Source organism: Sturnus vulgaris, chromosome 3 (assembly GCF_052056855.1).
Source record: "Sturnus vulgaris isolate bStuVul1 chromosome 3, bStuVul1.hap1, whole genome shotgun sequence".
In the NCBI taxonomy this organism is placed as follows: Eukaryota; Metazoa; Chordata; class Aves; order Passeriformes; family Sturnidae; genus Sturnus; species Sturnus vulgaris.
The window spans coordinates 15,893,343-16,008,161 of NC_142245.1; the positions used below are offsets into that span (position 1 = coordinate 15,893,343).

The 114,819-nt window shown below is 40.9% G+C and overlaps 4 protein-coding genes across 8 annotated transcripts; 1 reads left to right on the top strand and 3 right to left on the bottom strand.

Moving 5' to 3' along the window:
• Positions 1–3,023: 3,023 nt before the first annotated feature.
• On the top strand, positions 3,024–21,980 carry LOC106853889 (lutropin-choriogonadotropic hormone receptor). Its single transcript, XM_088162824.1, has 10 exons — positions 3,024–3,308; positions 5,802–5,876; positions 8,180–8,254; positions 8,789–8,863; positions 8,956–9,033; positions 11,600–11,668; positions 12,310–12,384; positions 13,551–13,736; positions 16,162–16,242; positions 18,421–21,980. The coding sequence occupies exons 1-10, from the start codon at positions 3,193–3,195 to the stop codon at positions 19,661–19,663; spliced, it is 2,073 nt and encodes a 690-aa protein (XP_088018950.1). The 5' UTR covers positions 3,024–3,192; the 3' UTR covers positions 19,664–21,980.
• A 1,140-nt stretch (positions 21,981–23,120) lies between these two features.
• GTF2A1L (general transcription factor IIA subunit 1 like) lies at positions 23,121–46,281 on the bottom strand. Of its 2 annotated transcripts, none has more exons than XM_088161038.1 (9): positions 46,179–46,281; positions 33,332–33,433; positions 32,910–33,033; positions 31,499–31,554; positions 30,404–30,497; positions 28,653–29,245; positions 26,869–27,141; positions 25,955–26,044; positions 23,121–24,100 (listed from the first exon to the last, which is right to left on the bottom strand). In XM_088161038.1, exons 1-9 carry the CDS (start codon positions 46,212–46,214, stop codon positions 23,993–23,995), a joined length of 1,476 nt encoding a protein of 491 aa, XP_088017164.1. In that variant the 5' UTR covers positions 46,215–46,281; the 3' UTR covers positions 23,121–23,992. The 2 variants fall into 2 exon arrangements, with proteins under 2 accessions (XP_088017164.1, XP_088017163.1); XM_088161037.1 differs by having other exon boundaries at positions 26,869–27,144.
• STON1 (stonin 1) lies at positions 42,046–66,260 on the bottom strand. Of its 3 annotated transcripts, XM_088161035.1 has the most exons (5): positions 66,072–66,254; positions 53,555–55,513; positions 46,662–46,864; positions 46,179–46,285; positions 42,046–44,048 (listed from the first exon to the last, which is right to left on the bottom strand). In XM_088161035.1, exons 2-4 carry the CDS (start codon positions 55,497–55,499, stop codon positions 46,211–46,213), a joined length of 2,223 nt encoding a protein of 740 aa, XP_088017161.1. In that variant the 5' UTR covers positions 55,500–55,513; positions 66,072–66,254; the 3' UTR covers positions 42,046–44,048; positions 46,179–46,210. The 3 variants fall into 3 exon arrangements, with proteins under 3 accessions (XP_088017161.1, XP_088017160.1, XP_088017162.1); XM_088161034.1 differs by having other exon boundaries at positions 42,046–46,285; positions 66,223–66,260; XM_088161036.1 differs by having other exon boundaries at positions 42,046–46,285; positions 66,072–66,212.
• Positions 66,261–72,252: 5,992 nt separating this feature from the next.
• On the bottom strand, positions 72,253–106,903 carry PPP1R21 (protein phosphatase 1 regulatory subunit 21). Of its 2 annotated transcripts, XM_014877443.2 has the most exons (22): positions 106,695–106,903; positions 103,899–103,967; positions 103,359–103,505; positions 101,444–101,545; positions 100,604–100,768; positions 100,445–100,503; positions 97,994–98,088; positions 95,694–95,746; positions 93,550–93,699; positions 88,465–88,566; positions 88,301–88,389; positions 87,297–87,433; positions 86,521–86,613; positions 85,552–85,679; positions 85,031–85,183; positions 83,343–83,435; positions 81,973–82,206; positions 80,510–80,545; positions 79,216–79,332; positions 77,490–77,588; positions 75,346–75,474; positions 72,253–73,530 (listed from the first exon to the last, which is right to left on the bottom strand). In XM_014877443.2, exons 1-22 carry the CDS (start codon positions 106,749–106,751, stop codon positions 73,501–73,503), a joined length of 2,337 nt encoding a protein of 778 aa, XP_014732929.1. In that variant the 5' UTR covers positions 106,752–106,903; the 3' UTR covers positions 72,253–73,500. The 2 variants fall into 2 exon arrangements, with proteins under 2 accessions (XP_014732929.1, XP_088017165.1); XM_088161039.1 differs by lacking the exons at positions 72,253–73,530; positions 75,346–75,474 and adding an exon at positions 97,318–97,389 and having other exon boundaries at positions 77,306–77,588.
• Positions 106,904–114,819: the final 7,916 nt, after the last annotated feature.

The following is a 114,819-nucleotide window of genomic DNA, read 5'->3' on the forward strand; positions in this document are numbered from 1 at the left end:
TTTGATGATAACTTCTGTCTCCAAGTGACAGAGGACCCAAGGAGGAGAGGTGCAGTGTGGGCTTCGTTCTCACCAGCAAGGAGGGACAGGTGGGGAATGTGAAGCCCAAGGGCAGCCTTGGCTGCCGGGACCATAAATGATGGAGTTTGAGGACCTCAGGACAGCCAGGACCAGCAAGCTCACTACCTCTGACTCAGCAGCCTTTGGCCTTTCCAGGCATCTGCTTGGCAGAGTCCCGCGGAATAAAGCCCTGGAGGGAAGAGGGGCCCAAGAAAGCTGGCTGATATTCAAAGATCAGCTCCAAGCTCAGGAGTGGTACATCCCAACAGAGAGGAAGTCAGGAAAATCACCAGGAAGCCTGCATGAATGATCAAGGAACTCCTAGACAAACTCAAACACCAAAAGAAGGACTAGCAGGTGGAAGCATGTACAGGTAGCCTGGGAGGAGCACAGAAAAATTAAGCAGACTGGATCAGGTTAGGAAAGCTAACACCCTGAAGGAATTAAGAAAAGGGGAAACATAACCTCCATTTTTACAGAGAGAAATAAGGAATACCCAAAGAAATGCATGCCACTCAGTCTCACCTTCATGCCTGGCAAGATCCTGGAGCAGATCCTCCTGGAAACCATGCAAAGGCATATGGAGACTAAGGAGGTGATTGGTAACAGCCAATGTGGCTTCATTAAGGGCAAATCCTATGCCTGACAAATTGGGTGGCCTTCTAGGACAGGGTTACAGCAGTGGTGGATGATAAAAAGCCACTGACATCATCTACTTGGACTTGTGCAAAGCATTTGACACTGGCCTACATGACATCCTTGTGTTAAAATTGGAGAGAGATGGGTTTGATGGGTGGGGCCCTTGGTGGATAAGGAGTTGTCTGGGTGGCTGCACCCAGAGTGAGTCAATGGCTCAATGTCTGAGTGGAGAGCAGTGACAAGTGACATTCCTCAGGGGTCACACTGGGACCCGCTCCCATTTACATCTTTGTCAGCAGCGTGGTCGGTGGGATGGAGCTCATTCTCAGTTTGGGGATGGCACTGAGCTGAGTGCTGGGATCAGCATGCTGGAGGGCAGGGACCTTGAGAGGTGGGAGAGACTCGAGGCCTTGAGACCGTGCAAACCTCGTGGAGTTCAGCCAGACCAAGTGCAAGGTCCTGCATGTGGGCCAGGGCAATGCCAAGCACAAACACAGGCTGGGCAGAGAATGGATTGAGAACAGCCCTGAGAGGACTTGGGGGTGCTGGTGGATGAGAGGTTGGACATGAGCCATCAGTGTGTGCTGGCAGCCCAGAAAGTCAGTGGTATTCTGGGCTGCATCCAAAGCAGCATGGGCAGCAGGGCAAGGGAGGGAATTCTCCCCTTCTACTCCATTCTTGTGAGAACCCACCTGGAGAGCTGCATCCAGCTTGAGGGCTTCCAGCATCAGAGGAATGTGGACCCACTGGAGCGAGGCCAGAGGAAGCCACAAAAATGCTCAGTGGGCTGGAGCACCTCTCCTAAAGAGACAGCCTGAGAGAGCTGGGGTTGTTCAGTAAATATTCATAGAATTATAGAATGGTTTGGGTTGAAAAGGACCGTGAGGATCATCACCTGTCACTCCAAGCCATCTCCATTACAACCAGCAGGCTGCTCACCCACTAGCATGTCACAGGGAGGTAGTAGGCTCATGGCCTGATGTAATTGAAAGCCAAGATTTAGTTTTATTTTTTGCACCTTCAGTCACATTTCCATTTCCTTTGGTTTTGCAAGCATTTTCACAAAAGGTATGCTTTGCTTTCCAAGCAGCCTGAGCTGATAGTTCAGTTATAGGGTTATAGAGCAGGAATTTCTCAGCTTCTATGTTTTGCTTCTTCCTGAAGTTCTTTTTCTTTTGTCTCAGAGTGTTAAACAGCAGCTTACTTCTACCAGTCTCTACCCTTCAAGCTGCATTACTTAGTTTCATTTCTGATTTAACCAAACCTAACACACAGCAAAACATGCCAGCATCAATCTAGAGACAGGTATGACCCAATCATAATGGCATGACAAACACGTATATCCTTACATCACCCTTGTTAGGTAGGGAAGCATTGTTATTCCCAGTTTACTGACAGGGAGACAAGGGAACTAAATGGTTTGCCCCATATCATACAGACCTTTTGCACATAGCTAGGAAGTGATTTCCAGGCTCCTTTGTATATACAGATTTGTAACCCCTAGACACAGTATGCATGACAGCCTGCCTTTATAATGTGTAGGTATTACATATTTTTAAATATATAAAAATATATACATATATATTAAAAACTTGATGAACATTTAACATAAATATTGACAACAATAAACATATATCTGCATATAAAGGATTATGATAGCAATGAAAAAAAGCAGGTTATGTGAATAGCACAGAAACATTTCAGTCAAAAATCCTTGAGGGGGTGAGTTTAAGGATGGGAAACAAATGTCTGACTAGATATTTGTCATTCTAAAGCAAAATGGAGCAATTATCTGTGTTCACAAAGATAACATTTTGAAATATGTTAAATATTTTCCTATGGCTGCTATCGGGGAGAGTGTGGTCATGGATAGACAAATTGGCTGGTAAAAGTACTGTGGTTCAGATGTGGAGAATGGTAAAACGTGGCTCTGTCTCCTACATCACTTTAATTTATCAATCAGAGAAACTAAAAAATAAAAAATTCCACACTTGCTTTGAATCAACTAACCACACTGATGCAATTTATTTAAAAAAATAATTCCCTTATACCTGCCTGATTTTAAATTCTTCTACACTTTGTGCACAGCCACATTCATGATGCCACACTGCAACATTACAGGGATGTTGCTGGGAAGAGAACAGGGTGCAGTAAACATTTTTAATAGAGAAAGTTTTCTATGAAAGCCACTTCATCTGAGGATCTAGCTTTAAATAGCCCGTAGCTTCCTTTAACTGTGAATGTAGCAGCCCACTTTCATCAGGCTATAAATTTACTTAATAGGTTATGATTATTATTGATTTGATGGTGATTACTCTCAGATTTATGCTGTTGAGGAACTGACCCAATATCTTTTGAATTCCATTTAGCTGAGATCAATGACAAATGGATCAGGCTCCAGAGGTACAGAGAACTGAGGGAAAAATAAGGTGGCATTATGCTTTATTGGTTTTCTCCTTACCATAATGGTATAATTATAAACAAGGAAACCCCATGCCTTACAACCATTTCCTCCCTCTCTTCTTTTTTTTTTCCAGATCATTTACTCATCTCCCTGTAAAAGTAATCCCATCACATGCATTTGAAGGACTTCAAGATACCTTCATCATGTAAGTTGTGAATATTTTCCATAGGCTTTTCCTTAATTTCTAACAAAAATCATCCTTTTATAATAATGTAAAAATATGTGGCTAATACACTCTATTGATGAAAAAAAAAACCACAGGGGAAGGATAAACATAGCGTTCCTTTTCATGTAAACGGTATGCAAAAGATCCTTTGAAAATGTGTGATTTTTAACAGCTGTTTAAAGATCAAATAATGAAATATTAATAATGTCAGTGAGAACTGGATACAGCTTAGTAACTGATGAGAGGAGCATTTGATTAGCAGAGGAGATAGATTTCTATCATCAAACATTACCTCTGCAATGACAGCCATGGCACTCGGTGGTTATACATTTATAGAAGACCCAAATAAGACATTTCCTCAGCATTTTGCAGTGAGAAATAAGCTTGGCAGAGGATCAGTAGAACTGAGCCCTTTCTTTGATCTTTCAGCTTGCAAGTGCTGTAATTTTGCACTCTGGGTCTGAGCTGCTTCTTTACCCTCAGCATTGTACCTATTTTCCATCAAGGATTCGGACTGTAAGGCTCTTTTCACCCCTCTTGCCTTCATTTCTGCTGTCATTCCAGCTGAAATGGCATGCTTGAGTCTCCATTTTTTATTATTTTTTATTTTGTCTGCATTGAGTGGCCTCTAAAGGACAAAGTTGATGACAGAGCAGTGCAATGAGGAGCAGGGGAATGACCTCCCTGAGAACCTAAGCAGCAGCACAGAAGGTGCTGCTTTCTTTTCAAGGTGCACTTTTCCTACTTCTCTGCTGAACATATCCAACTGCAATACAGTATTAAAGCAGAATCCAGTGGTGCTGTATTCTTGCATTCACTTGCATCTGAATGTTTAATGAGAAGTTAATCATTTTTACACTGGAGACCAACTTAAATCTACAAAATTTCTCCTACCTGTATGACTTGAGGCTACACTTTCTCGAACTGTACTCATCATATTCTCAATAAAAAATGGTTTGTTCTTGGACATTTTCCCTTCCATAACAAGAATTTAATTGATCTTTTCGTGTGCTTTTAATGAGTCTCTCCAAATTAACTGTGTGGGAATCAATGTATTTTTCTGAAGTTAGTTTGTAGAACACTTCATCATTTTATTGCAATTTAGTGCTACTTTCACAAATGCATATTTTATAAATATAAATCTCTGAGTCAGCTATTTGGCAACACATCACTCTCTGAAAGATGATAAATTATTATCATTCCAACATATGTAAATGGAAAAACTGTGGCTGACAGGGAGGATCCCATGGAAGAAACATGTTTCAGACCCCAAAAAAGTTCTGAGCAGTCACTGATCCCTCCCAGCCTGTGAATCTCTGAGAATTAGGTGCCCAGCAGGTCACTTATTGTACATCCATCTTTTATTTACAAGTAACCAGTGCAATACCAAAAATAACATTCTCATTGAATTATGATGATAAAAGAATCTTTGATAAGTCTTTGAGACACACATACACATTAATTATGTGATTTCTAGTGTGCATTCCCCTTTGCCATTACAAATGAAATACAGAATTCATTCTGTATTGTCTAAGGGATTGAGGTGTCCTCTCATAGTTGCAATTGAATTAAGCTATCACTCAGAACTGTGGCAATACTGGCACATTCCAGTTGTTTGAAAAATATTTTTTCTTGAGACTGTATAATCTTAGGTTTATTTTGTGTGTCCTTTTAGTCAATTCTCTTGAGAAATTTTGAAGATCTTTCCCTTATATATGCATCAATGTATACTATTTACTTTCAGAGTTGAGTTTTGCATAGCCTCTTAGATCTTAATCTAACAAGGATTTAACAAGCATTTAATAAGTGGATTTTGTTTTTCTATGTTAGTATTGATTAATCTTGAGTACACATGTGGAATAGGAGCATCTGTACATCACAGTCTGAGAGTGTCACCAAATACAGTCTTGTTGGTCTGTGTCATGATGAAAAGAGCCACTTCCTTTCAGTTTGCATACAAGTAATGAAAATGGCATTTAAATCCAAAAATTGTTCATAAAGGGTGCTGAATGCATATCTGTGTATTTCTATATTTGTGGATTAGATGACCATAGTTCTGACTTGATAATATCATATGAAGCACCGTGAACATTATCCATGTCCTCACCCTGCAAATAAATTCACTAAAGCAGAACCAATGATGGAAGGGAGGAAAAGGCTCACAAGGCTTGGACTTGCTCTGTTGCCAGTAGTTCTGGCCTTCAGTCTCTAGCATACCTGCAATTTGCTGAGGAAATGGAGATTGGTTACAGCAGTGCTTATTCCTAAGGGCTGGCTTTCTCTTTTGCCAAGACAGAAAAATGCTCAAACCCCACTGGCACAGCCTGCCAGGATGTCTGAGGTGAGGCACAGACAAGACTGATAGGAGAGGCTGAACAAGTGTGCATAAAAGGAGGAAATACAAAGTGGAAAGCTGATTGCTGGGGTCTTTTCTGGTAATGTATTGCTTTGTGTCTGCTGTTTTCATTGTAGTGAAATCTCTCAGAGCGACTCCCTGGAGAGAATAGAAGCGAGTGCCTTTGACAGCCTTCCCACCTTGTCTGAAATGTGAGCACCAGTTAAAAAAAGGCATCCATGTTGTGGTTTCGGATCATTGAGGAGTAAACAGTCTGCAGAGAAGTATTCCTGGACCAAATCTGTCTCTGTTACTTCGATTTGCTTTGATTGAGATCTGTGATGAGAAACACTTCACTCCAAAGTACTGTATAAAATAGTGAGCACTCTGTAAGGCCTGGCCTTGGAGATCTCACTCATGCAGAGACTTCCCTGCACGGAGTCCCACTGCTTTCAGTGAGCTCAGTGGCAGGAGTGGAGCTCTGGCACTGTCAGGTTTTCTAAGCAGGGAAATAATTCGAGATGACAACAGATGAGAAAAATCTTTCTTTTTGAAGATGCCGTTTTCAAAGCCCTACATTATTTAAATGCAGCTGCTTAGTATGCATAGCCCTTCTGTGGAGCACTAAAATATTACTCAAACAGAACACATACTGATTTTAAACTTGACCTCCACAGCACAGGCATCTGAGAGAGAGAGTTAAAAGCAATGACTAGGAGAATGCTCTGAAATATTTAGTGGAATTGGGAACTCTAAATCTGATTCAATAGCTCATTACTGCCTATTTCGCACAGCATGAGTAGTGAGTGGCTGAAAATTGTGCAACTGAGTGAAGACAAATTCATCTCTTTTTTTTTTTAATGTGAACATCACTGAAGCCAGTTAGTCACATAGGCAAGGGATACAGATTAGTCAACCTCTGATTGAGTCCAATTTCCACTAGAATCAGTGGCGTGTTTAGTGAAGGAATGAAAGATTTGACCCCATGCATTCACCTACAGTTTGTGGATAGCTTGTCTTACGCCTGCCTTCCAAAACCCAAAAGCTAAGCAAGGCCATTAAAGAGCTACAGGAAGCTGGCAAGAAAACCTCCTTGAATCTTGAGTGCTCTGCAGGACTCACATTGCCAGGGCTTGATGCCCCAAGCTGTGCTCAAGTCCACATTCAATGGATGATCGGGGTAGTGAGTTCAATGGCATCCTTGAATTTCAATTTTTCTTAATGTTTCACATGCTAAAACCTTTGTATTTGTAAGTCATGCACTGGGAAGGAGCTGGGCTATAGCTATTGGCCTTTAGGGCAAATAGGACTTTACCAGATAGTTCAGCTGCAGAAAGTGCTCCTTGGTTTAGAGATCTGCCTGTTTGTTAAGTGACCAGTAGGAAATAGGACTTCTTACACATTTCTCTCCCAGTTTCTGATCCGCTCCTACCAACCACTGCTCTAAGGAAGTCCGTAGTGCTCCTAAGAGGTTAAACTATCTGAGGAACTGCTTTTCCTGGCTAGGAAGAACATCAATAACGTAATGGAAACAAGGGATGATTTGAAGGGATCTGACTGTGGAGCAAGGATGTCTTGATTTGAGAGACAGGTGTTTGTTAAGAAAGGCAGAAGCCTCTCTTGAAATGGACAATATAAATCCCCTCCCTCCAAATTATTATAATTTTGAAATTAAGGAGCTCTCAGGCAAAGATATGGGAATAGGAGTAACAGTTCTTTACTAGGAAAATAAAAATACAGAATACAAAACAAAAAAACACAGACAGAGTCAGAATACAACCTGACACCCTATCAGGGTGCTGGTAGCAGTCCCATTAAATGGTGGTTGCATCCTCCTGGATGACAGATGTGGTTCTGTTGAAGCAGTGCTCCTGTAGAAGGGTGCAGTTTTCCTCCAAAGTTCCAGTGATGATGTAGAAGGGTGTTGTTTTCCTCTGGAATCCTGTGGAAAAAAGCTGCTCTGATGTTCCCAATCTCAGTTTTTACCTAGGTAGGAAATGCTTGGCTCCTCCCCCAGGGTGGAGCATCTCCCAACGGGATGATGTAATTTTATCAGTCATGCAGTGGCAGTCAATGGCCCATTAACAGAAGATATCTTCTTGGAGGAAGGATGGGTTGGGGAAAGATAAGGAACACTGCCCCACCTTTGGTTTAACAGATGGTGATAGAATACATACTTTTGGTCACATCCTGCTTTGCAAGCCAAGACAAAGGACCAGACACACACACACACTCAGGTCCAGGTTTGGCGCCATGTCCAAGCCCAAAATGCTAACTCCCACCAGTGACCAGGATATCCAAACCAAGACTAGCTCAGAGAACCATGAGAATTCAGGCAGTTATCTTTTGTTGGCTGCATAAAAATTGCAGTGCATTTGTATTACCAACAGTGCCTCAAAATGCATCCAGCAGCATATTTGCAGGCTGTTTTCTAAGGAAGTAAATCACAAGCAAAATCAGGGCCCTCCCAAATCTATAATGATTCTAATACTGAAATATTTTTCCCTCATTACAGATTAATCCTGAACACAAAAAATCTGTTGCACATTGAGGACGGAGCATTCAGAAATCTTCCAAGGCTAAAATACTTGTAAGAAAGAGTTCTATTCCTTCTCTCTTTGCTTTATTTATTCTTTTCTCCAAAGGAGTAGACAAATCAAATTAAGGAGTGTAAGGAAAAAGGTTTTTTTATGCATTACAATATCCTAGAAGTACATACTCTTTACAATAGCTTTAACCTGGAGTTAGCCAATAGTGAGGTCTTTCAGTGTACAAGAGCAGGGCAGGGATGGACAAAACAGAAGTCTGCAAAGTAGTTCTGGTAAGTGCTTATTTCTAGAATAAAGCTTTCAGACTAACAGGGTACTAAAAAAAAGATGTCACTAAAATCTCTTCCTCATGCTTAATGTAGTAAGGACATATGCTGCTCTTCTAGGACACTGCTTGAGACTTCTAAAAACTTTATTTTTACAGGCCTTACAAATACCTTTGGAGCCTACTTAAAAAATTAGATTTGTCAGTCACTTTTAAAAGCACTGTTAAACTTAGACCTACCAAGTCAGCTTCTTGTTGCATCCACTCTGGTAATATTTCTTCTACAAATGAGAATTATGCTTTTCTCTAGGAGCATTTGTAACACTGGAATAAGAAAATTTCCAGACCTGACACAGATCTTCTCACTGGAAGCTCATTTTATTTTGTAAGTAGAGACTCATCCTAACCCAGATATGAGTGTTTTCCATCTTGTTCCTGAGTCACTGACAAAAATACGTTTTTTCTTTCCTTCCAAAGGGAGCTCTGTGATAACTTGCGTATGACAATTATACCACAAAATGCTTTCCAAGGGATGAACAATGAATCACTGACACTGTGAGTAAAATAATCCTAGCTCCACTTCCTTCTGCGAGGATAACACTTCTGCTTGAGGAAAGTGGGTCGACTTCATGAAAATCTTGACATTAAGCCCTCTAAAATATATATATGTATTGTGTGTTGAATTTTAAATGCCTAAGAAACATAGGGATGTTCTTCAAGATGAAGAGCAGAGTTTTATCCAAAAGATAACTTCACTTAGGAAAGAAAATAGGACCAGGGATCTAAATTTTCATCTTCCATGCAATGTTGTTTTTAAAAATACCATCAGCAGGATATTGACTACAAAAACTGCATTGAAGGCCAAAGCCGTTTTTCTTACCTCAGAGATGTGGTTTCTTGAAACCTTGCTTTCAGGGACCAAGCAGTCTGAGGGAGCTGAGCTTCAGCTGCACAGGGTCCCTCTGAAGAGGAGGGATGGAGACACTGAAGAAATTTATGCAAACTACAGATGCTGCTTCTTACTCTGATTTCATTTGCCTCAGCTTACTTTCCTAAGTGTCCACACCCAAGACTTTCCTTTTAGCCAACAGTGGGTTCATTGCTCCAGCCCCCTGTGAGGTGGGTGCGTGTGGTGCTATGAGATGCCACCTGAGGAACGCAGAAAGCAGCAGAAAGCCAAGAGATGTCCTCTCTGCCAGCACAGCAAGAACTCTGTATGGACTTCACAGCTCACTTGTCTTCAGAAAAACTTCCACAAAGTAGTGCTGGAAGAGGAGAGATCCCAAGCTGAGCCTCTTGGCAGGAGGTGGCCGAAATTTGGGTTTCCCAAGGAAGGACCCTGTGAGCCACAGAGAGCAGCAGCAGGCACCCACTGGGTGTGGTAGCCACGGGCCCCAGGGGAGCCCAGTGAAGCCAGCCTTTGGGGGCCAGGCTCCAGTACACATCCAACAGGAGCCCTGCCCAAAACTCCATGGGTATTTGCACCTGCAAAGGAGCCATGCACATGAGCAAGAACTGCAGCTGATGGACTCTTCATCAGGCTGATGTGCCAGCATGAGAGTAATTTTAACCCAGATTTTATGTACTGACCAATACCTTCTGGAAACGAGAGAGGAACTGGGTATAAATGTGACAGAATGCTACTCCTGCACGGCGCTAAAGAGGAGCAATTGCTTGGATTAGTGCACCATTTCATCTTATGAGCGTCTTTCCTCCCAACAAGCTCTCAAAATAACTTCAGCAAAATTATGATTCTGCTAATGGTGCAAGAAAATGAACATAAAAGAGATGGAGAAAGGTGCTTAAAGTCTTTACTGTAACCCTAAATGTATTAAATGGGAGGAAGTCAGAAAACAGCAACAGTCATTTTTCTCCCATCCTTTTGTGACTGGGAGCTCACCACAAAAAGAAAAGAATTATCTTATCAGCAGCTTCCTAATTGTAGAGCTACGTGTTAACTCCACCCCATGTGGTTAGCTGTAATTAGGTGGAGTAATTCCTCTTGCTACAGCATGGTCTGGTGAAACACAAGTAATCTGTGGAGGTGTAAAGTCACCCTGCAGTCATACTTTGCACTGCAAATAGCTAATTTAGCCTTTCCAGCAGTTAATGTTTCTTGTGGATTGGGAAATTGATCCTACATATTGTCATGGTCTTTAAGGCTATCACTAATTTCAGCATTGTACTGCATCTATCAAATGGAGTCAGGTGCTCCCCACACTTGAGGATGTGGGAGCAGGTTTCATAGGGCCAATTTGTGTTTCCCAAAAGCAAGTGGAAAAGCAACAAAAATGTTGTTTAATTCATAAACAGTTCCAAGTTTTCTAATAGAGCTTAATATTAAAGAAAAAAACAATATATACAAGTGACTATATTGAATTTCCATTGGATACACGAACTTAATATTACAAACGAATATTAACAGACCCGTAGGTTACATCTCCTAATGAAGGAAAAGATCTGGACCTGAGGTGTAGCAGAGCTCAGGCTTTAGGTGTCTGGCCCAAGGGAATCAGGAAGCAGGGTGGCATCCAGTGTCCCTGTGCAGTGCAGGGGACAGCAAGGCTTCCACAGCCCAAATCACTTTGGGAAAGCTGATTACTCACTGACTGCTGGATGATGCACAACTCACCCCAGCCTCTCTGCAAAGCTGTCTCTTGGAAGATTTGTCCATTCGCAGAGGATCTGCAATCCAGCAGCTCATTCCAGGCTTTACAGTTGCTTTCCACCTGACACATCTCTAGGCCTTGCAGTCTTCCATCTGCACCTGCTGACACCACAAAATCCAGGTCTTCTGCCTCCAGGTTGCTGTCTGTGTGCCAGGAGCTTACCTGGACTCATGTGTTGTTTCTGGATCTCAGCCCCAGGTAGGCAGGAGAGAGAGCTCAGCAGGGGGAGGATCAGTACCTCAGCAGAAGTTCTCTTCAGCAACTCAGCAGGAAGGAGTTTAGAAAATTTAAACTGCACCTTTCTTAATTTAAGAGCTATAGTTCCCTTCCTTCTTTATAAGCAGAGCCTCTAATCATTAAAATGAATGCAGCAGCGAGGTCTGAAACTTGTAGTACATAATGTAACCTCACCTTTTCCAAATCTTTTTCCTTTACGTTTATTCAATCTCCAGCAAGCTGTATAAAAATGGATTTGAAGATATCCACAGCCATGCCTTCAATGGGACAAAGCTGAATCAATTGTGAGTATGCTATCCCTCCTCAGTAATTTAAACAGTAAATAACAATTTAAATACAGTCAGAGACTCTTCCTTCAGTTTAACTGGCTGTGTCTTCTGTTTCTCAATACCCATGAGAAAACTGCATCTTTCAGTGTCATTGTGATTCAGTCATTAATCCTGCAGCTCTCACTGCTTTTCCTGAAACAACATCCCTTAAAATAGTACAGCTTTTGTGAGAAAAGCTCATAATTCTTAAGAAAATTTCATAAATTAGGATAACACTTGAAACAGTAGCCCAGACTAAGGAATCTACAATTTATGTCTGGAAACATCAATAATTTTTTAATCCCTCTCACACGCTGGGGAATTAGTCTCTTGTTTTGGGTAAAATGTATATTTGCTTCTGTAGTGAAAGAACCAGTCTGGTTTTTCCTGGCTTAAGTCAGAAGAATTTGGAATTTATCAGATTTAAATTTAGATGATAATGATCTGATGGCATCACAGGAAGTAAAGATTACATGGGAAATACAAGCACCCCCCAGTCAGACAGTGAAACAAGCACTGCGGTGGTGGGAAAAAGAATTGAAACAGGTGTGAAGAAGAAACCAAAAGAGTGATTTTTAAAACAGACATGTAAAGAGAGTTCATTTTCGGTTCCACAGAATCCTGAAGGACAACAAGAACCTCAGGCGGATTCACAACGATGCTCTGAGAGGGGCCACAGGGCCAGATGTCCTGTAAGTATCCACTGCCACTGCAGTGCCTGAGTGCCCTGCACTGCCACCAGAGCTGTGTCACCACAGCAAACACAGGCTGCGAGTCTGGAAGGAGATTTGATCTCTTACCCTCTGTGTACAAAGTCAACGAGATGCCATGAAATTACAGAGTGAAAGGAGTTTGCACCCTGGAAAACAGTGCTGGCATTGATCTCCACCTCTTAGACATTTTGGTTTGTGCTTTGTGTCACATCCTCCTGATCTTGTTCCTGTATCTTATATTCTGACATTGTAAACTAACTTGTCCTTTGGTAGGATGGATATGTTTTGGCAATATATCTTGATTCAGAATTTGTTTATAAAAGTGAACCAGCTGATTGCACGCTGTAAGCTCATGCTGAATAAAATTCATTATTATCATCTTCAAGATTTATTAATCAAGGACTTAGTGGAGGGCTGCCCTGGCTCTAACTCCATGCAATAAAATACAGTGTGGTTCTGTAAATAGCACTCTGTGCTGCACGTCTTTTATTGGTGCTTTATGGAACATGGCATTACTAATATCACTTTCAGAATTGTGGGCCTTTTTTCCTTTGTTTAATTAAACAAAGTTTCAGAGACTGACTCTGAAAATCCTTACTCACTGATGGACTTCCTTCACACAAACAGCCCCTCTGAAGTTACTGTAAGCCAAACTGCTTAAGTTTGTGTTGGCAAGAATGACAGATTCTCTGGGGGTTTTAATTAATATCCATTTAATTAAAGCACCTAGAACAGCCCTTCAGAGCCAAGCAGAGAGCAAGGAGGGTGTCCTACCTGTTAGCTGGCTGGAGAGTCACTACTGCCCACCTTCTTCTCTCCCTGTCTCTGGCTTAAAGAGGCGTCCCTCACTCCATGCATGAATTTCAAATGGAAAGGTCAGGACATAGGCTCTGGAGTGGTGGGTTTCAGTTTACCCAGGACCAAGGGAGCTCCTTTCCTGGCTGGAGCTGCTGAGCCACAGGGATGCTCTTACCCTTCTGCTCTATAGTTTCACAGACCGTGTCTCTGAGCTAGGTATCAGATGCTGAAGTGGCTTTGTAGATCTGAACCTTTGTGAAAAAAGCAGTTGCTGTTACCTACCATCATGCTTTGGTGGCATTTTTATAGGGATGAAAAGAAAAGTGACTGCTGTCTTTGTTTCGCAGGGATATTTCTTCAACTGCGCTGGAGTCCCTGCCTAGTTATGGGCTGGAGGCCATTCAGGTCTTAAATGCAACATCATCTTACTCCTTAAAGAGGCTGCCACCACTGGATAAATTCAGCAGTCTTCTGGAAGCTGTCCTAACATATCCCAGCCACTGCTGTGCTTTTCGAAATCTAAGGACAGAAAAGTAAGTCCAAATAGCACATTATTGTACTGCAGTGCTTCAGAAGCTCCAAAATGGCAATTCTGCTTTATTCAGCTTACAAGGTTTGATTATCTTTATTCCAGTTACAGGGAAGCTGTGGTGCATTGCAAGGCCTTGCAGGAAACAGCAAATCTCTGCTAAAGCCAGGAAAATTATGTCCATTTATTTTGGAGCAGAAATGGATCCCATCCTGTGCCCTGGATCTGCCAGCAGAAATATTACTCTGAGTTTGCTTAAAACTTATCTTTTTCTTGGTATCTCAATTAAAAGCCTACTGGCACACAGAAGACAAACCTTTATCAAACAGCACATTGTCCTAAATAAAAAAAAATGAAACCCCTGTAGCCTTTAGCTTAATTAATACAGGTGATATGATGACATAGTTGAAAGGGCAAGTTTTCAATTACCCACCAAAATTAGTGCCTGCCACAAGCCCACAGAGAGAGATTACATAGTTTAGTTCCAACTATTTCAAGTAATAGACAGTACTGTTCCCCCCACAACTGGAACCATGGCACAGGGAAATCTTTGTATCCACAAACCTGGGGCAGTTAATCCGAGACAACTGGAGCTGATTTTTCAGCATTTATGTTTCAAAGAAACCTACCCCCAGTTGGCTTTAGGCAGACAAAGCAACCCCAAATTAGTTTTGTTTGAACCATGAAGGTGACTTGTTTCTTGTCCTTCTCAAGTGATGACCACAGAAATGATGTACTGAGCAGGCAGTTGTGAAAGGCCTGATCAGTGTCACCCCCATGCCTTCACTTAAGGGATATCCTGGAAAGGCAGGAGTAGATTCCAGTTCTTTAGGGTAAAATCAGGGGCTCACCTATGCTTTCTCTGCCTACCTCATTTTACTAAAGAGTTCTTGATTCTGTAAGAACAGAACAAAGATTCTACTGTCAAGCATTTCCATTGCTAATGAACTTATTCAGTCACAGATCACATCTCTGAGTGTACTAAATCCAGGAGCAACTCTGGCAGAGAAAAGAATGTATTTATTCTAATAAAGATAACTACATTTCTGATACTGTATTGTTTTTTGGGTGCTTGACTTTGCAGCACGAGCATGGTCTATAAAAACAGGCGTGCCTTAGTAAGTCACTTTCTTATATTAAGTGACTGTGTTCTTAGTAAATTGCTGGGGAGAAAATCTCATGCAAATCTGGAAATGTCTGCTGCCCTACCAGGGGCATCAGCAATGAGGTGAGACAAAGCCATTTCCATTCATACTGGTGGAGTATGTGGCTGCTACTTTCAAAGCCTCAAACCAGAGATTTTGCCAAATCTGACTTGAACTATTCAAACTGCTTTACTTCAAGCATGCAAAGTCTACCTCCAGATACCAGACAATTTTTAAAATAGGGTCACCTGAGGAAGATCCACCCCACGCACCAGTATGGGCTTGGGACTGATCTGCTGGAAAACAGCTCAGGAGAGGACCTGGGGACCTGTCCCTGAGCCAGCAGTGTGTCCTTGTGGCCAAGAAGGCCAATGGTATCTTGGGGTGCATTAGGAACTGCATTGCCAGGAGGTCAGGGAGGTGATCCTGCCCCTCTGCCCAGCCCTGGTGAAGCCAGTCTGGAGTGCTGTGTCCAGTTCAGGGATCCTCAGGGCAAGAGAGACAAGGAGCTGCTGGAGCTGGTCCAGTGGAGGGCTACAGAGATGATCCAGGGACTGGAGCATCTCCCTTCTGAGGAGAGGCTGAGGGAGCTGGGCCAGCCCAGGCTGGAGAGGGAACCTCATCAGTGTCTGTATCTGAAGGGAGGGGTCAGAGGTTGGACCAGGCTCTTCTGGGCAATGGGACAAGAGGCAACAGGCAGGAACTGATGCACAGGAAGTTCCATCTGAATATGAGGAAGAGCTTCCCTCTGTGCAGGTAAACGAACACTGGAATGGGTTGCACAAAGAGGGCGTGGAGTCTCCCTCACTGGGGATATTCCAGAACTGTCTGGAATGTGCTCTAGGATGACACAGTGAGGTTGGACCAGCTGACCCACCACGGTCCCTTCCAACCTGACCCATTCTGTGGTTCTGTATCAGGCCAGTTTCCCAGCAGCTGTTAACAAGCACTTTTCCAAAAGCCAGCCAAACTGTTTCCATTCATCATGGTGGAGAATCTGGCCCACTTCTTTACAGTATTTCACAACGCTAACTTTTAAATTCCAGTTCAAATTATTCCACTATAAAAAAAATACATCCAAACTGAAAGACCATCTTTACACACCTTACACATCCTTACACTGCCTATCTTCACAGCATTTGAAGTCTTCTTCCCACTTCCAGATGTCTGCAGGAACGTTTGTGCTGCCTTGAGGCCAGTGCTGGCTTACCTTACATGCAGAGAAGACAAGGCTTTGGCCAAAATCCAGCCTGCAACTTAACTTTCTTCCCATCTTTCTTGCAGACAGAATTTGTTGCTTTCCATTTTTGACAACTTCTCCGAGGAGTGTGAAAGCACCATGAGGAAACCGACTCACGAAATGCTGTAAGTACCTCTGCACAGAGATGATGGCAGTAGCAAATACAGACCTGCTCACATATTTTTTCACTAAGCAGGTCTTTGCCTGCCAATTCAGTCACCCCTTCAGGTTGCACAGTGGTAATTTTACTATCATTAGACCAAGATTTGGATGTTCCAAAGGAGAGGAGAATTAAAAACCCTCATGATTTCACAAGCTTTACTCATTCCAGTTTGTCTTCTGAATTCTGAAAGGGCTTCAAAACAATAATTAAATATTTACAGAAGTTAGTGGCCTACATGGAGACTTTCCATTCTCTAAATAAATGCATTTGTTGGTGTGATTCAAAGAAGAGCTGCTATTGTTGACTTTTTTTTTCCTATAGAAAGGATAATTAGAACTCTGCATAGCAATAGTTTTCCACAGTAGAATGGAGTCCCTGAGCTAGAAGTGTGATGACCCCGTGCCAGTGGTTTACTCCATCTAAACATGTCTTTTCATATCATCACATAACAATATTCAGTGTGACAATGAGAAAGGCTAAAATCAAAACTGTTGTGTTGGCTGTGCTGGATGACACAGGCTCTAGCCCAGCTTTTAAGGGAGAAGTTTAAAGATTTGCTATTCTTCATCCCTCTGCAGCTATAAATGGGAGACCTTGGGACTTCTTAGCAGCCCTGACATGGCGTCAAAGCATTCTAAAGTCTAGAAGAAACAAGGTTATGGTCACAAAATTCCAATGGCTATATGCAGCTGAAATATGATTGACTCATTGGGATAATTACTTTCTTGGACATTATCTTGCTGGTTGGTGAGGCCTCCTACACTTGCCATTTGGTTTTATCTATCTGCTTGTTTTGGATTAGCATCTGTTGCTCTCCTGCTATGCATTAAGTAATCTGCCTAGCCTATTGGCTCCTGAAGCTTTTTGCTTTGGCAAATCCCAATCCCAGCAATTTTCTTATAAAAAGCAAGTGAAAGTAAGGTTATGGTTCATGGGCTTAATGGCTGCAGAACCACAGCAGAAATCATCTGAAAGTCCTGAATTCTTATTAGTAAGAAGAAAAAAACCCACAAAAATACAGCTTGCACATAGCAGCACATTCACACAGCCTCTCAGAAAATCACAATCATTTTTATAAGTAAATAGAGTCAAATGTATTCCCTGCTCTTCCAGTTTGAGCCAGGCAAGTAAATGCAAGACATTGGGCAGTTTTCCATATACAGAGAGAAGAGTTAGGATAATAAGTTTGGGATGTTATTTGCTCCACAGGAATAGGTGAAAAGCAGCTCAGTTTCATTTGCCAGAAGACCCTGCCGCAGAAATATCATTTAATGGACATGCTTCAGTAGATGTGGAAGCTTAAGCATGTATAGAAATTATCCTAAAGCTACCAGTTTTCTCAAGAGTTGCCCTCAACAGAGATATTTTCCAGGTCTCACACTGCAGACTGAGTGTTTGCCCACCAAACACTCACAGTTGCAATGATTGAAAAGTTGAGAAATAGGCACCTGTTATGGCAGGGAAGTTATTCTTTGGTAGGCTTATCACCACACTCTTGATGACCTAGAGATTTTATCAGTCTATTTTTTAAACCTACAACATTTTTATTAGGAATTGGGTGCAGCCTAAATTTAATAAATTCCTAGCTATCAATGTGATTTAGTTAACCACACTCCTTGCCCTATAATACTGCATGCAGCAAATTCCTCAGCACCTCTCAAGCCATACATAGTCTCAGGAATTTGTTTGCTAAGTGCCTTTCCTAAGGGGAGCAATGGTGCACAGTTAAAATCCATAGGTTATTTTAGTATGGCCTCTGCAACTGCCTAAGAAACCTCTGTGTATCAAACCTGTAATCCATCAGCCCAAGTTTTACTGTGGCTTGGACTGCAGCCAGCCAGCAGCATGAGAACCATGGCTCCGTCACAGAGCACTAAAAGTGAAGTACTTACAAATAAGCAAGTTGTATAAGAGAGCATTTCTGTGGATGGGACTGTGACCCCTGCTGCTCTCCAAGGCTGCTTCCCAAACACAAAGCATCCTTACAAGGCTTCGTTATTTGTAAACACCCTGTAGAAACACATGGAGGAAGTCATTGTTTTAAAAAAACTGTTATCTGTTGTCTTTTGCAAAAGAATGCGAGTAGCATGTAACAAATAATTCACTTCTGTTTGGGGGGGTGTTTTTTTCATGGTTACAGAGATGAGTCCAACAACACATTGCTGTGGTCAGTGGAGAGGAACACGCACCCCTTTGCAATAGATGATGAAAGTTCTCCCTACAGCTACTCTACCATTTTCGATGACAGCGAAATGGCCGGCTTTGACTTTGAGTATGACTTTTGTCAGCCTAAAGTCCTCACGTGCACTCCGGAACCAGATGCCTTTAATCCCTGCGAAGACATCCTGGGATACAGTTTCCTCAGAGTGCTGATCTGGTTCATAAACATCCTCGCCATCGCCGGCAATTTCACCGTGCTCCTCGTTCTCCTGACCAGCCACTACAAGCTCACTGTCCCCCGCTTCCTCATGTGCAACCTGTCCTTCGCCGACTTCTGCATGGGGCTGTACCTGCTGCTGATCGCCTCCGTGGACGCCCAGACCAGCGGCCAGTACTACAACCACGCCATCGACTGGCAGACGGGCAGCGGCTGCAGCACGGCCGGCTTCTTCACGGTGTTTGCCAGCGAGCTGTCGGTGTACACGCTGACGGTGATCACCCTGGAGCGCTGGCACACCATCACCTACGCCATGCAGCTGGACCGCAAGCTGCGGCTGCGCCATGCCGTGCCCATCATGCTCGGGGGCTGGCTGTTCTCCATTGGGATAGCCGTGCTGCCTCTCTTCGGGGTCAGCAGCTACATGAAGGTCAGCATCTGTTTGCCCATGGATATCGAAACGGGCCTGTCCCAAGCCTACATCCTGCTGATCTTGGTGCTGAATGTTGTCGCTTTCATTGTCATTTGTGCTTGCTACATCAAGATTTACATCGCTGTGCAGAACCCAGAGCTGGTCGCTGCCAATAAAGACACCAAGGTCGCCAAGAGAATGGCAATACTGATCTTCACGGATTTCACCTGCATGGCCCCCATCTCCTTTTTTGCTATATCTGCTGCCTTCAAAGTTCCTCTCATCACAGTGACCAACTCCAAGATCCTGCTGGTTTTATTTTACCCCGTCAACTCCTGCGCAAACCCCTTTCTCTACGCGATTTTCACCAAAGCGTTTCGGAGGGATTTCTTTCTGCTGTTGAGCAAGCTTGGTTGCTGCAAGAGCCGAGCAGAGCTCTACAGGATGAACTATTTCTCTGCTTATAACTCCAACTGCAAGAACGGCGGCACAGCCACAGCCCCCAGTAAAGCCTCCCAAGCATTCCTGCTCTTGTCAGCCTTAGAGAAGCCCTATCCTGCACCACAGGACAAGACATCTCACAAAGAAAATTAACCCAGAGTGCCAAGAGATGCAGCACTTTGCCAGGCCAGTTGTGATTATCTTAGCGACTAGGGATTGTTTTACAATATTTTGAACATTCCATAATAAATAAAAATGTCAGTCAGTAATTCTTATGCAACATAACTGTTCTGACGTTCAAAGTGGTGTTTTCCTTTCTCTTCCTTTGTGGTGATAGATGTGGAAGAAGGCAAAACTTTTCTGTACGGGGAACCAGAAGAGTCCAGGACTAGTCAAGTTGCTCTTGAAGCTAATAGTGATTGCCTGGCTTCTTTTCTCCAGATCTGCTTCCATGGAGTATTTAAAGCCTGTTTGCTACCTTTCATGGCTTCTTTTTTCATTCCTATCAGCTGTGTATTGTTGGTTTAAAGAAAGAGGCACTAAACTAGACACTTCCATTTCATCAACAGAAACTTCCAATTACACAGCTACCTACACACAGTTTAAGAAGAGCTTTCAAGCAATAGGCTGTAAAGATGTCACCAAGGAGGAAAGTTGATCTATTGAGCCTTTGTCACTGGCAATTTTGCAGTTTACATTAGATCTCAGTCTGAGCTGGTGGGTAGTTTACTTAAATTATGAACCCATACACAGCTATGTGTGATCTGGAAATCACAAAAGATGCAAACTCCCCCCTGCTGCACACAGGACTCAATTTAGGGTATCACATGTGCGCACACACAAATCAGGTAATCAGGCTCCCTCTTGGAAGCAAGAGAGCTGCTTCCTGCACAGGCAAGGAAGTGCTGCCTTATTTTCCCTCCTGGGATAGTCTCAGAAATTATTTCCACTTGTCCACTCTGACATCACCAGTGCCAGTGGCATTCAGGAATGCACCGGGGTCTCCAGCACACACAATCCAAATCTATTCCCGGATGATGAAGAAGAGTAGCAGAGTAGTTACCTTTTTGTGATAATGTTTTCCCATTAAAATCTCTTTTCTTTCACTATGCATTGCCTGATGCTAAGTGATCATGCTAAATGCCTGGTCCAGATTTATGACTGCACTGCTAATTTAAGTAAATGCAGAGTCTGATACATAAAAGAACAGTACTATTGCAATCACTTTAAACCTTTTACATTCTCCTTTTCAGCTGAGTCCTTTGCTTTCAAGTCTGTGACAGCAACTAAGTTCCAAAGCACTCCTCTTGTTGCCAAAACACTGCACTGCAAGCTAAATTTGCTTCACATTAATGAAAGCAATTCTTTGTATTAGACTGGTCTATCATTAGTTCATAATTGTGATAATTAGAAATAACATCTCTGACCCACTCTTACCTTCAGTGCAATGCCATGATTTCCATCAGTGCAAAAGCTCTGGATGTAAGCACAGCTGTGCTCACGAGCAGCTCCCACAAGTGGGGAAAGCAGCCGGATTGAGAGCAGAGGAGACTTAAAACTCTCTGATTTAACAATCAATACAAATTCCATATGATGCACCTCTTTACTCACACCAGGCCCTGAGCTTAGCCAATGATCAAATAAGACTATGATAGAATATTTAACTATAATAGAAACCAAAGGTGCTGGTGTAAAAAAACAGATGCTGGGCCTAAAACTTCTCTGTCACCTATCTCAAAACTGATTTTTGAGACTCATTTCTTCTGACATCTTATAGAAGAGTCCTGCACGTGATTTAGGACATGACAGCACAGTATCTTAAGTGGGCAATAACTGATTTACTTGCAATATATTTCACCAGGACAAGAGCTTGCCAGCACACCCTCCATACCGCATAACAGGGTCAGGAAACTACATGCAAGGGAGATGAGTTAGAATTAACAACAACTGCTAGCACCTGCCTTACAGAGCTGCAGAGGTAACAGCCAAGCAGCAAGAGAGTCTCTGTGGGCATTTTTCTTTTTGTACCTGCAGTAAGTGGAGTGAAATCCACCATCTACAAAACTGCTGTTTGAAAAAGAAATAAAAGCCACTGACAAAACATTAAATGTAACTTATATACTTAAAATTTGTCTACACACAAAAGTAAGCAAATAAGTAAAACTTTAATAAGAGATTTAGATTCATGCCAGAGCTTCTCACACAATTCACACTTGTTATTCTATCTCAATCTCATTATTTTTACTTTACCTTCTTTCTGGTGTAAAGTTTTAGACAGCCATTTACTGAAGTATCTTTGAAGGCCATAACTGATATTACACACTTCATCCTGTCACATCTTCAGCAATATGTTTGCTAAACTGTAACATTAATTCATAAACCATTCAGATCAAAAGCACTGCTTACTGCTTAAGTCACTGGCCAGAGCTTACATTTAAATACGAAGCATTGCTTTTTCAGTATAAAAATTCCTGACTTTAGATGTATTTAGTTGTAAATGTCTTGTTCAAAGCTGTAATTCTTTACTAATGTTATCTTTAAAACCAGCTAAAAACAAAGTGCTCTTTAGCTACGTTATTTTATAGTGACCAGGAAAAACAGGTCAACTTCAGAAGCGCCATTCGGAGCCTTTTTGGTGCTAAGAGCATATCCAGTTGTGTCCCATGGATTCCTGTGCCACACTGCCTCTGCTACCAGTCTTTTCTGACAGTGGAAATGGTCCCACAGTTCATAATGTGCACATTTACAGAGCATGAGCACCTCAGAGCCTGTGAGAGAATGCTGAAACCTAAAAGCATCTATCATGTGGTAAGAGCTGCATTTCTTGTGCATTTATGGGTTTGAAGCGTAGCAGCAGTGCAGCTACAAGTCATCCAAATGGGGGGAAAGAAATCATACACTGGAATATTTTAATTGCCTCTGAATACACAATTCTTCAAATTGCAGCAGCAGCATCTATAAAAGACAAAAGAAATGTAACACTGGGTTCAAGTGCTCTAGTTTTAATGTCCTGTCTTTGCTACTGGAGAGTAGCAGATGTACCCAAAAAAAGCACACAAGAAACTCAATAATTGTTAAAAAACTACTTCCTGCCTTATGGCATTAGCACAAGGGTTTGCACCATTATGAACAAGGGCAGGGGTATTTCCCTTAATTTCTTCCATGCATTTATTCTCTCCCACCTTTCTTTTCTTTCCCTTCTCCCAGCCTCTGCACCCTTCTCAGGGATTAGAGATAACCAAAATGCCTCACAATATCTCATTCCAGCAGACATGGAGCAGTAGCCAGGGGGAGGCATGCCTTAGTGAAGCACTGTCCTTACAGCAGGATGATCCTCTTTGGAGGCAGCCTGGCTGCAGCTTTACCCATGCCCATCTCGCCCTACAAAGAACAGGAGCCAGCCAGGGAAAAGCTGCAGCTCAGAAAGACAAGGGCCCAAAGCTTCTTTTGGACCTTTATTTCTAGAAGAATTAACAAAAAGTTGATGTTGCAGGCCGGGAGGAATGCAGTTGTCATGGTAGGGTGAGCTACTGCCACGTGCATGGCTTGTACCCATTTCTCTAAGTAGAGTTTATGTTGAGGGAACACAAAAACAACTCTGCACTAGAAATGGATATGAGATGACACTTTTATTATTATGCACAATTTGTATCATTCACAGCTTACTGGTCTGTAGTCCTAGAACAAAGTGGAAATGTACAGTAGCAAACTTAAATAACTTTGCAGTGACAGTGAAAATAAATCACATTTTTATGTTACATCACACTACTCATTGCATCTCAGTAGACATAGCTAGTATAGAACAAACAATAATAATTCTCATATATTGAGAGCTCCAGGATCTTTCCCAGACATTACCCTTATTGCATCTAGAGTGCATGTCTTTAAACTGAAATCCAAAAAACACAAAGGCATTAAAAAAAAAAAAAAAAAAAAAATCAAGATAAATGTTCAGCTTCAGAAATAGCCACAGGTTTCAGACATTCACAGATATTGCTTTCCTTTTCAACTCAAAAGTCTTTGAAAATAATAACAAAACCGTGTAATATTATATTTCATGTCATACCTCAGTTAAAAAACAACAGAACTAAGATTTATTTAATTATAATCAATAAGTATTTCTTTACTAATTACTTAGTATTTCTTTACTTTCTTGAATTACAAGCAGATATAACATTTCAAACTTTAAAGCTATTAATACCAAAGATGCTTCTTCATTGGAAAAAATGAAATAATCAGAAAAGAATAGCAAAGACAGCTAAGTAGCTAACAGAACAGTGTTTAGTTTGCAAAATAAACAGATTAACAACACAAATTAACAACACAGATTTTATGAATTTTTTATCACAGCTGTGTTGTTTTGCAGGTTTTTTGGTTTTGTTTGTTTTTTTTAATAGCACAACAATAGAAAGTCCAGTTGTTTGACAGAAGGCTTATAAGGAAATAATGCCACAGTCTTCAAGGACATACTGGAGTGAGGTTTCACCACTCTGCATCTCCAGTGGCTTTTGCAAAAACATGGTCTTTACCCTCAATGGACATCACTCCATCTTTTAAGTAGAACTTCCATTTGTTCTTAGTCCGATGTATCTGATGAAAAAAATAATAATCAAAATTAACACAACCACAAATATGCATTAGACCATTCATTAAAAACGAACAAACAAACCCCAAGATTTAAGCACAACCTGTTTTACACACCTAGTTTTTATTTTAAAATCCTTATGCCCCAAAATATTCAATAAAGTATTATACTTCAATTGTTTATAAATAACTCCCTTCCATCCCAAGAGAGAAACCTCCTGGATCGTATCCCATCCTGTCCCACTCTCCTATACCACAGCTTCCCCCCAAAAATGTGTTACCTATAACAGTTCAACACCAGCAGGACAAGACAAAAGTAATGGGGCAATCCCAAAACACAGCACACCTTGCAACCAGTTTAGCTTAACTAAAATGCAATGTTTTCTTTTTCACATGGCAAAGCAATGTTGCATGCACAGAGGTGTTAGGAACAGGCTAAAAGCATCAAAACTTGGCTTAAAAGTAAATACAGCTATTTTAAAAAAAGAGTAAGAAAGAATTTGCATATTCTGTTTCTTTTTAAAGGCCTGCAAGGAAATCCATTCTGCAGAAAGTTTTGTTTAATACTAAACGAAGGAATTTTAAATATCTCTAGAAAATTACTTGAATTGTCTGTATCAGTCTATTTTCAATTTCAGAAAGAAAAGAAACAGGACAGCAATTTTACCAAAAATATTGTCTTAAAGGTAATTTAAGATATAATTGTTTTTATCTACTTTCTACTGTGCCTACAGGTTTTATTAAATCTGTATTGTAAAGGGGAAAGCTACTAACATTTTTCCCCAGCTTCTGTAATTCTCAATTTCTAATAACATCTGATACTAAATTTCCTAGAAGACAAGCCCAACGCTGACCTTCCTAGTAGCTTCTTCTAGATTTTCAAGCAATTTTCCGGCTTGTTTCAGACCAAACTTGCTCTAGATAACAGTTTGCACTACCTATAGCACCTGTAACATCTGAGTTCTGAAGCTGCAAAATTTGGTGAACCTTTCAATACAACAGACACTGATGGCTTCATTTCAGAGGCATCTTCTACACATACCCCTATTACTTTCTAAAATAATTGGCCTCAGGAATAGTCAATCTGTCACCGTTTTATAGAGACAATTTTCTTAGCATCTCTCTGTTTCCTAAACCACAGACAACCTTTAAGACAGGCCTAGTTAGACACACAAAAAGTTATGACTAGTCACTTTTGAAAGAATATTTTAAAAAAGTCAAGGCATACTCAAACTACAGCTACATTTTTCTGTATTTGCTTTAAATATGCACTTTTTTAATCTTTTAAATTACTGACATGTAAGCATCCAAAATCATACAATAGCTAAAAGGCCTTAATTTGATCTTCAAGAGTTCAAAATAAGGTTGAATTTTAAACATTAAAATGAAGGAGGACAAAAAGGCACTTAACTACTTTGTTTTTCAGACACAACAAAATTCTGGTAGGAAAATCTCTCAGTAAGCACTACAAAGACAAAAGAAAGTTAAAGCAAGTACATACACCTCTCTTTCTGTTATCCATTTTATAAGCCTTAATTCACAGCTGAATATGCCTACATACATCCACAGAGATGTTGATCTTACTTCAAAGTTAAGGAAATAAACAAGCTCTTGCACCTTTAAAAATCATAATTTTGCCAGACCTGTTGTTCCCTTTTCCTTTAATGGGCCATTATGATTATCCTCTTTTCGGAAAACAGCAGGAAAGTCTTCAGACTATTGTCAGCTAAACACATCATTTAAACACTCTATTACAGCATTAGAGTTTCTTCAGAAGGCACTGACAGGAGAGCAGACATGGATTACTGAAGGTATGATTTAGGATGATTGAAGAACAAAGATAAAAGAGTATTACTGTACCTTTTCGTACTGACAAACTATCACATTGTCGGTGTCAAACAAGTCTGCAATGTCCTGTTCACTGACATCATCACCAGAGTTTAAGGGGTCCTAGAGATTAAAGTTCTGTTTTATACACTCTTTCAGAATAGCACTGAATATACTTGGAATTAAACATACCCAGAATAATAAAAGTGACCATTGCAAAAATCAAGGCCTGGAGGCTGTGAGGACCACATTGCACTAACCTCATTTACAAGTACCTTTTACACGTTTGCATTCTGAACACCCAAAACACCCTAAACAAAAACACAGGTCAAAAAAGCAAAACTGCTAACTGGTAAGGCAGACCCCAGTAACTGAAATTCTGATCAAGCTATATTTATGTGAAATCCAAATGCTACAAATTGATTCTCTTGTGAATAATCCCATAGAATACCAAATCGCATATCTTTAAGAAAAAGAAAAACCTAGGAAACGCAGGGCATTAAACAGAACAATGTTCTTGTATCACATTGTTCTCTGTCTAATCCCCTGTGGTCTTTCAGAAGGAAAGCAAAACCTAGATTTGTATCCTGATCTTATTTAAATAAATCTCATTTAAATCTAATTATTTAAATATCTTACTTAAGTAAAAAGCAGAACTCCATTCCACTGAGGCCAGGGTTTTACAATAAAACTTTAATTCTGATAGCTAAGTATTTTAATTCATCCAATAAACAAATTACTTTCCAACAGTTCTTTCATTTGTCCACAGTCCTCATAATGAGCTTTCAAGTAATTTCTCTGCAGTGCTTCCTATCTCCAGAGGTTTGTAACTTCACTGTGCATGCCTTGCATTAAAATAACCAGCAACTGTTCTAGGTCCAACAATTGAACAGTCAGGAGAGATCTTAATATTGTTATGTGTTTCTAAAGGCTTAAAAGTAAATTACCTCCTCAACTATATCTATCTGGAGGTCTTCATTGTCCCCATCACTGCAGCTGGACTCTACGTTTGAAGAACTCTCACATTCTTCATCATAGTCTTCCTCATCATCCAAAACTCTTAGATCCTCTGAATCAATAAAGCCAACTAATTCATTCTCTTCTTTATCTTTTGTATGTGGTATTTGTTCATTGGAAGAAACATCCCCAGTGCCATCAAGCTGACTTATGCCTTCAATGTCACTGCAGAGATCCTTCTCCAGTGGTAAATCAGATTCTGTCTGCTTGGTGGGTTCCATGAGAAAGGAAAGAAAGAGACCAGGGACAGCTTGTGAATCAACACCACAATGGAAGTTCAGCACAAAGTCTAACATTTTTGTTTAATAAATCAATGAGCCTGAGGCACTAATATGAGAGTTTCAGGTCCTACTGCTTGTAAAACCTGAGTACATTTGCAAACATTGCATTGCATCTAACTTAAATGAAACCCAGGTCAAATATTCCTCAGCAATACAGAAAAAAAATTTCTTACACTTTTCTCTAAACGCTCTTGTACTCAAACAACTCTAAAGCAAAGGCAATCAAGTGGACATTTAGAATTTATATTACAAAAAAGAAAAACCTCCCATAAAAACAAAAAGTAAGCTACTCCTCTACCCTCAAAAATAGCATTTTCCATTTTTTAAATAAAAAGTCAAGATGAACTGACCCCTCTCCTTCAACTCATTCAAAATGCTTTGTTTAAATAAGATATAAAAAGCTAGGAGAGATAGTAAATATTTCAGTACTTCAACTTACTCTTCATAAAAGTGCTAGAATTCCTAAACAGAGCATTCATAGGAGTGTAAAAGGGCTTTAAGGTTTCAGCCATCTTCAGTTTCTCATTAAATCTTTATTGTAGCATTTAATTCTCATCCATATACACTTTCTAGTTCAAGAAAATAATACTTTGTTTTGACCTCCCATTCTCATTACAGACAGTCTGCATCATGCTGCCATCAGAGTTCAGATGAGCAACATAACATGCTTTCTATTTACAGACATTTGGCATTACTGTTGTTAAATTTGCATTTAATAAATTTGCCTCAATAGCATATGAGCACTACAACTCAAAGCCAGCCTGAACTTCAAACATCTGCAAATAATTTCTGGAACTAAAATTAGATGAGGTCAGGAAAGCAGCTTGTTAATTAAAATCATTCAGGTTTCCCACACAGCTCTAGCTGAGTTCTAGTTTGTCCAGGACTTTTTCCCCAAGGAAATACATTTTCTTCAAGGAGATTTTCACTTATCAAATTTGACTTCTCATCCTGACTGCATTCTCAATACAACTTTAATGCTCTTCACACATTACAAGTTAAAATTAATCCCAGCTGATCCTGCAGAAGCTCTTTGCTCACAACTGACCAGTATCCATATGCAGAATGTGCATATCAAAATGATATAGAAGTTCTCAAGGAGTCTTTCATGTCTGCTTAGTCACAAAAAACTCCCTATGATTCTCAAAAGTAATCACTAAGTCTAATACATTCTATCTCTCCATTACATTTTTTCACTGTATTTAAATTTATATTCTCATCAATCACAGCATTTTAGCAGTGGTTTTGACAAATGCTTAATGTAAAAACAAGCAGTCAGCTACTGCTATTCCAAACAAACTTAAGAATGAACCATAAAATCAAAATAACTTCTGTTCTTCTCATTTAGAGGTGCTAGTTGTCACTTAGAAATGTATTCAAACAACCATCTCCAACAGATGTATTTTCATTAGCTGAGAAATAAAAGGCCTTACCTTGTCAGAGGAAGCAATGCTGCCCTGATCCTTGAGAAATGCATTTTCATCCAAACCTTCCCCTGCAATAATCAGGTCAATGATATCATCAGACACCTGCTGCTGCAGCAGCTCCGGATGCTCCATGTCCAGCTGCCCCTCCACATCCAGCAGGACACCGCTTGAGCTGCTTGCCAAGGATTCATCAACAAAAAGTCCTTCAGAGCACTCTGGAGTAAACACAGCTGTGTGAAGACTGTCATGCTGGAATTTTTCTGTGGATTCACTGCACTGATTCAACACTGCATTAATTTCGAATTCCTGCAGATTCACAGAAGGCTGGACCAAGGTAGCAGAGCTCTCCAGGTGTTGTTTTTCCACATAACTCGGTTTAAACAGCACAGCCTGTTGGACAGCAGTCTCCTGGGGCTGCAGTGTTTCACCAGCTGCATGGACAGCAGATGCATTCACCTGTGTGGCACTGGCAAGGCTGGCCTGCAGAACTGAAGCTTGCCCCAGTGGATGAAACATCTGCTGCACAGGGTAATGGAGAATGCTTCCATCTCCTGAGGCCTGGGTGACCACAACAGGCATATTCACCTTGTAAAGTTGTCCTACAGAGAGAAGAGTTAAAAACTGCTTCAGCAGGTGAAACTACAGGCTCATCCAGGCCACTGACCTGTCACCACTAAAAACAAGAGCAAACACTGAGGCAAACTATGAGAAAAAGGACATTTGCAAAGTAAAACTTTCCTCAAGCACAATTCCAGCTCTTGAAAATCAGGCATTCAACAGCTTTCTGAATGATGGCCTCCATCCAGTCCATCATGTTTAATACCTTTTTTGGGTTTGGCCTACACAGTACCCTGTGACAGTAAGTTCAATAATTTAACTACATACTAGAATCAAAATAAATAGATAAATAAATAAAACCCCTGTTTTAAATTTTTTCCATGTCATTTCAGAAACTAAGGAAGACAAGATGAAACAGTAAACTAGCCCATAGCTACACGGAGAGTTCATTCCTTTAAGGGCCTTTAGGTATTCTCTCTAAAAAAACCTGCCTATATTAGTTTAAAAAAAACCAAACAGCTACTAATTTATATATCATTTCTTAAGAAAATCACTCCAAATACTCGATGCTTAAATTTATTATTATCAGTGTTAGAATTGAGATGCCAGAGCCAAGTTCCAACTTTCATTTGATTTTTCTTCTCCCCACACACATGCTCACACACAGTCACTGGGAACAGTCTATGGGTCTCATGACATCAGGAATTACACCTGAAACAGATAACTAGAGACATCAGTTTTCAACAAAGAACAGCTGTGTGGGGGAAGATTCAATGACTAAACTAAGCTTTCCACTGATCACATCTAAGCAGTACAAGCAGTTTTTGTACAAGCAGTTTTACTGCCAAAAGAATGGGATCAAAAAGGTTAATGGATAGCTGGATTTTATTTGAATAAGAAATCAATTTATTTCTGAAGCACCACAGTGCCTTTAGCTTTTTGAAAATACAGAAAATTGTCCCAGAGACACAGGGAGAAGGAGATACCCGTGTCTGGGCTGAGGAGGGAAAACACTTGTCACAAGTTGTAAAACTGACACACAAACTAATCAATGCAGTTACTTCCCCCACACAGCCACTACAAATACAAAGTACAAGGAGAAGGCTCTACCCTACACTTCAGCTTCTCATCTGTTTTATCTACTGTCTTTCAGCATCCCCAGGGCACTGCAAGGTTTGACATCTCCTCATTCCCCTCACCTGGTGCTGGCTGCAGCATCACTCCAGCTGGCATCTGTAAAGGATAAGCAACACATGACGGGAGAGCAAGAGTCACACCCACTCGAGGGGGCCCCTGCAACACAAGAGCTGGGGTTTAGGCAGGAAAGGGCACTGAGTGCCACACCTAGAATATCCACGGGAAACACGAGTGAGGGCCTCTCTGTGCTCATCTTCACTGGAAAGCTGCATCATGCTTTTGAGATGTAGACAGATGAAGAGTATTCTGCACTGATAGAGTAATAGCTTGCCTCAAGTGTATCCTGCTTTCCAGCTATCACACCCCCTTTTTGTTAAGGTAGCATTTTCCATATCCCCTCAATGTACCCAATAGCCAGGAAGGTATTTTTCTACTCAAAGTCACTCTTACCTAAGTTTATGCATTACTCCACACAACACAGATTTCTTGCCTAGGCCTATGAGTCACTTCATATTCTCTTTTCCTCCTGGGAAGCAAAGAGTTGGATATGCAGCTCCCTTTCAATCTAGCTGTTCTAAGGAAATCCAACTTTTAAATCAGAAACTCACATATTGCACAAACATCTTCCCAATATTATATTTCAACTTGACAAGCTACTTAGCTGGAGGCTCAGGAGGCACTCAGTAAATTCATCAAGCTCTGACAATTAGTGGCTGCTCCCCAAAGAAATTTTGCTATGCCCAGAATTCTGAACTTCTCAACTATAAAAAAAACTCATTTTCCTTCTGGATGCTTTCTACACCTCACAGATAATGCTGCTCTAGCTTCACTACTGGTAGCATTTCCCAGCCATGCACTATTTTAACAACCAGTAAACATTTTTTTTTTTTTTTTTTTTTTTTTAGGATATGTAGCTGTGCATTTCCACTGCTCTTTCATCCTATGGGCTAAATGCATGCAGCTGTGTCTTTCCAACACTTCTGGCTTTACTTCTTGCAGAACCAGCTGGTACATCCCATCCTTTTTCACTGCTCCAACAGAAGCAGCAGTATTACAATTCTCCCTCCTGAAGCCTATTAATAACTGGCAGACAATTTTAAAAATTTAGGAGTTCAACATAATCAAAATTGAAGTAAAACATCACTACAGCTACATACCAGTTTTGCTGCTGTGAAATGCTGAAAACCTCTGCCAGCTTGGATGACAAAAGAAGCTATATTAAAAAAAAAAAAAAAAAAAAAACAACACATTAAGTTCTTGGATACAGTTATCTTTCAATAATTTACAGCAAACATGGGTGAAACTAAAGCAGTCTAACTTCAGTTCATCCTCATTAGTGAGCACAAGTATTGCCTTGTCAACTTGAGGAAAACATGCAAGTATTCTTTTCACAGCAGAGCAACTCCAATGATGCTAAAAGTAGGAACAGGAGGATAAGATTTTCAAAAGCACCCTATTCTGACTTCCATGGAAGAAAAAAGGTCAAAGGGAAAACTTTGCCAGGATTTTGGAAGCAAACAATTCAGGTAGCCCTAACTACTTTGAAAATCTCTATCCACAGGGCAATTCAAACCCCCTTTTTAAAAACAAACAGATAGATTTACCCGCCTCAACAGATTGCTTTGCCTTAGTATTGCCGTTTAAAAACTTAAAAGTAAGAAGGCAATGCTCATGAAATATAAAACCTCCAATAGCCTGCAAACACAAAAGTAATTCCCTTCAGTGGAACAAATAAGACGCCTGCCTCCAAAAACAGTTGATTCAACTAGGAAGACTGTAAAAAAAACCCAAACAAACACAAAAAAATAAAGGAAAAAAAAAGAAAAAATAAAAATCACACAGATCCACAGATAAAGAATGCCTGCCCAAGCTTGAAATACACTACAAAATAGATTTTCATTCAATCATCTCATATGGGGTTTTTCCTTCATGGGCAAAGGTCCTAATAGCCTCTCACTTTGGGATAAGTCACAGCTGAGTACTTAGTACACTCTACCACAGTGGTCAGCTGAACTTTGAGAAGAATAGGTCCTGATGTCAGACTGTGTGAAAGTCAAGTACTCTTCTGCAATAGGAACGCTGCTTTTAGAAAAACTAACTGAAAGAAAAACTGAAAAGCTTCCTCTCTTCTGTTTGAGCAAGGGATTACATTTTAACTAGATTAAACCTCAACCTGACAGCAGAACTACATGGCACAAACGACCCAAAAAACCTCTGCACACATCAGGACACACATCAAAAGGAGAAGCAGCTTAATCCTGCAGGTTAATTTGCAGCTGAGGGGTTACACTATTGGATTGCAGACAAGAAGGCTAAAACGCTGCAGGTTTTGCTACTGGACATGAGCAGCTGATCAAGAGCATGTAGACAGAATTCCATTAGTTTATTAAAAGTTTAATTCATCATTTACTGGTCAAATTCTGCTTTCAAATAATTACTGTTCCACATCAAGCTAGATACATGCATAAGATATATACACAAATCAAGATTATTTCAAGTCTTCCAAAAATATCCCTGAATCACTGAGATATTCTTAAATTGCATTAATTGTGTCCAAAAACATCTGACCTGCTGAAGTCTGCAAAACGCTGTGAGAACTGTGTGGCAACTGCAGACTGAACCGTGGAGAAGAGTGGCTATGTTTGAAGAAGCCTTCTGTTGCTTTAGACTGTGTCACCTTCGTTTCCCAAAGCTGCAGGAAGATTGTTATTAAGGTCAACAAATATCAGCTTTAAAAACAAACTGCATTAAAAAAGATAATGAGGTATTCCCAGCTCTTCCAAGAGTAAATTGACTGATTCTATCCAACAAACAGGGTTGCAATAACTAACCAATTTCAACTCCCAGCAGCCCCCACATCACTCACAGGAAACTTATAACTCTAAGGGCAAAAGTTTGCATGTTTTGGAGGGCAAAGAAATGGACAAATCCATTATCTCAAAAGAAAAACACAAACACAACTGCTGTTAATGCAAGGGAACCCAACAAACCTGCTTCAAGTCTTTCAGAACCTGCTCCTCTACACCCTCCTCTGCAAAGAGTTCCCGCACACCTTCAATCACATCTTCGATGATGGACTTGTACAGTTCAGGCTACGTTAGAAAAAAAAAATAAATATTTTCAAGTTAAGATGAGCATTAAGTCATTCGAAAAGATAGCACGAAGTCTAATCTCACTTCATAAACTGCTGCTACAAACTGAACAGCATGAACAGATCAGTTTAATAAACTGAATGTCAGATGCAAAGGTCTTCAAGTCCACTCATTCTTTGAAATCTAACATCCCTAAAATAGTACTGGATTTGAGCCTCAAATTATTGCTTAGGCTGCCAATAATTTGGTAGATGCTTAAGAAAGTCCTAGAAACATTAAAAAACATTGTTGTGCTGTATTTTCAAACCAGCTTGTCTAACTCCATTGTATCATACTAGAATCATTGCTCCTAACCTAAGGGCCAATCAATAATACAAGCTCTTAAAAATTAACTGTGCCAGTTCCATCAGAAGGAGAATGTAAGGAACCCACAAAAAAAAAAGAGATTTTTTTTTTCCTCTGTGGAAACAGTCTGATGCTGTATAGTAACCCAGCTGTGGAAATTTGAACTCTACTTTTATTGATACAGAGAATTCGTCTTACATTACAGTAGGACTCCAACAGAACATTTTATTCCTTCTTCTGCCCATGTCAGTGATTAAACCCTAATCTTCCAGTCAGACCTGGACAGCAGATATACGTGAGCTTCAAGATTCCTGCACTCCAGTGCAAATGTAAAATAATGAGCTTTTAGCAATTTAAAGCTTATTAATCTTGACTATCATTACCACCAGAATAGCCTACACGAGGTGAAAAATGAAGCTGAGATATTTTAGGAAACCTCACAAGATTGTGGGTTAATAATTTAATTTTTTTAAATATCGAATTCATATTTTACTATTCTAAAGTTGTTCTACAGTGCAGATGGCAAACAATTTATTTTCAAAGGAAAGAAGATATTAAGCAGTAATATGTTACACTTTCTGGAAAAAGCAACCAACACAACTAGTTTAAAACAACCATATTCATGTGTAATTTCTTATTAGGGGGTTATCAACTTCCAAAGATTTCCCTAGCACTTTTTCAGGATACTAGAAAGATGAAGAGGGGAAAACAATTTCCTCTGGTACCTCTACACTAAAAGCTGCTGATCAGCCTGTATGTCAAATGCTCTGCCTACACTGCTAATCCAGAAAAGAATCTGAATGTAAATCTTTCAACGGGCCTATTCCTCTCCCCAGGATTGCCAAGCTACAGTGAATACAAATATTTATTGTGCTATATAAAACCTGCACACAGCAACTGTAAAATTCAAGCACCACATGCTTGCAAATGAGAGAAGAATGGTTATGGCATAGACACTATTGTACTCCAGCTTAATCCCTTTACACACAGGCATTCTTTCGCCAGAACCAGGCTATTCATAGCAGGAACAGTCAAACTCCGCTCTTTGAAGAAAAGGGGAGCTTATCCACATGCTTATCCCAGCAAAGCCTACAAGGCTCCCAAGGGATTCCCGTCCTTTGAGGGAGCACCTGGAGCCCCAGGCAGGAAGAGGCAGCAGCGGCCAAAACCCGCCATGGGCTAATGGGGTCAGGGCCGCCGCCTCCTCCCTGCACGGCCGAGCCGCCACGGCGGCCCTCGCACCCTGCAGCCACCCAGTAACAACCCAGGTCACAACACTTCTGACCACTAACAGGCCTTTTCAACAGAAAAATTAAAATAATTTTAAAAGATTAAAAAACAACAACAACAAAAAAAAGTCTTTCGATGTCGTCCTTGGGCTTCCCGCGCCAGCGAACGGGCCAGGCGGCGACTGCCTCATCCCTGTCCCCTGTGTCCCGCAAGGAGGAGCGACCAGACCCCGCTAGCCTAGCCTAGCCTAGCCTAGCCTAACTTAGCGTAGCGTAGCGTAGCCCAGCCCCAGCCCCTCACCACGGGGCTGCCGTGAGCCATGGCAGCGGCAGCCGCCGCCTCAGCCCCCGCCCGCCTTTAAGGCGCCGTTGCCAGGGGGACGCGGCCCCGCCCGGGCCCAGCCCTGCCCCGCCCGGGCCCTGAGCCTACCAGGCCCCCCACACCCCAAAACCCGGGCGGCTGTGCGGCACACGATGCTAAAGCCGGACCCTCAAACTGCCAGTGACCCGCCACTGCCCGGTCTGGGCTCCAAGCACCAGCCTGAAATATCACCTTGTGAGCAGAGGATGTATCTGGAGAGCCGCAGTTGTCCCCGCGGTGTGGGCATGCACCTGGAAAGCTGGCTACCAAAGCGTATCATTTTTGCTCTAATAAACCCTGAAGTCGTGATTGCCTCCTAAACGGGGATAGCTGAAGCTAAGTGTTGCAGTTAAGCAGCAGCAATCTGCTACAACTACTCAATTATTGCTTACATTTGCAGCAGTCTGTTCATATGTTAATGCAGACATCTACTAAATTAGCAGTTACTAATCTGGAAAAATGTTCATTAATCTCATATGTGTAGAAGGATATATACTTAGGTCTTTATATACCTTCGGTCAATGTTGCCCTGAGGGTTCTGAGAAGCTAGAAACATAATCTCTTTTTCCTTTCTTTTTCATATTTTAGGTAGCTATATTGTTATATATATATATATGTAAATAATATATATAGTGTGTTTGGCTTTTGAAAAGGAGACTTGCCCATTAAGCTTTAATTTTTAAGGCTTACACATCCTGAAAAATGAAAATATTTTAATGAAAATTCTGTCAGACCCTTAATTAAATAGCCAGGCTAACACCTACAAAATAGAAGAAGCAAGATCCTTAATAAGCTGTGTTTTCACAAGTGAGACAAATGCAATTTGCTATTGAAGTAATTTTTCTCTGCAAGAAAATATGTTTAATGACACTGCTTAAGTCTTGAATTAAACAGCAGTTGCATATTCAGCTGTTCTGTATGCCCTCCATCATTGTGAGGAAAAGGCAAGCCATGTTGCTTTGCTTACAGAACAATTTAAATAATAAACTATTTTTTCTTAAAGCACAGTGCTCATTTGAAACTGTCTGGGCTAGTGCATACCAAAAGTGTCCTTATCCTTCTCCTGGCTGTTTTTTTCCTGTCGTGTTCGGAGAGATAGCAGGAAGGAGCTGCAGCCTTGAGGATCTCGCTGGGCCCTGAAGGTCACAGATGGGGATCCTGCAGCTGCCACTTCCTCATCAGCCAGCCAGACCTGACACAGAGCCATGGCCCTGCCAGCACTGTACAGGGCTTCTAGAAAGGTGCAAGTGCAGAAAGAAGATTCATGAATGAGCTCCCTGCTTTCTGCCTCCCTCTGTTTGTCTAGGGGTTACAAAGTGCCTAAGAATCAGAACAGTTTGTACGCCTAACTTCAAAGGGAAGGAGAGCTGGGGAGCTTGATACCAAAGGGCCACTCAGCTGTCTCAGGTAGTGGTCAGGTGACTTTGCCCATGTCCACAGGAAAATTTGCAGACCAAAGCAAATGATCCTTACCTGCACTTGAGGTGGACAGCATACCTCTGTATTTGCATTCCCACAAGGTACTGTGGGCATCCCCCATCTGTTCTAAATTATAGCCTCTGTATTGTGAATAACAAAGGGCCTGTCACCAGGACATCAGCTCCCTTCATGCTGGGACAGCAGATAAACCTACTTACAGTACACAGATATCACTGGGGATAAAGTAGAAATTGGAATTAGAATACGACTTTCCAAGTTGCACAGAGAGGTTGTAGAGGGCACTTCTTGCTAACCAAGACACTTCCATTTTCATCTGTGGTCTAGCAACACACCTGTTATAATTTCTTTTACAAATTCCTAGGGAAGGTGTCTTTTCATCCAAGCACTCTCAGCTGAACAGCATGAGAAAGCCTGGTATGCACAAAAAATTCAGTCATTTCTGAACAAGGGGGAAAATATAAAAATATCTCTGACTAGCATTATTCATACTGACTGGCTAGCTTTGATATAGTGAGCTTAACCTACTATCCATGTCCTGCCAACACTGTTGTAATTTTCATGCTTATGGAAGATTTTAACATTTAATCCCACTTGTAAGAGAAGAAACTGAGGCACAGACCCTTCAAATATCTTGTCCAAGCTCACAAATGGCTGTCAGGAACAGCATTGAGGTTTCATCAGTCTGGGCTCAGCTTCCAGTCCAGCTCTCCCCATTGTAGTTTCTTGAAGAGCTCACAAGAGTTTTAGAGAAGAGGCTATGGAAAAGATTAGCATGCTGTTCAAACCCTCCTGATTTTTCAGGGATTTTTTCTGCATTTGGGCTAGTGCTGCTTAAGGGCACCTCAAATACTCGTTTACTAGACAGGTTTTAATTTGTAATTATTTATACTCCTTTTGGTACATGATGTCTAGAGAAGATTTATTTTTGGATGATAAGCCTTTATTAATCATTAAAAAAAAAAATTACCATTTTCAAATATCTTCCCTCTAAGAAACAGAGAACCCTCAGAACACTCATATGCTTGGTCATGAATGCCCTCTCCTGTTTAAATCCAGCATTGCTGCTGGAGAGGAACATGGCCACACAACTGCAGGGCTACAAAATTCTTTCTGAAGGCATTCTACACAAACACTGTCTTGCCTTTTCTTTCCAAGTAAAGGCAATCATTCTTAGGAGGAACTGGTTGCAGAATCCAGGCAGTCCTCATGGAGATAACATGACACGAGCAGAGGTGTATTTTCATTTTAAAGATATCCTCTAACATGTTCCCTTTGTTTTCAGTTGTTAACTCATAGATATATGGCACTCCAGTCTCATAATCAATTTTATTAACAGCATGATTTTGTTACAAGCTCTATCATTTCCCTCGGAGTTCTGAGACAGATAATACTGGGACCTGTGATTTGTTCCTTTTTCATTTATCATATATGACTCCTATTTCTTCAAGAGCCTGTCTTTTTTTTACCTGGTTTAATCCACTTTATCGGGACTATAGAAAGAGCTCTCCCTTAATTCAATTTAATGACAAATTTTCAGGACATTGGGTGGTTTATGAAGGGCTCCGACCTGTAAGAACTGCTATATAAAAATGGCAGTCTGATGGATTGAATATACTGAATAGTACTGTATATCTCAGCTCCTCAATAACCCCAAAGACTTGTGTAGTATCAGTAAGCCTAATTAAGGGTGTAACAAGCCTTGCCTCTCCTAAATACCCTGATACATATGCCTTATGCGAACAGAAAACCTCAAAGGGAAATAGCAGCCACCTGGGGTGGGGAGAGGCCATTTCACTGTGCTCATCCTTGTGCCTTTCTATCACACTCCTGCTGGTGTCAGTGCTCAGCCCCTGTTCTCTCACCTTGTTTGCTGTCTGCCTTCTTTCCCTGGGTATGATTTACAGATGTTTATGCCACCCTTTTTTTTCCAGAGAGACCCCAGCCTCCTGACCTGCATCCTAACAAAAGTCACAGTCCAGCTCCTTCCTCTTCTGTCCATTGTCTTTGCCTTCATGGCTCTTTAAATTCTTTTCCTGCCATCTGGTTTTACCCTTCTTCATTAGTGGATGAAATCTCACGCCTTCCTCACGTGTCTGTAATTGCCACTCATCTGCTCCTGGCTCCTGTGGAGAGGGATTAGCTACCAGGGGTGCAGAACCACATAGAGGCAGGGTGCAGTGGGAGAATAAATGCCAGAAATATAATTTTTCCTTATTTGAATTAGCTGCTGGGAGTTAATTTTTGAGCAGATGATTGCAGAAGTCCAGAAGTTTTAGTGTGAAGTTAAATAAGAGCAGAGCAGCATGTTTTGGTCAAAGCCAGTGTGCTCTGCCTAACTTTGCATTTGTTATTTCAAGAGGAATAAAGCTAAGTGAGTGCAACAGGCCTTTGCACCAGCAGTGGAATTTGCAGCACAAAGCAACCACTAAAATCACTCAGCAAGTGACTTTGAGAGGCAGGCTGAAGTACAGCTAAGCAGTCAGGCTGTCCTTCTTACTGCCTCATTAATACCAATTTAACTCTGCTAAAGAATAATTCAGATGTATGGAGAGTAACCTTCATTGCTGTATTGGCTGTGGGAAGCATCTATATGAGGACCCCAATATCTGCTAAATGTCATATTCCTGAGCTTCCTTTTCTGAGAAAAACAGACGAGCTCCTGTTGTCCTAATAGACAACTGTACACACCTTTTCATTTTTCTTTGTTTTTTACTTTTCTTTTTACCCCCCAGCTCCACTTTTGTTTAGACCTACCTTGCACTTCCATTTTGACATTATAATCACATAATTAGCATCAAAGATACTCAGTAATGGATTTACAGGGAGGGGGCTAAAATGGCCTTTTCAGGCAGTGGTTGGCTCCCTCCACTTCGGATGAAGTCTCATCTAAACCCCGGTGTCTTTATTTACATTTAGACAGTAATACCTGCTCCATGCTACGGATAAGAGATGAAGGTCCCTTCCTAGATGGCAGTCCAAGAAGGTTACAGTGGTAGTTCACCTCTGGATATAACCAGGCTAATGCCTAAATTCTTGCTTTAAATCCTCCCTGTTTCACTGCTGGGTTTGGTATTTTCATCTCATTCCTTACAGCATTGACCTTGTCATTTCCATAGCATTAGCAAGATTGTCCTGAGGACAGGTCACCATTGCCAAGAACAGTGCAGGTGTGAAACAGGGGTGCTCCAGGCCCAGCAAGTTCTGCTTGGTGCACAATGGCAGGATGTACTGCATGAAAGCAGGGCGCCCTGCCTGGCCTAGCACTGCCCTGCTCGGGTGGGAAATCTTCACTGTGCCCCCCATCAGTCTCACAGCCACCTGCAGTGGCTCTGCCCATGCTCCCCCTGCTCCTTTTCCAGCTGCTTCAGCTCCTCCTCCCCACCCAGGAGATCATTCACTTCTTTCCCCCACCCAGCCACCCGTAGACTATTCCCAACTCTCAGTACCTTCCCTTGAAGGCACTTCTCTGCATGGGTTCCCCACCACTTTTCTGTCTCAGTCCCTTTCCTCGGTAAACTTTTCAACTAAACTTGGAGAGGCATCACTTCTCCTTAGAGACAACTCCGTGTAAACACACTCTGCTTGCTGCCCTCTCCTGCCAGCTCCCGGTTCACTCCCTGCATCCTCTCTCTCACCGCCACTGCTGGTCACTCCTCATGCATCTCTTCTACTCCCAGCACATCCCTACTCCAGACTTTTCCCCCTTGGACTTTTATTGCTGGGAATGGAAGTGAAAGTTATTCTCAATTTAAACCAAAAAGGCCATCACGATGCAAAGTAATACTAGATTGTACCCACCCACAACCAAATACCTAATCACACTGGGATTTGGGATAGCAATGCAGAATTTTGAGCCAATGCTTTTATTTTTATTAGTGAGGCTTCAGCAGGGAGCATGAGCACCACTTAAAGTATGTTATGCTTACTATTGTAAAAAATTAAAGATTATTTTTGCTAATAATAGTGCTATAAAATAGCACATACAAGGCATTGCAAATACTGGGAAGCTGTCCCAAAATAAATGTTTTCATGTTTTTAATTATATTCTAGGAATTTGCCATCTCATTTTTTCATGTCCCTGAATCATGTTGTTCACTGATAACTAAACATTGCACAATGTTTAAGCTCTGTAAGGGAACTATACTTTTGCTAGATACCTGCTTTCCATTTGCAGGTGCTCTTAAGGATAGCATACCACTGAAGTGAAAATGGATGTTAACTCTATTTCCCGGTGTTTCCTAGAATAGCTGATTGCTTTGCTACACCTCATCTTAGGACAAGTGGCACAGGTATTTCATTCTTTAAGCCCACTCTTTGAATGCTGCCTCATAAACCTCTTGCCTCATTCCCAAATTTCCCCACAAAGGTCTCACTGTTTCCCTAGTAACAGAACAGGCTTTGAAATTTGTGAGTCTTAAACAGTTGTCGCTACATTATATTGAAATATCCCAGAGAGACCAGAGGGAGCACTCAACAGGAAAAGCCATGGCATTCTTTGGGTTAGTAGTGCTATGAAATAAGGCAGAAAGGGGTCTGCCATAAATCATTGTGAGAACCCTCCAGAGTGCTGCATCCAGCTCTGGAGCCCTCAACACAAGAGGGACATGGACCTGCTGGAGCGAGTTCAGAGTGTGGCCAAGGAGATGCTCAGAGAGCTGGAGCACCTCTCCTGTGAAGACAGACTGAGAGAGCTGGGGCTGTTCAGCCTGGAGAAGAGAAAGGTTCCAGGGAGACCTTACAGCACCTTCCAGTACCTAAAAGGGGGCTACAAAAAGCTGTTACAAGAGCAATTAGTGACAGGACAAAGAAGAATGGTTTTAAATTGAAAGAGGGCAGGTTTGGATTAGATGTTAGGAAGAAATTATTTACTGTAGGCGTGGTGAGGCACTGGCACAGGTTGCTCAGAGAAGCTATGGATGCCCCACGCCTGGAAGTGGTCATGGTTGGCTGGGACTTTGTACAACCTGGTCTAGGGAAAATTGTCCCTATGCGTGACAGGGGGATTGGAACTGGAAAATCTTCAGGGTCCCTTCCAGCCCAAACCATTCTATGATAAATGTAATATAGTGCATCACTGAGCTTTCTGCAACTAGCTTTTTCTGAGAGATATTCCCTACTCACAGACTAGAACTGTTCTTTCTAATGAGCTGCAATACCTGATGATCAAGATCAACCAGTTAATTATAGTAAATTCAAAACTAGCTTGATAAATTTCTATTGAGGGGACAAGAAACTGCTAGTTTGAAATACAACTTTATTTTTTTAATCAATATGCAATCTACAAAATGTTATTACAAGATTATCAGCATGATCTCTTTGCACTTATACTGACAAAAGACTCAAATAAAATTATAGTTTCCATTAGGAGTAACAGCACTGCTTCAGAGTTATCAAAATTATTGCTAAGAACTACTAACTGCAGCAGTTAGTTACTGTGTTAAGTATCAAAAAGACAAATAAATGCAAAATAGAAGTATGGACACCAATACTGCAGCAAAGAGGTTTGCCAGGTGAAATAAACACAACCAAAGTAACATGTGGAAACGTGTTCAGATGTAAAATTCTTTTGGACAATTGATAAAAAAATCTGGAGGAAAACAATGCAAGGAGCATAAGGATGACAGTGGCTTGGTATCAAGTTCAATGGAGTGCATCATCATCCTCATTTCTCAAGTTTCTACCCAGGGGCAGCAGAACCATTGTTCCCAATCACTGCAAAGCTTCAGCTGTGGCATCCAGTAACACCTCTACCCTTTGTGCTCTCTTCTGGTTGGAATAAGCAGGTATTGCAGGTTTCTTACTGACATAAAAAAATTATCTACAGACCATTAGCACTATTACTTTCTTCTTCGTTTTTTCTTTGCCTCTCTTTTCTTCTTAGGGACTTGGATGCAGATCCCATTTTGTCAGTTAAAAGGCTTCCACTGACTCCAATGGGTGTTTGAGTCCAAAATTACATCAAGTACCAATTACCTGGAGTAATATAATTAGTATAAGAAAGATGAATGCAAAGATAAAGTTTGTCAGTTTCAGCAAATACAACACTTTGTAAGTAAGGCTATTTAAACACACTATAAAAATAGTTGTTCTCATTGATTTCTGTTTTAAATATAAAATCTCCCAAACCCTGCTGGTCCTTTGTGAAGGAAACACAGATAACATCTAAACACGGCCCTGAAGTAAATGCTAGTGAAATGTCAGCATCTTAAGTGACCCAGACAGTTGGAAGCATTTCAGTGACTGCAGGCGCTCGCTGCAGGAAGCAGAGATCAGACACGTGTGAAACCTGGTTCCTCACATGATGCCAATGCCTCATGCGTTATTTAAAGCTCTGGTCCTTCTGCTAGCTGGACACTGCTTATGCATCACAACAGTTTATAGCAGCTGTTCCTCATCTCCATTTCTCTTCCCAAAATTACAATTAGACTACTTGTAGCCCAGAATTCTAAAGAATTCAGAGCCTGTATGTTTACTCAGTATCACCTGCTGTAACATTCATGGAAAATGTTAGCAATGAGTTTTAAAGTTAAGAATATTTTTTCAGTAGTTCAGTTGCTCAAAACAACACAAAAGAAAGAAGAAGCCTGGTTAGTTCTGGTTTGGCATGTTGCAATATAATAGGAAGTTAGAATTTGATGGCAGGGAAAAAAAGTCAGACAACCCAAATTTTCTTTCATTAAACTGCAGCCCATTTCTAAATATTCTGACATAAAGGCAAATAAACATCAACGTGATACTGAACAAGGAAATTATTCAACCGTAGGCTGCACTAATTGTCAAGTTTAAATTGAAAGCCATGTATTAAACAGAGTAACTTTCTTTCAGTGTAGCAGTATTTCTGTAGAAAAAATTCCCTGTTATGCTGATCTAAGTCTGATTAAAGTTAATCATGAGTCTTGCAAGCCTCAGATGAAAATCCAGGAGTTTGCAACACAGAAAAAGCTGTAGCTTGACCTTTTTATGTTATTGAGTTCACTAAGTCTGAATTATCATTTGCACCATAAAACCTTAATACAACTCTCTAGCAGCAATGGTGATTTGTAAGGTGGTCATTCATTATTTAAGCCACTCACTGCAAACAATAGCTTGTATCTTGAAGGACCAACACTACACGGGCTCCTTAAACACATCCTGAGACACAGCAGACACCTGAGAGCAGAAAAGCAGCCACGGCTTCTGCAGGAACCCTAACACCACCACGTACCCAATGCCCAGGAGGTGAGTGCTGTGAATGGAGATCCTAAAAGGAAAGAGAGAGAATGGAGATATTCAGGTTCCTCCTTCTTAAAACAAAAAAACAGGGGCCAGCTGGGCGAGACAGGCTTTGGAGAGCAATCACTGTTAATAGGTTTACTGAATTAGCTGTTTAATGCCAATCAAAACAAGTCAGCCTCGGACAAAGGTAACTGCAGGTAATTGCAATGCATATTTTGCTTCCTCTACCTCACTGAGCAAAGAGGTTAATAAATACTGTAGCTGTAGTACAGCCATGGACTTCAGCAAACTGCAGAGCTTGCCATGTTGCTAAGTATAAACACTTTGCCCTGGTGGCAATGCTGTTCCCCTTAGTTCAGCTGAGCAGAATATAAACCAAAATTAAATATGAATAAAACACACCAGACATGAATGACTTGAAGGTGCTAATAGCTTCTCAAGTCAAAACACAGACAGAGAATACAACAGCTGAGACATATTTGGATCACTACCATAGTCCAACGCTTGCCTAGATTTATAACAATATAATCTGCTAATAAAAAGGGATATATAGAGAAGCCCAAATACCATAATAGTCTATTTTGGGCTTTGGCAATACAATACCCATAAAAAACCTGCCCTCAGGACTTACTATAGAATCTATTACCCATTTCATTCTCAGCTTCTGGATGGGGGGAAAATTTTATTGTGATGAACTAGGTTCATATTATGGTCTTCTGTTTCCTCAGACTGGTAATATTCTCTGTGTATATCCCACATATTTCTACTTTTGGGGAATACCATTTATGTATTTTTACACAGTGTTCATATAAACAGTTACAAGCTGTACAAAATACAAAGATATAAAGTGAGGCAGTGCATTACTGTAATTTTGTTCTCCACTAATTTTAGTTAGAAGGAAGGCTAATTTTAAGAAAACTGCAGCCAGAAAAAAAAAAAAGTATAATGAGCATTTTTTAATTTATCATATTTTTTCAGACCTGGAATTACAGCCTGCAGAAAATGACAAAGGGATAATGGCCAAAGGGAAGTATTAGAACCTTTCCCTAAAGGCCAATTGTTTGTTGAAAACACAGCTAACATATTGACATTAGTGATTCGTAGTTCAGGCTGCCTGATGAAGCATCATAGCTTCATGTCTCTTGTGACAGTCCATTCCTGCATTATTTCCCCACGGAAAATGCCTTTAGAGCCAGAAGCATGAAAACATCTCCCTTTCCATGCATGTCTTAAAAGCTGCTCAAAGGCACAGCTCCTGCTGTTTCCTTACCAACATCTGGAACTTGCATCCTAAGGGAGACACAGAGCAAACAGCAGCAACCAGGTTTTTCTCCAGCTTGTGGGGGGAAGCCTCCTCTGGTGTAAATTCTCCAAGCCTCATCAGATGAAGTGGGCCTGGACTGATTTACACTCACTGAGAATCCACCCCTTATCTCACTTGCTACAGTAGTGAAAAGGAACTGTCTAATGCTGGCACAGAAACTTCAGTCACATCTGACATATGGTTTTTTTTGCCCAAGAGAGTATATTGAGTGAACCCATAAAGTGCTGAGGAGGAGACAGTTGCAGCCACAGAAGAATACAGAATATTATTGCAGATGACCTTTTTTCCGAATTAAATCACCCAATTTCCAACTCATTAATTAAGGCTCTGGTCGAGAATATTATTTGGACTTGTTCTGCTCACATACATCAAGGGGAGCCAAAACATAAGGAATTTTAGTTTTCAAACAGCACTAAAAAATGTAATTGGTCCTTCTGGACCTTACACAGGTGCTGATAGATCATAAGCACTCTGAAAGTTTTTATGACCAAATATTATATGTCCAAGTGACATGAACCCTTTGAGTAGTGCCATTTAGGTTTCAATACGGAGTATGAGATCATTCCCAAGTCACAGATACACAACAGGAAAACAATACATTAGAATCGGTCAATGAAGTGCTCACATCCTGCCACTCTGACAAGGAGTCCTTACTCATACCAGGATTCCCATGTCAGGAAGTTTACTTGAACACAGGCCAGTCAAATGAGTACTGATTTGCAGACTCAAACCCATAAGCACTACAAAAAAAAGTCAATGACTGTGTTTACCCTAAACTAGGTCACTGCGGTTTTTCTAACAATAGAATTTCCTATGTAAATTGATTCCTACTAATATCCTATGACGGTGCCTCCTGTCCTCTTTCATTGCATTAGGCAGTTGCCAGCCTTATCTGGGTCTTCTCCATCAAGCCTAATCCACTTCTTTTCAATTTCAACCTGGAGGTAGAAAACAAAAAACAGCAGGTAGAATTAGGAAACAATTGGACACTGAAAGTGTGAACTGCAGCAACGACATGGAAAAAAGCTTTGACATAAAATCAAAATATTTCCAGACCCAACAGATTTCAAAACGACTACTCCCAAAAATAGTTCAAATGAGGAAAAAACAAGCTGCATTCACAGTTCTGTTTTTCAGTCTCATCTTTGATCAGACAAGGAATTATTATTTAATGATTCTTTTGCTCAAAGTCATTATCGAAAGTACAGGGAAGATATGTTTAAAATACAAAGCACATTTGCTTTTCAAATACTGTATGAGGGAGCAGGGAGGGAGAAGAGGAGGAAAACATGTAAAGCATAGCCCTAAGAATACCTGGCAATTGAAAAAAGCTTTCTGAACCACGTGTTTCTGGGGCTGCAGATCACTCTCTATGCCCAGGGACTTCACTTCTGTTCCCGAGGCACAGGTATCATGAACAACAAACTGGACAGTAGCAAATGGGTACCAGTCAGACGGTATCTCCTGGTCTGATCCCAGTTCCAGTTTGTAAGACAGGCTGTGTGGATGATCCAAACCTTGGAAAAGAAAAAGAAAACCACCACACAATTAGATAATTATCTTTTCTTTGTTTAGGTTCATCTCCCAGCAAGAGAGCGCAGCTTTACGTTTTATGAACGCAGAGTTGTTGTTATGTGATACAAAATTATTCTATCTATAATCTTTTGCTACTTGGCATAAGGTGGCCCCTTGTTCTGTCTGTTTCACCACACTTGTCACAGTCATTGCAATTTTACAACTTAATTTACACAAGATTTACCAGATCCCTTCAGCTTCTAATTGAGAGAATATTACAAATACAGGGCTTTGTGGCTAAATTCAAACTATTTGATGGAATCTCAGTTTTCCCTTAAAAATGCATTTCTTACTCTCACAGAAAAATAAAAACTGGAAGGTCCCAGTGTAGCCCAGGCAGAGATGCTGCCCTGTGTCAAATAACCCCCTTTCCAGAGCTCTCTGCTGTAGAAATTTTACTGCAGTGCTTATTTCAAGTACTACAGCTATCTTGTGTACCATCATTTATTACAATATGCCCACGGCAGGAAGATAAAGGTGCAGCTCAGAGTGCTGCTCAAACAAGATACATCCCACCTGCCAGGATAAAGGCTACCTGGAGTCCCTATCTAGTTTGGAAAAGAACATAGTCCATTTCTTAAAAAAAAAAAATAAAAGTACAGCTAAAACAACTGTGATATTATAAAGCAGAGTCATTAAGGAATTGTGCAGCATACCCTGAATTGCTTCAATCATCCTAGGGATGATCCTAAGGATCACTTGCTTCAGCATTTCTTACGAGTGGCAATGATAAGGGCAAGCACTTCTCCTGGCACACAGGAACACCAAGGTAAAAGCCTGCTTCCCAAAGTAACTGGAGTCAGCAGACTGACTATGTGTGTGAAAGCAGGATAATACAATTTAGTATAATGAAAAGAATCCTCTCCAAATTCTTCAGGGCAAAATGTAGCAATTCTGCATTTCTCCTTCTCTCCAGGATTTTAATCATCAGCATAGACAACTAACTATGCTTTGGCTGCAGGCAGGAGAAAAAAAAAATAAAAGAAGGGAAAGGATTGCCTGTATTTTGTCAAAGGCAAGCCTGGCAATGTATATTTGCTTTTCATCCGTTACATTGAGTGGAATCTCGAAGCTCAGGAAAAAATGTCCCATTCTTTATGCACTGACTTACTTCAATGACAGGAATCAATTTCGTATCAGAGTGAAGGAAATACTGAAGATGGAGTTAACACAAACTGAGCTTTATCCATCCCATGGGAAAAATCATGCTAATATTCCACATCCACAGGCTCACAGACATTTTGTAAGGGGGAAAAAAAAAAAAAAGCTGCATCTCCATTGCTCCTAGGAGCCTTGGGCTGGGTGCCAGTCTATGCTGCAGGTTTTCCCTGTAACATTACACAGACCTCTGGGCACACCTCAGGACAGGGTCCTGAAACACACAGAAGCACAAAGATCCCCAGTTTGCAAGGAGTGCCATGCGAGGGGAATGCAGTATGTGGCTGAAGTCTCAGGACAATAACACAAAACACAGAGACAAGTAAAACTGAAACATTAGGCATTTTATTACGAAAATAGAGAAAGGAACAATGTCAGAAGTAAGGATTACAGCCACCTGCTAGCATCTGGAGAATGAAACTGGAGCATGCCACAAGTGTGAGGAAGAGATCTTGTTTCATCACTTACATACCCAGGGACAGGCAGATCTCTGCACCTCTGTGATGTGAACCCTGTCCATGATCTGCTGCTGATCACCTCTTGCTGTGTCCAAGCCCATTTCTCCTGCACTAACGCTCTCTTGGTCCACAGTCCCTCTTCCAGACTGCCTGGACATGGTGGAATGAGTCTCTGTTGATGTGGGCCTCTCCATCTCTGAATCCTCCATCATCCTAGCAACAGGACACTGAAGAACATCCTGTTCCAGAGAACACTGTTCCCACACTGCAAGATGTCATCCCACCTCAACTGTGCTCCTTTTGGCTTCCAGGACCTGCTCCCCTCTCCCACGGTGGTGCCAGGATGCAGCTTGGCTACACACTTACTTGACCTGCTCTTTGTGCTCTTTGCTGGGTTGGGCTGCACAGACTGCACAGTTCCAGCCACAAGTGAAGCAACCTGGGGAGGACAGCAGGAATTGCAGCACCCAGGTGGCTTGGCATGTCTTGGCCAGGTAAAAGGCACTCTCTGCCTCTGGGGCTGTGGTTCAACAAGGATCTGAGGGAAAACGGTTTGTTGCTTGTAGTTAATTTGTGGTAGAAGGCAACTAGCATACATCTAAGGGCTTTTGGAGCAAATTCAGAATCTTCCTGGGATTTTTTGGGGGGAGGCCTATGAAGAAACAAATAGCAATGGGAATTGTCCAGCAAATTATTTTGTCTTCTGAGAAATGGAATCAAGAAATAATCACTGCTTGGAATTTTCCTGGGCAGATATCGGATGGTAAACGTTGGATAACAGATGTCCACTTGAGTCCAGGCAGATGAGCCATACCTCTTGGGCTTTTGCTGAAGGTTTCCCTGCTAGACATGGCACAGTTGTGATTCAGGACCATCCAAAGAAACTTCTGGGTTTATATTCCAGCTGACCTACAGCCATGAGGTAGTCTTGGTGTTGGGATGCAGTGAATTCTGGAGTGCTTCCTTTTTCTTAGGTGGTAACCTGCAAAGGCAGAGACAACAGGTTTGGGATTTGGATAAGGATACTGCCTTGGGTCCTCTGGAGCAGCCTCCATTGGACCTTTTTGCCTGTTCCTAAAAGACAGGATTCCCAGCCCATCTGTCTCTTGTCCCAACACCAATATCAGAGGGAGGTACTCACCCCTTCACTTTTGGAGAAGTTCTTCTGCCACTGCTGGGCTCTGCTGGGAGTGTAGAGCAACTTCTTCCAACTGGCTGTCAGACGACAAATTGACTGACCAGCATTTTGGAAGACTGTAAACATCCCGCTAGTTTTCACCTAAAACTGAGCAGTTCTTGTCATCTCTGCTCCATGAAACCACTGCTTCCCTGGCCTTGTGTTCCTTGAGTTAGAAGAAGAAAGAGAGGCTGTGTATAGAAGATTCTTTTGCAAAAGAAACTGTAATGCTGAAAAAGCCAGACGTTGGCCAGAAGGAGAGAAAATACGGTGCTGTGGAAAGACAGCTGGGTTGGAGCAGGCACAGTGTGCTAAGGTGACATATTCAGAGCCCTGATATATTCAAGATGACATATTCAAGCCCAGCTATCCAAAATTTGGCACATCAGGCACTGTCAAGACATGACCACCTAGACTGATGAAATCAAACAACTCCTGAGAGGCAACCAGAAAAATCTGGAGAGATTACTGAGCTTTTACCATCTAACTTACGAGACAGAAACACTGAGTTTAGGTGTCTATGCAAGTTGTTAAGACTTCTGTGAATTGGGCACCTTAATCTGAAAATCTGGTTCTTGTTTCCTAAAAGCATTCCATTCTTGCTCTCTGTCTCCAAAGAATACCAACAAAAAAGCCAAAACAAACAAACAAAAGGTCAGTAAAATTATGAAAGTAGTTTTCCAAATATCATTTAGCATTCATATAGCATTTCAAAAGCAATTAATAACCTAACTTTGCACTTATTAATGCTGTTTAGCCCTTTTTCACCTGTGTAAGTAGCATTCATGCTTGATCTGAGAAAGGCTCGTGAAGCAAAGCAATTAAAGCTGAAATAATGTACTGGTTATCTTAGTTATGTAATAATTCTATTTTTGCCAAAAGAGGTCCAGTTCTAAAACTCTTACTTTGAACATGAAAGCATGAACAATAAGAACAGATTTACATACATTACGGTTGTTAGAAGTTAATAACTCCTGCAGCTATGTCTAAATGGCTAATTTATCCAGCCTGCTGGGAGAAGTGCATAGGGAATAGAGGAGTGGGACAGTACCACCAACAACCACCATCTGACAGTGGTGCCAGTGCCAGAAGGAGGTGGCTGGGCAGGGATGAAGCCCATCTGACAAAGCCATGGCTTTGAGTTTCCACCTGGGCAGCTTAGAAAATAAGCAAAGCAGCACCTGGTGGTTCCTGGGAACCATTATCACCTCTCACACCAGAGTCCATGCACTGATGCTGAAGGCAGGAACAAGGCTGCCAGCAGCTACAACCCCCTCAAGCTCCAATTTGTTGTTCAGTCCCTGCTTCCCCAGTGGCTCCATGGTGCAGCATGCAAGAAGAAATAATCAGCTGAAGAACTGCTGCTTTAGACAACAGCTCGAGGATGGAGGCTAGAGCAGGAACTAGCAGACAATACTGCAGAGCTCAAATTTACACAGTGAGTGATTAAAGCACAGTGCTTTGCAGTTTAGTCTCTGCCTTGCTCCCTGGGAACTCCCTGGGAAGCAGCTGACACAGCTTCTCCACTGTGCAGTCTGGCCCCAGTACTGTGCTAAAATCATAACATGTTCTGCGTTTCCATTCACAAAGCCCCAATTTCACAAACATACACCAAATTTGAAGAAATTTCACTGGATCAGCCCTTCAAAGCCTATTGCTTTTTTCCTTTTTTTTTCCTTTTTTAAAAACATAATGCTAAAATTCTGACTGCAAAAGCAACATCTACATATCCAAATAGGCACAGGCAGTTTTTAAGAGTCTGGTATTTCTTGCAGCTCCTACTGACTTCCCTTGGCCTGCATTTTTCCAGGAAAACACTTCAGTAGAATCCAGTGGATATTAACATATTTCAGTGTCTATAAATGGATCCACAATATAACTGTAGGCAACCTTTCCTTCTCCCTTCCTTTTTTTTTTTTTTTTTTTTTTTTTTAAGAAGCCTTGGACAAAGGCTTTCTGAAAGCAAAATCCTCAGCATATTTTTCCGCCTGCGGTAAACACATTATGAAAGTTTACATATTTCTATTAGCTTGACTGTCTCCAGACTTTTGGCACGCCTTGGGACAACTCTATTTTTAAACTCTTAACTCTGTACAGGGCACTTGATATAGAGGTTTAAAATTTGACTGGGCAGTATTACTACCAAAATGTTTTTTCAAACACACGAACATTTCACAGAGACAAATGATTCTGCAGATGTCAGCTAGAGGAATTATTCAAATGTCAGAAGTTTAAGCTACTGGTAGAAAATAATGCAAAGCTGTGGAATGCCTCAAAAAAACCCCCAGTCCTTCCTTTCAAATAACTTAAATCTGAAGTTAATTGTGCACATCAAATCTTCAGGTGAAAGAACCGCAGGGAATTCAGAACACTTATAATCTTCTTTAATATTGCCTAAACTGCTGACTTGATTTTACAGAAGCAAACCTACATTAAATAGCAAAGAATACTAAAAGCTACCCAAACAGTCCTGTAAGCCTTGGGAAAACACACGAGTCACAGCAACATGGTGCAAATTTCTGCAACCTGGAGCACGGGACAGGGATTTTGAAGACCTGAAGAATCTTCTTCTGCCTTCTTGTTCTGCATCTCTCCCTCAACTCCTCTGCCCTCCCTGTCCATTTTCCAGTCTCCCCAGCTCATGTCCTTCACTTCCCTCTCTCTGTCCCCCACCATTGCTCTTCCCCCACCATCAGTCCTGGCTCGGTAGTAGAATGCCTGAACCTGGGATTAAGAAGGTAAAATCATTTCTGGACATTTTAAGGAGGCAGTTAGTCCAGACAGGATAATACAAGACTAGGACAATCCGTATATTATGGATATTAATTGTCCTAGTCTATACGTATGTAAGTAACATACATTTACCCCCATTTTAAAAGTACAGATTTTACAGATATTTTACATGAAATGCTTTAACAGGTGCCTTTGTCTTACACAGATCCCCAAAGCCTCAGGTTCACATAATGCAAAGGATCAAGCAAAGGATCAAACGCCTTCACTCTACAGAACCTGAAGCAGGATTTTGTATTCCTCAAGAATTTCTATGCCTTTAGAAAAGTGCTATGAAAGGTGCTGGTAACATGACTAAAAACTGGAATTTTAAACCCAAATCTTTATATCTTCTTCTCCAAAAAGTCATATTCTCTCCTTTAAATTAAATTGACTACTTCCACATGTGCAATTAAAAACTGCTACAAGTTTTCAGTGAGGTACCATCACCATAAAGAGATGGGAATAAAGTGGGAGGCATTTTTGTCAGTGCAGTTATTGCCATGAATGCACAATTTCAATGCACAAACCTATGAGAGAGGTAACAGAAACGAGACTTTGCAAAAGCACAGTTGCCTTCCTACAGCAAATTTAACCTCAGCCCCTTCCAGTTCTGTGTCATACCTACCATTTCTTAAACGAGCCTAGAAAGCCAATACCCAGCACTGACAATACCACCTTTTCTCTTAGCTGTGTGATATTGGGTGAACAAATAATTTTACCAACTTCTGCTTCCCATCACACCCATTGCCCACCTGGTACACGGGAAGCATAAACCCTTCCCTCAGCCTTTACTACTACAGACTTGAGTTTACTCAGAATGATCAGCTCTGCTTCCATGATACCACAAACTTGAAATGACTGACAGTACATCTGCCTCTACCAAATAAAGTATGAAAACATGGTTCAAAGAAATTGATAGGTCTGTATTCTCTTTTTTCTAAAAGATGACTTTGGCTTCTACCAACAGCATCCCACAGATAAAAAGCCAAATCACAACAGCTGATGGAGGTGCACAAGCATAAACCCAGTGAAGACACACACCCAAACCCATAGCACAGATTATTTACTTGAATTTTTATCTGGAAGTCTGTCAATCTTCCACACCACGGCTCTGTAGGCACTCTCGTATTTTGCTGTTCCGACCGAGACTTGGATTACAGGATCAGATTCAACCTCATGCAAAGCCCCAAGGCATGCTCTCCTATTCATTTTCGCTTTTAGGGACTTCTGCCTTTGGACGTTCATGGTCCAAAGTGCTTTGATCCACTGTGTGGGAACAGGAAAGCGTATCATAACATTTTCACAGTATTTCACAGAGGGTAAACGTGTCAGGATCTGAGCAGTTGAAGACATGTTTATGAAAGCCTGAAGTTCAATGTATGCCCCCTGAACCACCACTGCAGCCTTCACAGAAAAGGGAAGGTCTTGCCCATTGTAGCATGTCCTGAAACGCATCAGTTCCAGCCTGCAGGCATCTGGGGGTGTAAACTTAATAATCCGTGATTGCTCAAATTCCTGTGCTTTGACACAGTTATGGAAATGGCAGTCAAGAATATTGATCCACTTCTTCTCCTGCTCCTTGTCAAAGTAACGCTCGTCCCTCTTCTGGAGTTCCAGGTCATTCAGGGTTAGAAAACACTCTGCACCACCATTCACAAAACACAAGCAGTAAATGTGTGTGATGACTGCACTTTCTACGATTTTTCCTTCTGCCTTAGTGACTTTTCCCCAAAAGTTATCCACTATTTCCAGAGTCATTTCTTGCTCTTCATAATTCCTCTTTTGTCTGGAAACAGTAGGAAGTTTCATGAGCTCCTCCTCGACCGTCGTGAGGAAATCGGTGAAGTCGTTATAATCTGTGGTGCCCAGCTTTAACATCTGCTCCACCTCTGGCTCATGGATCACCTCTGCTTTGGGGTGGTACCTCCTCTTCTCCGTGTAAGACACGCACTCGATCTTCACAGTGTGGATTTTTCCTGAGACATTGTAGCTCTCCAGTTTGGGTTCGGACAGCTTACACTGCGGCTGCAGCTGGAATTCCTTGAAAGGTTTCTCCAGGCCCTTTTCGTAATACATCTGCAACACCCCTCCAGCCAGGACGCTCAGGTAAATAGGGCCCCACTGCCGAGATGACATCATGTTCTTCTTTTCAGGAATCCTCAGCATGAATGGCCACCCATCTGATTTCTGGCTCCTGAAAAGGCTGCGTGGGATGGTGAGGGAGAGCTTGTGCCACGCGTGGGTGCTGGAGATGGGTGGGTTCTCCACGGCCTCACAGCTGTCAGCTTGCAGGTGTTCAAGCCTCTCACAGATGTAACTGAAGGAGCCCTGGTTAAGGCTTTTCTGATCATGACACGTTTCTTTGTCCCTAGGATGACACCCACTCCTGTCAAACACTTTGTCCTTCCTGGGCATGCTAACATTAGCTGGCGACATGCTGAGGGAGCACCCTTCCTTCCAAAAAGGACTGGAAAAAGCACAGTCACTGTGAAAGTATGGGAAGTGTCCCGGAGCCAGCTCCTCGCAGCTTCCTGGTGGGTTAGGGCTTCCTTCATCTGCTGATTTGGAGACCAAAGCCTTGCCTGCATGGTCATTAGGTGAGGGGTTCAAAGGAAGGCTGCTCAGTTTCTGCGAGGCTAGGGATGGAGGAGGGTTAACATTTGATGGCCATTCAGGGATGGGATAAAGCATGTGAATCCCAGACTTTGGAATGCAGGGGTTTCCCGGGTAGTCTCTGGTAGGTGTAGTAAGTGGAGAGTTGCTAGGGGGTCCAGGACTTAGGTAAAAATCAACTACAGGAGATGAGAGAGGAGTGCTGCCTGTAGAGGATGACCTGCTTGAAGACTCATGAACACTGGACAGGTTGAGCTTAAGGCCATTTGGTTTGCAGCTACTCTGATTGTCAACCAGTTTCTGAGGTGACTGGAAGAGAGGCTCGTCATCAAAGGTGACCCAGTTTGCTGGATTTGGGGAACACATCTTGTAGGAGAAGCTTGTACTTGCACAATGCATCACCCGCAAGCCATCTACGAAGAAACAACAAATATGATTCAAGTCAAACTCAAATCACACAAAGCTCAAATTTGTAAGCAGTTTTCAAATTCAGTGTATTTTGTTTTACATGTGTAATCTGAGATAGCTGTGTAGAAACAGACAAACTGCCCATGAATCCCCACTGCTCTCCCAGGCTGGCGATTGAAGGGAGTTTTAAGCTCTACAAGCTGTTCAGAGCATCTGATGTACAGAGCTTCTCAATCAGAGAGAGCAGAGTGCCCCACAGCAGTACAGGACTGCTTAAATAATAATTCCAGCTTCATTATATACTATATATATTGCAACATAATACTATATAGCTTATACATCATTTCAAATATGGACAGAGATTTTCCATACTAGGCATCTCCTCTGGGTAAGGTTTCCCCTCCTTCCTCCATCAAAAAACCATCATTTTACTAAGAATGGTGTAGTTGTTTCCAAAAATAGAGTCAGAAGGGAGAGAGGGGATTATTTTTTTTTATGAAAAGCTGTAGCAACTCAGTGCTGATGGCAAAGGTACACATGCTGCTGCCATCAGGGCAAAAACCTGGATGCCTGCCAGACCGGGGCAGGGAATTTCTGTACATCAGTTCCTTCCACCCAGGCTTATGCTCTTGGAGACTGGACATGTTATAAGGAAGCACTGGAAAGGCATTAAACTTTTAACCAAGAAATTAGCCCTAAAGATGAGCAGTACATTCCTGCTGAGCAGTAGACTGCAAGCCTCCACCGCAGACAAAACGCTGATGAAACACAAGTCAAGGCCAAGTAACAGCACTCACATCTGCCAAGCACTGAATTGGCTGGTGGCCTGGAAAAAGGACAGGTCTTTAAACCAATTAATAAACTACACTTCATCAAACAAAGTGTCTTTGGTAAAGGGCTCAGCTGGATGTCCTCAGAGCAGGACTACAACCAGTAAATCATTAATCTTGCCTTCGTGGTTCTAAAGTGTGCACTTAAATATAAATGCTTGTTGCATCCTTATGCAGGGCATGTTGTCCCCAAAGTTTTTTCTCCCTACTGCTCCTGCTTGATGAGGGAGCAAGCAAAAAATTACCAATGCCTGAGGAGGGACCGAGTACAATGAAACACCAGGGGGCACATATAAACATCACTCACTTGATAGAAACTCACTCTTGTTCTGTCAGAACACATTCACATTTGCCTGAAAGCACAAAGAAGGCAGAGTTCATATAGACAACAACCACCTGCATGTACATTACTCCGTTAATTAAGGTCTGCTAATGATGACTTAGAGCTGTTGCCCTTCATGCACAGACAGCCACAGCCAGGCTGTTTAATTGCACAGCACTACAGAATCACATAACCATAAAAGCCATTCTTTATCTGTAACATTTAGAGAACAGTTCACTTCTAGACATGCTACAGTTGAGCCAAGTGAAACTTGTGCTACAAGTTTCTTTTTTCTTTTTTATTTTTATCCTCACTCCATTACTTCTGGGGCAGTTTGTAGCCAGTAAGAAAGTGCCATAAACTGTGGCACAGTCTGCTTAATCTGAGGCTGAGCAACAGAGAGCTCTCAACGGAGGAGGACTCTGGGCCTTCATTAGTTTTTGAACTCTCGACCTTTTTGTTCAGAAAAATATTTGCACTATGCTAGTTATTTTATAAGCACTCTAATCGCCACTTACAGAAAGAGAGAGAGAAAAGGAGCAAACAAGTACAAATTACTATCATAGCTCAGACACACACAACTACCAGTGTATCCTTCACCCACACAATCACTTCATCATAAAGTGCAGCAATGGAAAGAAAAATCACAGCTATTTGGTCTCTGACTTGGTCATCATTTTTTCCTCCCATATCACACCCTTCTCCTCCTCTCCCTCTGGCTGCCACCAGGGCTCTTTCAGCATTAATTATTTCTAGAGTGGAAATTTCAAAGTTTTCAGCCTTTTTTTCAAAGCTTCATTTGTTAAGAGCAGCTAATGTGATGCTAACTCAGAGCGTGGCTTTTTCCTGGAACAGCTGGGACACTGGGGCAGCCTGGTAGACAAAACATAAGGAAACAGTTTCAAAGGCTGCCATTAAAAACTCCTGGCATTTACAAGAGATAAGGGTTGGCCAGAGAGAGAAAAAACATGCTGTGGATGGGACAGAAGCCTTTCTCTGCAGAGAAGCTCTGGGGATGCTGCTACAACCCTCCAGTGTGACCACAGCCATGCTGAGGGGGCAAATCACACAACACTGAGATGCACCAATAGAAAAGAAATCATAAAATCGAGTGTTTACAATAAAGAACACATTTGCAGACTATTTCCCTTTCTTGTTAGAGACAGAGATTTTCAGTGTCCTTTATTATTCACAGATGTTTGGGGTTTTTTTCCCCAACGTCTGTTCCTATTCACTTTTTAAAATGCGATGTTGCAGATTTGGGGGGGAGGGGTAGTTTCCCATTACAAAACAAAAAGATGTTTGAACTCCACCTGCCAAACATTTAACTTCAGTCAGTAAGTGTCAACGAAGAAAACCACTTTCCCAGATGGAAAAAAGTGGAAAAAACCCACTTTTCTCTGCAGTCACAATACCCTTGGTGTACCTGTCAGAGGCTACAGCTTTCACCTCTCATTGCTGTTGCAGTTATGTGGGAGTTTTTTAAAAGAAAAAAAGATGCTGATGATAACAAAAACACACATGCAAAAGGTGTTGAAATAGATAGTGGTTCTCCTACTGTTGCTCACAGATCCCCAAAAATGACGACTAGGAATGGAGCAAAAAAGCTCAAATGGATTTTTACAAGCTGATTGGATAATGTAATGCTAATAAAAGGAAATGAACCCTCTTGTATGTTAAGGATAGCACCACTCATCCAGTATTAAAAAAAAAAAAAATAAGTTTTATGCTGTTTTACATCACTTGTTCTCTGATTCTTTTACATCTGTACAATGCAATAAAGTAATGCTTTCAATTTCTATTTTGTCCTAAACCATGCTCCAAATTCCTTCCTATGAACTGGGACATTCTTCCTTGAAATCAAAATAAAATTCAGGCTTCAGGATGGATGTGTTTTGCCTCCAAAAAGCAAATGTCCCCCATGGGACCCACATAAATGTAACCCAAATGCTTTGGGTAAAAGGAAAATGATACAAGATACCATTGATCACACACATGTTATGCGGCCTGTGACATTTAAATCACAAGCACGTGTGGTATCTTGTTCAGATATGAGGCAGGAAATACATTTTTAGAATACTGAAACTGCCAATAAAAAAGCTGGCTGAAATAACAGTTGATCCTAGGTGCATTAATTCCAGTGAACCCGAAAGTTGCAGCTCATTTCAATTCATCCTCTTCTGCCTGAAAACAATCTTCCCATTTGTCAGATTAACACAGTCCCTCAGCATTTAATGAGCAGTCATTGCAGCTTAATTTTTTCATTTTAATACCTTGAGGATGGAAGGAAGAGAAATCCTATCCTATTATTGAGAGATTTCATAGGCTGTAGCTATCACTGGGTCTTTTGTTGCTTCAGAAATCCCAGATCAAATCTGCTGCAAAAATATAGCTCAATTTTCGTGCCTTGCTGGGGGATATTGTTACCTCTCCCTACACCGAGCACTAATAATAACTCCCTACTCACTCCAAGGTGTAACTCCAGGTTTTGGCTTTGGCACTTTTAATCCAGATGCTCAGCGAGCTGAGGATGCTGAGGTGTCATCAGCAATGTCCCCACCACGCTGACAGCATGGCTTTCTGTCACCTCCTTCACAGCAGCAGCACTGAACCAGCACAGTGCACAACTGGACCCCCTGCACATCTCACTCTCTGGGGTCTTCCCTAGAATTTGGCACCAGCTAAAACCCTCAAGCATGTCCCCTTCTGTTCAAACACAGAGGTCCTCTTCTAAAATATTGGAGAAGCATGGAGTCAGCTAATGAGGAACCTCAGGGAAACATCTCCCTTCTGCAAAGCATAAAGCAAGTGAATGCAGTGTTTAATAGACAGTACTCACACTCCCAACACACAGAAAAGCATAATTGTATAAATACATTCCTTATTTCATCTCTAGCTCCAGAGGCCATTGCAGCTCCAGAAGTGTTAAGCTACACATCCTCTCAACAAATTCTCTTTGTAACACTCAAGCAGGTATCTCATGTGTGCCACTTGTTCAGTGGGGTTTTGCTGGGTAAACACCAGCCTCATTACTTGCTCCAAGCTCAAAAAAAACCCCCCAGATTTATCTACATACAGTGTGACAAAAGAGTTAAATAATCCCTTCCAAATAAGCTGAGCTCTTCACATGAGCTGCTCTGTTTGTGGACAGTGCCTGGTCATTTTATTTCCACCCTTCTAGAAAAACTATGGACCCCATACACTACTACACATCAATTTTATTTCCAGGAGCAAGGTTGGCTGCTGCATACAAGCCATACAGAAATTTAATGCAAAGCTCTGCATCCTGTGCATGCTGTGGTGAAGCTGTCCTATAACCACACCATGAGTTGCTGATGTTCCTTGTACAAACACCCATACAATTCTTCAAGCTTTTTGCCACAGAGTGCAATAGTCTCGCAGGGAAGTTAAAATTCTCTGCAGTTTAAGCAATAAAGCACATATGGTATATAAAACTCCCTAAATGTTTCTAAGCCCTTGTGATATCCAAGTAAAACATGGCAGATTTATCTCTGTGTTTTACAGCCATATTCTTTGTGTCACTGTTTCAGTTATTACTAAACTCTGCAAAAAAAAGTTGAAGCACAATTTCTACATAAAATACTGCTTGATTTATGATTATTTGCCTCACATTTTACTTTGATACTACATGTGGCTGCACTTCTATTTAACTCTGTTTTTTCTATCCTAGATACACATACAAAAATTTATCCAGTCTATACTTCTGAAATAAACATAAGCAAAAGCCACAGCTGATGAGAAATAGGCATTTCTTGGCATTTTCTTGTATTTGGGATATGGATTAAGCCTCCCACTGCATTACTCATTTTAGAAAATAAGGAACTGGTGTAATAGTCAAAAATACACTGACTTCAAAGTGCAATGTGACCTTTTATTTATATTGCTCGCTCTCTGGGGCATAGGCACAGCTGGGAGAAGTTCAGAGCTTGCAGCTAATCGGTTTAATTTGGAATTCCTTACTCTTGGCCCCGAGAGCTGCAGGAATTAAAGTTTTCAGCTTTTGACAGTGTGCACCTCCCAGAGCAAAGGCAGGCCCAGCTCTTGCAAACACCTCTCACTGTTGCATGATCCTGCCTGGTCACAGGCAGGGCTACAGATCAGGTGAGTGGTATTTGAAGGCACAAGCTTGAAAAAACCGACATTTTTAAGGATATCAACACAACCCATCACCATTCCCAAGCAGAGACAGCACTTACTTTCCTTGATAGGGAAAAGGGTTGGGCAGAGGCTGAAAGACTCTCTAGTAAGGATGAGGTCACAGGGTTTGGGGTGTGAGGGAGATCAGGGACCACCAGGGACCGATGGTGACAGCACTGCTGGTCCCTGCACACCGGGAGAGCATCCGGAATCCAGCCAGGGAGGGATCCTACAGGCACTGCACCAGGGAGGAAATTCCAGCTCCTCTGCCTCTCAGGGTCACACCTCATGCTTTAAAAGGCTGTGAGCTGATATGAGATTCACACCAGAGGGAAAACCCAAGGGAAGCTCCCAAGTGGAAAATGAAAGAAAAGCAGCCAGAGTCACATCTCTGTTAACCATTCAAGCCTGCTCAGCTGTGGCTGAAGTGGATCCTCCCCAAAGAAGCAGCTCTTCTTTCTGACAAGAGGAAGAGGTTGGATGGTGAGGATCTTCCACTCTCTGTGAAAATTGCCACAGATAATCACTCAAAGCTCAGCTGTTATGCACTGTAAAATAACTCCTTTTCATGTGCAGATCCATTCTGGGAGTCCTTCCCTAACACTCAGATGTGAAGTCATTCCAAAGCTGCCTTGAAAAGACAACAAGACATCATGCATGACTGGCCTTGTGGAACACGTCAGCTTCAGCCACTCTTCCCATGCACAGAGAGCCGTGATTCCCACACCCTGCCTCACCCCACTCCAGCAGTCACATCACCACGGTGAGTCACATCAGCTTTGTCCTTCACTGTTTGCTCAGTGGGCAATGGGAATCAAGGCAGAGAAGCCTAAAGACATTTTACTGGAAGTGTCTGTATGATTTTATGGAGGCAAACCAAAGGTATTTCCTAAGGAGATTGAGACATTTTTACAAATCACAGCTGCACAGCCACATGGGATCTGCACCATCATCTCTCTCAAGGAATTTTTTTGCAGAGCTTGTTATCAGGAACATAACTTTCAGAATGAGATAACATAAACCAAATGAAATAAACTAAAAATAATAATTTAAAAAATTAAAAGGAAATTAAAATAGAGATCCAATTTATGTGCATCAGGAATGCAGACCTGAAGCTGCAAAAAGCAGCAGAGATCCTCTTACCCCACAGTCCACCTCTCTCACCTGAGGGGTACTATAAGGTTTATTCAGCAGGTTCTGCACTTCCTGCTGTGACTCAGCCCATATCCAGCCACCTTACAGAACACATGAACCAGTGAATGTAACAGCATGGAGAAAGAAGTCAGACAAAAAATCAGCTTCCAGCTACGAAACATCCAAGGATCACAGGCTTGCAACAAGCACTTTCTAACATACAAAACAGTTTTCCCAAGCCAGAGCTGCATGTAACTATTTCGTTTCAGGAAGATGAAATAACATCTGATATCACACCACAAACTGCATAAATCTGGTACAGAAAGAAGAGTCATATACAGGTACACTTAGAACTTGTTGGTCTTTCCTTTTAACATAACCAAAGCAATAAAAAACGCATTCATCTCTGGCATATCTCTAAGAATAGGTAACAGCAGTACCCAACACGAGTCTGAGCATCTTTCTTGGGTTCATCAGTTCTTACTTCTCTGTTGTTCGTGCAGATGACACCTAGCAGAGTTCTATCCCGGATCTCCAGAGTTTTCCTGGTTACTGGGCAGAATCCCCATCTCAGAAGGTGACAGACTGTCCCAGGTCTCATGTCTAGGGCCCGTGGTTCTTTGGGCTCCAGGCTGGGAATGGAGAAGGCAGGACAGGGTGGACCCCTGCTCATGCCCCATTTGCTGGCAAATGGGATGGCCAGGAAAATCCAAAGTCTGCTATCAAAGACAGTAGGAACACTTTTACTAGCTCAAATTAGAGCTGGATTAAATCCTGAGAGCCACAAAATGGTTCTCTATGTTTTAGTGAACATCTTTAACAGAAGAAAGCTTGTTTTCCCTAGAAGAAATAACAAAAAGCCTGATTAAATCAATATTAACTACTCAGTGTTTTTATTCTCTTCCTTCCTGGATATCACAGTGCCTTCTCAGACACATCACTTGTGTGCAAGAGGTGACTGCAAGGTGTGATGCAAGACATGATTGCATCTTCTCAAAGCAAAACAAAGTTACACATAGCAGTGTATTGTGAAAACGTCTTTGTTTTTCTAATGTTAGAAAGTGCTCACTGCAACCCTGTGACCCTTAAAAGTTTTTCAGCTGGAGGTTGGCTTTTGATCTGTGCTGTTACAGTTAATTTCTTCCCATTATCTGCACAGACAGGATAGGAAAATCATATTTAATTCACTTCCCTGTGTTCCTGTCATGTGTACAGCACACCTTCCACAGGGCCCACTCACATTCAGTCCCCTGGGCTAGTCCTGCTTCATCCTCTGAACCACATTCCTCTTCATCATCACCGCAGTGATGGCAGAGCTTATACGCCAAAGGCAGATTTCAGAGAGCCAAGGGACAGTAGGGATTCATGTAAACTGTTAAACTGTTTATTGACACCAGCTGACATTTTACCATACAGAGGGTTTGCTGGGTTCTTTTAATAAAAAGAATGCTCTGGCCTAGAAGAGACAGGAAAATAAATCTGTTTTTATTTTCAGTACTTCTGCAGGTCACTAAGTAAATGGAATGTTACTGCATCTAGTGAAGCAATTTTTAACTGTGTTTAGGAAAGATGTTGTTATTATTAGGAATGCACGCACATCCCACAGAAGTGCTCTGGCCACAGCAGCTCTGCACAGGGCTCTGGCAAGTACTTTAACATCCCAAACTTCTCCCTCTCTTCTCCCCCTGGGCAGAGACGGAGATTTATAATAGACTAAGAAGCAGCAGAAATGCAGTTATGGGTGACTGTCCCACTTCTGTAATAGCAACAGCCTTTTTTTTTTTTCTTTTTTTTTTTTTTTTAGGATTAAGCAGCTCTCTGGATTAAAAAAAAAAAAAAAAAAAAAGCCCGAGTACTTTGGCACACAGATCACATATCAAAATATTAAGCTGGCTATTGTCAGAAAGAAGTTTAAGTCTGGTGCACTGCTAGTGTTTGCAGTGTCCAAGGGAAGGGAGGGATGAAATGCCACAAAGAATACACAACACAGAAGAACACTTCAAAACTCTTGCCACTAATCTCAGAGTGAGTAATAAGAGGTAGGGAAGCTAACAGAAATACTGTATTTAGGAAAATCACTGAACAGCATAGCAGTCCCTATTTTTAAACTTAGTTTTAGTTCTGAGTCAGTTTTTATATCCACCCTTAAAACTGCCTCATGCTTGAGTGCCCAACAAACACATGGCAGTACCTATGACATAAGATTTGCAGAGGTCTTCTGAACGTGAAAAGTACTGTCTGAAAGCTGTCAGGAACATTTTGTGACAGAACAGCTCTCACCTCAGCTGTAGGATACTCCCCCCCGCTTTAAGGCCTTACAGGAATACTAGCACTAAGGAGATGTGCCAATTAAATCCTTGTTCATTTGGATACAAGTATTTTTAATAGCAACTGATGACAGTCATGTCAGAAAGTGTAATGCATGACGCAGACACCAAAAAAAGCCTCATTTGGGTTGATCTCCAAAAGCCTTTTAAGACAGACACATGGGCAGGCTGCTTTTCTGAAGCAGAAGATGATAGCTTATATTTATACCAATCAAAAAGAGAAGAAAAGGAGTGGTGGACTAGAGGGATATTGTTTACCCAAACACGAACACTGCCCAGGATAGTGCACCTCTGTTTTCATGTTGGAGTTAATGTCTACACACAGATTAATTTACAAACCTACGTTAACAGAGATCATCAACAAGATGGGCCCTTAAATTTGCAAATCCCAGGAACTTTTGAAGTGATAGAAAATAACACTTACTACATATTCATGAGGGAGAAGGAAAACAATCAAAGCCGAGCATGAAGCAAGGACCTCGTACCTGCCTTGGGGCAGCTTTTCCCAGGGGTGTGATTTACAACTCCCACACCAGGTAAATACAATCTCTGGCCACGCTCCCTGTTACACAAATTACTCCTAAGCTTAGCCACAACAGGTTACAGAGAGCAGTGCTCAGTTCTCCATTCCCACACAGAGGCAAGAGGACAGCTAATCTTTCCTCACAGCATTTTCTCCCATTGCACAGATCAGGCAACACAAAGTGTTGTCTTAAGCTTTTTCTTCTTTCACGGCTACAGAAGAGTCTCAGTCCCCAGACAGGGCAAAGCGAGTTAACACCAAAATGAACAGTTCATGTTTAAAAGCCTCAGGCTCCAAAACTTCTGTTCCCTCCTCCCCAGTCAGTCATTACCACTCTCTCCAAAAAAGCTAAGTCCTGTTTGCAGAGAAATCAGTCAGGGTTTCTCCACCTCACAGAAAAAAACGCTGTTGAAGTATAGAATTGTGTAACTTTCGCTTGGGTCCGTAAAAGAGCTTGTCAGCAGTTTTCTCAGCACACTTGTTTGCCGCAAGCATCAGAACAGCTACACATTTTAAAAAACCTTACTGCAAAGCCCCCCTCCGGTGAGCACTTACTTAAAGCCAGAAAGGGGATATTTTCTACTATTTTGGTTTTTTTTTTCTTTTACACTGTCCTTGAAAGTCCATCCCCGGGATCCGCACTGCATATGGTCAGTGCAGTTCAAACATCCCAGTCCTGTGCTGCACATCCTCTGCATCCGCTCCGTGTGTTTTCCCAAAGCCCTGCGCCCCGCCTGGATTTATGGGAGAGATTTCTGCTTTCAAACACCGTACCCTACGTGCATACTTGAACATCATCATCCGAACCACTAGAAAACATGAGAAAGGCTCCAGGAATTCAATTCACCTAAAGTATTAAACAAAAACACTCCTCGCTTGCCCCAGTCTCCTCCTTAACAAGGCAAAAGTCATGGGAACATGATCCCGTAGGATGCCCGGCGCACAAACCCTGCCGATTTCCGCCGTGATGCAAAGCCCCGGGTACCCCCTGGCAAAAACCACCCCCTTTTCCCAGTTCTACTCGAAAAGAAGAGGAAAGGAAGAGGGGGAAAGGAAAGGAAAGGAAAGGAAAGGAAAGGAAAGGAAAGGAAAGGAAAGGAAAGGAAAGGAAAGGAAAGGAAAGGAAAGGAAAGGAAAGGAAAGGAAAGGAAAGGAAAGGAAAGGAAAGGAAAGGAAAGGAAAGGACCTCAAGATCGGGGGAAAAGAAAAAAAAAAAGGAAATTAAGAAAAAGGAGCCAAATATTTTTGTTAAATGTATCATGTTCTTACACCAAAACAAAAGAGCCCCATCCACTGGCCCAGAACTTCGTGGCTGCGCCTCAACTCCCGGGAAAATTCCACCTCGGACGGAATGACCCCCGTGTCCCGCTCCTCCGGCCCGGCCGCCCCAGGGCAGAGCGGCTCCGGTCCCGCTCCTTACCCGCTCCTGTCCCGCTCCGGTCCCTGCAGGGCCCGCCCGCCGCCGGGAGCGGAGCAGCGGCCGGGCCGGGCCGGGGGAGCGGCCAGGACAGGCTCCGCCCGGCGCATCCCGCGGGAGCATCCAGGAAAGGCAGCGCATCCCCGGGACAGCCAGCGAGGGCAAAGCTCCTCCGGGGACAGGAGAGCCTCCAAGGACGTGCAGCACGAGGCTTGGAACATATCAGAATCACCAACAGGACTGTACAGCCCTGTGCTACCTTAAAGTGATAGAAACTCCTTCTTGTCCATTCCCCTCTGCATGCACCCACCAGAGATGGCACGGTACCGTGCAGAAAGAATGCTCCCGAAAGGCCAGAACACACAAGAATGTGGATGATGAAGAGGGGGAAAACTATAAAACCCTCCAGAGCATTCCCAGGGACATGGAGCAGAGCTGCCAGGGATTGCAGACACTCGAATTGCCCCTTTGAAAGGCTTTCGAGCAGCAGGGACAGCCCACTTAGAGCAGCGAGATCCAGTTTCCTGTGTAATCCAACCAAAATTCTTTGTCAAGCATGATACATCCATTACAGCTCCACTGCTTTCCAGTGGTTGAGATTTCCCTTGTATTTTAATAAGGAAGGACCTCCTTCTGCAAACTGGTTTCTTTTGTCCCAGTTATCTCCCCTGTAAAGTTTTCTTGTTTTCTGCAAAAAAGAAGCAATCCTACTTCTTTGTTTAATGCATGGGAAGTACTATTCAGGCTCTGTCTGCATTTGCAATTGAAGTGTTCAGTACGCTTTTCCTTACAAATAAATTCTTCCATAAGCTTAACACCATTACTCAAAATGCACTGGGATGAACATTGGCCATTCATGGTATAAAAATTTCTGTGTTTGTTACTTTGATTTTTAAAAAATCCAGTGCCAAATTTAGCACGGAATTTTTTCACCATAATTTAACCAGTAACTTGCAAGCCAGTGAATTGTCACATTCTTCTCTCCTTGAAGGCCTTTTTTGAGCAGTGCCAGGCTGAGGTCTCCAGGCTCACAGCCACAGGGTTAGGCATCTCCACCTGCCTCCCTCATCCAGCATGGCAGCCCTGGAAGTGCCAGGGCCTCATCCCAACCTCTTCCCTTGGGAACTCCATCCCTGTAAGTCGTCTGCCCTTGAAATCCAGGCCTGGTGTCAAAATTGTATTTCCATTAAAAATTGTATCTTCCATAAACAATACAGTCTTCTGCCTTCTCCCAGGACACACCCAGTCCCTTAGCAGAGGGAATCAGTGGATCAATACCTCCTGTTTTACCAAAATGCCAGGAAACTTGAAATAATTTCTAATATTTTTCTATATACTCCAAAATGAGTCCTTCGAACTCCCATGTACTCCTGCACAACATTCAATGAAACTTTTTTTTCCTGTTTAGCTTCCATATTAGCTCTTCCCAATAGTTTTCAAGTGGGAAGGGTATTAATTTATCATATCTTCTTGTCAAAGCATGCATATCTAAAAACAGATCAGATTTTCCTTTGCTGAAACAAGTATATATGTTTTCAAGAACAGATTATTCTTCCCCAGTAAATTCTGCTCTCATTTTCTCTTCCAAAATAATTCAGTGCAATATGAACTCAAGCATCAGAGGAAAAAAACCCCTGATACTAAAATTAAAATTCCTTAATATAATTTGACTTTGATGAACAGTATATGCAGAAAAATTAGAACTATGAGAAGTTATTTCTACTGTAAATACAATTTGAAGAGCACTTCACATAAAGATACGGTATTATATGTTGCTAGAGGCCTTTATAAAACTCATTCAACATTTTACAACACTAACAAATTCAGTTTACGTTGCTGACTATATTTAAATTGATTTTAACATGAATTGCAGTATATTGCCTGTTTGTAAAATGTTTACCATCTATGACTATTTTATCAAAACTGAAACCTGTCAGTTCGTATCTGGCTAGAACCAAATAGTTGTAAATAGAGACAGAAAAACACTTGTTTCTAGACTTATTTTAACTCTTTTCTCTACTGCTTTGCTTTTATTTTAGCAAGAAATTTCTGCAAAAGTTCATCTTAACTAAGATGTATTTTGCTTTGAAAACTCAAATTCTCTTCACAATAAATGAATCCATCTTTCTCTGAGTACAATTGCTATTAGAAACTTACAAGCTTAGTATACTCACTATTTAAATGATATATATTTATTACATACAAATTGGTTATAGAAATTTAGCATATTAATGCCCTTTTTGTGAGAAATTGAGTCCTTATTGGCTTCAAATGTTCCTGACCTCATGGGCTACATCAGTAGTCTAAGAGAAACTTGTTCTTGCCTGCTTGTTTGGACTAAAAATAAACCAGACTTTCCAGACTTCAAAAGAAACTTTTGGTCAAGTTGATTGTCCCCTCTCCAGGTTCGTATTTTCTGTCCAACCCTGCACATGTTACAGACAATTTAAAAGTCACTAAATATAAGGCACAGAAGAGGTGCAGCACCAGTTCCAGGCTTACAGCTGTTCCCTAGGCCAAAGGCTGCAGTTAATGAAACTGCACTGAAATTCTCAGTTCAGACCTCTTCAAGCTCATAATTTCATTAAAATAATCTTTCTTGGATACAGTGTTCTGCATTCACTATTCAAGCACAAACTGAAGACTTTTAAATCCAAGAGAAAAGAAACTTGAAGCTTTAAGGGAGAGCAGGTAAGGATGAAGGCTCTGTCTGGGACACAAAGGGTGATGTAAGGTGTTCTCACACTCATTTCAGAAGTAAAGGACTTTATACAGACAGAGCCTGAAGGGAGCTGCATGCCACCATTGACTAGATGTCAAGTCAATTCATGAAAGATTCCCTAGTGCCTAAAATAACTGGAAACTACCTGGACTCTTGAGCTTTATGGGTTTAACTTCTCAGGACAAAGCCATGATGTTTATGGGAGATCATAACTACAGTTTTCACAGCAGGCCTGGGATTCAAAGGCTTCTTCATTAGTTAAGACCTCATCAGTTTAGAAAGTTTTGGACTCACACGGTGAATCAGTGCTGAAACAGATAAATTATGCTTTCTACTATTATGCTATCTCTGCAATTCCCATGGAAGAAGTTCATAACGAGAGTTCTTTTTAGGGCTGGTAGTGGGGTGTCTTGCCCTGCAAACTAAGCCCAAGGAGAATCACAGAGTTGTTTTTTCGCAGCTCAGCATTGCAGAATGCGAGTCTTTGCCTCTGTAAGGAGCTGGGTGATTCTGAATGAGCCCTGACGTGTCTAAAGCTGCCTCCACACACAGCAGAGGCAGACAATGAGAGCTGCCCCAGGCAAGTTTCCATGGGCTCCAGTTCACAGCCCAGCTCAGGCCCTGCTTTACAAAGGTCCCCCCAAACTCTTCTCTGTCTCCCTCTGTAACCAAGCTGGCAGCACTGCAGGCACAACTGCACTTAAAGGAAGTTTTTAACTCTGTGATTAAAATAAATATTCGGGAATTTGGGCAAAAATAGCCTCTTCTAAACAAACGTGGTTTGAATTCACAGCTAAGCAATACTGCAGGTAGTGACAGAGGAGAAAATGCCAAGACAGAACATGCATTCCTAGAGCAGCATCCAGTCTTCGTGGGAGGAAGTAATCAGGCCTCTGGCAGCAATTACAATTTTTTACTGCACTAAGCTTTGTTTTTATTATGACCCTGCTGTTGCTAAGATAGTGCTCTCAAATTACCTTACATACAGACTGTATTAAACAAGAGGTTTGCCCAATTTACAGGGCCAGATGGTTCTCCAAAGTTTAATATATCATTGGATTTACACTAATAAAAAAATCCCCACAGCCTTGACACTGCTCAGCCAAGCCAGTAAATAACTTCTCCATTCTCCTGATAGGCACTACATGGATACAAAGTTTATTTCCTTTCCTGTTTCTAATTGCCTTGCATGTCAGAGCAAATCTGGTTTTTGGAGGCTCTGGACCAAAGACCTTCACACCAAAACTTCATCTGCCAGCGAGGGAAGGTAGGGCAGGTGAAGCAGCAGGATTATAAATACAAATTAGAAATGAAGGTGGCTTGGGAAAAAGGGAAAATAACCATATAAACAGCCAAAGGTAGTAAAAAAACCTGTTCCAGCCTGGGTACTTTACATCCATTGATAAACAAACACTTCAGCTGATTGCTGTTTAAATTACAGATGTAACAATTAAAAATAATCATCATTCAAACAGCAATGACATGCACCCTTACACAGCTTATGACGACAGCCTAAGATCCCCATTTTAGAAGTTAAGCTTTCAGGCGGGGGAATCTGTGACCTCTAAGAGTTTAAGGCCTTTTAAAATGGACCATGGCTTTGGTGCTTCTTGGGCAGTTTCAAATTGATGAAGCAGTGGTTCTTAAGAGGGCAATCTTGAAGTTAAATTAATGCCTGATTACAACAAATATTTATTTTGTACACACACAATAGGTACTGGGGATGTGCTTTCAGAAATCTAGGACAGCTGAACATTTTAAAAGCCTTGAACATGTTAGTATAACTTTGAAACAAAGCTCAGGAAGATTTTTTTTTTAATCCAATTAAAACCATTAAAATAGTGCTGTTTTCTGAATTAACCACTTAAGCCTGAGAGTGAGAGATTATTCATGGGGCACCCAACGTTACGGAGAAATGAATTAAGCACTCAAAAAATGCTTTAAAAACTTGTGTGTCATAGTCAACTGTCATTAAAAAGGTAACTGACATCCGGGATTTTCTTTAACCCTGGTTTTACACTGTAATGTGCTAAAGGCTTTTACACTTTACAAAACTTTTTCACTGGTTTCCCCAATTAACCACCTAGAAGGCAAACATTCACATTGTACATTTTTGAAGATTAGTTCTATTAGTAAAACTTCCTTGCCCAGATTTTGCACATTCCATGATGCTCTGCATATACCATTGCAAACAAAGTAGTTCAAAATAATTTTTCTGGCAAACTTTGCCTCAAAGATTTTTGGCTGCAATGTTAAAACAAGTCTTCAGTTTTTTAATAGCAAAGCCTTGTGCACTAACCATTTAGACATTTAACAGCATTTGAGATATTGAGAAAGATTCAGCATCACCTGGTTAGCAGGTAACAAGGAGTTGGTATTTCCACCTGATCCAATTTCTAATGCCACTGAGTTAAATGCAATATCCCGTGGCCCCCTACAACACTACTACAGCAGTATCCAAAACACCGATTTAAATTTCTTTTGCCAGATTTTATTTTTGGGTATTGATAGTTTACAGTTGTCTAGAACTTAATCAAAAGATTTCCTTGAAAACCTGAAGGCAGCATAAGTGACCAGAATTGTCTCTTCTTGAGCATGGTTATTGCTTGGTGAGGGGGACACCCAGATACATTCCTGAATAACACTGCAAAGCAAAAATGCTGATAAACTGATGTACATTGGAATTGTACATAAATGCCTATACATTCTACATGAATTTCAGCTTGGACATTGGGGTATACTCTGAACACGCATTTGATTTTTTTAATGCAAATTCTAAACACACACTGTTTTTATTCAGACATGCAAAAAATGGCCTAAGCAAAATCCTTTTCTGAATGCAACAACCTATGAAAAATAGTATCAGCAAAAGTAGTATCAGTTCAGCAATTTGATTCCGAGAATTAAAATAACTGGATTAGTACCTTCAGTGCAAGACGAAAGTTCTCAGAAAAGGCAGCTTCAAAAGAACTGGAATAAAGCAATTAGCTTCCCAACCCTAAATGAAACAGTTGAAGCTGTATCTGCTTCCATAAAATGGCTGGAGAGAAAGCCAACACTTCCCAACCCTCATTAGCACCAGCACATAGTTCTTAATTCAACATCAATAAGAAACCCTGCAGGCTCTCCCCATTTCCTCTCACTTTCACAACCACTTCTATTTTGCATTTCTGAAAGGAAAACCTATCAGAACAAAGAGAAGCACTGAGAGCACCTAGACTGGTGTAACAACATCAGCAAAAGCTGGAACACCCCACCACAATGTCACACTCTGCAGCCCGGGCATAGCCAGAAGTAAGGAAAACATCAAGCTGGTTTCATGTGGTTGATTTTATTATTACATACTGGTAATACATTTCAACACATCTGATATCAGAGTAAACCCCTGTGGGACAAATAAGTGCCATAATGGGAATTATGGAACAGAAGATTGATGTGGAAAGTGTGAAGCAGCACAGCATCTGATTAAAAAGAAAAAAAACACAACCAAAAAAACACAACCAAAAAACCAAACCCAATCCCACCCTCCAACAACAAATCAATGCCATGAAAACTTGTGATACGCAACTTCACTTGAAAAAAAAATTAAAAAAAAAAAAAATCTTAGGAGAGGCCTAAAGTTCACAAACTTCTGAACACAGGAAAAGCCATGTGCATCCCCACAGTGAATCCACCACAACTTAATTCCATGAAGCCCTTTTGCAAATTCAGTGTTTAAATGTTCTACGTATTTCATATTCTTCTTTACTGTAAGAGAGCACAGTAAGCTGATCTATTCTACACACATTGTTTCACTCTGTTGGGGCAAATGACAATCACAGTTTCCTCTAGCCTTAAACAGCTATTTCAACCAATATATATATACATACATGTGTAAACAAAATGTTATAGAAATGGCTTAAAGCAATTTCATTGAAGTAGCCCAATTCAGCTATTTATGCTCTTTACCTCAAAAAGTGCCAAATACAAGCAGGAAAGGTTTCCACTGTTGCAGTCTAACAATGATCCCATTTACTTGGTGAATTCGTAAAAATCATTTCAAGCCACAATTCTGATTAATTCTAATGGGCTGAGAACAGGAGTAATACATTTACAGTAACTGCACAGCTTGCATGGCCAAAAAAAATCTCCAAACTCATTTTTAAACTGTTATTAACAAGTAATGGAATGTACATGTGCTGACCATTAAATGTAGAACTCAAAAATAGACACTTACTGCACCAATCCAAATTTGTTAATGCAGAAACATATTTGAAAATATACAAAATCTGAAGTTGTTACATGAAATCAAAACCTGGTTTTAAAAAGTGCACAGTAAAAACTGAAGGTAATTACTATATAAATTATCCACAGAATGTGCATTTCCTGGTTTAGAGCCAACATTAAGTTCTGTTTTATCTGTTACAAGTTCTAAATATTTTAAAGCCATTTACAGCACCAATTCAGTTTTTACTAGACCCAATACCAGCCTCTGCCTCCTGGAACAAACAGGAACTGGATAATGAATGGTCACTATCTGCATCCTGTGCAGCAGCAGCTTCCAAAGACTCAGCTGTAAACTATCGATTTTTGTTCTTTTTAGAATTTCCCTGCAAGAAGAAACAAGCAAAGAGAATGTTATCATTCAAGTAAGGAAATCTAGACAGGTAACATACAAAATTTGATGTCTGATAATTCATGCTTACAGCAAATAAGGTACAGTCAGACTGAAAATACACAGTTCACAGACTTCTAATTTTTGACAGATTGTAATCATTTGCTCTGAAAATTCCTCTATTTCTATAAGCACAGCAGAGGCAAGTACCAGGTATCTCAAATAAGCACAACAGTTCCTTACTACAACTGAAACCTGTGAAAGACATTTGAGGAACACCCCAAGACATTCAATTGTATTAATTACCACTAACATTGAAAGGGCAGTGAAGGCAAGTCAAATCATAATCCACCTTCAGATGGTACTCCAAATAACTTCTCATAGAATAATTGCATCAAATTAAAAATCAATCCCCCATCATACTGTTGGTTTTTTTATAAAACTGATTTTATTTTAATTCAGGTTGTACAGATTATTCCTAGTTCAGAAGAGAGTTTGTTCCACAGCTAGCCAACTCACATTTGACCTGCAGTAATTCCAGAAAGGAAATGTGGAGCTTAAAATAAAGTTTTGTGCAATAGTTACTTTCTGGCAATTCTCAGTCTTCCTATTTCCTGAAGATAACATTTGTTTTGAATCTAACTAACAACTCTCTCTAAGTGATAAGGGCTTTAACTGCATAATTTGGATTTCAACTGCATCCCCTTCTACATTTGGTAACATTTGAAAACGTGTGTAGCTTCTGTTGTGAGATTCTGAGGTCTTTACAGACAGATTGAAGTTTTAGAAGTCTTAGAAGAATGGCAAGTGAGAAATTCCAGAAAACATTTTATAAAAACATTAAATGCTTTGGTCAGTATGCGGCCAAGAGCTTCCTTCTGGAAACACAAGGGCTTATACACCACAAAGTTATTTTAAAGAATACAATACCAAGTTAAAACACTCCAATCTGAAAAGTGGGGAGAAGAATTTACTCTAAAAAAATAAAAATCACCATAATGGGATCTTTAATCAGAACATGGATTTTTTAAATTATTCTTTTTTTTTTTTTATTCCTTCAGTGATACCTGCTTCCATGCATCCCACAATTAAGGAGAATAATGGTAATTTATTTGTTTCACAGTCAGACAAGCAAAGGGCAAAGGCTTTCACAACATCTGTTCTTCACTAGAAGCATCACAATAGGATATACCATGGTTTAATCACTGGTTGCTCAAAAAAGCAGACTTCTGTATTTTTCATCATTAGGTAAGTTAAAAATTTGTTTCTCACAAGTGGGTAGACTCCTTTCCCAGTAAAGAATTTAAGTGCTCATTTCAAGTTCACAGAAGAATACGAGTGGCAAATTTTTCATTCCTACACAAGGGACAGACAATCTAGAATATGGAAATAAAACAGAGAAAGAGACCAGCTGCCAAGGACAGAGTATGCTGCAACCAAAAGGAGTGCAGAAGGGACACTTCTACCCAGAACTTAATCATAATCACCCAGCCTCACCAGCTGGATTTGCAAATAGTTCCATTTTCACCAAGTTTAAACAAAAAAATTGAGTGATCTGCCATCAGAGGGTACACTATGAGAATGTGAAGCAGTGACATGAAGAGCTTGTTCTTTCCCACATGTATGTTTTGCAAGAATTTTTGGTTCACTGAAACAAAGGAGCAAGTTTGAAGTTTTCTTTCCAACTGGCTCAGAGTAAGAATTACAGCTTGTGAGGTTGTTTGTCCAAGGACAGTACTGCAGGAACATCAAATGAAATCCTTACACCCCCAGCTGCAGCCAAGGCCCTGTGCCAGCACTGCCAGCTCACCTTACTGGCCATCTTTAGTGTATCAATCTCTTCCCTTTGCTTAGTCAAGGTTTCATTCATACTGCACAGATGGTCACTCATCATGCTTAACTGGTCCTCGTAGCTCCTCTTTGTTGTCATCAGTTCATCCTAAGGGAAAAATGAAATAACCAGAGACCCTGGCTCAGTACTGGTGATACCTGGCAAAGCAGCACATTTCCACCTCCACTTAGTAAGCTTTTGATGCTGAGTGTGTGCAATTCAGCTAAAAAAACCCAACCAGTTTTATGAAAGGAAGTCAACAGCTACTTTTCTTTTACCTGAAGTCTCATGCATGGTTTGTTCCCTATAGTTTTGTTGTTTCCTTAGATTTCTCCCCCACTTTTTATGGCTTACAAAAAGGAGTAACAGCTAAGTTTACCATTGCTTCCAGCCAGGAAACAAGTAGTGTTTATAGGGTTAAAGCATGGCCTGCACAAGAACACACATGGCCTCCAAAGCTGAGAGAATCCCCACTCCACATGCAGCTAGAGAGAGCTATGATCTCTCTGAGATTACAGAGACATGGGGGGATAGTGTGCATGAGTAGAACATAGCAATGAAGGGATATACACACTTCAGGAAGGACAGAAGGGAAGAAATCATGCTGTCTGTGAAGAAATGGCTTGAAGAGTATTAAATCTCATAAGTAGGAGAACAACAGGATGATATGACAGGCATCTGCTGCAAGCAGATAAAAATCTCCCATCCACAGACCCTGATCCCCATAAGGGATTTCAACTACTCTGACATGGCCTTGAAGGGCAGCAAGGTGGAACACAAGCAACTGAGGAGTTGTCTTGAGTATGGAAAAGAATTTCTTGATTCAATGGGATCAAGAGATGCTCTCTGCTGGACCTGTTACTCACAAGTAAGCTGGTCAGGGATGTGTAAGCCAATGGCAGCCTTGGCTCCAGCTACCATGAGTTAGTGGAAGTCATGATCCTGAGGGAACCAAGACAAATAGTAGAACTACAGCAATCCTAGACTCAAGAAGAGTCGATTCTGGCTTCTTTCAAGGTCTGTTTGGAAAGGTCACAGGTAAAACTGCCATAGAAGTTACAGGAGCCCAGGAAAGCTGAATCACCAAGGACAGAACGAGGAACAATCCAAAGCCTAAGACATGGAGTGACTGTGACAGAAACCAGTATGGCTGTATAGGAAATATCCAGTTCCACAGCTTGATCTGAACTCTCTGCTCTGACCAAAGGAGGAGGACAAATCACCTTCAGAGGATCCTTCCAACCTAAATAAGTCTATTATTCAGTATTATGCAGACTACTAAACATACAAATGTGTGTGCCTGCTATCTTTTCCTACGAAGTTTAATATGCAGTTGGAAATTAACATCTCATGCTGAGTTCAACATCGACTGTGGAATTTTTTAAAGGGACAAATCAAAAAAGTGTTTAAAAAAAATTGTTCATGGGCACAATAGTTCAAAGCTTCTAACATTATATTCACTGCCTGTATGGAAAAATTTTGCAATTGAGCAATTGAGTTCCTCTATGGAGCATCACAGACAGATGAGCAATAACGATATGAACTAAGAAAACACAAAGGAATTGTGTATTTCTTTCTACTTCATTGTAGTACTGGCTCCTTTATCAGCTCTGTGGATAGAGACAAAGCGACAGGACACTCACAGGATGGAACAAGAGTCGATTTTTGTTAACAACAGCTTCTTAAAGATTACCCCAAAACTATCTCTACTTAGTATTAAGGTATCTATAGTTAAAAAATCCAAATCAACCTGGCATTTTTAAAACTTTCAGACGCAGGTGCAAGTAGGGATTAAGAATTTCTGAAATTATTTACACAACCACCCCTTTTGATATTACAACTCTCTCATTTTCATGAAAATCTTTGACGTCAAATGTGCTAAAACACACAGGTTTGGCCACTATAACATTTTCTTGGAAGCATGTTCCACTTCAACTTTATACCTGGGATTTATAGTGTATTATTTAAGGCTCTTGTCTACATACCATTAGACTTTTTATATTCCACAACTCAGGACCTAGTAATGGCATGGCCAGGCTAGATGGTTGTAATTTTTCTGCTCCAACTTCTCCTTACACATGATTACAAAATGCAACTATTACATTACAGAACAATTTACTTGCCTGTAATCTGGTGATGTTTTGACTGGCGAGCTTCAACTCTTCCGTAAGCGATTCCTTGGACTTCTCTGCCAGAGAAAGTCTTTTGGCAAGTGCTCGACACTACCAAGAACAGGATAGGGAGGGTAGAAGGAACAAAAGTCAGTTCCAGAGTATTGCCTTGTGGCATCCTTAAGTGGTTGCTTAGGACTTTTCCATCTTTCTGTGATACTTGGATTTCAAGAAACTCAGTCAGAGCTTGTGCACATTTTTAAATGCAGAGGTAATGGACGAGTTCGCATTAAATGTTTAATTTTTTCAGAGCTATCATATTGCAAATCCTCTAAATATTGTATTTTTCACATAGCTGCTACAAAACTTTTCATAAGTAAAAAGCAATATAAACAACTCACTTCACACAAAGCTCAAATACTGCAGAAAAGATGGTTCCTCCATACTATGTCATCTTCCATTAAAAAAATATATTTAAGAGGCTTTTCTCTGTTAACCTGGAGCTTTGGTGTATTCCACATCATTTATTACACAAATCAAAACAGCCACTACTTTCAAGAAAAGTTCTCTCATGACTTGAAATGAAAACATAGATACAATTGTTAGGGATAGAATTTTTCCCTTTTCTTTCTGTGGAATTTTCCCCATTGTTATGCTAAGTATTTGTGGCTACACCCTAGCTCAGTTAGCTAGGGTAACAGTTTGTCCAGCAGCGGGGTGGGAAGAGAGGGAACACTGGAAAAGGAGAGGTGGGGCAGGGGCTTGCTCTCTCCCTCTCTCCTGGAGTCGGAGGAAGACGGCCGGTGCTGCTACCTACCACCCTGCCCGCAATCCCAATGCCGGGAGCCACGTTTTCCCGCTGTCAGACATCACACTGCTGCCTTTCCACTTCATCCTACTACCTCCGGGCACTCTGCCGAGCACCACGACCGACACCGTGAGGGGGGAGTCGCTCCTCCACCCCTCTGACACCTGGGCCGCTGCCGCCATCACCCAGCCCCTTCAGCTGCTCGGGCCCTGCCGTGCCCACAGCACCGGTAACTGAGGGCAGAGACACGGAGTCTGCAGCCAAAAAGGACTGGAACTGAGTTATACTGTTCTGTTTTGTTGTCAGTTTTTATAGCTGGTGTTGTTTCTGCTGTTTGCCTTGTTAGATATATTAGTAAAGAACTGTTATTCCTACCTCCCATATCTTTTGCCTGAAAGCCCCTGATTCCAACACTACAATAACTGGAAGGGAGGGGGTTGCACTCTCCATCTCAGGGAAGGGGCTCTTGCCTTTTCTTAGCAAATACCTGTCTTTCAAACCAAGACAGCAATGAATCATCTTGATCATTCTTGCAGCATAACTTATGCCTAAGAGCGAATTTTCTCAGGACAGCTGTTTCCATCACTTCATAATACACTCAAATATTTCTGAATGACATCAGCGTCACTATAAAATTAAGTCAAAACTTCCTTGGTAAGTAAAGCCAGCTGCTTCAGCTTATGTGAACAAACCTATATATGACACACATTATACTTCTTAATACAGCCAAGACAAGGCTACCAAAGGATTTATTAAACATAAAAAGTTCTCTTACAGTATCTGTTTTTATGCATGCTAGACCACAATCAAAAAATATTCAGGGAACAGATTTTTATAAAACATTATGCTCCATATATTGAAACTCACTATCATAGCACCTGCCTGTGGGAAGTTCAAAAAGAGATTTACTGTCATTGCCTGCATGCTCACCTCAGCATGGAAATGCACTGATTTGCTGTCAGCAAGCTGCAGGTGAGAGGTCAGCTCTGCTATCCTGGCCATGTAGTGAGTTTTTATCAGGTCTTCACGAGACTCAACATCTGGAACCTGGCAAACACATTTAAGCAGACAACATTTATGTTTAGTAGATTGAATACCTGAATCACAACATTGCCTCTATACAGACTTTTTCTTCTTTCCTTCTGAGCCCTGGCTGCTCTATCAAAAAGTGTCTAATTCCCCAAACATAACAGACAAATTACAGCAGGCCATACTGCAATTTGTCACCCTGATGGGAACTCTTAATGTCAGATTTCCTTACAGGACAAAGAGCTGACTGAAGAGGTAAGAATTTAACTTGCTTTAATATATCAAGGATCTGATGAAGATGAAAATCTACTGCAGAAGTGAACAGTTTTCACCTACATGAAAACTTACTGTCTCTTCACAACAAGGAATTCCTTCACCTAATTGTATTTCAGAAGTATACAAATGTCATAATTATTACTAATGCTGCATGTTCCAGAAGTTTCTTTAGACATTAGAAATTTAAAAAGAAAAAATAAAGCCCAACAACTCAGTAGTTTACAGACTTACTCACTGGAGTCAGCTTTCACATGATTTGTCATTGCCTTCAAGTTCAGCACTATGCAGAAGCCTTTAAGAACTTGTATCAGTTATCATCTAGCCCCCTACCCCCCTCTAATCACACTTTCAGAAGACAAGGAGGAGTGAACTAAACCACGCATCAGTTCCCTGTGGTATCAGAAAAGGGAAAGCAGCAAATCCTACTCTCTGAAGTTCCTGCTGGAGCAAGTGTTACATTATAGAAGGGCAAAATAAAGAGTTGACATTTAGTCCAAGGGCTGGTTCAAGGCTTGTTTCAGTGTGACCTCTGCTTTGTATCCCAGGCACTGCAGCCAGAGTCTTTTATGCAGCTTGAGCCCTTCCTCGAGGGTTAAGAATTGAGGCCTGGAATGCATTTTGGGCTACTGAGGCACAGACAGACCAGTGCCTTCCTCAAATTACAGAGAGCAGACCCTGACTCCAGTTCACACTGCTCCAAAATGCTTACATGGGCCAAATAACAGTTCTCTAGCAGAAGAAGAAAATTAAGGAACACATGGAATTCAGAAATTTGACCATTTAGTATATAAAGACTACACAGTCAACTTGTGCCATTATACAGGAGTATTCTTGGTAATTAGACGTGTGGAATAAGTTTAGCAGAATCAGAATTGAAGTATCTAACAGATGGACTTTAATAATGTTTAAAACAGATTACCTTTTCATTATCAGTAGTTACAGTCAACATTCCAATCTAGAACAAGGAAGAAAATACAATTAATAACTGCAGAAGAATAGGTACCATAGCTGCATTTTGGTTTTAGTCATAGAAGGATTTTGAATTTAAACAATCTTGCAATCGTTCAAACTGAAATAGAATTTAAGTACTTCCACCTGTAACATAAACAAGAGTGGTTACATGAGTGCCTTGAAAAGAATTAAACCTGACACCAACTCTCAAAAATATATCTTCTCTCTTATGAGGTACACAGGGAAAAAGCAATAAAAGCAACAAGATGCAGCTGGGCTCGTATGGTTATGTAACTGCTTGATCATATGAAACTAATTCAGAGTCACGTTAGCACACTGAAACATTATTTGTCATGTTTAAGAGGAAGGAAAGTCAACCTGGATTTCCTAAATACCTTCCAAATTCCTTCCTCTCCCCTCTGACTAGTAAGTACTGACAAAACTCTACAGGGGCAGTGTAAGCCAGTACCTGGTTTCATGAAAGGATATCTTCACAGAGAGTAAAAGGGGCTTTTCCCCCCTTGATCTCAACAAGACTAGAGATTTATATTTATGGGGAATAGTCATACAATATATTGACCTGTGAGTAACATGCTCCTCAAATTCCCAAGGATTCAAGTAGAGGATCAAAAACTTAAGATGCCAGTTTACTTCAAAACTGGGGATTTCAGAACAATCCACTCGTTATTTTTATCTTGGAGCAGGAAAGTAGGAAAAACAAAAATAGACAAAACAAAAACAGAAAAAAAAATCACCAAAAAGCCTAAAAAAACCCCACAAATCAAACAAAAAAAAAAGAGAGAATTCTATTGAATGCTGAGTAGATTTATTATTTCTTACAGATGACATTCCTGTTAATACCACTATGCCACTTCAGAAGTGGAATTCAGAGGAAAGGCCAATTCATTTTAAATATGTGTAGTAAACAGGAAAAAGCCATTTACCAACATAGAAGAGCAAGGAAAGAATGCATGCTACATCCAAAAGCAATTGTTGAACCCAAACTGACCCTAATAAGTCTTCAAACCCATTTAGAAACACTACCTACCTACTTCCATTTGCTTTAATATACCTAGAGATGAACAAAAGTGATGGAAACACAGGCCCAACCTGAGATACACAACACTTGCAAAGTTTTCTAACTACAGACAAACCAGTAGGTTAAGCACCTATTATTTCCCCCTCAGTTACACAAGAACAGAACTACAAGAATACCTTCACAATACTAAAGACAGCAAACAAAGTCTCCAAATCCAAGAAGTGCCAAATTCTGCAGAAAGAATTTGCAAGCAGCTTTGCAAATACAAGGACCCCAAGAGTGAATGCTTTTCAATACAGTCAAAAGGCTTTCCTTTTCAGTGTTCCACTGATCAAACAGCACTGCTACTAAAGAAAGTGGATTTTTCTCTATTGAAGGGATAGGTCACTTACCAGACTAGTGCTCTTAATAGGTTCCTTCAGACTCTTTTCTGTGGTTTCCTTCTTTTGTTCTGCTATATTTGGCAAAACTGAACGTTCTTGGATAGTTTCAGTTAAATGTCCACTAAGAGAGTTCTTCAGTTTTTGGTTTTCTTTCTCTAGCTTTATTTTAGCTAGTTGGGCCTCCAACATCCAGTGTTCCTTTTCTTGTTCAAGTTTTGCAATTTTCTCCAAACTCTGCTGGACCTTTAGGAGGTAAAGTTTACAGTCCAGGTTACTGAACCCAGGGAGGAAAAAAACCACACACAGGAAATGTTTGAGGACAGTATTATTTCAAACCCTTACATAAGTGAGCTAACAAAGTGTAGCAGGTAAACAACCACTGTTTTGAGCTGCGTGTTTAGCTGTGGCTCTTTGTCCAAAATGGCCACACAATTTAATTAGTTTGAAGCATGCACAGCTCATAAAACTGGTAACATTGTACTAGGTGAAACACTAAAGCAGGGGAGAATCTTATAAAAACTTGAAAGATGTGTATCTGACACTATCACTACCTTTTCCTACACTAGAAAGACAAACTGTCCCTTTCCAGCTGCCCCACCTCACACAGACAGAACCACCCACTTTGTCCAGCTAAGAAAACAACTATGAACAGAACACATCCAATCACTGCACATTTCTGCTGAAATTCATTTCCCTCCTACTAATATACTTAGAGTATTGGCGGCTACAAAAAAACAAATAATTGAAGTGTTTGCTTCTGTAACAGTTTAATAACAATGTGTCAAGCACAGGCTGAGTATACAAGCTAATAAGTAAGGGTCAGTATTAATAAGTTACTCTCATTCATATGAGGCAATGGATAAACTGTTTAGGTCTTTTAAACACCATGTTACCCACCCTGCTTCAGAAAAAAATAATATATATATGCATAATGAAAGATAGAAACTCCAATCTATTACCCTAACTGAAAAGAAAAATCCCTGCTCTTAATCAGTGCTAATAATTCCTGCATAGTCCAAAAGAGGACTCAAATCAGTACACAACACTAAAAATTAATCCTTCAGTATGTCTTATTCCTGTCTTTATTTTGCATTTATTTTAATTATTAAAGATTACCTGACTTCTTGTATTTCCAAATGAAGGTATCAATGGCATAATCCTGGCTCCTATATCTATCTACACATACATTCTACAGACAACCCAGCCTGACAAGGGTTTTACTTTCAAAACTCTACAAGACATCTACAGTCTAATTTTAAGGTTCAGCATATTTATTCATACCTATAAATGACCACACACATAAATGTGGAGACGTTGATACAAGTTTACCTTTACAAACTACACTAACATGTATGTTAGTACAACATATACCACAATACCTGTTGTGCAAGACCTTCCCTGCTTTCTGTAGAACTCAGGAGAACTCTGCGATTGGCTAAAGCCTCTTCATAAGGCACTGAATCTGCACAAGGCTGCAGAAGAATCAAAAAACCCCTCTCAAAACATGTTACACACTAGATCAGAACAGGTATTCTACTTCTATTTTCTTAATACTTTCCTTTAGTGTTACTACTTTACTTTAGTGTTGGAGTGTGTAAAACAGAAGCCTCTCTGAGTCCCTCAGACAGAAATCAGAATGTAGGGATTGAATTAAAACCCTTGGAGAAATTAAAGTCTATTAAGCCACACAGACATGAAGCAGAAGTGTAAGCTTTAGTTTTAAGTGAGTAGAAATATTATTATGTCACATAGATATGAAGCAGAAGTTTACCTTTTAAGTAAGTGAGAATATGCTTTAAGTGCCTTAAGAGAGTAAAAAGCCCTAAAAAGTAGTGCCAAATTTAGGCCACAGTAAAAGTTCAAAACCTTAGCCCCAGACATAATGCAAACATAGTAAAAACATTTCTTACATTTTTTAGACAGAACAGATAGAACCATTTGCATGAATAGATAGAACTATATGTGTCATTTATGTGTAAGAATTAACACTACTTTCATACTATAGAGATATAATTCTAATAGGTTTAGAAGGAATATTTTTGGTTCATGCTTCTAGCTCATTGGATTATTTACAAATAAAAATCCCCTGTATTGAGGTGGAAAAGGCATCCTCTACCATCATCATCATCACCACCACCACATATAGAAGAAGAAGAGGAAGAACAAGAGGAGAAGAACAGAAGAAGAAACACCAGGGAGCTGCTACCTTTGCTCAGGACTCTGTACCAGGGAGCTGCTGCTCCTGTCTCTGTCCAGGACTCTATGCTAGAAAGCTTTAACACAGACTTTGATAATCTGGACTCTGCCTTTGAGACTGATGTGCTTCTACAATAAACAATTGTACAGCAACAAACAACTGCTCTTGTTTCTTTGAAGACCTAAACCCATGAAAATCTCGACATTTTAGTAAAGGGAAAACCCCATGTTCCAAGTGCTTACTGGGCAGTAGGTAAAATCAGTTTGAGCTCTCCAGAAATAATGCCCCAAAAGATACAGTTGATTAAAAAGTGCTCAGAAAACTCCAAGTGTTAATTAATGATCAGAGGCATCTAAGATCCTCTTTACGGACATTGCAATAAGTGATTTAGTAACAACTGCTAAGCTTAATTGTTAATTTTAATGGAGGCAACAGGGAGATGTGACAGCATTCAACCCTTTGGTTCAGCACATTTTCTCCAGGATACTTCCTTTTTTTTTTCCCCTATGTCTTCCAGTGAATGCAACTCTAAGAATATGGTTTCATTTGCTCCATATTCCTGGTGAATACAGGAGGAAATATAAATAAGCAGCCACCTCCTTCTCCTTGGAGTCTTGGCACAGAAATAATTAGTGGAAATGGGTAATGGCAGAATTGCCACATACCCTCAGTTGTAAGGGCAATTACACTGTCTCAAGTTTTCAGTAGCATTACTGCACTGAGGGGTCCATTTCCTCAGCCAAAACCTGTCATATTCAGAGAGTCTCTTCCATTCTAAACACTGCAAATCCTTAGTTTGTATTCTCCCTGGCACAACCAACTATCAAGAGAACCGGGTGCTCTCTGTGCAAGCATGCTGGCTGAACAAACCTTCTTCAAGGACTTGACATAAGCAGCTGCCTTCTTCTTGTACTGCAGCATGCACTCAGCTGAGAGAGGGCTGATAAACTCTGCTCCTCCCTTGGGGCCATAGCTCAACGAGGTGGTGAAGTGATCCAAGTTGTTGCTAAAGAACGAGGCCATCTAGACACATCAAGAGAAATGGCTTTTAGAATTTAGTTGGCCAGAAAGAGCCATTCGAGCAATCAGTCTTTCAAAAGACAAGTATTTAGTGAAACTGGACTTCTTAACAAGACTTTGAAACAAGCTACAGGCTCCATGTAACTTAAACCTTCCTGAAACAAAGCATCCTCTTCACAGTATCTACTTTTATCACTCACTCAGTTGTTTTTAACTCATAGCCTGAAGATAACACAAGAATCAACCTGTCACTACAGATTATTAATATCAGAGGCACACAAAGATTTTCTAAATCATTCAGCTAAGTTTAGTTTTCTTTCTTAAAAATCTGCACAAGTGAAGGCACTGTTTGAAACAAAAATAGCCATTACCTTGCCCGCTCCATTTGTTAAAGCAGCAACAGAGGATAAAATACAGTCATTTGTAGTTATGAGTTTCTGTGTGGCAGTTGGAACTTCCTGTTCTAAAGAAGCTTTCTGACTATAATGCTTGGAAATATCTGGAAAATGAAAAGCACATTTATGGCAAATTAAGAATACAAAACTTTTTGAAAGTCACGCACAAAAGCATCTTAACCTAAATATATTAATTTCAACAACACCAAAATTTAAAAAGAATCAAGTATTTATCATGCAAGAACATTCTCAATGTGGCCCAATTAAAAGAAAAAGTAGTTGCCTGACAAGTGAACAATGTGCACCAATTTTAAAAGGGAGTACTATTGCTATGGAGAAATCCCAGCTCATCACCACCACAAACTGTAATCTGAAGTAATCTTAAGAAGTTCAAAGTTAGTTGTGATTGAGAAAGAAGAGAGAAATCAAACATTCTGGAGTTTGAGTGTGAGATTTTAAGAAGAATATTTCTGTTGATAGCTAATGAATTCTACTGACAGGCTTCTTCATTACTTCTATTTTCTGCATTACCTTTAAAGTGTAAGTTGGATTGACTTTACATTATAGTGACCATACTAAGAGGTAGAAAGCATTTTAAACTTATCTATGCTACAACTCTTGGTTTAGGGTCTCATTGTGTGTAAAATCTTTAGTATCTCCTCTTTTTTCTTTAAAACAAGGACTCTACAAAGTAGGGCCATATTTTGCTATTTTGGGAAAAAACCCAATTTTGCTTAAAATTATGAAAATTTAATGTTTAAACAGATGACTAGTAAAAGTTCAGTTCGTCTCTATGGATTATTTCTTTATTTATTAGTTCTTAGCTTGTAAAGGTAAAACAAACCAGATTTATCACATTCAGCACTGTTAGAGAGAAAGTGCACATTTGCTATGCTAAACAAGAAAGAAGCAAAGCTGAAACAAGACAACATTCCCAACTATCACCTTTTAAAATGTCATGGAATCCATGAAGACTTGCAGCAATGTTTGTAAACACAAAGTTGTAATTTGTCCTAAGGAGTCCTTCTGGTCTTGTACCTAAGAGTAACACATAGGAAGGAAAAGAAAACCACAACACTAAGATTTGACCATGAATTAAAAAAAGTTAGCTTTGAAAATAATTCAGTTTCCACCTACTAGACCCATTTGTATGGAGTATGCATTGGAATAGATTCTTTTACTTAAATTTCCCCTTCAATATCAAATATACATAATCCAATTTTGTCAGAGCAGGCAGGTTAAAGACTTTCAAGTTCCCTAATTTTTATTCAGATTTCATAAATATCAATTGTTTTGGTCTCAAAAAGATATGAAGTATCTTTTCATATCATACATATGCTATGAAAATACAAAATAGACATACATACAGAAAGATATGTTCACAGCTGTAAGAAACATCATCTAGGCCTTTCTAAAGAGTGAAGACTGAAATATCTTGAAGCTATACAATAACCATTTCCTACTGCTATTTACAGGATGCATTTGGAGATAGTTCCCCACACACATACACACAAAGGTTTTACCTCATTTTATGAGGCTATACCTCATTACCATGACAGTTGTAATAATCTTACGAAGATGAGGGGCTGGAAGTGATAATTAGTAATAAAATGTAGTTTATTAATAATTTCATAATTAAGAGGTGACAAAAGGCACACTGTCAATCATACTATAAAAACCCACAGAAAACCAGTCACAGGGTAACCAACCAAGACACTTACTTGGTAAGGCCAGAAGACTGACGTACGTGTGTAGCTTCTCAAAGACTGCAGTCAACCTTTTCATGTCTCTGTGCAGCTCCATATTTCTAGCTCTTAAAGCAGCTGTGCAAAGAGAAGACTCACACTCTTCTTCCAAACTAGGAATATATGAATTATTTTTTTAAAAGCAAGCAATTGTCTTAAAAAAAACAAGTTCATGAGTTTTGGAGCACATATGTGTTCTCTACCTCCCCAGTCCAAAGCAACAGCAGACCAGGAATTTATTTTAGACAGGCTAACATAGCAGAGGCACTTAGTAATGCATGAAAATTACTGTGTGCATCTCCACTCCTAGGTGTTTCTGTCACAAGCCAGGAATGACTTATTCTCACAGCAAGGAACTGATTGCAGCAATTTAAGTTTGAAGACTTTTCCCTCTACTACATAAATTCTTTTTTGCTTCCTAAGGAGCATGTGAACAGGTATAACGGAGGCATAAATCAAGGTTTTTCTTCTTCCTTAGTCCAAACCCTCTCTTAAAGTAGTTCTTTACACCTAAAATTCACCTCCCTTCAATCAACTCAGGAACAAAGATTTTCACAGCAGAAGGGATGCACAACTGACCAAGTTTTACTATAGTGCTACATTTACTGAATGATGAATTACCCTCAGGGAGGCTCAAGGCATTAACAGTTTCAGTATATCACACATTAATAGTACCAACGCTATTGAATAACACTAAGAAACATTAGTGAAAGCTTCGTTATTTTTAAAGTCTCATCTGCGAGGGAGGGTGTGTGTGAAGGGGCTTTAAAATACATGTTTTTAGTCCTAATACCTCAAAAAGCCATGCCTAATCTCAAGGTTTAGAAAATAACATGCAAAAAAAAAAATAGTTCAGCCTTTTAAGACGGAGCAGAGGCCAGAGTGTTTTAAGGTTTGACTTAATATTTGAGTTTTAGGTGCTGACAATGCTGCATGACTGACACAGTGCCTTTAAATTTGATCTACCAAATGAAAGGTACCTTTTTAACTGATAAGGAAGAATCTTTCTTAAAAAGCCTAAGTAGGAAGCTAAATGTTCTGAGAAGGCCTTCAATTTCACAGTCGTTTCCTGAAAGGAAAAACAACAGGTAAGTGTTTTTGCTCTGCAAAAATGTTTTTGGATACTAAAAGGAGGAAATCTTACCAGGACTGTCACAGTATCCTCCGTGATGCTCTCAAACAAGTGCAGCATTCCTTCCTCCAGAGGGCGAACATAGGAAGCGTTTTCATGGAGATACTGTGAGAACTGAGGACAGAGAGGTTTTGAAATGGCGCTTGCTGACAGCTCGTGTGAACTCTGCCAAGGTAACAACTGAACGGAACATTTTGGCAAAGCCTCTGTCCCCCTTAACAATGCCTAAGATGTCATTAATGAGATACAACAGTCCAGTGATATACAGCAACCTCTTGCATAGGGCAAAAACACACGTTGAAGGAAAGTGAGAAGTACTGGAAGTCCAGGCAAAACCACACTTAGGGCTTTACCACAGCATTCTGTCTCATTTTAACTGCCATGCACAGCACATCAAATCCTCGCTTTTTAGGTTTAAATATTCTTGCATTCCTTTCTCAGCTCCATCCAATTAAGGCTAGATCCACGCACCATTTAGCGACCAGAATAAACTATCCCACCTTCCTCCCAAAAGTTGTTTGCCTCCCAGTCTTGTCCATCAGCACAAACATTTGCAGAGCTGTGCTGTGCAAAGTACTGAAGAACTAAACCCAAGTCAATATGAGAGCAAGATATGTGTCTGTATCTGTGTCCAGTCCAGTTTTCAACACAAGTCAAAGCATACTTTTGCTAATGCAAAGCATGGAACTCCAACTGATCACAGGAGAACTCTTACTTCGAAAACTATGATGGCTTTCAGCAATAATGAAATTTTAGCCTCATGGACCTGCCTGACTTTGCTAAAAATTTCTTAATTAAATCCTATAGTTAATTTTTCCTTCAAAAAAGCAGACCTGAGAACATAAGGTGTACTCTTACATACAACCAAAATGTAACAACACCATCAGCTTTCCATTTTGGTACCTCAGTATCATAAAAAGCTTCTTCCACAAATTAACACAGATAGTCAAAAAGCAATCCTGGTTTTTATTTTACCCCACAGAAAGCTACCTTCACCTTTGATTATTTACACCACAAGAGCAGCTAAAGATCCCAGGCAAACAGAGTGCAAGAGATTTTAATTGTTCCTTATATTATTACAGCTCTGTAACACAGTGTTTACAAGAAGAGTGAGATGCTAAGCTCTGACCCATGCATGCACAAACCTGGATGGAATTAGGGAACATTCCTAAATCTAAGGAGGAAGAAATAACGCATGCAGAATGCTCCTGGTTTGTGTTGCAAGAAAGAGGACTTGAATTATCCAGCATGATGCTGTAGACCCAGCAGAACCCAGCAATCCAACACTTAAAGAGAAAAGGAATACTTGAACCTGGAAAGGAATTGTCCACATCTACTTTGAGTGTTTGGTGGGGAAAATAGCTTGAAAGCACCAGACAAGACCTGGAGTTGGGGAAAAATAAATCAGTGCAAGTCTGCTAAGCTACTACCTGACACTTGTTTCATTTTCTCTACCATATTAAGGGGAGGTTTTTGAACAACTTGGTAGAGCAGTCAAACAAAATTTTTTTTAAAAAATCACACTGAGAACACTTGCAAAGCAAAGAGATAAATTAATCAAAAATACAGGAGTAACTACAGCTTCAGTGAGCCATAAAAGATGCATCAGTGCTGGAAAGTCACAGCAAAAGCCCTGAGAAGTAGCATGCATTGAGGGAATTAGGTCATGAATACACAATGGGGCAGACTACAAGAGACATAATTATGAAAACAAAGCCTGAACTGCTGAATCAGAGTCAATTATAAGAAAAGGAAAATGAAATTATGGTTCTGAGTAAGCTGCATATTTCAGCTATGTTGAAAAACAACGATATGTTAATTAGGAGGTCGGGGGGAAAAAAATCTGTGAGAAGAGATGTCTAGGAAATCTGATTTTATTGCTTCAGTGTAAACTGCAGTAGTAACTGCGAATGCAGTCATCACACTGGGTGTCCTAGGGGGACTTTATGATGCTTGTATCCCCAGCTGCCAGTTCTGTTTGTGCTGGATGTTAAGTTCTGCAGCTTTAAGACTGGTTCCAGGAGAACCTGAGCAAGCCAGGCTGCACCCCACGGAAGGGACTCTTCTGATCTGTCATCTCTTTGGAGCAGAGAGGATTTGTGGTTTGGTGTTGTTCATTTTTTTGTGCTGGAGAACGCTTTGCCTGTTAAATAAACACTTATTAAAAAAAATAAATAAATTTTTTCCACTTCTCTCCGAGGAAATCTTTTCCCAAACCAGTTGGGGGAGGGGCCCCTTTGGAGGTTTTCTCCTGAATTTCCCCTAAACCAGGACAAACACATAATTGGAACCCAATATAGGACTCAAAAAAGTGGGAAAAACCTGTCCTGATTGCATTTTGGTAATTACTCTGTACTGGGGCAAAGCAGTCAGTAGCTATGTTGCTTGAATTCATGTCTCTCGGGTTGGAGGCCTTCATGTGTGTCTGGTCCCTAGGCTTTTTTGAGGTTTTAATACCTTTCTGGTCTCTAGGCTTATTTTCTTATCTGGAGATAGCTCCAGTATTGTCCCTAACACATAGCTTTTACAGCAGAGGGGCATGTCTTGGACTAGCTATTGTGCTGGGCTTGGTTACAATGACTTATAGAAAGTTCATAAAGGTACTGGAGTTTGTTCTAGTTTCTTCATCCTACTCTGCATCGCAGTTCCAGTAGTATGTTTCAGGAGTTTATTAGTAATTGCACCCAGTTTGTTAGAGAAGGAGCAGGGGATCAAGCTTTTCAGCCTTTCCTTTCCTTCTTCTCCTTTGAATCTGTTATATCACCTTTTGAGAATGCTCAGTTTCCCCTGAATGTTAAAGATACCACCTTCCTGGTATTTAATCTGGTAAGTTTACTCTATGGTCTGCAGTTTGTCTAGAATGAGGCTGAGATTACCAGAGGCGCTGATGAGATCCCTGACCCAGGAGTAGACCCAGGTGTGGAAAATTCTGAGTGGTGTGGAGAATGGGAGGATATGGGCCAAACCCTGAAGGAATTTTCTGACCCTATACCCTGGGACTTTCCACATTAATAAATATAGAACCCAGCTGAGGTAGGGAAATACCTGAAAGAGAAGTGCCATGATGACTCTAAGGAGAAAAAGCTCATTGCAGTAAGATGGCCCTGGACACTGCTGAAAGAGAGGAGGCCAAAGCTCTAGCTCCATACTGAATTAAGGATGGTAGCCAATGCTCTGGGGGGATGGCTGGAGAAGTGGAAAAAGGGTAATTGGAAGCATAGAGGAAAACCAATCTGGGCTGTTGAAGGGTGGAAATTAATATATTTGTCCTGGCTTAGGCCAAATTGGGGGGAAAATCTCCAAAGGGACCCCTCTAGACAGTAGACTCAAGCGGCCCCTCCCCCAGCCGGTTCAGGAAAAGATTTCCTCGGAGAGAAGTGGAAAAACCTGTTTATTTAACAAGCAAAGCATTCCCCAGCACAAAAACGAACACCACCAAACAACAAAACCTCTCGCTGCTCCGAAGAGATGACAGATTCAGCAGAGTCCCTTCCCTGGGTTGCAGCCCGGCTCACTCAGTCTGCTCTCAGTCCCTCCGGTGCTGGGGAATGCCCTGGCCCAGGCCAGACCTGGTGAGACACAGGTGTGAGCTCCCAGGGCTCCTCTGGGTTTTCAGTCCAAAGCAGGTTCAAACCAAGAAAAAGATAAAAACAGTCCAAGGAACTTTTCTGCCTCAGCTAGTCAAAAACTAACTAAAAGCAGTCTGTCCACTGCAGACAGCACAGTCTGTGGGAAGGATGTGGGGGAGCCAGTGCAGTCTCTGATAACAAATTCTGCACCTCTTCTCTCCCCCTTCACTCCTGGAACCAGTCTTAAAGCTGCAGAACTTAACATCCAGCACAAACAGAACAGGTAATTGGGGATACAAGCATCAAAGCACCCTAGGACACTGGGCCACATTAAAAAAAAAGAGACACCACTCCTTCCCCAAAAAATCTGAAAGATGACAAAACCACAATTTTCACAAGGACATGCCATTCTGAGTGCATTTGGTGGCAGTAGCAAGAAAATGTTCTCAAAATATGCTGAATCTCTGCAGAAGGATATTCTTGACTAAAACAGTTGAAACAACTGAGAAGGCAAACAGAAGGAGATTTCTCTAGTGGATAACAACCTTCATAAGCATGTTTTTTACCTGCAAAGAGATTATTAGAGGTTTTCCAAAGAACAGGAAAGTTTTGTGATAGTTAAATTGACACCACATGCACTGCAGCCACTTGATCAATGCAAACCACAATTTACCTCAGTACCTTAAGTCTGAGCCCTACCAACTACAAAAATGAAATTAAGAGACTGAATCTCAAAATACTCCCTGCAATTTAAATACTCACAGATCCCCTTAAACTATGAAGTCAACTCTGATCTTAATGCATACATATATGCATCCTCACACAAATCTTTGTGCACAGTTATTTCTCTATTTTACAGCATATGAAAACAAAGTCAAAACACACAGCTTTAACAGCTCTGGATGATACTCTCAAAAATCTTTCCATGGAATTGCGTCAAAAGAAATGAATCGGATTTCTCATATTAATTTCAACATGCTTTACAAACCTGAAGCTTCAGAACACTTACAGGAAATATCTTCACACAAGCAGCCCAAAATCAGATTATAAAGTTGTTTTTGACAAGGGAACAGAGTGCAGGTTATCTCCCTTGTAAGCCTACCTTCTATCATTTAATATTACAGCTAAACACTTTAAACACAAGACCAGATTCTGTCTCAACATCTACTATGCCTCAAAGCATTAACTAAAATAAGCTCTATATAGCAATGCAATATTTGTGATTATTTAAAAACAAGTCAGCTGAACATTCAACAAATGCGTTTCAATTTAGCAATTAAAAAAAAGCAAAGCTTTGATTATCATATTGCTCTTCTAGCAGAGGCACAGGGGAAAAAGATTCTCTGCAGCTACACCTCACCCACAACCAGAGAATTCACAGAGCAGAAAAGATGTCTCATGCAGGAGGGGCTGGCTCTCAGGAACACATTCACAGCATTCCAGTAAAGGCAGTGCGAGTTTGCATGAAATCACTCATTGAAGTCTAACTAACTGAATATATTTGTAAGCTGAAGTGTGTAAACTTTACCTTCTGATTTAAGGGTGATATTGTGTCTGTTGCAGAATCAATGGGGAAGATCTGTACCTTCTGTTCAGTGTATGTGTGGAAGTTCAGGAGAGCTGTTACAAGCTCTTGGACAAAAGCCATGGCCTGGCCAGCAAGGTCTCGCAGCTTCAGCTGTAAAGACAGTAATAAAATGATTGCATTTCACATAGATCTATTTAATATTAAAAAAAAAATGTTTGGATATAAAAAGCCATTACCAGCATTTTCTTTCTTATATATTTTAGACTGAAATAATAACAACAGCAATTACGTTTAACTTAATTTTTATTCATAAACTACAATGCCATTTAGAAGGGCACATTGTTCTTTGACAACAAAGTATCTTTTTATTTCACACAACTGGTGATGGCTTGCCTCTGTTGCATTTTTCAAACTTGCAAGCCACAAAAACACTTAAGAGGTCAGCACAATTACAGAAACCATGTCTGAAATTTCCAAAGAACAACAGACTAATTGCTGACAGCAGCTCAACACCAGGTTGCAAGAAAACCTCAATTTAATTAGTAAAAATCCAATGTTTTCTCCCAGAATTAAAGGTGTTTGCTTCTCTAATCAAGAACACTCAATTCTTATTCTCCTGGACAGAACTGAACTGCTGCTCATGAGTACAGCTGTTCTGTGGCTTTAGTACAGCAGGAAGGTATCAAAGAAATTAATCCAGAATGGACATAAATTCAAGAGAGAAGAAAACTATTCTCTGTTGGGATTTATGGGAAGAGAATAATGTTATAGTGACATTTCAGCCAGGAATAACTTATCCTTCAGAGACATACTCTCAATGCTTCAATGGATTGTTAAATCAGGTCAATCTTGATTATGGATCTGGGATGGTGGCAAGTAATTAAAGCAGTCATTACACTCAGTTTGTGTCTGTTAATTAGCCATTCAAGGAAGGGAAACAGACACTATTACTGTTTTGCTGTCCTTTACACTGCAGTCTGTGCTAATACAACAACATTTTGCCTCTACTGTCAAAGCCAGTCATAAAAATCTGTCCTGGAACATTTTCAAGACTGCAGATCTTGAAGCACGAGGCTGCCTAACATAGTGCTGGCAGAAAACAGTAAAAGGAGAAAGCCTCCATTCAGTTATTCTGATTTTTCTTGGAACTCAGCAGCAGCAACCTGAAATTTAAGCCTATTTCCATCACAAAACTGAATAGCAGGTCACCTGATCTCACAGCAGCCATTAGGAAAAAGGTCTCTTTACAAGCACTTCTGAAGAATGGAGAAAGCAACTGTTTTAAATCTTCCTGCAGTAGCATCTAAATGCACTAACTTGAATGCTTGAGACACACAGGGAAACAGAAAAACACCCACACTGCTGTAGAGTCCATCCTCAGTGATAGCAACACAGGAAAATTTTGACTGCATACAGGTTTCTGATTTGCTATTGTAAAAACTCCTAAAATATTCAGCCATTCACAGAAAACCAATGCTCATTTTTGAATACTGAATAAATAAAATACACAAGGAATCTCATTAAATTAAGTCTCTGTAGTGAACAGAAAATGTTTTCTAAAAATGTTTAAATATATAAGGGTCATTTTGCTGCAAGTAAGAGGTGCTTTGGCAGGAAGTATCCCACAAAATGTAAATGAACCATGCAGATATCTCAAAGATTTATTCCTTGAAAGGGTTGTGACTGGTGACAAGTAATGTCAACTAATACGGAATTTTAGTGCACATACCAGTGTGCAGCTTAAAAATGCATTCATTCTCTGGAGCTCAAGTGATGTGACTGAAGAAGCTCAGTTTGAGAGAATAGTAATTTAGGATACCAAACCTACTTTTTTTCAATGAAAGACCTCTGAACTCCTATAGTTTTAATCAATTCTAAAAATGAAATGTTCCAACTTCTAGTTTACTGAAGGTTGACCCAATAAAAGAATATTTCATACAACTTGAATTAGACTCCTTGACATAACAATATACAAAACCTCTTGAAAAGTGCAGAGGCTCTGTGGGCAGAAATGCCCTCAGAACATCATGACAGTAGTAAGACAGGTGATCTTCTGCCATTTCAGGTACTAAAATGACTGGTTTAATTTCAATATCTGTGTAGAAAGCTGCACAGAGTCACATGAAACCACAAGAAGCACTTACCTGATTCCTTCTGTTGTGCAATGGTACATTCAGAGCATTGTATCGAGTAGACCCTACAGGACAAAAATTGAGTTATATGCACTTGTTAAATTGTGGGGGGTTTTAAGAGATATTTTTTAGTAAATACTGATTTAAAAAAATGCAGTGATATTACAGGTTATGTAAGCAGTATTAACTAGAGACACAAACAACTGACTCCAATAAGGTAGGCCTAAACGTCCTCACTTAAGGGTTTCTGTGATTAAGTGGAGGGAAAGCAGTTCAATACTTGCCTCAGACTGTAAGTCAAATTTAATCATCTGAAGGCCCTGAATTTGAAAGATAAGAGTAGACTCCTCTTGCCCAAAGAAAAATATTCATCACAAACATGAGTTAAAAAATCTTTTAAAAGAAATCACAAAAAGAATTCAAGACTATCTTCAAATTTCAATTACATTCCAAGGAGGTGCCAAGTAAGACTGATATATTTTTGAATGGTTTCAACATTTCTCAAAGCACCTATATACATTTAATATATTGATAATTTAGACTAAGATGTACTCTCCATGTATTTCAGCATTCTTCTCCAGTTACGAAGTAACTAGAATGATTATTCAGTTACAAGCAGTCACAAGGCTAAACTTAGAGAACAGCTTACAAAGCCTTAGAGATTTGAAAGGGATCCCATCCATTCTCAATTCAGCTGAACCACGACCAGGCTAGTTTAAAATTTGCTCACAAAGGAAATGTACAGTTTTTTATTCCTTTTGTGTCATTCACATTTGGCTATTAATACATGGGAAGAGATAGTTACATTTAGAGGAAAAAAATCTTGTCCAAAATTATTGGATCCTACTTCTAACTAAATGCCTCAGAAAACTTTTTCCACTCTGGAAATCAGGCTTAGCAGTCATTTATTTGTTACTGAAATTAGCTGCTAGTTACACTTGAAGCCAACTATGGGATCTATAGGAAGACAGCTGGAATCTACAGCAAACAAACATCTCCTGACTTTCATTCATCTATCACTAAAGAGATGTTCTTTATTTGCAGTGTTTTCTACTACACAAGCAAAGGTCTTATGCTATGGTAGCTGAGTGAGCAGATAAATTATTTTAGCAAAGTTCTTGCTATGATGATAACCACCTATAAAAAAATGCAAGCTAAAGAAGCCAGACAAGTAGAAATAGGCAGCAGATACCAGGCAAAGTGAGAGAAGGGAAAAGGATACCAATTCAAGGCACCAACACCTAAGCATGATGTGCTGTAAGGGGTCAACACTTCCTAAAGAGATGATAATCTGGTGCTCCTAAGCCAAGATTTACTGGATTGCCAAACCTGTGGAGAGCTTGGAACACTCACCCCTGCAGCACCTGCCAGATCAGCTTTTAGAGAACCTAAGGCTACTCAAAACATTGTCAGGTTTTAAAAACATTAGGCTTTAAACTGAATAAAAAATGCAAAAGCCACCAATTAAATATATAAGAAAGCCTGTTTTCACTTCTCCTTCTTTACTACTTTCCGCTTTTTCACTATTCCAAGTCCTCCTAGTCTTGAAGGGTCCAGAAGAGTCCAGGCAGTGCCTGCCCACCCGTGTGTTCAGCTATTTAGGAAAGCACACAGCACTGACCCAGCACATACTAACCCATGCTTGTACCAAAGCCATGCAAAGGCTGAGCACTCCTACATCCAGGGGATCCTCTGCAGTTCAGCTGATCTAGCAGCAGTTGGAAAGGAAGTAGAAAAACACTGCTTCAGGTAAAAGTCCCCAGGTTTAAAGGGCTTTTTTTCCCCATGAAGAAATGAATGAGTCTAAGAGAGCCTTCAGATAAGAACTACTCTGTTTTCTGATCAATGAGACACCCCAACAAATTGCCCACCAGTAGTAAGTGCAGACCATTATTGATGCAATTGTCTCTGCAGCCACCAGTTTTCCCCCACCTTAACTTACTGCAGCTCTTGAATATACCCTGCCAAAAATAATACTCCTTGAAATGAATAACCAATCTTCATAGAGCAGCCATTAAATTGACAGTGTTCCTTCATTGTTTACAATAATCTGTAAACACTAAGCAAGGCAAGTGGCAAATCACTTAAAAGCCTGCTAAAGTTTCAATTTTCATTATATATATATAAAAACTTGGTATTTCAGAATTACTGAAGACCATGACAAGTATCAGGAATACTTACTACAGCTACCTCCAAGTGTCTGTTCAGATGTCCAACATTTCTCACAGCTAATACATTTTAATTCATAGAGTACTCCCTCCAGATGGATACCCAAAAAATCAAACAAGATACCCAGACCAAGGCATACGTACTTGTGTCATTAAAAGGTACTTTTTCATTAATTATGCATAGAGATTCTTCCAGTCTACTGCCCAAAGCTGCTTGAAGATTCTTTAGCTGTTGCTGGCTAAATAACAAAGAGACAAACGAAAAACCACACACACACACACATTGTAAACCTTTAAAATTTCATCTGTATCACCAACACCATATGTCACTATAAGCATCCCTTGAGTGTATAGGTATCTGTCTCCTTCTAGAAGTTAGATAGAAATAATACAGTGGGAGTCATTTGTCCTCTTTTATCTCATATTTAACAGAACACTGACTCCTGATCCTTAACAAAAGCAGTGAAAGTTACCAGAAACTTGTAAATCCTAAATTCCATTCTTGAGAAGCTCCATTTACTTCAGAGTTAAAATTTACCTTATTTTCCTATTGTACAAGTATTATATAAGCTATATGAAGGCATTCTTTTCTGCTAGAATTTGGATGGGAGGGTAAAAGGGCCTCCAAAACAGTTACTATGCATCCAGTGCAGTTTTACAATACGCAGGTAATGAGTTGTCAATAATTCAATTAACTATGTCACATCACTATTTAAGATACCTCAAAGGCTTTTCAAAACCCCATATTTAAACACTGCTATGATACTGCCTGCTCTGACAAGACTTGACAATTATGCTTCTGATGTATTCTCAAGTGATTTTTCTCTACATTTTCTTTGCTTGCATTTGACATGTGAGGCAATGTAATTAAAATTACTAATATAATGAGAATAGATTCCTGAAATGAACAGTAATATATTCCAACATTATATACATATGTCTACAAAGAACACTCCATTATTGATTCAGACTAAATTCCACACCTTACCCAACTTAGGCCCCCAAATTCTTCACTGTTTTGCTTCCCATTTGACATCTAGAACTCCTGTACATATAGTGAAGGGTGGGAAGGAAGGTGTCAAAGTGACAGGATTTTTTTCCCTTCTTACAACATTTGATGCAGAGAAACTTATGAGATCCAATAAAGCAAAATAATCCAAAATAGACAAGGAAGATGTGAAGAAACTGGCCAATAGGTAGCTCATGCACATTAACAAATCTTTTTCTTGGAGAGCAGCTCCAAAATTGCATAGAAACTGTACAGCAGCTAATGCAGTAGCATTGAGCATGATAGAAAATGAACTCCAAGACAAACTGCAAATGTAGTGGTATTTCCTTTTCATACTGTAGAGGACTGACAAACAAGTAGCTTGACATGTTTTGCCTTACATTCTGCCCTTTAATTTTCAAAGCATGCAGGCTGTCAGATCTCACATCCCCTGGCTTTTCTGAGTAAAGTGTGGGTGTCAGAGGCAAATGGATCCCTTCCCCTGACAAAGCAGGGAAAACAGAAGGGCAGTATTCTCAGAGACACATCTGCCATGTGTGCAACAGGCAGTGATTTCAGAGTTTAAAATGAAGTGTCAGGCTTTATTACTTTTAAAAATACTTAATATAGTATAACTGAAAATAGTAGGGACAACTTCCTACAATGACATCAATTACCCAGTCACCACAAACATGATAGACAAAGCCTGAACTGAACATTAGGAGATTAAGACTACAGTTTTTCAAACACCACAAAAAAAGCAAACAGCAGCCAAACACAGCTTTCATCCTCTTTTGCAAGTCATTTTTAGTGAAACTCTGACTTGTATTAGGGGAGTTATTTGATTCAAGTAATTTCACATCTATCAACATAATTAAAATACACACTTCAGGGTTACCATGTGAAAGAAGGAACTCTGCATCTGATCATTTACTACACATCTTATTCATTACAATAAAGATCTATACTGCACATGTATCTTATAAAAAATGCAGCCAATGAACTTCGGCGAAATGCACCCTAATTTGATTTGGCCCAACTTCACATTTTCTACAACTTGTCATCAAGACAATGAAAATATTCTAAAACTCTGATAAAAACTTTCAAATATTCTAGCTGAAAATATTATAACTGAAGCAAAAACAATTGTTCAAGAAGCTTTTGCAGTGGAAGGGGATTTCTGAAACTCTTTACAGTCAGTTCTCTCAGCATATGTTACTCAAACTTTGTTCTTAGAAGCAGTTTTTACAAGCTCACATATGTTTGTTTCATACAAGTTTTTGGTTTCTATGTTTTTCCATTACAAATAAATTCTTCAAGTTTTCATCAACATCACTGCTAGTTAAAAAGCCTGGAGACAAAACTGTTCTTATTGCAGGCAGAAATTGTGGAATTGTCTAGTTCCATACACAGCAAAGGAAAAGGGGGCTTGTCCTGAGTTGCTCACGCTTGTTTTCATGATAATATAACTAGAGTTTTATCAAAGTCTTTTAACTAAATCCCTTTTTAAAAAGGTATTATTCTTAAAAAATAATCCAGTTAATGTTTCACAGCAATTATTTCTTTACATTAATGAATTTTTCATTATATGAAATAAAGACACTTACCATTCTTCAGTTCGAAGCCTACAGTCCTTAGCTTCTCTTTCTAGTGTCTGAGACTTGATCTTTATGCAAGAAGATAATCTCACAATGTAAGTGCTGACACAGCAAGACATTGCATTTCAAAACTTTTCAAACTTGCAAGCAAGAGGAAAAACTCCTTACTTCTAATTTGGCTTTATCATTCTGCAGCTTTTCTATGGTCTCTGTGTATTTCTTCGTTAAGCTGTCCACCACAGCTTGGTGCTGGGCAGCATCCGTTTCCAAAACCTCCAGTCTACTCCTCAGCTCTGCTTCTAAACGTTTGTGCTGTTCATCTGCTTCAAAGAACTACAGGAAGAAAAGCAAAGCTGGTAAAAAAGCTTCATTTTACTATTGAAACCAGTCCTTTAAGTGACTCCAATTTCATTAGCCAGATCAGGTTAAGAGCAATTACCAGTTCTCAGACAAACAGAAATTTTGTTTTATTTACAGAGAAAAGATTCAGGAACAAAGTACTTTAATAAAAGCAGTTTTGCAGTACTAAGCATTCTTTAAATATATTGCTGACTAATAGCAGACACACGTAAAACTGAACTTGAGCCAAAATGTTTTCCTCAAGTTTTCTAAAGTGAAATGCATTCCAATTTGGTGGATTCCTGACTTAATTATGGCAACTTGCAGAAAATATTTTAAACTTTAAAGCAATTCTGAAACAGTTAATGTACTAATAAGAAATTTCCATCCAGTACCAGGCTATTTTTGGTAAGGCAGCTGTCTCCAAAAGTCAAAAATCTAAATGAGAGAAAGCGTATTATGCGATTCCACACACTCACAAATCCAAAGTCAAAATACTTTATTTCCCTAGTGAACATCTTTATAAACCAATCTGATCTAATCTACTGCTTTGCATACAACTAAGCTTCTAAACCCACCAGTTTTCAGACAGCACTTTACTTTCCCTATCTTTGTTTGCATCACGAGTTTTCTGAACCAAAAATAAAGGCGAAACAAAATTTCACTCACAAGTATATGCAGTCGTTCATTTTCCTCAATTTTCTTCTGAAGATCTTCATTGAAGACACTTTTCTGTTCTTGACTCAGCTGAGATGAGGGTTCTACACTTTTCTAAGAGACAAAATGCACTCATTATCTCCAAGTCCCAAGTTTGCAAGAACAGTTCTCACAGGTAATTCCCAGAAGGGGCACACCAGCAAATGTCCTACTGACACTGACTGATATATCAAAAGGTGTGAATATTGCACACAGCACCAGCCTCAAGGCAGCACACTTTCCTTCTCACCCTTGTGACCCTACAGTGGAACAACACTGCCAAGGGAAAGCCTCCACTCAGGTGTCTCATTCACACACACAGGAAATCAATCACTTGGACGGGCAGCAGCCCATCTGAATTCACTGGAATCCTGCATGATCTCATGCAGTCAGTAATCCAAAACCCTCCACACGCAGGCTCAGTTGGTTTGGTAACTGTGTGTAAGGCACATCTGTCCCCAGCAAGGGTGCAGGTGTAAGCCAGGTTGCTCTCAGCACGCTGTAGCACAAGATGCCACGGAAACCACTGGGTCTTCCCTGCCCATCAACCACACATATCCCTCTGCCAACTGCTTCCTCATTTTTCACTCATTTAATCCAAAACACTCAGACTACCAGTGAATCCCATACACCACAATGCTGAAGAAAGGCATTATCATCACCAAACACAGGGGAGACTCCTTGCAATTAAGCTCAACACCAAACTTCAAGAACTAGGGATATGTAGGGCAGATAAGTCACCTCTGTATTTGATGCCAGCCTGTGAACTCCACCTGAGACATGGGCACATGTTCTGCTCCTTCTAAAAGGATTGCACTCTGACAGAGTCCAGGGAACTAAAAGCTGTGCATTTTGACAGATGAATAGGAAAGAAACTCAGTGGCAATGGCTTGCAAAGCTACTAAAGACAGGTTGACATCCTTCAAAATTTGGAAACACAGCTAGCAAAACAGTAACTTACAGAATTCGAAATAAAAGAACAGAAGGGTCAAACTGCATTTGAAAGAACAATCTATTGTGGTGCATGAATAATGTAGTCAGAAGCACTATGCTTGTCAAGGAATTAGACAGCAGAAAAATGGTCAGGAGTTTAGGGGAAAAGTAAGGAAGATGATCATAATACTAATTAATTGAATAATTTCTTTAAAGTCAGTCTTGATAACTACAGCACATTGAGAACAGACAACACCAAAAAGAAAAGACAGCAGTAATTAAGAGGGGTTTCCTCACAAGGAAAGTAGCAAGAGACAATTGAGAACTACTTAAGTCCAAGCACATCACCCCTGAACTGTGATGCTACCTACAGAAGGCACAGTTGGTCTTAGAATATGATATCACTAGGTTTAATCAGCAAGCACTTGGCAGAGAAAGATCACAGTGTTGAAATCATTCTGTCATTTTGAATTAACAGAAAGAATACAAGCTAAAAATTTCCATTTCAAAGCATTTGACAAGATTCACATAGAAAAGTTATGATCACAGGCTGAAGAGTTAACTACCAACATCACAATTACAAAGCAAAGAGGTGGGGATGGGAAATGAGGAGTGATCAGCTTTCTGCAGAGCAGCTGACTAATCACAGAGCTCCAAAGTATTTCCTAGTTGTTTGAACACTTAATAAATATCCATAAAAGAAGACAGCAATTCAGCATCAGTCAACTGACAGACTAGACGACGAGAGAACTGCACAATATGTATTATATATATATCAATACCTGTTTTATAGGTATTTTCATTAACATCAGGTAAAAAAACACAAGAATGTTCTGACTAGAACATTCAGCTCAACCCTTGACACAAAATACCTACTGCTAAAAATCATGATAAGGCTTTGACAGGTGAGGAGCAGGCATCTGCTAAGCAAGTATTTTTTGCCTTCAGCACATACTTTGTTCTTTTTGCCCCGAGCTTCACTTAATGCAAGTTCATCTTGAAGTAGTTCCACCCGCTTGGCAAGTTGCTGATTTCGAAAGGTCAAGCTATCCATTTCTTGCTGCAGTTTCCTCAGAGATTGATCCTTCATCTTCAGCTGGTCCTGAATGACAAAAATAATTAAATTTAAAATTTTCACACTTATTTTTACACATTAAAAACAAGTACAAATTAGAAAATTCCTTCAGTGTTTTTAAACACTGAAGAGACAAAAAGTATCGTTACTAAACTAAAAAAATGTATTTCACTTCCTTAAGCTGACCACAGATCATACCCAAGTAGCTATTTAATTCTATAGGATAATCAAGAAAGAACCTCCCCTTTTACAAACTTGGCAGTTATAGAGAACAGGCCAGCTGCAAAAGAGAAATTATTTTATTAAAATCAAGTTCCTTCTTCATTCTTTTATTGATATTACTTTCCAGTAACAAGTACCCCTATATACTTATTTTGTCACAGCTTAGTACACCTGACATGAGAAGTTTTTAGAGATTACCTTCAGTGAGGCAGAGTTAGCTTGCTCATCTACAACTCCTTTTTTCAGGACTTGGTTCTGAGCGCGAAGCTGAAAAACAAGAGATGCCAGTAACTATGCAAGGCAACAGAATGAACAAAAGCCATTCATGAGAAAGTGCAGAAAGCATCATATTCTCTCAGGAGAGTACCAGGTGGGAATGCTTTTTCAACTATTCTCTTCAGGTAGATAGCAGTGGTATCAGTTTGGAAAAAAGTATTCATTTCATACCCTGACTTGCCAAGGAAAAAGAAATAACTTTACCATCTGCACATTTTGGTCAAATAGAACAGAATTCTTACTCAATAAATGCCCTTGAAGACCAGTTACTTACATATAGTTAAGATTTGAAGAACTAGGAACAAATATGGAAAAAGCTGCAACCTCTTCCCTGACTAATGAAGTTCTTGGTCATATTTCTGTCTCTCCTCTCTTCTCCTCAAAACTGTTTATAACTGGTTCTAGAACACAAGCAGGACTCACAAAGTCAAAATCTGTATCAAGAGGAGTTAAACTCTAATGCAAAATTACTTACTACCAGTGGCAGCAGAAGATCCAGAGAGAACAGACTGACACAAAAAGGCATAAAAAGCATAGAAGCAAAAGCCCTCTACGTCTTACTCATATACTAGCCAAAATCTGAACTAAAATCACTGCAGTGAAAAGTGATACTCAAGAAATCTATTTCCCAGTCACTTCACAGAGTACCTCTACCCTGTAGCAATGAGGATACTGACAGTTCCATCTTCCTATTCCTTGAAAATTGCTTGAATCCTGGTTTCTTCAAAGGCAGTTTGCATTCCTTTGACATGTGTGAGTCCAGCTGTTGCAGATATAAATTAAAAGGGTTTGTACAGTGCTTGGGAATACCTCCGGCAGGTGCATAAAAGGCAAGATTCAGTGTAAAACAGCAGTGGCTCATTGTTTCAGTGTGACTGAGTGTATTTGAAAGGTCAGAAGTCACTGCTAAGCACAGCTGTTTCCCTTGCACTATTCCCACTGTGCTGCTCAGGCATCACAAAGGCAAGACAAGAAACTTCCCAGTGCACCACAGAAAAACTTCCAAGCACAGGGTTTCCCTAGCAAAAAGGAGCAGTGCAGTAGTTTTACACACCTGTCTTTGTGCCACAGTTACTACTGCAGGAGCACATCAGGCTCAGGGAATGAAGCAGCTCAGTCCTGCTGCACCCAGAGACCCCAGCTGAAGTCTGACCCACACAGGCTGACACAAAGCTGCTTTGACTATTCCTTCACGAGAGAGCCAGAAGCTTCAACTTGTATGTTTTCAGAGTCTCTTCTTCTCCTCATCCTTCTTCTGGGCTGGTCTGTGAACCAAGAGGAAAAGCAATCCTTTGGCTGGGACTTCCCCCAGCACTGCCTGAGTCTCTCAAACTCTTGTCCACCTCTCTCCATGGCTTTCACAACACCATTAAGTGACTGGGCTAGTCCAGGGCTACTCTCCATTTCCACCTGCACACAACCAGCAGCCAACAACAAAGAGGAGAGGATTCTGCAAAGAGGAGTCCCACAATGAACTGCACTACGTGAGAAACGGGATGAGATGAAAAAAACAGTTCCCGCAAAGGAGAAGGGAAATGGCACAGGCTGAGAAGTGCATGATGAAGCTCAAAGAAAGCCTTGGACACCATGATACTAAAAGAAAGGATCCAGCAGATGGAACTTCTGGAAGCTATAGTCGCAAGTCCACATTTCCAATGGTAATTCAGTAATCAAGCACCAAAATCCCTCCATTATCTTATCCTCAGCCACTATTTATCTCCAAGGAACAACAGAGCCTCTGTATAAAACAAGACATGTGAATTCTGTGACCTAAAAAGCTGCAAAGTAAATTAAATTTTCTTAAAATTATTTTGTAGAAGCATTAAAATGACATCTATCTGTGAACAATTTAGATGCTACACATGGTGTTTTCACAACAGTTCCAAGAAGAAGAGTATTTAAAGACATTTAAGACTGTAAGCTGGGAGAAGTGTCAAACACAGACAAGCACCTTGTGCCAGTTGCTGATGTGGGGCTACACAAAACCAAAGTGCTGCCTTTCTTCCCCAAGGCTGTTGAAGGACTCTGCACTCAAGATCAAGAGTCTCCTTTTCCTTTTAGTGAAGAATAAAGAATGAAGGGCTCTGTATTAAGCAAGGCTCCACTATTTTAGAAGTCATCTCAGGCACCTTGGAAAGGGAAGGCGTTCTCCACTATGGGCTACACATCTTTACAAACCCTGTGCCAAGCAGCACCAGAAACAGGGCGCAAAGTCACCTAGGGCAGAAGAAGGGCGACAGACAGGAGGCAAGTGTGGAAGCAAGTGTCCTGCTCACTTCCAAGACACTGCAAGCACCACTGACACCGCCGAGCTCCCAAACCCGCCGGCCAGAGCGAGCTCACACGGGTGAGATGCACGACCAAGACCTCGGCAAATGTTCACACCCAAGCGGACAAAACCAAGTCTCGCGCCCAAGTGGGCAGTGGAGAGCAAGGAAAACACTGCCAGTTTCACTTCCCTGGCACAGCTGAGCCCACGGTCTGTACTGCAGGATGTCCTGCAGACGAGGCCATGCTGCTCTCGCCACGCTCCCTCGGCACCTGCAGACCCGCACCTCCCGTGCCGCCCGAGCTGCCTCCGCCTCATCCCCCGGAGGAAGCACCCCCGGGCCCCGGCACTTGGCGCTACCACGGAAAGCAGCGCTGCAGCCCCGAGCGGCGACAGGGCTGCGGGCCCCGCGGGGGGCGGCAGCGGGGCCGGGCGCTGGTGCCCGGTACCTTGGAGTACTCCTGGGCCAGCTTCTGGTACTTCCCCTGCAGCTCCGCCGCCGCCATCTCCGCCCCGCCGGCTCGGCTCGGCTCGGCTCAGCTCGGCCCCACTCGGCCCGACTCGGCTGAGCTCGGGCGCTCCCGCCCGCCCCACACGCCCGCGAATGGCAAGACGCACTTCCGGGTTCAGGGCCGTGAGAACGCGATGACGTAACCGCGCCGTGCGCGTGCAGGGGGCGGAGCTTTAAGCCGCTGGCGCCACCATCTTGACGCAACTTCCAAGATGGCGGCGGGAGGGGGCGGGGTTGGGGTCGGGTGACGTGACACTGGCCGGGCGCTCGCCGTTCGTTGCCGTGGCAACGGCTGCGGGGCCGCGCGCGGCCTGCGGGCTACGGAGCGCCGCCCCGCCAAAAAGCTTCGCCCGCGAGTGGGGCTGGGGGCTCATGTCGCGACAGTCGCGACTGGGGAGGCGGCGAGCCATGCTCCGGTGCCCCGGCGCCATCCCTGCCTGGGAACTGTGCCCCCGCCAGTTCCGCGGCTCCCCGGCCGGGCAGCATTGTCGCCAGGGGGAGCCCCAGCACTCGCGACACTCTCAGAAACTGAGGCAGCCGCGGGTATTTGTGGGCCTATAGGGGACTCAATAAAAGAAAAGGCGGTTCCGTCACTTCCGTAGCTCGCAATTGGTGTCAATGCCGGCGGTTGGATCTCCTTTACAGCCTCCAGCCCTCGTACCCTCACTGCAGGAGATACTGAGTGTATCCATTCTATCCTAACGAAGGATAATCCGACACGTGTAGGTCCTGGGTCGTGCAATGCTCTCTCAAGCTGCAGAACCTCGAACTCCACAGTCTGGGGCATCATTGAGAGAGGATCTTATCAATGCATGTAAATATCTCAAAGTGCCAAGGGGATGGTGCCAGGCTCTTTTCAGTGGTGCCCAGTGACAGGACAAGGAGCACTGGCCATAAACTAAAACACAAGAAGTTCCACGTCAGCACGAGGAAGAATTTCTTTGCATTGAAGGTGGCAGAGCACTGGCACAGCTGCCCAGGGAGGTTAAGGACTCTCCTTCCCTGGTGACATTCAAACCCCACCTGGACACGCTCCTGTGTCACCTGCTCCAGGTGACCCTGCCTTGGCAAGGGGTTGGACTGGGTGATTCCCAGAGGTCCCTTCCAATCTTAACAATTTTGTGATTTTGTGATTCTGGGTATCTGCACCCAGTGTTTCCCTGGGGGGCCCTTCTCTGCTCTCTTCTTTCCAGGATGTAGGTCTCTGTTTCAGAGCCACCTTTGAGCTTCTCCAGCATTCATACATCCTATAGAGACTGCTCTGCTACTTATCTGCTATTTGTTTCTTTATCCTCAGACTGGCCAAACATTTAAACGTGTATATACCACCAGCACACTTCAAGCAGAAACTGAAATCATCACAAAAGGTGTATTTGGTCCTGCTAGATACTCAGCCAATGCAGAATTTTGTTTCTGAACATGACAGGAAACAGATGTGTAAGGAAAAGAGTAATAAGGTAAAAATGTGATGAGACTTCACCAGTATATGCTGACCATCTGCCAATTTGCAGGTTAAAGGCCTCCTGGTGTAGGACAGAGATGTAGCAGCAAACTATTATTTTTGTTCCATTTCCATGGTATCATTTTTTCTACTTGATTTCAGCATGGTGTCCTCATAGCTGTTCCTCAGTAGTGGGTAATGCTAGAGGTGATATATAATTGTTTTGTTACCTCCTTTTGTCTTTGTTCCCCTTAAGTAGGAGTGGAAGGTGCCCATAATGGAAGCTAATTTTTTCCTTAGTCTTGAGGCTTTGATGGTGTGTGTGTGTGTGTGCTGTTCTTTTGCTTATCACAGTAGTGGAGTTGGCAAAGCCTAAATATGACACCGGGGCCAGATTAGTAAACATGTTTGTGTCTCCACAGGAAGTCTTAATGTTGGAGGACATGTTGCTGATCCCTATTGCCAACAAGAGTACTGTGCATTTTTAGGAAGTATGAAAGGGGAGATAGGCAAAACACACACTGTCATCATTCATCCAAATGATCTTGCTGCTGTTCTGCTTGACCAGAAGAGCTTAAACAGCAATCCTGGAATAAGAAATAAGGAAGTTCTATTTTTTAACTATTAGAGCAGATACACTTCTCTTTCCACTCCATTTTGCATCCCCTACAGAAGTTCTCTAGTGAAGCAAATGGGGTTTGCAATTGCTGCACATCAGGGTTAAGAGCAGCATGCCTTCCATGGTAGATCCTTATACGTCAGTGCAGTAAATTTTGTATAGGAAAATTATTTAAAGCCTTTACATTTGACTCCAACCTGTACTTTTAGGTTTGCATTTTCTAGGATGTGTCTTTCATTGAAATGTTACACTGAAATACTTTGAACACACTTTCCCGGGTTTGTGTTGCCTTCAAAGATGCTTTTGTGGCGCAGTTTTCCCCTTCTCTCTGGTGCAGTGAGTGCTGGCAGAGAGGTTTCACAGCTGAAAGCTGGGAAACAGAGCTCAGGGAATTACAGTGCCTAGTTGTAGCAGAATGAATTGCTTCCCCACTGACAACAGCAGTGTTCCTGTCTGGGCAGCAAGCACTCGGAGTGGAAGAGCACAGAATTTATTCACCTCCATCCACTCAGAGCAGCAAGGCCCAAGTGTACATTTTATCATTTATCATAGGAGGCCACTCCAATTGCTTGAAACAAGTGAAAGGAACAAATAAAAGCTGGATACTTTTACTGCTTTTAGGCTGAGAGCTGGCTGCAGGATTTTTAGGCTCATCAGAACTGCCCTTCTTCAGTGTATTTAAGCATCAAGCCAGCCTCTTGTGTTTTAAAGTGGTACTGTTTCTTGCCCAGTTTCTCATGGATCCCAGAATCCCTATAATGTCAGGAATATACAACGTTGTAATTTATCAGTTATCCCATGGTGGTTCTTGGCAAACAGCTTCAGCAGATTTCCCCAAAAATATGGGTGACAAAAGTTAACTTGTTTGTTGATCGGGATTTTTTTCACTCTCTCAGAGGGAATTCTCAGATTCATCCTTTTGATTTGCCGTGGCAGCTGCAAGTGCTACTTCCCCAAACATCAGCTGTGAAAAAAATGTCTTCATTGTTCAGTTTCCTTGCAAGCACATCCTTAATTCTCAGCTCTCCCTGGAGAGCAAGGTTGTCCCAGCACTGCAGCCCAGAGACGTGTCACCGCAGCGTGGTGTCATGAGCCTTCCACAGCACTGACTCAGTAATTGCAAGGGACTGTTCCTCTTGTCAGAAGTTCGGAGTGAGAGAGCTCATGGGAGTGGAATGCCAAGCAGTGTGGGGCGGTGGCCACAGGACCCCTAAAATACTGCCTTCTGCAGCACACCCACGGGAATATAAGTACAGGTTATGGCAGCAGAGCTTCATGCAAGCTCAAACGTGACGTGTGGAGCAAAGGAATCCCTCCCAACACTCATGACATTTTTGTTTGCATGGGGCAGAACAGATAGCACAGGACAGACAGTGTTACTTACAGAGGCTGTCCTTCTCTTGTGTCTGTCCTCAGCAGCTGGTACGAGTGTTGAATTCTAGGTGCTGTCTCAAGACAACTAATTTATTTAAGAATTACAGTGATTGTTTCAAAAACATCCTCTTTTCAAGCTCATTTGTCCTCCCTTACTGCTCAAATCGTGTCTTCCCCGTGGTCTGATTAGTCAGAACTTGTACTCACAGACCCCGGGAATAGGTGCAGGCAAAAAAATAAACAAAGAACGTATTTCAAATTATCGAGGATGTTTTCTGTGCTTTGGGAAAATAAACTTAATTGTCATCACATATCTCCTCACAAGTACTCACAACAAAAGGGTTTCTAAGAGACAGAAAAAATTCAAAAATTACTGGAAGAGAGCCATCTTCAGTCATCAGACTATCACAAGCAGCGCATAAACCACATCCTCGGAAGCTGCGAACACCCGAAACTGGTGTTTTGTTTCTGTTATCGTAGCAACCGCAAGTCTGAACAGCAGGATGTGTGCTCACAATGCACGCTCGTTATTTCTCATGGTGACTGTAACAAATTGCTTGTTACAAATAACCTTTCACCTCATAAAAATCTGATTGCTCTGATAAAAAAAAAGGCAAGTAGCAAAAAAGCCCCCCAAAAGATATATATATATATATGTACAGATAATGCGCCTCGTGGACCAGTTTAATTATTATTCTATTCATTATTTCATTATCCTAATTTCAGTGTTTCCATAGCATTGAAAAATATAAATGAGAACAAGTCTCTCTGTCTCTCTCTCTCTCTCTCCCAAGTCCCTTCCCAGCCCATAGGTTAAATAGCTTGAGTCATCTATAGGGTGTGTACATGGCCAGGGGAGCGGTGCCTTTGTACAGAAAGAAATTGCTGAGGACAAGAAGATGGAAAAACTGAGCAGGCAGCTGCCTGTGATAAGTCAGAGTTGAACTTTGCAGCTCACGTTCTATGTGGGTACAACACATACCAGCCCTGGGTGCAACAGCAGAAACTGCTGTCCCTCCACAGCAAATCCTTACTGATACTCGCTCCATAAAACAGCAGAACTTAGCTCAAAAAGTTGGGGGTTTTTTACTTTTTTTTTTTTTAATGTGGAATTCCCCTTCTCCAGGGAAATGAAACTTCTTCCCTAGCTCTGCTATCTTTTGTTGAAGGCCTTTACATCTTCTAAAGCCTCATTTCTTGCATTTCTTCACACTTGCAGGGGCCATAGCTGAGAAACCTCAGCCTGGCTAGAACTGCCCACACTGAGATTCCAGAGTCTTGCATGTTTGCTGGAGAAAGAAAAATAAAAGCATATACATTAAATCCCAAGAGATAAATTGCCTGATTTAATAGAGAAAGAAATAATGGAGGAGGAGCAATGTGAAGATTATGGAGTGAGAAGTGGATGCTCTCTCATGTACCCCATTGTGATACAGATCTGCAAGCCTTGGAAAGAAGTCCTGACTTACCCCTGCAAGGAACATCCACAAACCTGGAGCTGTTACTGCAGCAAAGATGTCGTGGGTTTGTTTTCTCTCCAGAGACAGACACATGAGCAGAAAAAGGAGAGAGCTGGGAGGTCTACCAGGAGTTTGCTGGGGAACATTTTAATCAGAACTATTCTTATTAATGATCTATTTTTTATTATTATTATTATTTTTTTTTAAAGGATCGTGGTGCCTCTGGGAATAGTTGGGACTTTTGGAATGAGCTAAAGCCAGGTCTTTGATGTGTAAAGACTGGGATGGAAAAAGAAGAAGGATGGAGGAGACAAGGGGCAGGGCTCCTCACTGACAGCACAGGGAGAAGGCACAACACACTATGTTAGAGGAGAAAGCCATAAACAGTTTTTTGGACAGCATGAGCCCAGCGATGGGAATGGGAACTTGGAGCGGTGGAAGGGAGGATTAAAAGGCAACAGGAGAGTATCCCCACCAAATCGACTGCTGAAAAAAGTGCCTTGGCAGGGACAGCTTTGTCTTTGCAGCTTAGTATGAACTGGGAAGAAGAGACAGCACAAGGAGCAACATGGTGTCAGTTTTAAATGCTAACAACGGGAGGAGGAAGAATCATAGGTAGGATTATGAGGCTGACATGAACAATATTAGCATTTAAAATATTAATAATCTAATTTTTTAAAATTTTATTGCATTTGGGGGGAGGAAGGACTTGTGCAGTTTTCTTTTGTTGTTATGATACTGACCAGTTACAGCAGCATTATCTCAGCTGAGTGAGACATCACATTAAGAAGGTAGCAGTGAACTTGAGTGCACTTACAGGGGAGTGTAGTAATTACTCAAAGAGTAGCATTCCAGGCCTCTACATTTTAGAAAGAAATAAAATGCAGATAACTATGAAAAAAAAAAAAAAAAAACCACACCAAACAACCCCCACAAAAAACACCAACAGAAATTCTCTGTAGAACTTCATCGTTATCTGTAATGATTTAAAATAATTAAAGTTTTCCAGTATTAAAACCCCCTTAAATTTTAAAATTACATAACTTTATTTCAAATGCCTTTAGGTAAGATGACAAGCTTTTTAACCTAAATGAAATACAGCAAGAAACAAGAGGACACACAATATTACTAAAAATTGAAGCTTAATTATTATTGCCACCAGCATTCATTCTCTTGAAATCCAGCATTTCTTAGAAGGAAAGCAGTGATGAGCCACTTGCACAGGCCAGCCAAGAAAGGAAGATTCCCGGAACAACAATGCAGGATTTTCACCTCTAATTGTGTCCCATATTTCTGTGGATAGATCAGAGCTAACATGAAATTTGGTATCTTGCTCTACCTGGGGCATTTTTGCTTCTCATCATTCTGAGACATTAACTGTGATAAATAAAACAGCACCACTATAAGGAGCAGGGCATTTGTGAAGTTGGGCACCAACAAGTAGGGATTACCCAGCACACTGGAAATAATGAACCTTGACAGATCTAGGGTTAAATACTTTAAAATTAGATCCTGCTGAAAGCCGAATCTTGTCGCTTAGCAACGGCCGCACGGGATGCTGCTGTCACTCAGAGGATGCTTCTCTGGGGAGATCACATCGCGCTCACAGAAAATGGGCTGTGATTGGGGCAAGGTGACATCATATTTTAAGGTAGCAGCCAACACGACTGCACTCGAGTTAATACCCAGGGATTTAAGGAAACATCTTCTCTTTTGGAATAGCTCAGCTCTGCCCACACCTCACCTGACCCAGGGAAGAGCCTGCGCAGAACAGCGGGACCTGTCGGCCAGCACATCACAGCCAAACTCAACAGGTGGAGTTTTCATCTTTTAAATTACTCAGAGCCAAAAGAAAAGAAAAATGCCTGCTATTTGTGGAGGCCTGACTTATTCAGAGCATGGAAACCGCCACCAGCAGTTTAGAAAACACGCACAAAGCCAGTGAGAGAGAATAAAATGTACCCTTACTGAAAATAACTGAAAATTCAGTTCGCTGAGCTAATTTTAGCACTTGTAACAACTGGAAACCTACTGAATTTTAGTAAGGAACCAAGATACCAAGTTAATTAAATAAAAATAAAAAAAGCCCTTGAGGCACAAAACCTGTTTTTCAAAGGGCTGCTGTGTTAAGGTTGGTACAGACACCTACCGAGATTTTTCTGAATACCTGCCTAGAAACTCTAAAGCACACAAGCACTTCAGAACATCTGAGGTTAGTCTGATAGGAACCATCCTGCATTTCTAAGTATGAAAATACTCAGATTCTGAGCTGCTGTCAGCACTTCTGGAAGGGATACAGAAATCCATTCAGTCCAACCTAGTACAATGCCCATTAGGGCCTGGATAGTCAAAATATCAAGGAAATAGAGATTATGGAAACCAGCATAAAAGCAACACGCAGATAAGACATACCTAGATTCAGGACACTGGATGTCTTCTCTGAACATTGAAAGAGCACAGATGGGTCCTTCTTTCTTTATTTTGGGCAGGCTGTGCCAAAAAGTTGTTCCTGGTGAGCAGGAAGGTCACTAGGAGGGATCACAAAGGTCATGACAGATCTCATTAAATCAACTTCCAGGTCATGAACTACCAAATTTCCTGCTGATTGTGACCTCACCACTTGGCAGTGATGGAGGGGAACAAAGATAGGGACATATTAGTTGATAATAGGATTAGTCAACTGCATGTGAGCAGGTGAAGGCCATGCAGGCAAGAGTGCTGCAAAAGCAAGCAAATATTAAGGCCAGGTTTCACAAAAAAGCACTCTGGAAGAGTGGTTTTCACTCTTTTCATGCACGTGCCAGCAGGCTGACTTCAGTCTGGAACTGAGGTACAGAAAAGTGGTTAAAAGGAATGAAGATCATGTCTTCCAAATGGAAAACAAATAATTCTGGTTTGTTTAACAAGTCAGGGGTCTAAGGAGAGAAATGATTGCTTTTGTACTGATGCAACAGGAAAATAAACACACCGCTGTTTAACGAAGAGCTGTTTAAACGAACCCTGGCAGAGGGTAGGTAGTAATTTTATGTCAGCTCTAAGGAGTTTACAAGGGTAAGAGCAGGCAGCTTTCAGGGGAGCTTTCTGGAGGAAAGGGAAGGAAAAAAAACCCAACCAATTTGAAGATTGAAAATTCAAGCAGAGGTGATATTGCTTCACCTTCCCAGATGTG

Excerpts from the sequence above, each read along its gene's own strand:
- PPP1R21 (XM_014877443.2), bottom strand. The coding sequence starts at position 106,751 with ATGGCGGCGGCGGAGCTGCAGGGGAAGTACCAGAAGCTGGCCCAGGAG. Across the intron at positions 95,747-97,993 it reads AGTACCTTTTAATGACACAA|GGTCTACTCGATACAATGCT; the intron begins GTACGTATGCCT and ends TTTGTCCTGTAG. Across the intron at positions 87,434-88,300 it reads CTTCCTTATCAGTTAAAAAG|TTTGGAAGAAGAGTGTGAGT; the intron begins GTACCTTTCATT and ends ATATATTCCTAG.
- STON1 (XM_088161034.1), bottom strand. The coding sequence starts at position 55,499 with ATGCATTGTGCAAGTACAAGCTTCTCCTACAAGATGTGTTCCCCAAAT. Across the intron at positions 46,865-53,554 it reads ACTTCCAGATAAAAATTCAA|GTTTGGATCATCCACACAGC; the intron begins GTAAATAATCTG and ends TTCTTTTCCAAG. Across the intron at positions 46,286-46,661 it reads AAGCTTTTTTCAATTGCCAG|GTTGAAATTGAAAAGAAGTG; the intron begins GTATTCTTAGGG and ends TTCTACCTCCAG.
- LOC106853889 (XM_088162824.1), top strand. The coding sequence starts at position 3,193 with ATGCCTTACAACCATTTCCTCCCTCTCTTCTTTTTTTTTTCCAGATCA. Across the intron at positions 11,669-12,309 it reads GGGACAAAGCTGAATCAATT|AATCCTGAAGGACAACAAGA; the intron begins GTGAGTATGCTA and ends TCGGTTCCACAG. Across the intron at positions 16,243-18,420 it reads AAACCGACTCACGAAATGCT|AGATGAGTCCAACAACACAT; the intron begins GTAAGTACCTCT and ends TCATGGTTACAG.
- GTF2A1L (XM_088161037.1), bottom strand. The coding sequence starts at position 46,214 with ATGAAAGAGGACAGGAGGCACCGTCATAGGATATTA. Across the intron at positions 33,434-46,178 it reads GGCACCGTCATAGGATATTA|CCTGAACTGTACAAGTCCAT; the intron begins GTAGGAATCAAT and ends TTTCTAACGTAG. Across the intron at positions 24,101-25,954 it reads TAGTTTGTCAGTACGAAAAG|ATACATCGGACTAAGAACAA; the intron begins GTACAGTAATAC and ends TTTTTTCATCAG.